The 128,928-nt window shown below is 41.0% G+C and overlaps 1 protein-coding gene across 1 annotated transcript; it reads left to right on the top strand.

Annotated features, from left to right (window-relative positions):
• Positions 1 to 20,327: 20,327 nt before the first annotated feature.
• Positions 20,328 to 125,626, top strand: CFAP74 (cilia and flagella associated protein 74). The gene is made up of 39 exons (XM_077837397.1): positions 20,328 to 20,359; positions 27,931 to 28,087; positions 29,008 to 29,098; positions 30,421 to 30,573; positions 42,331 to 42,429; positions 48,781 to 48,885; positions 56,221 to 56,394; positions 56,693 to 56,803; positions 58,487 to 58,589; positions 59,928 to 60,085; positions 63,107 to 63,317; positions 64,252 to 64,431; positions 68,402 to 68,575; positions 71,331 to 71,449; positions 79,287 to 79,353; positions 79,868 to 79,957; positions 84,923 to 85,096; positions 86,437 to 86,614; positions 91,876 to 91,988; positions 93,873 to 93,995; positions 94,887 to 95,008; positions 98,870 to 98,998; positions 105,394 to 105,481; positions 106,480 to 106,653; positions 110,825 to 110,958; positions 111,644 to 111,920; positions 112,437 to 112,568; positions 113,721 to 113,869; positions 115,311 to 115,445; positions 115,871 to 115,980; positions 116,987 to 117,042; positions 117,843 to 117,962; positions 119,058 to 119,213; positions 120,116 to 120,245; positions 120,792 to 120,946; positions 121,986 to 122,121; positions 122,998 to 123,125; positions 123,832 to 123,966; positions 125,528 to 125,626. The coding sequence occupies exons 2-39, from the start codon at positions 27,958 to 27,960 to the stop codon at positions 125,624 to 125,626; spliced, it is 5,118 nt and encodes a 1,705-aa protein (XP_077693523.1). The 5' UTR covers positions 20,328 to 20,359; positions 27,931 to 27,957.
• Positions 125,627 to 128,928: the final 3,302 nt, after the last annotated feature.

Below are 128,928 nucleotides of genomic sequence, written 5' to 3'. Positions count from 1 at the left end.
CGAAGTGCCCCTGTGCAAAAACCAAAACTAAACACAACGATCCCGTCCAGACTCGGGACACAAGGGGACACGTCCCTGGAGCAGCCACCAGTCCAGGGGCTGTTCGGAGGGAGATTCATGCACGGTTTATCTGGGAGAAGCGTAGGTAAACTGCAGGAGTTTGTGTATGCGTGTGTGTGTGCAGCACGTTCCCTCCCCTTCCTTCCCCCGCACCGCTCCCTGCACAACTCCAGGGGCAACAGCAGCCCTCTGCGGCACGGAGATTGGAGGGGGGAGACGAGCGGGGGGATCTAGCCCCGGGAACAAGGGGATTTTGCAGTGGCAGGGGCTTTAAACAAGTCACACACACAAAGCACTAGCAAGAGCATGGGAAGCAGAGCCAGCGTTAGTCAAACTTCTTCCTCATCTCTGGCAGGGCTAGGGGCTGCTTCCCTGAGATGAAACATGCTGGATTACTACATCCGTAGGCATGCAGCGGCGTTGAGAAGAATCGGGACCGTGACTGCCCCAGGGCTGAGTCCTCAGATAGCAAGAGCTCCTTAGGCTCACTGAATGCACACAGTTCAGACCAGCTCCTGCCACCTCTCGGGGGCCCCTCTTGGCTATTAAAGGGGGTTGGTCCAGTAGAGGTGTCGGCTGGGGGGACACTGTCCAAGATGCAGTTAGGCAGTTTGGTCCTCATGGTCTCTCTTCGCAGGGCAAACTCGGGTGCCAAGTGTGAACGTCCCACGTTTTGTCCGCCGGGCTGTTTGGGTCCGCTCTGTCGGAAGAAGAGAAGAAACACTATGGAGGAAACGTTTTAAAGAACAAACATGTATCGTTGAGCCCTAGAAGGCAGGAAGGAACAGAATATCCAGATACTTTATTCCAATATTTTTCCAAGCCGGAGGATGTACTGGGGAGAAGGCTTGGCTTATAGTTTCTATATTCCTGCTTGTACCATTCAACACTAATATTTTATATAGAAAGCAAGATAGGGAAGCAAAACAAGGGCTCTGAAGGGACTGGGGAAAATATCCATCCATCCACCCATGCACCCACATATATGTATGAAGTGTGTGTATAGATAGGTATTATATATTAAAATGAGCAGGGGAGGACATATGTAGGACTAATGTAGCTTTCAATTTTCTTTCTATTCCTTCCTTCCCTCCTACATTTGTTTTGTCATTCTCTGCAGCTAATGCACACTGGGAAAGAAAACACCTAAATTTACACTCTAATGCTTAACTGCGTTGCTTTGGCTGCTTTTTAACAGATCTTGAAAGCTGTTTATGATGGAGGTGAGGGGGGATCAAAACATTCTTTTATGTAATCTACAGGGTAAAATTTCGTATTAGTTAATACATCTGGGTATGGATTATACACGGATTTACATCTTTCAGACATTCAATTTTTCTATATTTTTCCTTGTCTTACACATGCTTGCCTACCTACCTGCGGTTAGAACTCTTAGATTCTGCTTCTCTCCAAGGCTAGACAGCTACCATCTAATTATTTGACTAGTAAAACAGGCACACAGTTACAATTATATCTCCTAAGAACACACCTGGTACAATATCAAAGAACAGCTAAGGTAAATAAGTTATCTAGTAAAAATGCAGACATGTGGAAGAAGATTATTGGCATCATGTTCTCTAAAAGGATAAATGCTACTATGAATTGTTCTTTTAACAGACAATTTCCTGTATAAAACCTTAAATTACACAATAGAGTGGAGCCCTCTAAAGGAATCATTGCTGAAAGAATAAGTTGTGTTTCTTTGTGCATCAACTACACTCAGAACAATTAACCCCTTTTAGGCACCCTGGACCCAGTTAAAATAAGCTTTGTTGGCTGTGGTTGGGCCACTGATGGAAGTACAGTACTTACACACAGGAAATTGTTTTCTTGTGTCTCTTATACCTGCCTCTGGAAATTTCCACTACATGCATCCAACGAAGTGGGTATTCACCCACGAAAGCTTATGCTCCAATACGTCTGTTAATTGGCTACATCATTTCAGCATTCTGGTCTTTTAAACACAAGCCCTAATGCCTCAAACTGATCTCTAGGAGCGGACCCTTGCTTATGTTCAGAGCCCATTAATTGCATTGGAGTCTAGATGAGGGTAAAGATCCACTGGCAGAGATCAGCCTACAAGATGAGGGCTTTAAACTGTAGAATGTATCCTGTGTGTTTGCAAGCAGCTCACTAATATCGCCCAGAAATAATATAACAAAGTAAAATATTTGACAGGCGAGTAGGTGCTTTCATCATCAGGATAGGGCAAATAGATTTTGTGCCTGGGGTGAAAAATTCTCATGACAAATTTTGCAAGGCTGATTGAGCAGCCAGTGTACATCTATGCCTTGAAGAAGAAAAGTCCTGATCTAAGTCCCATTCCTGCAAAACTCTACGCATGTGCAAAACTTTATTCATGTGAGTAATTTTCATTGAGTTAATGCGGGCTTGCACTTTGCATAACTATGATTTTGAAGAAGGGCAGATACCAGCTTATACAGCCTGCTGTTAAATCAAAGTTCCACACAAATTCTTACTTAGGCAGATGAGATTTTTGAGTATATTTTTCCCCCACACAGAATTAATAATGCCTATTAGAAGTAGGGGAAACATGGGAACTAGAATAATAATGATTTATAATGCATTTTATTTCTACAATACCTATCACAATATCCTAGGCCCTTTACTGTTAATGACAGATTAAATGACAAAAGATAGAAGATTAAAACACATAAAATCAGCATTAAAACCACAAGTAAGCCACCAAATCTTTCTCATCTAATCCTCTTGAAAATAATTAAAGTTTTCTCTTAGCCACCAGGTTGGAGTTGTCACATATTCTTACATAGATGGCCCATGACAATCTTTTTTAAGCAGTTTTGTCACCCTACTAAATTGCTACCTCTTCTCAAACTCTGTGGCAGCAGGCACCAACTGTTATGAAAATATCCATTGTATGGATCTGACCTCGCATGCAGAATTCAGATGGCTCAGAGACTGTATCAGATTAAGATGAGGAGTACTTGTGGCACCTTAGAGACTAACAAATGTATTGGAGCATAAGCTTTCGTGAGCTACAGCTCACTTCATCGGATGCATTCAGTGGAAAATACAGTGGGGAGATTTATATACGTAGAGAACATGAAACAATGGGTGTTACCATACACACTGTAACCATAGTCATCACTTAAGATGAGCTATTACCAGCAGGAGAGCGGGGGGGGTTGGGGGGGGAACCTTTTGCAGTGATAATCAAGGTGAGCCATTTCCAGCAGTTGACAAGAATGTCTCAGGAACATTGGGGGGTGGGGAGGGAAAATAAACATGGGGAAATAGTTTTACTTTGTGTAATGACCCATCTGCTCCCAGTCTCTATTCAAGCCTAAGTTAATTGTATCCAGTTTGCAAATCAATTCCAATTCAGCAGTCTCTGGTTGGACTCTGTTTCTGAAGTGTTTTTATTGAAGAATTACAACTTTTAGGTCTGTAATCGAGTGACCAAAGAGATTGAAGTGTTCTCCGACCGGTTCCTGAATGCCAACATTTTTATGGATGACTTAGAACAACGCTTCCTCAGCTCTCGTTCCCTGATGCCCCTGCTCTGCTTGCACTACATTGGTGACATCTTCGTTGTCTGGGCCCATGGGGGGCGCCCTTGGGGAATTCCAGCATGGTTTCGACAATTTCCATCCCACCGTCGGCCTCAGCCTGGACCGATCTGCGCAGGAGGTACACTGCCTGGATGCTGTGGTGCTGATGGGTGATGGTCACGGGGACACCACCCTGTGCCAGAGGCCTGCTGACCACTGTTCCTGCCTGCGTGCCTCCGGCTTTCACCCAGACTGCGCCGCACGATCCATTGTCTGCAGCCGGGCTCTGAGATGCAGCCGCATTTGCTCTGGCCCCTCGAACGGGGGCGGGCGCCTGCAGGATCTCTGTCAAGCATTCTTGCAGCTACAGTGCCCGCCTGCTGAGGTGGAGAGGCAGGTTGGCGGGGCCAGAGGAGTGCCCAGAGGTCACTTACTACAGGACAGGCCCGGCAGTGGAAATGGCGGAGCGCTGCTGGCCGTTGCCTTCAGCCCCAGGTGGGGCCTCTCCTGCGCGTCATCGGGGGTCTGCAGCCTGTCCTGGGGGGCAGCCCATCACTCTGGCGGATCTTGGGGGACGGGTCGGTCCTTGCTTGTGGACGGCCCCCCGGCCTGAGGCGGGTGCTTGCTGGCAACCGCACACCACATGGCGGAACCACTAGCCCGGGGGCCTATCCTTGCGGCAGGGCCCATTGCCAGCTGTGTCCACGCGTCTATTCGGGGGACACCATTGTAAGGCCTGATCGCATGGGCCACACTGTCGGGGGCTCGTTCACCTGCACATCTGCCAATGTGGTGTATGCCGTCGTGTGCCGGTGATGCCCCTCTGCCGTGTGCATTGGTCAGGCTGGACAGTCTCTACGTAGGAGAGTGCATGGACACAAATCAAACATCAAGAATTATGGCATTCAGGAACTGGTCGGAGTCTGTGCTCAAAATAAAGGAGATGATATAGGAGAAATGCATTCAGTAATTATATAAGAAAATCATTGTAGACCTCTATGATCTGAAGATTTTGAGAGTATGAGAGGTCATGCTGTTTAAATTTTTTAAAGTTGCATCTGTATTATCATATCACAAATTTATTTGAGCATAAGCTTTTGTGAGCTACAGCTCACTGCATCGGACTGTATTTTCCACTGAATGCATCCGATGAAGTGAGCTGTAGCTCACGAAAGCTCATGCTCAAATAAATTGGTTAGTCTCTAAGGTGCCACAAGTACTCCTTTTCTTTTTGTATTATCATATACTCTTAATGGATCATTTTCAAAGAATGACAGGTAGTGCTATCACTCAGGCAGGCACGTCTAATTGTCTGATAAAATTTCTAGAGGCAAAAATGCACCACATAGATAATTAGTTTCATTCTGCCACGACTCCACATGAACAGCTAGTGAAAGACTCTGTTGTGGCAAGTCTCCAAATGTCTCTAGATATATAAAAATCACACACACTCTTATTTTTATACATGAGGAGATATCAATAACAATCTTACAAGATAGGTTTCAGAGTAGCAGCCATGTTAGTCTGTATTCACAAAAAGAAAAGGAGGACTTGTGGCACCTTAGAGACTAACCAATTTATTTGAGCATAAGCTTTCGTGAGCTACAGCTCACTTCATCGGATGCATTCAGTGGAATATTTAGATCATTTTGGATGCTACACAGGGCTAACCCCTAGTTCTGTAGTCAGGTCCCACCAATGATAATTCTGTATTCTATCTACCAGTACTTCAGCTGCTATGGATGCTTCCTCCACCCAGAAGACGGGTGAGAAATCTTAAGAAATATGCAATGTGGCAAAAGCCTGAACAATAGATGATTTTTCTCTTTGAAAACAAGTGGTCAGGATATTGAATGATTCCTCACCTAATGAAATCATTTTGGTTCATTCTGCGTGATGGAGCTATGAAGCTTATACCAAAATAATCAAGAATTAGATATAAAGATATCTATCAACTCTAAATTGCTGAACTGTTGCCCCCTGCCTTCATTCTGTCAGCCTTGATTTCCTGCCTGTCCACTTCTCCCATGCCGTTCTCATAGCCTGGGAAAACTCCATGACAAAATTAGTAGTTGTCATGTTATCCTCCTTAAAACTTACCTCTGCTGCGAGGCCTACAAATCACCATGCCTGCCTGGCTTGGTTAGGCAAGTGGGGCACTAAAACTTCCATTGTCAAATCCTGTTCATTTTGTTACCTCCTCCCTCTCCCACCATTTGTCCACCTGTGGCATCATGTCTCACACCTAGACCGTAAGCTCTTGGGCAGGGTCTGTCATCTTTGTTGTTTGTCTGTACAATGCCTTAACACAATGGGGTCCTGATCCTTGACTGGGGTTCTTAGAAGTTACAGTAATACAATAATTAATAATAAAGATATCTTTTCCCACTGACATTATACATTGGGCTTGTTTCCCTGAAGAAACACAATTTCTGACAGGGTGGACTAGGTGCAGAGGCCACCTGCTGGAGGCCTCAGGGTCCTGCCACACCTTGTCCCAGAGGGGATCAGAAGAGAATACAATTTCATTTTGTAAAGAATCAAACAAACGTCACCCTAAAACACTGTAGTTATCTCTGAAAAGAGACCTCTAAACTAGTTCCAAAGCCCAAACTCATGGTCATGCAGGAAATAGCAAGAGAAAGTTCAATATATAGGAGACTGGCTTGTGAGGTTGAGTGACATTTTCCTGCCATGGAGTAATTCTCTATGTCCTTATGGCCTGCAGTAACAAAATAAACTAGTGATGAGGATGACTCCTAGGAAGAAGAATGCAGAAAGCAACTGTCTGTCCCAGAAGAGTGGCCATAGGATACAGAATTTCTAGGTCACCAGCTGGAACTGAACTCAAGCTGGTGAAGTCATTATCAACTGAAGACTGTTTCGTGACCCATGTGTTGAACCTCACTGTATGCCCCCTTTCTAGCAGCCTCAGCAAAGAGGCCAATGCCAAGGAGTGAATGACTATGGGGGGCACACTAGCAGGTGGCAGCATGTGGGAAGCTAGTACTGCCACTGCCCGCGCTGAACCTGTTGTGTGGATAGTAGACTTCAGTCTTCAGGGCTTCAAACCCTGCACTTTCTTCCCGTCTAAATTAATTAAATTTTTTTCACTGGGGACTGAACAGTACATTGGACAAGGCTGTCAAGGAGGAAGGGGGGGTACTGCCCCGTTACTATTCCACCAAGTCCAGGGGGAATTGCCTAAATGTTAATACAGCTGGAGCTATCTTAGCTTTCCTGCAGAGCCCCTCTGTGCTGTGGCTGTTCTCTAACCCCCTCACCTCTGAGATTCCAAAGGGACTGTGCTACCAGGGAAATAGAAGGGATCAGAGAGCACAGGAGCCAGTGTGGAAACCCAGGGAGGATCTCTGCGCAAATAGCACCACCTCCTGAGGAACTTGGGGGACTGTAAAGGGGTCAGCACCCACCTCTTGTGAGCATCCCCCTGGTGACTGCATGTGCCTGCAGTTCCTCACTTTGTGGTCACAGGGTAGCACCTGCCTCTTGCGAGTGCCCCCCCCCCCCCCTCGTCAATGGTTTCTTCAGCAGGTCTTCAGTGACTCAGCCCTCCAGTCAAGTCATACCCACTGTCTGTAGGTAGAACAGAACAAACCACTTCTGGGCTATACAGTCTTTACCTTGTCCCGGCCCTGGTATGGGGCCATACCCCCAGGCCTTTCTCCCTGGAGACACTGTCTTCCTGCAGCCCTTCTTGGGCTTGCTCAGTCCCAGCAACCAGGAGCTCCTTCTTAACTTCCCCAGTCCCTGCCTGCACTGAGCTGTCCATGGTCCTGCTGTTTTTTCAGCCAGCCAGGAACCCAGTCCTTTCTCTTCTAGCTAAAGGCAGCAGAACTGCCTGACTTTGGGCTTGTCTACACTTACCGGGGGGTCCACGAGCGGTGTTCGATGCATCAGCGGTCGCGGTCACTCTCCCATCAACTCCTATACTCCACTGGATCAAGAAGAGTAGGGGAGTCGATGGGAGAGTGTCTCCTGCCGACATCGCGTAGTGTGGACCCCATGGTAAGTAGGTCTAAGCTATGTTGATTTGAGTTATGCTATTCACATAACTCAAATCACGTTATTATTACTCAATAACTGGCCCCTGATTGGCTGCTCCTGCAGCCCCTCTGATTGGCTTCTTCCCCTGTAGCCACTCTAGGCTGCTTGGAGGACTTCTCTTCTGATCCCCTCTAGGACAAGGTGTGGCAGGACGCTGAGGCTTCCAGCAGGTGGCCTCTGCACCTAGTCCACCCTGTCAGAGGGACCCATCACTTATGGCGGTCGAAACCCCTCCTTCTTTGATGGGAAAACAATCACTATATAAACGTTTTTATCCACTGTGGAACAGTCACTGGTCCAGAGACAGAATGGGAATAATGGTGAAGTCCACTGGTTAGTGCACTTACCTGGGAGGTGGGAGATCGTGGGTCCATCCCCACACTCCCACCACTCTCTCACTATTTATCCACAATGGAACAGCTTCAACAGAAGAGACTGAGGGAGCCCCACATCAGAATATTCCATCTCTCAATGTTTAGGGCACTCTCCTGAGAGGTGTGGGAGACCACTGTTCAAATCCTCTGGCAGAGAGGGGGGGATTTGAATGGGGGTATCCCACATCCAAGCTGAATTCTCCAAACCACTAGGATAAAAGTTATTGAGTCACTAACATCTTCTCCTCCAGCCAGATTTTGAATGGGATCAAATCTGGTAGGTGGCCTCTGAACATGCCTATTGGATTGGGCCCCACACATGACTTGGGTAGCTGAATGCCTATCTTCCCTCAGTTTAAGAATCACTCAGGGTATGTACACAGCAAAGAAAAGCCTGCAGCTGGCTTGTGCCACCCCAACTCGGGCTCTCAGGGCTTCGGCTGCGGGGCTGTTTCATTGCTGTGTAGACTTCTGGGCTAGAGCCAGGGCTCTAGGACCCTGTGGAGTGGGAGGGTCCAGAGCCTGGACTTCAGCCTGAGCCCAGAAGTCTACACAGCAATAAAACAGCCCTATGAGCTGAAGCCCTGCGACCCAGAGGTGTCTGGCACAAGCCAGCAGCGGGTTTTTCTTTGTGGTGTAGACATACCCTCAGGGACTTATGAATGAGATAGGCATGCCCTCAAGGGAGGCAGCAGTGTGCATGCTCAGAGGCAGAAACTTAGGCACTGAGGGAACTTTTACACTGAAAACGTAGGCACTGAGTGAGTTTAGGTGTCTACAGTGTTCGGCAGGAGTTTTGTGGATCACAGCAGAGCCTAAAACTAGGACTTAGATGCCTACACACACAATTTAGGCACCTAAGTATCTATGTGGATTGGGACCTTAATGCCTAAACCATGCAATACTGTTTCATAAGTGACAATAAATAAGTGGGGTTGAGGCAGGCATAATCTACTGAATATTTCTTTAACTTTATATATAGTTCAGTCCACAGCTGCTTTTTACTTCATATGATCACAAGCATTAATACTTTACCTGATCTATGATCCTCCATCAAATACTAGTTATCTGACTGTTTATAAATTCTCTGCCTTTCTCTCCAGAATCATCCAGTTCCTCCCTCATTCCAGATACATTTTCTGATAATAGTGATGAGTCTTTACATTCTGCCACTGTCTCGTTTTAAGAAATTTCCAAAGTTGATCCATACTACAGAACGTGTGGTCTGGGATGCTGTTCTATCTAATCTGACACCCACCACAGTGCAAGAATCTAGACTCCTTCATTATTGCCAAATCTTCCTGCTTAAGAGGTAGAAATCTTCTCATGAGCTGCTGTCACCTTGGAAACATCCAGAAAAAAATGCTATCCCTATAAAGAAGCACATTATTTAGCCATGTAGCAAACTGTTTTGTCAATTCTAATGAGTCAGAAATTCAAATGTCATGAGACAGGTCCCCCTACATCTTAACTCCTTTTGTTTTGAGAATGTATCTTGTAGTAGATACATCTTCATACTGTAGGTGCCTGGCACACCACTGAGTACAGTATAAATAATGATGATGATGTGTATAAGACAAGGGTAGACAAAATGGATAGGTCTCTGCTCTGAGGAAATTAATCTAAATTAGACACAATGCAATCAACAACAATAAATAAAGAGTGAGGGGATGGGAGGACAAGAATTCATGACAGCCTCCTCCTGACCCTGTGTGCCATGCAGCCTCAGTCTCCTCAGCGTGCAGGGTCAGGGAGGCTGTTACTGGCATAGAGGATGGCATGAAAAGAGGGCATAAAGCACCCTTCAGAAGAAGAGACATAGGGAGCATCAAGGTGAGCTGAATCTGCAAAGCACAGAATACCCGGGGAGCAGCAAGTACAGATGAGGTGCAGGCGCAGAGCTGTGTGTGACACTGGAAAGGACGAGCCTGAATGATAAGAAAGGCTATTGGAAGCCAACAACGGGTCTCAAGCAGAGGGTAGAAGGTGGGCTGAAGTGATAGAGTGGTTTAGTGATTAGGGCAATGGTCTGGGACTCAGGAGACCCAGGTTCAATTCCCCATTCTCCCACAGACTCCCTGCATGACCTTGGACAAGACTCTTGGCCTTTCTGTGCATCAGGTCCCTCTCTGTAAAATGGGGATAATAGCACTTCCCTACCTGACAGGGTTGTTCTGGTGGTAAAGACTGAGAGTCATTCAGAATGGGCTCTATAAATATCTGAGACAGAGGGGTGAGGACAGTGACTTTAATGGTAGAGAGCCCTGTGGGTGCAATGTGAGAACACAAGAAGCCAACTCAGAGGAGGTTTGAGTAATTAAGCAGAGATCTTGCTGCTCCATGACTGCATGTGTCTGGAGAACTGAAAGAGATCTCTTAACAGACCTAATAAAATCCCTTCCCAACAGATGGAAAGCCATTTTCCCAGGTTCAATTATTTAAAAATCCAAGAGCTCCTCTATAATAGAGACACTCTCTAAAGCTCTTGGGAAATTTACTAACTTTAAATTACAATATGTATATGCATTCTCCAACTTCTGCATCTTTCTTCTAAATTGTCTATTGTCTCTAATTAGTGTTTCAATTTGAGCCTGGAGAATAGTAATTTTCTCTGTCGTCTTTTCTTCTCTGAGCTTTTCTGGTGGATCTGTCACTTTTTCCTGTGCCTAAACTCTAGTTTCAGTTCCAATGCCAAATGTAAATAGCATCTAGTTTAGCTCCCTTCTATTAAAGAAACCAGCATAGTGACGCTAATGCAGCTTCTCTAGGTTTACATTACAGCAAAGAGAATGGCAGGATCTCTTTGTATGCACACACGTCCTCCTCCAAAGTTGCCAAAGTGCAAGTCTCTATGGCCTCAGTTCTGCAGCTATCCATATATTAACTGTTTGCAAGATCTAGAACCATATTACATATCTAATACCCAACATTCATTTGTTTCCTGCAACCAGAGACTAGAATGGGATCCATGAAAAGACTCTATATCCATTACAATGCCATGAATTCTCAACTTGTGGGATCCCAACACAACAGGACCAGAAGGGCCACAACCACCTTCTTTTTCTTTATGCCCTCATGGGAGAAGGTGCTACTGAAATTTTTGTTGTTGTAATATGGGGTCATGATATGGAAAAGGTTGAGAACTGCTATATCCCCATATCAATTTAACTGGTGCTGTAATCAATCCCACTGCAGTTTCCTTAAAGCAAACACTTTATATATTTCCCAAACCATCATGTTTGAGGGCAAATATGATTTTTAATATCCAATATTAGTAATTAATGGTTAGATTTATAGATCTTTACTCACACTGAGTAGCATCATGTTTTGGGAGTAGATCCATCTATTTCAATAGGGCTACTCACTAAGTAGGAAGGCATGAGGTCAAGCAGAGATTTACTAAACACATTTTATAGATAATTGTTTTAAGCCTGTAGGAAATACTTGTTGATATGAGATGATGTTGGGGCAGCACCTGTGTCTCCAAGGTGCATGGGTGGAGGCTGCCTGAAAATACTGTCTTGGAAACGGGAATTAGCTGTTTGAAAATGCTCCACATATAAAGTTATAATACACAGGTTCTTTATCATGATTGAAGATAGCTCAAAGCAGTCATCCATAAAGTGGGTTTAGCACAGCATGTGTCCTAATACATGATCAAAACTCAAAATTTTGAAATATTTTATGGAACAGAAATTCTGAAAATTTTTGATTTGGAAACAATGAAGTGACCTTATTGAACTGCTCCATCTCAATACTGTTGAAATAATATAGCACAATAGAAAAATATAAGATCTATTATATAAATGTAGAATAATAAAATCAATGGTTTATAATACAAAAGTCTAAACAAAACAAGAAAATCAAAGTGAAATACTCCATTTTGATTGTAAGTAATTTCAAATGTTTCCTTAAAAAAAAGTTATTCAAATTGACACATTCCCATGAAACATTTCAATTTTAACGAAACTGCATTTTTTGACTGAAAAGTTGTTAACAGACCAGTTTTCCACCAGCTCTGATCGTCTGGGTTTTTTAAAGTACCCTAATACTAGCCTATTCATTCTGGAGAGCTCTGCTTTCTCACTAGGATTAAAAACAAACCACTTTGTCCCTGCTTTACATCTGACCCATAGGCCCCCCACCACTACCAGGAACGTGGGCTAGGCTGAACACAGTTCTCAGTATCCATTAACATCGCTTCAGACTCAGCCAAAGGAATCTTTACAAATGTTACATGACTTTTTGTTCCAATTCAGAATGAAAACAAGTGTCTAAATATCTGTATGTCCTGTTGAATGGAAATTCCATTTTCTGATCAGCTCTAATCGTTACTCTTCTAGGGCTGCTCAAGGGATTGTGCAATAAAGCTCTGCTCCTATTTTAGAGCTTTTGGCAAAGTTATGATTCTGCCATTATTTTTGAGCAAGGACATGGTTAAATTTAAGGCTTTGAACTCATGTTTCTTTACTGTTAAAAATACAAGTGACCCTGTTATTTTCTTTTTTATTAAAAATTAGTCAGACAACATTTGAAACCAGCCCTGACCAAATGCTTATAAAAAATACCTTGACAATTATATCCAAGCAAAGAACTATATTACAATGTGTATTACCATATAGACTTATTCTTCCTAATGTTTAATTGAGAAGAAACCTGCTTGAAGGTCTTTGCTGTATCAAAAGCAGCTTGTTCTGTCTTTCATCTATATACCCTCTGACTAGTTCTGAGTCTGTGTAGCAAGACTCCTTTACCCTACTACCATGGCTGCTTATTACTAAGCTTTTATATTCCAGTCTTGAGTTGCTTAAAATACATACAGGAAGCAACATGCACAGAATCATAGCAGTTCATAATTAACAAAATGTATAGATTCCTCTGTAGTTAATAGATCTCATCCCATAATATCCTGATCTTATACTCTGCAGATTTATGTATTTATTCAGCTTCAAGCACTGCCAAGATTTCATAGTATGCAAAATTAACCATATGCACAAATCTTCAAAGAACTGGGGCCTATATCCTAAACTATATGATCTTTGAGGCAGGGACCATGCCTGGTTTTGTGTTTATATAGTACCTAACATACTCTAGGTGCTACTAGAAACAAATGCTATCATTAAGGTGTACATGTAAAGGGACTCAGTCCCTCTTGTCTGTCCTCAGACTCCTCAGATGCATACTTGACTTATAAGACCTTGCTCTCCCAGCCCTTCAGTTCAGCTCCCACTATCCTCAAGTCCCTATATCATCTTCCTCCTGATCCTGATAGCAGAAGACTAGAGAGTCCAGTCTTCCTGTAGCTGGTGGATTGCCAGAGAAGAAATACCTACTTTAGAGGGCAAGATCCCACCCCACCCCCCCAGACAGCCTCACTCCACTCCCCTAGAAATTTGTAGTCTTACTCCTTGAGTAACTTCCTACCCCTAAGCTGCTGAGACAAGGTAATCCTCAGCCTCTTTAGCAACCAACCACTTCAGGCTCGGTTGCAGCCTCTTGTCAACAGTGGTGCTGGTCAGCCAATTAGCCACAGGTGGGGAGGTAGCTACTCTATCCCTTAATCCTTAGCAGTTCTGACAGAATGGGTTTTATGCACCCCATCACAATATAACACTACCACCAGCTGTAAAAACACTTGCAAATTGGCTTAAATAAATACTTGTAGTTGGATACTGCTTGCATATTGCAAGCACTGAGGTTATTTCCTATAATATGAATAGGGAACTACAAAGAAATATTGCATCCAGTGAGGTAACCTTATCAATTTATTTTAGGTAAATATGAGAAATTCAGCAGCAATCACTGTATGAAACAATGGGCTGTATGAGCCCATCAGTTTCTAACACAACTCCCTGTTTTATTTAAATGTAGAGTTGTGCTTAAAAAATGATCCAATATTTTTATGTCTAAGTCAATTATAATGGAATGCCTTTGAATACCTATTAAAGACATAACTAAATACAAAAGTTTCAACATGGTTTCTTGTTCCAGTTACCAAACAGGTCTGAGTACACGCATGAAATATCTGTAAGGCTCCATTCCTTACACACCTGTAAATATTTGTTTCTGACACAAGTGAATCTGCAATTTCTGTGGGATTATATACCATTTGGACTTCGAGCCAAAAATAATGGATATTTAGGGTGAGTTTAGATCTTAATGGTCTTTTACTTAGTTAACCTAATTTGATCATAGGCTCTCACCATTTGGAGCTGGAAAGGATACATACCTCTTCAGCGGGCATAGCTAAATTCTCTCCACTGAATGTACAGTGACTGACAGGTGTTCACAGATTCAGCAATACCCTGTAAGAGAGAAAGTATTCAGACACCAAGTGGCATTTTATTAAATGTAATGGCTTATTGTTATTACTTCCTTTGTTATTCAAATAACTAACATGTAATCTAATTACTTTTTTACTAACATAATTTTGCTACGTTCTTGTAGCTATTGTTAAAGTGTTAGCACCTCAAAAATCTACAGTTTATACTGAAAGAAGAGGCAGGATTTGCAGTATAAGTGACGTTATACTAGGTAGCATGATCAGCACTCATGATGTGCTGTAATAGCCTTTCATTAGACATTAAGGGCAAAATCCTATTGTCAGATTTGCACATGCTTATCTCTGAAAACGTAATAAAGATAACTACATAAAATACAATTAAGAGAGGTCTGTTCTGGGCTGGAGTTCCGGATTTTTTAGTACTTCAAAATGTGTATATTCTAAGCATGAATCTGCATGGCTTCTGCATTGCAGAAAGGGATGTGGATTCCTCAGAATGAGGATTTTTCATCATAAAGCCATCATTAAGTGGCTTAAATACTCTGGGTTCTATCATTCATTCTTCCCATAAGTTTTCAGTAACATATATATATACCCAGGCACAACAGACAAATCACAGCATAACCTAGTTTCATACAAGAACAACAAAACCTCATATGCCTAAATGACGTTACAAATACACTGGACAAAATTCAGAGGTTAGGTGTGAAAGGGGTGTAGATGTTGGTGTAAGTTACATATTGGTAAATGCGGTCTGACTCTAACTTAGGGTAACTTACACGCTGAGGAGGTCAGAAGAAAGTATACATTACACCAGTTCAGACTCACCACTGAATTTGGTCCCAAGGTCCCAATCCTGCAATCAGATTCAAGCAGGCAGACCATTGTACCCATGTGGCACCTCATTAACTTCATTAGGACTCCACATAGGCACAAGGGAGTCCTGGCAGCACAGATCAGATTGCAGGTTTGAGGCTTAAGGCCTTGATTTTCAAGAAAGCATGTACCATATTCTTAACTTTAAGCACACACTGTGACTTAAGCAAATGCTTAAAATTAAGCACATATTTAAGTGCTTTCCTAAAGCCAGGCCTACATGAGTAAGTCTAGAGTAGTCTGAGCACAGAGGGAGTTTTAAATGGTGAAATATGCATGTTTGGGGAGCTGTCAGAGGTGTAAAGTACACCTGCTGTAGATTTCTCTAGCCTAGACAGAGACTTACCTGACTTTGGCATATAAATACACCAGCACCATAGGTGGGATAATCCACTTTAAATATCATAGCCGGTGCCCAAACATCACACTGAGAGAGTTGATACCAGCTTAAACCTATAGGAAGGGGACGTTAGATGGCAAAGCCATACAAAGAGAAAAGAAGCAGTTTGCCAGTGCAGCCAGTTTGTAAAGATAAGGGCATAGAGTTTGTCTGCTACTCACACTGTGCTGATGGCCACAATCTCCAAGTGGGCATATATCATTGGCTGATGCCAATCTGAAATTGAGAGAGGAGCCATTCTTATGCATCTCCAGAATGGGTCTGACTATAGAACTCTGACTGTTTTATTAGTCTTTTGCTACTTTTCATGTTCTTCTATATCATTAACTATCAAAATGTGATTATATATTTATAGCTTCTACAGTGCCCTTTACCATGTATCCAAAAGTTAGTTTAAGTATTAAAGCAGTGTGAATTTAAGATAATTACCTATTGCCACAGAAACTGTGCGATATACAGAACAATACAGACCCTATAAATACTGTTTGCTAAGGGAAGGCAGGGAAATTACATCTAGTAGCATATTAATAAACAGCCTACATAAAGAAAGTAACTCAGATGTGAATGTATAAAGCATTGGGTCAGTATTTATAGATTAGCGATTTAACTTAACTTTTATAAAATCACTTTATTTCACACCATATATGAACTAAATAGTACATTCAGTGTAATTGTCTATGTATTTTTAAGTGGCTGTTTTTTTGTGCTAGAAAAATGTTCAATACAAATGAACATTTTGACATGGGAGCTTATATTTTAACTGACAATACTAACAATAAAATAACATTTTAGAAAAGCAAAAAAAACCCCCCAAAACATGAGCTATGTATTTATGGGACCAGATCCTGAGATGATGCAAATTTATGTTGTTCCCTGACATCAGAGCTATTCTGATTTATATTAGCTGAGTATCTGATCCACATTTTGTAATTCTGGGTTATTTATCTGGGTGCAATTTAGAACCAAGGATTTGCTGATAATGGATTTATTTTGTGCTTTTCAGTGTAGGATACACATTGTGTGTGTGTTATAGCATAAGATAAAATATACTGGAGAAATTACGCAATTTGATTATCTGTTGAGTATCCTCAGATGTGTCTATTGAGAACACTTTAGCTCCATCAGTCTAAGTTGAGTTAACAGAAGGCTTAAAATAATTGGTTGGGAAAATTCCTAATATTTTAATTTTAGTTTTAAACTGCATTAGAAGCCCCATTAAACTCTGGGTTCTAAAGCACCTAAAACAAGTGAGACCTTTAACCACACAAGTCTGGCATGTATTTGCAGATACTGCATACCTCAGAAGACCATTTCAGTTTAAACTATAAAGAATAGTTTGAATATGGTGGTTAACTGTATGCAGACTTAAAACCTATTCTCACAAAGCTATTCCTACCTATTTTGTGGGGGGTGGAAGACCAACACATTACCTATAATTGCTTTCAATTTGCTGTAATGATTGCATCCAAGTATTTATTAAACTGGGCTTTTAAATTGAAACAAGGCAGATAATGTATGGTGCAATGATTAAAATGGCACTTTAGGACAAGCACTCAGCCATGAATAAAACTGTCCCTTCATATTTTTGCAATCAGTAATATCCTGCAAATTGTTTGTTATGCCTTAAATTAAATACAATTGTGATAGTACACAAAGTCTCCATTCTTCTGAAGCCCTGAACTAAATTCTCCTCTTAGTTACACTGGTACATTATTACTGAAGTGTAACTGAGAGCTGTGTGTGGCCCATAGCTTTTTTAATTCTACTCAAGCAAAAAGAGTGAATGTTCTCTTGTTAAGGGCAGATGAAATAAGCAGCAGATGTTAAGCTGAGGCCCTGATTCTGCAAATACTTATGCATGAAATCAGTGGGACTATTCATGTGAATGAACTTACTCTCACATACAGGTATTTGCAAAACAGCAGTCCTACTCTTTTTTTTTTTTTTTTGTGCACAGCAACTTAGCGCTACAACCTGAAATAGAACTCAGGACTTCTGACTTCCAGTGCAGTGTCCTAATAGCTAAATCACATTGCCCCATCTCCAGCACTCCCAACCAGCAACTTTCACCAGCACTAAATTAGCCATAAGGATACTTGTTAATATGAATATTATTGATACTGTTAATAATTTTGTGTTACCTGCTACGTTAGGAATTGATTTTTCAAAATATTCTTTTGAAAAACTAAATGTATTTGTATAATTTAAATTTCTGTGGGCAGAATATTTTGTTACTGATTTAGAATCTTTAATCCACTTTGCCTTTTTCAGCACTGAGTTACAAGGAAGAAGATGTGGGCTCCATGCCCCTAATCATATTACATTCCTTTGGTATCCAAGATTCCCATTCAATTCAGTGGGACTCTTGGTTGTCCAGTGAATATAAGATCAAGCCACATGTTTACAGGTGAAGATACAGATGTGATTGGCATTTCTATGGAGTCACCTGAATAAAAAGAATAATAATTGTAACAATATTAAATAATACTTTGCTCGTCTTAAAACTCTTAGGGTCTTAATTTTCAAAGTACTTTTACAAGCAATGATTTAAGCCTAATAAGACTCTGGGCTGTGTGCAATTATTATCATAATTCCCATTTCACAGATGAACAATTTTAGGAGAGAGAGGTTCCAGGGACACTGTCAGAATAAAAATCATATTTAAAACACACCTTTTGTTACCATTATTATTTTAAAATTTATTATTTATACTTCAGTAGCACTTACTGGAGCCCTGCTATAAATGCACTGTACTTTAGTGTGTGGGTGCTGGGGGGAGGTGGCTTGTGATGTACAGGAGGTCAGACTAGATGATCTGGTGGTCCCTTCTGGCCATATGACATAGTAAAAAGCAGTCCCTGCCCTGAAGAACTTACAAGAAGGCTCTTATCTTCATAGAAATCACAGAAATGTAGGGCTGGAAGGGACTGCAATAGGTCATCTAGTCCAGCCCCTTGTGCTAAGGCAGAATTAAGTATACACAGACCATTCCTCACAGGTGTTTGTCTAACTAGTCTTAAAAACCTCCAGTGATGGGGCTTCCACAACCTCCCTAGGAAACCAAGGTAATCTTGCAAACACATACTCACATATTTAACTGCAAGCATGTGTGTAGTTCAAAGGACTATTCACAATATTAATATAAGGAATTTTGTAAAACTTTAATGGACCTGACCAACTTAAATATCATATACTACAAAGAACTTAAACTATTAAAACATCAATTTCTCTATACCTGTCCAATGAAAAGCAATCAAGTCAGTTTCACGTTTGCTTTACACTCAGTTTCACATGTTGCCTCTTAGTACTAGGAAGTTAAAATGTAAACACTGCAGGGGATTTGTTTGCAATGTAAACAACTGTTTCCAGTGGAAATTTAAAAAACAAATGGCTGGAAACATTTCTGTAGGATGTTTTGTAAAAGCTTGTGTTTGTTTTTTCAAAATATACATTGTTAGGGTCAAATTAGAGTTGACAAATCCCAGGAATGCCATCTACTGTGCTCTAACCATTATTGACACTGTGCTTCCTTCTTAGCCCAGAAACAAACACCTGACTAGTGATGTGAAGGAAATGATAGGTTTTTTTCCCCTGAAAAAAAGACATTTTTTTTTTTGTTTTCATCCAAAAAAAATGAGAATCTGGAATTTTTTGATGAAAACTGATGTTTACTTAACCATTTTTCACTGAAAAAAGTTTGAGGAAAATTTGAAGCTACTCTTGACTCCCAGGCCCCCGCTGCAACTACCGCACTCACTCTCCACTGCTCTAACCAGATCTTAATCCCCTCCGAGCCAGGAAGAGAGTCCACTATTCCTGACCTTTAGACCCAGGCTGTAAACTGCCAGGCCCTACTCCCCTCCCAGAGCCAGGCCTCCCAGTCCCCCTCTGTTGTAGACACTGGACTCCACTCTCCTCCCAGAGCCAAGACCACCTGACTTCCTATCCTCCTCTATCTGCCACCCTTACGCTGCCCCACCCCCATCCTGGTAGTTCTGGGGTAATCCCAATTTTATGGTGCCTATGCCCATGTAGGGATCAGAGGACTGCCACGGCTAGTGTGTGTGAGAGACGCTGCCACTTAGCTGTGTTGTGGGGCCATCACACCACATGGTGTGGATGTGGCAGTGGGACATAGTGAATGCCATAGCAGAGACAGGGTGGCTGCTAATGGGAAGTGGGCAAAGGAGGGCGCCTGCCTTGGGGGGGTCACTGTGTGTGTGGGGGGGCTAACCTGTGAGAGGGGCACTGAAAGGGGCCTGACCTGAGGGGGGGTCGCTGTGGGGAGCACTGAAGGAGGGGCTGACCTGTGGGGGGGGCACTAAAAGGGGCCTGGCCTGGGGGTTGGGCGTTACTGAGGGGGGGGGCTGACCTGTGAGGGGGGAGCACCGAAAGGAGCCTGCCTGGTGGGTCTCTCTGGGGGGTGGGGCTGAAAGGAGCGAGGCGGGCCCAGCTCAGGCTCTGGGAGGAAGACGGCGATCCCCTGAGCGGCCTGCCAGCCTCGGGCACTGTTGGAACGTACCATTTCTTGGGGGGGAGAACACAGAAGCCCAAAGACGGCAGGGCTCCTCCCTAAGTCAAGCAGCTGGTTAGCTCGCGGGGAGTCACAGCGAAGCGGGTTACGCGGCTGATGGACTTCATCTTTGCAGGGTTAAGGCTTTAACGTTTCTTCCTGCTCTCCCCCCGCCGCTCTCCCAAAGTGGTTCGTTCCGTTGCCTTAGCGGCTCCGACAACAACGGGCGCGGGGCGCGGGACGCGGCTCGGGGAGGTAGGTGGGGGAGTCGGTTGCTGCCGCCCGTTGGTGGCAGTTGAACCCCTGTCTCGGTGGGGTGGTGCCATTAGCGCAATGGCTGGGGGATTGCTGAGGTGCCGGCCTGCCCCTTTCTGCCGGGGTGCCCGAACTTAGTGCAGCCCCTGACCCTCATGCCTCACCCGCTAGCTGAAGGGGGGCTTTGGGGCCCACACTGTCTGGGGCAGACACGATTTTGAGGGGCTGAGCTCCTCTGCCTCCTCCTGTCCTGCAGTGGGGGGCGAGCCCTGTCCCCAAAACCGATGTCGTGACCTGTCATGTCCTGGTGCGCTTGCATTACCTCCAGGGGTGCGCTATGCCCCTGTGTTCTGGGGTGGCTGTGATTTTGGGGGGGGGGAGTTCTCCCTGCTTTGCCAAAAGGGACGAGTCCCTGCCCCCAAATCACGGTCACAAGCCCTGCAATGTCACGATGTGTTGTGACTGGACAGCCGTGCCCTGTTGCGACATGTCGTGTCCTGATGCCCTCATGTTATGGGGTGCGCTATGCCCCTATGTTCTGGGGCTGTCGTGATTTTAATGGGGCGAGCAGTTCTCCCTGCTTTGGCAAAGGGAACGCGTGCCCTCCCCCAGATCACTGTCACGAGATTTGCAAAGTCGTGACGTGTTGTGTCCTGCCACCATTGCGTTATGTCACAGGGTGCGCTACGCTCCTATGGTCCAGGGCTGTCATGATTTTAATGGGGCAATTAGCTCTCCCTACCCTGCCAAAAGGGATAAGGTCCTTCACCAAAATCATGCTCACAGGCTGCAGCTGTGAAACATAATGAGGCACCGCACTACAGCATGATAGTGTTATGACGTAAGGATGGTATGTCAGGTTGCGGTATGGTAATGTCATGCTTGGATGCAGGATTATTGCACTCGCAATAGTTGCACTGCATGTTGTCTCCCACCATTTCACAGTGATATTTTAATGTGACATGTTGTATGGTGACAGTTTGGCTCAATCTCATTAGATATTTGCAACACCATGGTGGCATTTTGACACAGCATGATGGATACAACTGTATTGTGTCATATTATGCACGACACTGTTGTGATATGCTGTAATATATTTGATCCAATGTCATGTGTCAAGTGGGCATTTTGACGCAGTGTGATGTTGTGATGCAAAATAGCTATTCTGCCATATGATGAAACTTTTGATGTTACATGCCTTTCACTGCCCATGTATTTATTATTTTATTTAAAGAATTATCTGCCAATATAGATTATGCATAAAACAGACCAAAAACGTTAGTACAAAAATATATCACAATAAATTTTGACCCAATTCAATCAGTTATGTTGCCACATTTCAAGAGAAATTAGACTTAATTAGACTTAATTCTTGACAATGTGAAGTTTTGTCAGAATGTATTCATATTGCCTCCCAATACAATGACCTTTTGATACATTGTTGTGTTATGTTGTATAGTATGGTATTGTAATGCTTTGCTGTACTGTTTTGACATCATGTTATTATCTGATGACCTTCTCATGTACTGTGACGCTCAAAACTAGGTTGTAGCTTCAGTCTCTTTTGCCTCAGCTGATACTTCATGGAAAACTGGAAAATGGTCTATTTAGAACCAATTTTATTTCTGTATCACACAAGTTCTGTATATATATATATATTTTTTACTCATGAGGACAATAGGATCCCAGTTTAATGTTGCAGGAAAACACGTTCTTTGTTAAGCTTTGTAACACTTCACCCCCCTCTGTCAAGTGCTCTGGGGTACTCAGATGAAGCACACAGCATTATTATTAATTATTTTATTTGCTCCTGTTTCTCATCTGACGGTTAAAATCAAAATGTATTTATGGTATCATAGTTCATGCAGCGGTGACTGATGCCACAAATAGTGAGGTTTATGGGACAAATTCTCCAATGGTGTGAGGAATACAGCCCTGTGAGTTCAAGGTGGAGTTAAAGCTGCAGAAATTTTTGAGCTGTTGAATAACCAAAAGACCTTTTCTTGCAAGTGATCTTAATAACAGAGAGAATGCAAGAAAGAAGAAAATACAGCCCATGGCAACAGAATGGTTTCTACGTAGAATGTTTTTTCAAAGTTTTCCATGAAGTGTCAGTGACTCTTTAAACTTTCTGTACAAATACGATCATTTTTTGTGCATTATTCCCCTCCATGCAATGGTATAAAAATAGGTCATGCTAATTTTTTATAGTAAAGTGCTGATGCTGTTTTTAATCCTTATCCATGTTATTATTGTACTTATGGTGTATGTTAGGTATCTCTTTGAAATCATTTCTTGGTTGCTGCTCAGTTAGGACCTGATCCAATGCCCATTAAGGTTAATGGGAGACTTTCCATTGGTTTTAATAGGTTTTGGATCAGACCCTCCAATTATCCTTCATTGCCACATGTAGCATAGTCTCCCATCTGGAAAGCACAAGTTTCTCTTTTCACAGAGGGTGAAATTTTCCCAGCATCATTTGGTTTGGGCCATGGAAACTCCAGTACTTTCATTATGTGAGAAGGTGGAGTGTTGTGAGTCACAGCTCAGGGAGGAACTCCTACACCATCCGTAGCTCAGTGGTTTGAACATTGGCCTGCTAAACCCAGGGTTGTAAGTTCAATCCTTGAGGGGGCCATTTAGGGATCTGGGGCAAAAATTGGGGATTGGTCCTGCTTTGAGCAGGCGTTGGACTAGATGATCTCTTGAGGTCCCTTCCAACCCTGATATTCTGTGATCAGGTAATCACACCAGCCACTGCTGCCTCCACATGATAGAGGTGGGCTCTTCACAGTCCATTGTAGAGGGATAGGGACATGATGTAGAATCCACAAAAGGACTGAGGCACTGCAGTGCTGTGTGTCATGGTGCCTAACTGTTAGGCACCTAGAAAATCACAGGAACCATACTGTGATCCACAAGGCTGAGTTAGGCTCCTAGGTTCCTTATATGATGAATGAGGTGAGATAGGTGCTGGGAAATGAAGTCCACAAAAGCCAGCAGACTAGGCAGCTCTCTGCCTAACCTAGCCAATGGGAGATGCTGATTTGCTAAGCCCTGCCCCTGCCTTAGTAATGCCCCTAGGCATTACTCTGCTAGTGATGCATGAATGGGAACCCCTCTCTTGGCTCTGGCACCTATGTAGTTTCTTGAGGAAAAGAGAGAGGTGCCTGCCTCGCTCCACACAAAACGTCCAGAGGAGGAGCTGGTGTTGCTACTGCCCACCTTATAACTTTTAGCTCAGTTGTTAGAGCATTGCTCTGGGATGTGGGAGATACAGGTTCAATTACCCCTTCTCCCGCCGGCAGCGAGGGAGGAAGGGTTTCGCACCTCTCAGGAGAGTGCTCTAACCACTCAACTATGGGCTATTCTGATGTGGGGATCCCTGTGTCTCTCCTGTTGAAGCTCTTCCACTGTGGATAAAGAGTGATTGGAGGAGGGACTTGACCCAGGGTTTGCTGCCCACCATTTGGGTGCCCCAACCGCTGGACTATAAAGTCTTTCCCAATCTCTCTCTCTCGCTCTGTGTCCAGCCCAGTTATTCTTTATTTATTTATCTAAGTGGAAGAGTTTAAACAAGAGAGAATGATATTAGATTAACCCATAGCTCCATGGTTAGAGCAGTCTCCTGAGAAGTGGGAGATCCCTGTTCAAATTATTTCACCTACTCTGCCAGGGAGGGGAGAATTGAATCTGGGTCTCCAACATCTCAGGTGAATGATCTAACTACTGGGCTAAAAGTTATAAGGTGGGCACCATGACCACCTCTTCTTCCTCCTTGAATGTAGAGTGAGAGAGCAGTGTGTATGTCCAGGTGCCAGGTGAGTGAGTTTGGTGGAAGTTTTGGGGATTGCAGTGGGGGATGCATGAACCTAAATCTGCGTTTAGGCACCTAAGTAGCTTGGTGGATTCCACCCATACTCTCTGGCTGATGATTATATGGAACCAGAGGCTGCATGCCCAGCTGAAGGAGCAACCAGGGAAAGTGCCATTCCCCCACTCACTACCCCAGCATAGTTTCCCGGCACAAAGCCTGCTTAATAAGTCCTTGTCTACACACAAACTTCTACCACTTTAACAAAAGGCATGCTTAAAACCAGTTTGTTTAAACCAGTACAAAACCCTTATTTGGGTTTAACACTGTCTTATATTGATTTAGCTCAAATTGATTTGAGTCCCAATCCTGCAAAGACTTAGGCACATACAGTTGAATTCAATGGGGCTACTTATGTGCATAAAATTAAGCACATAAGTCTTTGTGTGAATAGTCTTAATGATGTACCATCTGGTAATAACTTCAAGTGAATGCCACAAGGTATTTACTGAATGTGGGTAAATTTTATCAACATTGGGGAAGTATTTTCTGGTAACAGTGAGAGAACTGCATCAGAAACAAAGGTTATGAGGAAGTGACTCAAGCTGAGCCTACTCTATACTGGTAAAGTGTCACGAAGGTGGAAGGGTTATTTTTGTCTTTGTATCAGAACCTGTGGGATAGGACTGTAATATTTATATGGATCCAGGGAAATTATAAATTGTTCCGACAGCATGCTAACCACATGCCAAAACCTGTTGCAGCTGCTTTATATCTGTGAATAAATATGTCACACACAGCAAATTCTGTATGTACATTATTAAAATGTCACACATGTGGTATCTGTGTGACTAAACAGATCATATTCAGCACTTACAGTGTTTCAGCTATTGTAGCTCCTTGACTAAACAAGTCACACTTGGCAGGGTTTGTTTGTTTGTTTGTTTGTCATTGCATATGTAATAGTATTTTAGCTGAATAAGGGTAGGTCTACATAGCCCATGGCAGCGAGTCTCCCTCAGGCTCACTGCGCTCATGCTACCGCACTAAAAAGCTGTGTAGACAGAGCTTTGAAGCTGCACCTCTGGCTGGAGCTCAGTCTCTGAAGCCTGGGGAGGGAGGTGGGCTTCAGAGCACAAGCTCCTGCCTGAGACGCAACATCTACACAGCTACTTTTAGGACTGTAGAGCAAGCCCAAGTCTGTCGACCCAGGTTGTGAGGCTCGCTGCTGCAGGCTATGTAGACATGCCCTAAGAGGGCTAGATTGAACAAGGCTGCAGACCTTTTGGCTCTAGTACTATAGAGGTAGCATTGAGGCTTTTTCAAGTTACTTACTAGCACTAAGGGGTCAAATCCTTCTCAATGTATATGTATGCCTAAGTGCTTTTTGCTGGATTGGGGCCAGAGTGTTCAGCACCTTGATAGATTTAAGCCATTGTTTAGTTTGGTATTTGTTTACATTATATATATTTCACTGTGAGTTGTTCACCCTGACATTTTTATTGAATTTGAGGGCTGTTGTGTTGGGGTAAAATTTTCAAGAGCTCCTAAGTCCTATTTTCAAATATGACAAGCATTTAGGGTCAGATTTTTAAAGGTATTTAGGCACCGAACAATGCAGTTAGGCCTCAAGTAAGATTTTCAATGGGAGTTAGGCACCTAATCGCTTTCTGTGCTTTCAAAATTCCCACTAGGCACTTCTATGCATCTTTAGATGTTTAAGTATCTTTATCATTCTGACCCTACGTGCTTGAGTCACTTTTGAAAATGGGAACTTTTACTCTTGGTTCCCTCTTCACCTCCATTTTGCTTCCTAAGGTTCAGTCACATGCATGATCATAACTGGGAGTCTGACCCTCTTTCCCGCTTTCTTTAATATTTAATTCATAGAGAAATTCAGTCAGCAAATAACAGTTCTTATACTGTGCAAACAGACTTTGCCCTCTCTGTGAAACAATGGGCCAGATTTGTTCTGTTTAAAAATCCACAACAATTGTGCTGTTGAATGTTAATTGTTTGTTATTTTCAGTTGCTAATATGCTGCATCCAAACAGTAATGAAATATCTGATATTTTTGAAAAACAATTTACACAGAGTGCTATAATAGAAATGATAAAATAATAATAGACATACTTTTTACCGATGCCACTAATTAGACTGTTTTCTCTACTGGTTATGTAGTAATTCAAACACAAATTGTACTAAATCTGATGGACCCGATTCTTCTCCCATTGACACAGGTTTTAATTCTGATGGAATTGCTCCCTGGCTTACATTGGTGAGAGTGCATTCAGAATGAGGCTGGCTAAATCTCAGATCCACAAAAGCAGGGAAATTTACAATTAAAGATTAAGTAACCAGTGTGTGGTATCTAGATGGCGCACTAGATTCAAACTAGTTTGTACATTTTAGGATACAATTTCTGTATAAAAAAGGAGTTGGGTAAAATGACCTAATTGTTCTTTTTCAACTCTAGGCCCTGATTCTCAAGTGATGTAAATTGGCATAGCTCCATTGAAGACAATGGAGCTACCCCAATGTACACCACCTGAGTTAATGGCTCCTAGTTTTTATCATAACATTAAGAATCTGATTCTTGCAATACTTGTGGACTGAAACCTCTCACTGACTTATAGGATGTTTTGGGTTCACAAAGACTGTAACACTGAACCTTAATTGTGCATCCTATAGACCAGGGGTGTCCAACCTGAGCCTGAGAAGGAGCCAGAATTTACCAATGTACATTTCCAAAGAGCCACAGTAATATGTAAGCAGCTCCCCATCTGCTACCCCTCTCCATCCCCTAGCGCCTCCTGCTCACCGACAGCCCCGCCAATCAGTGCCTCTCCCTCCCTTCCCATGCCTCCCACCCGCCGTAATCAGCTGTTTTGCAGTGTGCAGGAGGCTCTGGTGGGGAGTGGGGAGGAGCGAGGGCATGGCAGGCTCCGGGGAAGGGGCAGGGGCTTTGAGGGAAAGGGTGGAGTGGTGGCAGGACCTGGGGCAGAGCAGGGGGTTGAGCAGTGAGCACCCCACAGCACACTGGAAAGTTAGCATCTGTAGCTCCAGCCTTGGAGTCAGCGCCTATACAAGGAGCCGCATGTTAACCGCTGAAGAGCCGCACACTGCTCCAGAGCCACAGGTTGGCCACCCCTGCTATAGACATTAGGTACTGGACACATGATACATGCATGCACTATGAATATCCCTGCTTTTATTTCTATTCACACCCATATACTTCTTTGGGAACTGGATTTGGCCCCTATAATACCTAAATAATGTTTTTGTTAGGTACATTTCCATGTTTTTTAAACTGATTTATCTTCATACATTTTTTGTACATAATTTTGTTAAATGAAGCAAACCTATGCTAAAAATCTGTTTTCTTGTCAATTGTCATAAATAGCTTGCTGAGTGAAATTATATTTTTGAATATTAATAAAAATGAATTAATATAGAACACCTGACATTTCTCACAAAACTAGCAATCACTGGGTTAAAATGTGACTGGAAGCACTATGTCATTGTTGACCTTATTATGGTAGGAAAATACGCTGGAAATGGCCTAGTTTTCTCTTTAAGAGATCCATTAAAATCCAGACTCAAAGTGTGCAGCTAGTAATTAAATGTTAAATTGTAGCCAATTATTTCACATATATGAAATATCTGCTTGATCAAATGTGATTAGTTCATCTCAAAATATAGTCAGCATTTGTGTGTGGAGTGGGAATATTCATACACCAATTATTTCCTCTGGTAGCTGAATTCTATTAAAAGAATTGCCAGTATGGAAGATACTGAGTTCTTTGATATTTGTGAAAAGGAACAGACAGCTGCTACACCATTTTTGGAACAAGAAAAAGATGACAACGACAGTGTAACAGATCAGTTCTGGAATGTGGCGAACCAACCGAAAGGTAAAGGTGAAATATTTTGCTAATTTACAAATACTGACATATTAATGTACCTACTCATTTGGCTCTTTGAGACAGTACAATACAGTACAGTCCACACAATAGATTTGGAGTCAAACTGAGAGCTTAGTTATATTGGTATAAATCCAGAGTAATTCCATTGACTCCAATGAGGTTACTGCAGATTTATATCAGTGTACCTAATTATAATCTAGTCTTTCACTGTGTATCCCCAGTACCTCTACTTCTCAAATCAAACAGTTGCTCACAGAGATACTGACCGCACTAATCAGGGTTTGACTGTGTAGTTCCTTAGTATTACACAAGGACAGCATACAAATATTTTACTGGATGCAACCTTCTTTTCTATTTTCATGCCCTATTACCAATTATTACTCAGAGTGCAGTGCTGGTACTGACCTTAAAATGAAAAATTTCTTAGGCAAGCATTTTATTTTTTCATCATCATCCTGGTACATGGAGACTACATAAATATTTAGTGAGAAATCATTCTATTATTGTTGCAGCAAGCTAGAAGAATGAAAAATATATAAATGCATGCAGTGTAGAATAGGTTAGTGTTTGTTGACAGCATTTTATTATACTGCCTGTCAAAACCTATCAATGATCCATAAATCCTGAATTCCATTTGGCTAATACAAACTTTCTTCTTATAGCACTTACATTTGATCGTCAATGACAGTTCTGTAATGAAGGTGGAGAGCATTTGTCTGTTTTATTTCCCAGGTGTAAAATTGCTTTTAGGTGTATTTTGTGACGAGAAGTTTTTGATTATACACAGCAATAAAGCTTTTAAGATGTCATCTCCGTGCTGCTTGTCATGTTTTGACTTGGCAGGAAATGTACATTTTAATGTCCAAAGTATCTTTATTAAACTGTTGTTTTTCTTTAATTTTTGTTAGGACACAAGACTGGAGAAGAGTCAGAGGAAGATGATAAAATCAAAAGCAAGGATGCTTCTGAAGGAGTTGGAGAGGACTTTGATTCTAGTGGGTGAGTAATTTGTATACTCAGTCATCAACTATGCTGGTAATTTCTTATATGGTTTTAATTTGCTTTTTGTGGGAGAAGATTTATTTATCGGGACTTCAAGAATACACTGGATTTCTTTATAGGAAGTAAGAATTGTAGGCCTTTCTGACAAAGCTGTTCTAGTAATGGAAAGCAGCAAGGCATAGACAATAATGGTAAGATGCAGACAAATTTTGGGCCATATTTATCACATGGAATTTATTGGGATCTGCAAATAAGTGAGACTTTTGTCTGTGTAAGAACACCAGGCTCGGGTCACATGTTGTTGAACAGATAGGCATCAATATAATTGTACTAATGCTACTTTGGGTCTGCAAATAAGCGGTACAGCAGATTATTATACTACTAAAATCTCAGTAGACCACAGTTAAAAAATCTAACACAGGTCACATGTGAAAATGAGTTTGGTGGTTTAAACATGGTCCAATGGAGGTGCTGCTTCATTTTGATCAAAGCACTCTTAGGCCCGGTATGACAAGATTGTTAATCTCTTCCCAGGAGTGAGCTGGCAAGAGGATAGCAGGAGTGATGAAGATCAGGGAATAAGGTCCATTAGCCTGTTTGCACGTGGAAACTTGCATATCACATATGCTTAGCTATAGGCAGACTTCTACGTTCTCAGTTCCATAGGCACTGAAACTCAAAGTTCATTGAAATAATTAAGAAAAAGAACCACCAAATGTATTGCTCTCTATACGCTGCATGAGACCTGAATGATAGTTTATTAAATCAGTGGGACATGAATCACTTAATGTACTGCTTTTAATACATTTTAAGGAAGTCTGAAATGTCCCCTTGATGGCTTTGAATTACTGTCCAAGGATCTAGAATTTTACAGGCTCAGGACAAAATTTTAAATTTGGGGGCCTAAAAGTGCCTAAATAAATGGCTTGATTTTTCAGAAGTGCTGAACACACACAGCTCCCACTGAAGTCAACTGGAGCTACGTATGCTCAGTATCTTTGAATATCAGGTCACTTATTTAGTTCCCTAAATATGGATTTGTGCGCCTGACATTAGCTTCCCACGTTTGAAGTTCAGCTCTGGATTACATCTGCATAACAAGGATTTTAGTGCTGATTTTGTTCATTTTTTGTTTGTTTTGTTTTTTATGCTCACTGTACATTCATATTCCTGATGGAAACTTAATTTTAAAAACTGAAGGAAAAAGAGTGTGAGTGTGTGTTCGTATACCCCAAATAACTATTTAAACGCCTCAACGTTGTCACAGTGGTTAATCATTTGTCACAGTGGAAGTCTTTTTTTTTTTTTCCAATCTAAAGGGAAAGCCAGGAGTGCCACATGAACAATGGTAATAACAATAATAATAAGACCATGAAGTATGCAGACAGAGTTCGGATATTAAACCTGCGCAGAAATCTCAACCAGCTTGACAACATAGCCAAAGAAAAGGCTCTTACCATTGCAAAAGCAAGGTTAGTGTGTAGCCATGGGGTTCAGCTGTCACCCAAGCATAGATAAACCACAGTTTTTGTTTTGTCCTCCCAAACGAAAATCAAATTCCAGGATATCATTCCTGATGTAACTATTGTTTATCATAGTTTGTATTATTGTTTGGTGAAAGCTATATTTATCCCAGCAAAAGATATATTGCAAACAAGAATGGAGGCTGCAAGGGCACTGTAGGATGCAAATATAGGTTCTGTTTTCCTTAGGTTCTGTAAAACCTTGAAAGCAGTAACTCTATTGATGTAAATGCAGTTGTACCCACTTACCCCAGGGTTGTCATGGAAAAAAATCTAATTATATTTGGATTTATACATTCTCCGGTAGAATTTGCAATCAAAACATTGCACCATTGTGCTTGTGTGAGAGAACCAGAAAGTGAATTTGAATATAATCCAGGATGAATATTACTAGTCTCTTTCCATTGTCCAAACTGAGAGACAAGTAAATTGAACATTAAAAATTCATTTTCAGTTCATAACTTGTAACACAGGTGAGGAAGCTTTTTTTTTTTTTCTTTTTTAAAGGACTGTTAATCTAACAGTGTCCCTTTTTTGTGAAGATAAATGCATGTTACAGACTCAGTTGTCATTCTCAATTTTTATTCCTCCATACTAAATCATATAAATAGTTCAAAAGAGACACTTGTTGATTTTACATATCAGGAATAAGAAATGGCAGCAATATGAGTTTAAACTCAGTAACTCCCATGCTATAAATCCATACTATAAATCCATTGTGTGATACTCAGGACATTAGTTGAATATACTAGCCATTGCTGCTATCTGTGCCAAATCCTGCCTTGATTTAAATCTCTATTAAAATAAACTGGAATTGCTGAGGAAATGGCAGAAAAAAATAGCCTCCTGTAAGATCCTCAGCTTGTTTAAGCTGTCATAGCACCACTGATGTGAGTGGAATTGTGACAGTTTACATCATCTGAAGATTGTCCCTTAAGTTTAATGTCAAAAACAGATGTACATTGGCAATGCTCTTTGAGGCCTATATATTAAATAACAACATTAATTCCTCCCTTTAAACGGATAAGGCTAAAAAAGAGTGCTGGACTCATATGAGTTAAACAGGATACAAACAAACAGTGATGAGTATTAATAAAATGAGGATTTCAATACTAGCGACTAGGAACAGATGCTTCTCTAAGTTACTTCTAAGCAACCCCACTGACCCAACTGGCTGTTGGGAACATCAAGTAGATAATTCAGAGTTTGGTGGTCTAGCTAAACCTCTAAAATCAGGACTGCATTTTGCCCTCATATTTCATGAACTACATATTTTCAGGATTTCATTTAATATTCAAAACCACTAATGTGTTGCTATTGTCTTTGGGACTAAGCTGCCATGATTCTTTTAAACAAGCTCCCTGAGTTTACGATCACTTAGGGATTTTTAAACAGAATTAATCCTAATTGATAATAAGCACTAAAAATCCCTTTTTCTGAAATGGAACAAGACTTAATTGTTTGAGAAATTGCTTTTTCATATTGAAAATATTTTCCTATTGCTTTACGTTTTATTAGCAATCATGTACAGTCAAATGTGGCCAGCTCATACTGTGTATGCACAATGTGTAAAGCAACAAAAGGAATGAGAAAAAAAGCCAAGTTAATCACAAAAGCTATATTAGAGCTGCCAAGAAAAATGTCATCTGCAAGTTATATAGTGAGTTAGGAGTGTTTGGCACTGGGAATTCATGCCTAGGGACCAATAAATGATCAGCAGAGATGATGAAAACTCAAAGAAGGAACCATTATTTCAGCTGTTCTGTTGTCTATTCTCATTGTTAATTCCTCCATTCTGCCCCTCAGGACTACATAGTTTAAATATCACGTTAATTTTTTTTAAGTGAATGAAAACTGAGTTACTCTTAAAAACTAAGAAATTGCAAAATAAAGCAGGTGGCATGCTTTTTGGCAGTGCAAACAGGGCCGACCTTACAGATGGGTGATGTGGGCAAGCACCCAGGGCGCCGTGGTCAGGCAGATGCCATGGTCAAGAAGTGTGACAGGCCTGAGGTGTGAGGCCATAGAAGGGATCTTGGAGCAATGGGGTGGGGGGAGGCAGCGAGGCCCAGGGATAATGGGGGATGGGGAGCGTGGGCAAGCAGCGAGAGCCAGGGCGTATGGGTGGGGAGCTAAGGGAAGAATTGGATCTGGGGTGATTGGGGGATGGATGAAGGGTCAGGGGAGGCAGCGGGGGCCAGCGGTGCCAAAATACAAGTTCACCCAGGGTGTTACCTGCACAAAATTCTCTACTCGCATACTCTACGGGCACCCACCTTTACCCAGTTCCTAGGGCTCAAGGTGGGGCTCCCTCTTAATTTAGGCACCCACCCTTACCCCATTCCTAGGGCTCAGGGTGTAACCTTATGCTCTAGTGCACCCACCTTTACCCTTTCATGGGCTCAAGGCGTAACCCTCTTAATTTAAGCGCCCACCCTTACCCGTCCATGGGCTCAGGGTTACACTGTGCAGGTTTGTGGGGTCTTTTACCAGTGAAAGAGCCTTACACAGTAATATCCTTAACCTCCTATTTAACAATGATTACCAAAAAAAGAACGCACATGTTAAGCATACAATGCTCACCCCTCCCAATAAGGCAGATGAACTTTTGGTAGTGGGGCCCCTCCTGCGCGTCATCGGGGGTCTGCAGCCTGTCCTGGGGGGCAGCCCATCACTCTGGCGGATCTTGGGGGACGGGCCGGTCCTTGCTTGTGGACAGACCCCGGCCTGAGGCGGGTGCTTGCCGGCGACCGCACACCACATGGCGGAACCACTAGCCCGGGGCCTATCCTTGCGGCAGGGCCCATTGCCAGCTGTGTCCACGCGTCTATTCGGGGGACACCATTGTAGGGCCTGATCGCATGGGCCACACTGTCGGGGGCTCGTTCACCTGCACATCTGCCAATGTGGTGTATGCCGTCGTGTGCCGGTGATGCCCCTCTGCCGTGTGCATTGGTCAGGCTGGACAGTCTCTACGTAGGAGAGTGCATGGACACAAAACAAACATCAAGAATTATGGCATTCAGGAACTGGTCGGAGTCTGTGCTCAAAATAAAGGAGATGATATAGGAGAAATGCATTCAGTAATTGTATAAGAAAATCATTGTAGACCTCTATGATCTGAAGATTTTGAGAGTATGAGAGGTCATGCTGTTTAAATTTTTTAAAGTTGCATCTGTATTATCATATCACAAATTTATTTGAGCATAAGCTTTTGTGAGCTACAGCTCACTGCATCGGACTGTATTTTCCACTGAATGCATCCGATGAAGTGAGCTGTAGCTCACGAAAGCTCATGCTCAAATAAATTGGTTAGTCTCTAAGGTGCCACAAGTACTCCTTTTCTTTTTGTATTATCATATACTCTTAATGGATCATTTTCAAAGAATGACAGGTAGTGCTATCACTCAGGCAGGCACGTCTAATTGTCTGATAAAATTTCTAGAGGCAAAAATGCACCACATAGATAATTAGTTTCATTCTGCCACGACTCCACATGAACAGCTAGTGAAAGACTCTGTTGTGGCAAGTCTCCAAATGTCTCTAGATATATAAAAATCACACACACTCTTATTTTTATATATGAGGAGATATCAATAACAATCTTACAAGATAGGTTTCAGAGTAGCAGCCATGTTAGTCTGTATTCGCAAAAAGAAAAGGAGGACTTGTGGCACCTTAGAGACTAACCAATTTATTTGAGCATAAGCTTTCGTGAGCTACAGCTCACTTCATCGGATGCATTCAGTGGAATATTTAGATCATTTTGGATGCTACACAGGGCTAATCCCTAGTTCTGTAGTCAGGTCCCACCAATGATAATTCTGTATTCTATCTACCAGTACTTCAGCTACTATGGATGCTTCCTCCACCCAGAAGACGGGTGAGAAATCTTAAGAAATATGCAATGTGGCAAAAGCCTGAACAATAGATGATTTTTCTCTTTGAAAACAAGTGGTCAGGATATTGAATGATTCCTCACCTAATGAAATCATTTTGGTTCATTCTGCGTGATGGAGCTATGAAGCTTATACCAAAATAATCAAGAATTAGATATAAAGATATCTATCAACTCTAAATTGCAGAACTGTTGCCCCCTGCCTTCATTCTGTCAGCCTTGATTTCCTGCCTGTCCACTTCTCCCATGCCGTTCTCATAGCCTGGGAAAACTCCATGACAAAATTAGTAGTTGTCATGTTATCCTCCTTAAAACTTACCTCTGCTGCGAGGCCTACAAATCACCATGCCTGCCTGGCTTGGTTAGGCAAGTGGGGCACTAAAACTTCCATTGTCAAATCCTGTTCATTTTGTTACCTCCTCCCTCTCCCACCATTTGTCCACCTGTGGCATCATGTCTCACACCTAGACCGTAAGCTCTTGGGCAGGGTCTGTCATCTTTGTTGTTTGTCTGTACAATGCCTTAACACAATGGGGTCCTGATCCTTGACTGGGGTTCTTAGAAGTTACAGTAATACAATAATTAATAATAAAGATATCTTTTCCCACTGACATTATACATTGGGCTTGTTTCCCTGAAGAAACACAATTTCTGACAGGGTGGACTAGGTGCAGAGGCCACCTGCTGGAGGCCTCAGGGTCCTGCCACACCTTGTCCCAGAGGGGATCAGAAGAGAATACAACACAATTTCATTTTGTAAAGAATCAAACAAACGTCACCCTAAACACTGTAGTTATCTCTGAAAAGAGACCTCTGTATTTAAGCTCTAAACTAGTTCCAAAGCCCAAACTCATGGTCATGCAGGAAATAGCAAGAGAAAGTTCAATATATAGGAGACTGGCTTGTGAGGTTGAGTGACATTTTCCTGCCATGGAGTAATTCTCTATGTCCTTATGGCCTGCAGTAACAAAATAAGCTAGTGATGAGGATGACTCCTAGGAAGAAGAATGCAGAAAGCAACTGTCTGTCCCAGAAGAGTGGCCATAGGGTACAGAATTTCTAGGTCACCAGCTGGAACTGAACTCAAGCTGGTGAAGTCATTATCAACTGAAGACTGTTTCGTGACCCATGTGTTGAACCCCACTGTATGCCCCCTTTCTAGCAGCCTCAGCAAAGAGGCCAATGCCAAGGAGTGAATGACTATGGGGGGCACACTAGCAGGTGGCAGCATGTGGGAAGCTAGTACTGCCACTGCCCGCGCTGAACCTGTTGTGTGGATAGTAGACTTCAGTCTTCAGGGCTTCAAACCCTGCACTTTCTTCATGTCTAAATTAATTAAATTTTTTTCACTGGGGACTGAACAGTACATTGGACAAGGCTGTCAAGGAGGAAGGGGGGGTACTGCCCCGTTACTATTCCACCAAGTCCAGGGGGAATTGCCTAAATGTTAATACAGCTGGAGCTATCTTAGCTTTCCTGCAGAGCCCCTCTGTGCTGTGGCTGTTCTCTAACCCCCTCACCTCTGAGATTCCAAAGGGACTGTGCTACCAGGGAAATAGAAGGGATCAGAGAGCACAGGAGCCAATGTGGAAACCCAGGGAGGATCTCTGCGCAAATAGCACCACCTCCAGAGGAACTTGGGGGACTGTAAAGGGGTCAGCACCCACCTCTTGTGAGCATCCCCCTGGTGACTGCATGTGCCTGCAGTTCCTCACTTTGTGGTCACAGGGTAGCACCTGCCTCTTGCGAGTGCCCCCTCCCCCCTTCATCAATGGTTTCTTCAGCAGGTCTTCAGTGAGGCCCCACCCTTACCCTTCCATGGGCTCAGGGTTACACTGTGCAGGTTTGTGGGGTCTTTTACCAGTGAAAGAGCCTTACACAGTAATATCCTTAACCTCCTATTTAACAATGATTACCAAAAAAAGTCCTTGCCTACAGACAGCCCCGCAACCTGAAGCAAATACTCACCAACAACCATATACCACACAACAGAACCACTAACCCAGGAACTTATCCTTGCAACAAAGCCCGTTGCCAATTGTGCCCACATATCTATTCAGGGGACACCATCACAGGGCCTAATAACATCAGCCACACTATCAGAGGCTCGTTCACCTGCACATCCACCAATGTGATTTATGCCATCATGTGCCAGCAATGCCCCTCTGCCATGTACATTGGTCAAACTGGACAGTCTCTACGTAAAAGAATAAATGGACACAAATCAGATGTCAAGAATTATAACATTCATAAACCAGTCGGAGAACACTTCAATCTCTCTGGTCACGCAATCACAGACATGAAGGTCGCTATCTTAAAACAAAAAAACTTCAAATCCAGACTCCAGCGAGAAACTGCTGAATTGGAATTCATTTGCAAATTGGATACTATTAATTTAGGCTTAAATAGAGACTGGGAGTGGCTAAGTCATTATGCAAGGTAGCCTATTTCCTCTTGTTTTTTCCTCCCCCCCCTCCCCCCAGATGTTCTGGTTTAACTTGGATTTAAACTTGGAGAGTGGTCAGTTTGGACGAGCTATTACCAGCAGGAGAGTGAGTCTGTGTGTGTATGGGGGTGGGTTTTTGGAGGGGGGTGAGGGAGTGAGAGAACCTGGATTTGTGCAGGAAATGGCCTAACTTCATTATCATGCACATTGTGTAAAGAGTTGTCACTTTGGATGGGCTATCACCAGCAGGAGAGTGAATTTGTGTGGGGGGGTGGAGGGTGAGAAAACCTGGATTTGTGCTGGAAATGGCCTAACCTGACGATTACTTTAGATAAGCTATTACCAGCAGGACAGTGGGGTGGGAGGAGGTATTGTTTCATATTCTCTGTGTATATATAAAGTCTGCTGCAGTTTCCACGGTATGCATCTGATGAAGTGAGCTGTAGCTCACGAAAGCTCATGCTCAAATAAATTGGTTAGTCTCTAAGGTGCCACAAGTACTCCTTTTCTTTTTGCGAATACAGACTAACACGGCTGTTGCTCTGAAACCAAAAAAAGAACGCACATGTTAAGCACACAATGCTCACCCCCCCCCCCAATAAGGCAGATGAACTTTTTTTGATGGCCAGTCAATATCAGGTCATCTGGGGTCACTCCAGCTTCTGCTGTGTATGGTGTGGTTGGCAGGGTGTTGAGGTCTGGCAGCTCTGGTCTTGGGGCTGTCCTGGAGTGGGTTCCAAAGAACTTCCTTTTGAACCCCAGTTTATATAGTGAAACTTGAGTCTTGCTTAGCTGTACCTTAACCAATCATTTTACTAAATTATTACTAAACAATTTTCTAACTAATCCTAACATATTGTAAAATAATTCTTCAACTAATCACACCCCACCATCTTAATTGATTTACCCCTAGAAAAATTAATTATTTAACAGACAGAAACAATCAAAGAACCAGACAGAGACCATACAGATAAACAATAGAGAAGTGGGGACCATAAAGGCAAAACAATAAAGAAGTAGGGATTTTACAACTACAACTTGTTGATAAGTGATTTCTTGCCAAACAGAATGCCAGCAAACAAAGTTTTCTTTAACCGTCTTAAGATTTGTTTCCTTATCTGGTGGTGATGGGTACTGTTAGGACAGGATCGCCTTCTTAACAGCCTGATATTACATTGTTTTAATCTAATTTAGATGAAATGTGAGGATGTGACTTTCTGCTTTTTGGTAATGGCTGCTGGTCTTCTAATATGGCTGCAGACAAAGGCCTTAGGCCTTACAATTTGGCTACAGGAAAAGGCCTTATCCTTACGAGAGCACCATTTTCCCTAAGACTGGCCCTGAGTGTAATGCCAGTACAATGCAACCTTAGAGTTGAAAGACCTTGCAAAAGAAAACTTGACTCTTTGGCCTGGATCTGCAAAGGTACATAGGTGTTGCAGTGCTCAGTCACTATAAGTGATTCTCAGTCTCTTTCTCTGGCCCAGTTAACATTTTATTAAAGTGGAATGGCTTCAACAAGAGAGACTGAGAGCAACCCATATCAGAATATCCCATAGTCCTGTGGTTAGGGACTTACTGAGAGGTGGTGAACCCCTGTTCAACTCCTCCTCCTCAGGCAGACAGGGGAAATTGAACAGGAGTCTCCCACATCAGTACCCTAAGCACTGGGCTGTGTTATAAGGTGGGTTGCCTCTACTTCCTGGTGTTTTGTGTGGAGTTAGGCAGCCTCTGAGCACACTAATGGACTGGGTCCTGCAAGCAAGATAGGTGGAGGAGCTCCTCTCTTCCCCTGGTTTGTTGATCACACTGAGGCTCAGGCATGAGATAGGTGAGTGGACACCCAGAATGAGGCAGCAGTACTCATGCTCAGAGGCAGAAATTTAGGCACCTAGGGGACTTTTACTGCAAAAATGTAGGTGCTGAGAGAGTTTAGGCACCTAAAGGTTTAGGTGGCAGTCAAGCAAGGGTTTTGCAGATTGCATACAGTTGGGACTTGGCACCTAAAACTGGGTTTTGGACATCTAAGTCACTTTGTGGATCTCGCCCTTTGTTTCTGGACTACTGGCCATATGTTTCCCTGGAGTTGAACGCTGCAGCATGCTGGCAATTTTAGCAGAACTTTCAAATGCTCAAGTAATAGTTATTATTAATTATTATGAGTATTACTGTAGCAATTAGGAGCCCTAGTCATGGATAAGGACTCTATTGTGCCAGGTGCTGTACAAACACAGAACAAAACAGACAGTCCCTGCCCCAAAGAACTTACAATTTACATATAAAACAAGAGACAACAGATGAATGCAGGTAGATGAGGGAGTACAAGGAATGAGATAGTATTGAACAGCATTATAAGCAGTGGTCTTAGCACATCAGAAGCCTAATCATTGCCAAACTTTTGTAGGAATCATGGCAAAAGAGAATTTTAAGGAGAGATTTGAAGGAGGATAATGCATTATTTTTGTGGATATGTATGGGGAGCACACCCGAAACATGAGGGGCAGCATGAGAAACAATACAAATGTGCTTGTTTGAAAATTTAACAAGGGGTGTTGGAGGCTGGCATTGTTAGCCGATCGTAGCCAAGGATCAACATCTCAATAGTGAATCAGAGATAATAGGTGCGGTGGAGATAGGCCATGAAGAGCCTTGAAGTGAATACAGGCAGCTTATGTTTGATGCAACACAGAAGGGGAAAATGGTAGAAGGAGGCAAAGAGCAGGGTGACATGGTCAAAGCAACAGTCTAGAACAGCGGTTCTCAACCAGGGTTCTGGGTCCCCTGTGGGGCTGTGAACAGATTTCAGGGGGTCTGCCAAAATAAATCAGAGAGCAGGGCCAGCATTAGGCTCACTGGGGCCCAGGGCAGAAAGCCGAACCCCAAGCCCTGCTGCCCGGGGCTGAAACCAAAGCCTGAGCAACTTAACTTCACAGGGCCCCCTGTGGTGTGGGGCCCTGGGCAATTGCTCTACTTGCTACCCCCTAATGCTGGCCCTGGCTATTAAGCTACTGAAAAACAGCTGTTGTGGCACAGGTGGGCCATGGAATTTTTATAGCACGTTGCGGGAGGGGGGGTTTAGAAAGAAAAAGGTTGAGAACCCTTGGTCTAGAAGATGATTTTTGCCGCAGCATTCTGAATAGATCTGACTGGGGCAACTTTGCATTTGTCAAGTCCAGAGAGAAGGATTTTGCAGTAATCAAGATGCACAATGATGAGAGCTTGGCCAAGATTTTTAGGTGTGTGGATGGATAGGAAAGACTGTATCTTAGTGATTTTATGTACAAAGAATCTGCAGCATTTAGACGTAATCTGGATGTGAGGACCTAGACAGAGGTCTGATTCAAAAATGACGTCCAAGTTACAGGCCTGAGTGACGAGCAGAAACCCAAAGCCTCTGACATGGTACGATGCCAGAACTAATTACAACTAAAAAAGATACTGTGCAGAAGATCTGCAGAATTCAAAAAATGGAACTGTTGTGAGTGGCAGGAATAAAATACAAGCCAGTGGAAAAGATTGTGTTATCCTTTTCTGGAAATCTCAGCAGCACACAGCGGGAAAGGTGTGCTCATTCACAACTGCCCAGTCTCCTCCTTTCTCATAGCAGACCTTGTACCCATGGAGTGCACTCCAAGGGGTTTCAGAAGAGAGGGAGATGAAACTTTGGCAGCGGTTGATATTTCCTTTCACATGGGACAGGGAGAGCCATGCATGGAGGGTCCAATTCACCCATGGATCAGGAGCGAGGAACAATCCCACCTGGGGATTTGACTCAATAATTATCGTATTTCAAGTGACTGTTCCAAATTATTAGGAAAAAAGAAGTTATTATTTTCAGATTCTGTAACGTTATGATGAAATGAACATAAATTATAATAAGGTAATGAGGAAATTTCGGTTCTATGTATCATTGATGAACTATTGCTATGTAACTGAGAGGAGAAAGTTTTAAAAGAACTGTTTCTGTGAATTTATAAACGGTGCTCTTGAATAGTGAGATGTTGTAACTTAGTATTAGGGTTTTCTGCTTTTATTTTCTGTTATATTTCAGGGAACTTTTTTGGAAAATAAATATAAATCTGCAAAGCTCAATATTTCTAGACATTTCCTGCCATTTAGTCATTATCCTCCCAATGTGTGCACTCAAGATGTCAACTCGTGTCCTTCCCAATTGTGCAATCATCTTGGAGTGGCAGGAAGTTGATGGCTGGGAGTAAAGAGGCCAACAGCTGTTTGCAACATTTTTTCATCATAAATAAAAACTAATAATTATCACTGCATCTTCCTTGAAAAGTGGCTTTTATTGGTAAATATCCATGCAATTTTTAAACGGGAAGTGCCATTTATAACTGTACTTGAAGCTCAACTGCATATGACCTACTTTACAGTGACATGCTGTGAAAGATTTCCCTTGTCAATTGCTATTATTTTGCAGAGCTAGGATAACAATCCTTGTACTTCATTATCAAACATAATTCTATTAACAGTTACAAATATTTGGGTGACTGGGTAGCTTAGATTTATAAAGCCATATGGAGTCTTAACTTTGGGTCACTGGTTCAAAAGTGACCAAAAGACAACCTTCTGATGACTATTTGGTAGCCTAAACGGGTGTGTCTAGTTCCTAGTGGGCTTCTTTCTGTCTACTCATCAACTAAAATCACTATCATAACTGCTGCAGATTAGACGCCCTTTACTGGCAGTCTTAGCACAATGGGGCCAAAGACTAAACTGGCCAGACACACTGAATTTCCTACTTACTGCTCAAGAAGGTCCCTCCAGAATTTAAGGCGGATTGCCACGGTGTCACATGGAACCTGCACTGTTTCTTTTTGTGCTATACTTGAATAAATAAAAGACTTGTGCTGTCAATATAACAATTTATGAGTCTGTTCCAAAGCCCATAGAAATCAAAGGAAAGAATTTCATTGATCTCCGTGGACTCTGGATCAGGCCCCATATCTGGAGCATAACATCACTTACCTTTAATTACATAGGTAGTTTCACTGAAGTCAGTGGGACTACTTGTGTACTAAAAGTTAAGTACTCACCTTAAATGTTTCATTGCATGACGGCCAAAAAGTATAAAAAACAAATTACAAATATGCTGGAGGAGGCTACATTTTAAAAATACTCTTTATTTATCATCATTGGTAGATGTTACTAGAGCTCTGAATGAAACCAGAATTAATTAAGAGGTTATATTTTTTTCTAAATTCCTGGTACAAATACTTTAAAATTAACAAGTGCCTCTAAAGAAACTCTTGATAGGATCCAGCTATGATCCTAAGGAGCAGAAATGCTTCAAGAGAAGGAATGGGAAACATACCAAATATAAATAAGGATGTTTTGTTTGTTTCAGAGAGGAGCTCAGTGCCTGCCAGCTGCGGATCGAAATGCTAACAAAAGAACGAGAGTGCACAGAGACCAAAATAGAAGAAGAGAAAGAGGCTGGAAATACGTAGGTAGAGGGTATTTCTGGTTGTCACAGATTATTGACATGCTCGGTGTTTACACGTGGGAAGGGGAAGGTAATGAGATAAACGTTGTGACCTTTTCCCTCTTCTTGTTATTGCTGAAAATGTTTGATAACATTATTAAACATATTCTTGAATCTATCAAATGACACCTAATAGGTCAGTGTTTAAAAGTCATTGCCATTATCAGGATAAAAAAACAAGCTGGTTATCTCCATGGGCCATGCCATCTGGCAAGGAGCAGTGCACTGTCATACTGTGCTTGGAGAACCGATCAGATAGGTTAGGTCTCAAGTTGGTGAAGACTAAGTGATACAGTTACTCTCCAGGCAGCTTATTATTCACACCAACAGTACCTTCCACTTGATATACAGAGCAGCAGTGCAGTAGCTTGGGAAAGGCGCATCTGTGCAGCTTCCTGTCCAGAGGTAAGATGCTAGTAGGCAATTGCTGTGGAGCAAGAAGTGAGGATTGGGGGTTAAAGGAATGTCTCATGACAGCAGATATTTATGAGCTAGTCCTTTGCATTTGGACAACACTGACAAAGTGGAATGACCAAATGCAGTATTTTGTAGTAGCTAGAGCAGGGAACTAGGTGTCAGAACTCATGAATTCTTTACTTTGTTTTGTCACTGACTTGTGTGACCTCAAGCGGGTCACTCTGCCTCCATTAATGCATCTATAAAATGGGAGTGATAACTCTTTAGTTATCTGAAATCTGGTCTTGTGAGATCTCATAAGAATGGCCATACTGGGTCAGACCAAAGGTCCATCTAGTCCAGTATCCAGTGGCCAATGCCAGGTGCCCCAGAGGGAATGAACAGAACAGGTAATCAAGTGATCCATTCCCTGTCGATCTCATGGAAAGTTTCTTTCTCTGTAGCACTTCCTATCTGAGGAGCTTAAAGTAATTTACAAACATTAAACACTCTAGGAAACTGTAAAAAGGTGAAGTGTGAGATAAGTTAAATTTTGAATCTAGCACTGTGTCCTGCAAGTACACATTCAGATCCAGGCTCTAATCCAAAATTTTCCAAAAATTTAAGTGTGTGGTGTTGTGGGTCAGGACCATATTGCATTATGGTAATATCCTAATATTATATATAGGATTTATTGTTCCAGTGGTAAATATGGTCAAAACATTTGCTTCTGAGTTCTGTGTAATTCTCATGCCCCTTATCCCAAACATTTTTTATTTTAGTAGACAAACATATCTTCTGCTCATCTTTAAAAAATAATAACCCCATCAACTAAAAAGCATACCTTTGCTCATGGGATTAATTAAAGTTCACAGTGGCCATCAGATTAGTCATTTTATGAGAGATAATAGTCTCCCAAGGATTTATGGGGACTTATCTTGTAATTCTTATAAGAATCACAGGCATTACTGAAAAAAGAAATGGAGTACTTGTGGCACCTTAGAGACTAAACAATTTATTTGAGCATGAGCTTTCGTGAGCTACAGCTCACTTCATCAGATGCATACTGTGGAAACTGCAGCAGACTTTATATATACACAGAGAATATGAAACAATACCTCCTCCCACCCCACTGTCCTGCTGGTAATAGCTTATCTAAAGTAATAGTCAGGTTAGGCCATTTCCAGCACAAATCCAGGTTTTCTCACCCTCCACCCCCCCACACAAATTCACTCTCCTGCTGGTGATAGCCCATCCAAAGTGACAACTCTTTACACAATGTGCATGATAATGAAGTTAGGCCATTTCCTGCACAAATCCAGGTTCTCTCACTCCCTCACCCCCCTCCAAAAACCCACCCCCATACACACACAGACTCACTCTCCTGCTGGTAATAGCTCGTCCAAACTGACCACTCTCCAAGTTTAAATCCAAGTTAAACCAGAACATCTGCGGGGGGGGGTAGGAAAAAACAAGAGGAAATAGGCTACCTTGCATAATGACTTAGCCACTCCCAGTCTCTATTTAAGCCTAAATTAATCTGATTTGTGTCCATTTATTCTTTTACGTAGAGACTGTCCAGTTTGACCAATGTACATGGCAGAGGGGCATTGCTGGCACATGATGGCATAAATCACATTGGTGGATGTGCAGGTTAGTCTCTAAGGTGCCACAAGTACTCCATTTCTTTTTGCGAATACAGACTAACACGGCTGTTACTCTGAAACCAGGCATTACTGAGAATACAAACATGCATCACTTGGAGAATCAACCCATTACAACCTATTGTCATCATTTTATCAGTGATATATCCAATGTACCTGACAGTCTCACTGAAGAATATCATATATACTTTACCAATGAGTTTTTATATATTTGTCTTATACAGATACAGCCTGTGGAGTTTTACAATATAGTCCACAAATGCACTAAATTTTTGTTTGGATGTGTAGCCCTTGTAAATTACTAATCCCAGGATACAATGCACTGTCTTAATCAGAGTAACCTTCTCACATCAAGACAGAGCATTGCATGCTGAGACCTGTAGTTCATATGGAGGCACCTTAATATTGAAAGATGAGTTCTAAAAAGAAGGTATATGCAATTTGTTCATTTTATGCAAGTTTGTCATTGTAGCACTCAGCTGGGCAAAAACCGAGTGCCATTGACACAAGGTCCACAACGAAAATATGATAATCTGACAGATAATTTAATGACATTTGTATACCTTTAACTTTGGTTGACTCTTCCAACTCCCAAGAAAGCCCGTTGATCACGTTCGTCATTTTACATGAGAGAGGACTTTCTCATTTTTAGCCTTACACAGAGGCTGGAATGTATGAAAGGGATTTTCAGCCTGGGATAAATAAAATGTAGATTTAAGAAATGTATGTGCCATAGTACAAATAAAGTCATCTTAACATATATAGTTAGTCTGGTTTACATTTATCATTCCTTCCACCCACCATTCATTTAATCATCTGGTTAATATAGATCAACTGACATCAGAAGTATGCTATGTCATTTTTAGTTTTGCTATGCTCATGCCTGTTATGACAAGGAACTGGTACTTATATATTCTGTTTCTCAGTGTTGTGTGTTTGTGAAATGCACAAATGCAATATAATACAACAGCAGCTACTGAGCTTCTCTGCTGTGAAGTGGGAGTGAATTTACTGGACCTTTCTAATTTGTTTAAATTGAAAGCAGTGGGTGGTTTGTGTGCTGGTATCCAGTGTATTGTGAACCAGCTTTGCAGCTGCCACTGTGCCCTGTATTCTTCAGGTTAATAAAATGTCTCAATGAATAACAAACTAATAAAGGTAACTTAATTGCTAAAACAGAATGGCTAATGATCAAAAACAAGTGACAAGTGACTAAATGTTTAAGGAAAATGAATTCTTGTGTAGTAGACACTATTCTGTAATATATAGTTTGAGTGTGATTGAATTTCAGATTCTTTGGGCAAGTAAACGTAAGAATTTTTTAAAAGAAAATTATTTTAAAAAATGTAGTTTGATTGTCTGAAGACTCCAGGGAGTGGAGTTTGCAGCGTAATCAGGTGAAATAGCTGAATTAAGACTTTTTCAATCTTTTGCACAGAAATGTACGCTCTCCAGTAACAATGTCCTGTTTGATCCCATATGGCTTCTAGAGTTAATTTCCATAGTTCTTCCTCTCAGGAAGTCTTTATGGAGTAGTTTTGAGACACTGTATCCTCATGTAATTTATTGTAGAAGAAATATGCTCAGTATCAGATGCCCTATAATTTAAACAATCATTAAACAAACGCTAAGAAGAGCAACATAACTTTTATACTTATGCCAGGCCAAGGTCTAATCTGTAGATATGCTGCTATGTAGCAGTTCGGATAGCAACTATCACAATGGTCCATTATAGATATTTGCTGCTTAATAATGGAGTAGGAAGATATACCAAATTCCTGGCTTAAAGACTTAAATAACATGACATTTTAACAGTTGTTAAAATATGAATTATCATTAATTTAGCATTATTGGTACCTATGCAGTGATATTTGGACTTAAGTTAATGACAATGTTAAATTATGCTGGAGATGCAAATGAAAAATATGTTTTCTATTTAGTCAGGTTCAAGTTACTATTCAATAAGCCTGAAATAATACAGTACTTTAGGTTATGGCTACAAGTGAGTTTGTGCCATGTACTGCATCTTACAATGCACTGGTTTTGTTTTTAGGTTGTAGGGCTTCTGTGACCAATGGCAGAATTAGTCACTTCACCACTTTGGGCCTCTGTGTCAGGGCCAGGTAGTGGGTGGCCTGTGTGTATGGGTCAGTTACCATGTTGCGGTCAGGAGATGAGCACCAGAGTCAGCGTCAAGCTGGGTCACAATACCAGGAATTCTGGCACTGAGTTACAGGCAGGTGGCAGGGGCAAACTGGGATCAGAAGCTGGAGTCTGGGGTTCACAACAAGTCAAGGTCTGGAACAGACCCAAGCAAGCAGTCTACATCATTGCTCAGGCAGCTCTCTGTGATGGCTTCCTGGCTTATATATCAGCATGGGCCAATCAGTGGGCTATGGGAGGCCACCACCCAGGTCCAGCTGGGCAGTACGTGCTGCAGTGTCTTACTTCACATGGTCCCCCAGCAGAAACATGGCCTCAGCTTCCAGTGATGATATGGAAATGTCAGGAGTCTGAAACAGTAGAACCTCAGAGTTACAAACAACAGAGTTACAAACTGATCAGTCAACCACACACCTCATTTGGAACCAGAAGTACACAATCAGGCAGCAACCCACACACACACACACACACAGAGCAAATACAGTACAGTACTGTGTTAAAAGTAAACTACTAAAAAAATAAAGGGAAAGTAGCATTTTTCTTCTGCATAGTAAAGTTTCAAAGCTGTATTAAGTCAATGTTCAGTTGTAAACTTTTGAAGGAACAACTATAACGTTTTGTTTAGAGTTATGAACATTTCAGAGTTAGACGAATAACCTCCATTCCTGAGGTGTTCATAACTCTGAGGTTCTACTGTAGTCCCAGGTTCTAGTGCCATAAGATTCTTGCATTCAGTTTGCTTATTTTTCAAACCTGGGATAGATACTTATCCAGCACAGCTATATGTACAAATTAAATCCCATGCAAACCCTATCTTGAGGGCTTACACGGGACTTAAGTGATGCACTGGCCTTCTGCGCAGGAGTGTATTTCATCCTTGGAGAAGTAAGGAGGAGCAGTGGCATATATGAATCATTCATTATAAATTACATTCAGATGGACCAGGTTTCAGACCAGCTGAAAATACACATTTGTGTATGGTTCAGGTTTGAAAGTATGAGGTTTACATTATATTTCGTTGACACAATTTTAATCAGTGTAAGTAATTGCTGTTAAAACAAGCATGTTAAACACAGGGCGAAGCTATCTTTAAATAGTATCCGTCATTTTTTATGCTTTCTAATAAAATTAAGAATCAGTTGATTTTTGACTTTGACAAACGTAGTCAAGCTAGTTTTGATACTTAGCTCAGTAAAGCCAGTGATTTTATATATCATGACATTTCTTCAACAGATGATATACCATGAACCTGTCCCACAATTGACTTTTCCAGGATTAGCAAGAGACAGATTGTCAGCAGAAAGTACTCATTTATTCTGTTTATTACCAGCAGTAAGACAATGCATTCAACTAACTGCAACTGTTGGAGTGGCAAAAGGCCTGATTGCAAGCACTGAAGGGAGAAAGATGGAAATGAGGGAGATTTATATTAAGGGTTGTTATTTGGGTCAGTGAATTAAACACTTCTTTTTTCTGTGGAAAGCTTGATAGATTGGAGACTCTGGGACAGATTCTCTGCTGGCATAACTCCATTGAAGTCAAGGGAATTACTCCAGCAGAAAGTTTGGCCCTATGTGGCCTTTTTTCCATCCTGGAAAGTTACCAGTCTCAGTTCTCCTCTGTTACATCAGTGAAACTCAGCTGAAATAACTGCATTTGCACCAATGCAACTAGGAGCAGAATTTATCTACTCTGTATGCCAAAATCTTGGGGGGTACAAGTAAGGTTGTATTATCATTTTAAAAGCAGACAACAATCTTTGTCCTATTTGTTTTCCTAAAATTAACTACATAAGTGGTATTTATCAGCATTAGAAATTACAAATCACTTTAAAATATGGCAGAGTGATGGTAAAATGCTCTCATCTTAATTTTCAATTAACCAGTAGATAGTAGTTTAATGAGATTGTGCCTTTCAGAAGAGAATGGACACTTTAGGAGCCATTATTGAAAGACATTATATTAATATAAATTAGTGGAATTCTAAAACAAATGTCTCATCCTTATGGCACCTTAATTATTTCTGGAATTTTTTACTTTGCAAGGTTTTAACATACATTATTTCATTTTTTTCTTTTTAAATGTAACAGTGCTGCTGTATTCCGCATACAGGCAATGCACAGACGACTGTGTGCTGAACTGGAGAATGAAAAGGACCTTGAGTCAAAAATTGCTTTGATGCTGAAAGAAAATGTGTAAGTTAAAAAGTGAGAAAGAAGTGAGAAAGAATTGAAGGGACTGATCTTCAGTCCAAAGTCCTAAACCAACTTATTGATTAATTTACAGTTTGAAAGGGAGTGAACATAAAGCATGCAAATTTGTAACAGCTGATATTTAAAGCGATTGAAAACTTAGAGGCAGCAAAGCTTGTGAAAAAGTTTAAAGGACATAGTCGTCATTTTCTTTCCGTCCTACACCATTTGCAATACTGTCTTAGAAGCCTGAAAATAACATCTCTCTGTATTCATTATGTAGTTTTTGTGGCAAACATTTTTGTGTGTGTGTGTACTGAAAGGAGCTGAAATGCAGACAGTTATTTTAGAAACTACTACTCCTTCAGTGTATAGAACAGGTGCCTTTATCAGGCTTAAACAGCATCATCAGAAATGTGAGCACAGCTGTAGGAATTGCAGGCCAAATTCTCTGCTGGTGTAAATAGGTGTAACTCCTCTGTTGGTGACCTTGAGCTGAAGCAGTTTGACCCTTGCAGCGTGAGCAGAAAGACACACATCTGAAAATCAAAGACTTCAGAAATTGACCTTTGATACTGTTGTACTTCACCAGCAATATTCCTTTTACATAACAAGTCACTGGAGTTGTGCTCATGTAGATAAACAGAGAATTTGACCTAGGATTTGGTTCATTGCAGTGATAGTGGAAAGAAAAATATTGTCTCTTTGTAGATCCCACAAAATAGCATTTATTGCTTTTTCAAATTTTAATGTTTTGGAGTTCATATTTTAATTTTGTGGTAAAGCTGTAGTGGATTTAATAAAATCTCAGGTAGACATTCTGAAACCTTTATTTGTCATGTTAAAAACAGTTTCAAAGTAGATTTTAATTTTGGGCTAACCTACTAGAGAGCACAACATCAAAGAGTCAATAAAATCAACAGCAATGCTTCCATTCACTTCTGTGGGATCGGGATTTGACTACTGATATTAGGGCTGTTCAGTGAGACTATTGCATCCTAAGCTCTAAAATACAGTGAACTTGTATCTTTTACTTAGTGTCTCTTACCAACTTGTGTGTGTGTTTCCAATAGCAACTTATTGTTAAAGGAATTTTTACTGAGAAAACAAATGTTTAAAAAGTGCTTCACTTTCATAGCATCTCTAGTCAAGTATACAATTAAGTTCAGGGAAATGTCATCACTCTACTTCCATTATAAAGGTACACGAAGTATCTGCACCAGGATAGGGCAGGTAACTGCATCTCATCATCAGTTTGCAAAAAGCTTCTGTTTTCTAGTGTACCAGTGGGCCTTATCTAAGGTATTGTGAATTTTCAAAAGGCATTGTGAGGTTAATCTTGAAGGGACAATGTGACAGTTGTCACCATTATTGATCAGTTGAAAGACAGTCAGTTCTTTGTGTCTTTCAAAATGAAAGATGCCTTATAAAACACTGGTGCATATGGCTGGAGATTTGACAAGAGACTACGCCTCTCTTGGTGACCTTGAGAAGAAGCAGCTTGACCCTCTGGGGCATGTTTGCACTACAGTTGGGCTTATTTCTCTCAGTCCAGGTGGACAGCCACATGATAGCTTTGCTTGAGCTAACACACTAAAAATAGCAGTGTGGATGTTGTGGCATGGGTGGCATCACGCGCTAGCTACCAGAGTATGGACCAAGGGGATCAGATAGGCTTGTACACACATGGCTAGCGTGTGCTGCAGCATCCACACTTCTATTTTTAGCATGCTGTCTGTCTACCAAGGGCAAGCTTCCACTGCAGTGAAGCCATACCTTTAGAGTCTGAGCAGAAAGAAACACATCTGAAAAGCAAAGACTTCAAAACCAGACCCTGGATATTTTTGCTACCACATTAGCAGTGTTACTTTTGCAGAACAAGCACTCTGCATATTTATGTGAAGGAAGCGTATTCTATTTTTGTCAAGCTCTCCATCCTGCAGATGCCACAGTTTAAACTTGAGTAGAGTCATTCCTTGGTTGTTACATAAAAGTTTTCCTTCAACTTTGTGCTGATGTTGGGGCCACATGGGAAACTGAGTGAATATCTGTCAGATTCAGGATAGTGAGCAAACATTTTGAAAGACACCTGGACACTGAAGGTTAATTTATATGAGTTATAGTCTTTGCTGTCTTTTGGAAAAACCAAATGCTTAATATAGAAGGATCACAGAGTGTGTCTCTGTAAGTTAGGTATTTCATGACTGCAACTTCTCTAACTTGCTCTGACTCACAAGATGTCGAAAGAATCTCTTTCAGAGGTCAGAATTGATTCTTGTTTACAAAAGAAAGTGCTGCCTGTGCGACTGCTCCACCATTTCAAGCACCTGCATGCTCACTCTTTTGACTTGCTCTTCAGCAATCCTTCTTTCTTTTTCAGATGTGAGAAAAACACAAGGGACTTTTCCAAAAATCTCCTAACATCGTCATTCATAGGTTAACTTGGGTTTCTATTTCTCCCCTATTTCCTTAGCATCCACCATGTACTTTCCACTGAATGAGTATGATGCCGCTTGCCAAAACATTAATGTCTCCAAATGTTGATTTTATATAAATTGATACATAATATTTTGGAGTAACTTACATGAGTTTCCACATAAAGCAAAGGCTTTTGAGAGTAGCGCTTGACCTCACACATACCCATGCAGTACCCTGCTTTGGAAATGATTTGTGGGCCAGATCCTTAGCTGCTGTAAATCAATGTAGCTCTGTTGGTTACAGTAGAACTATGGTGAGTTACACCAGCTAGGGATTTACACCAGCTAGGGACATATAGGTCCTTGTCTTATTCTGAAGTAGGAAGAAAGGTGGAGTAAAGTAGACGTTTCTCCCTGTGATCCTTATTAGGAAGATTCTAACTTCTATCCTTTAATGTATTCTTACTGAATACATTATAATGACATTTCCCAGGGTACAATCTGGACTATTGAACAGCTGTGTCCCCTCAATTTTCCAACCTGGGGTGCTTTCTACACTGCTTCGCTGTTAGAGCAAGCACTCCTGGTCTGCTCTCACACAGCCTCTAGCATGTAAATTCCAGCTAGACTGTCTGAGTGCTATGATCAGCCACCCTTGAATTACACTGCAGAGCAACACCAGCAAATTCCCAGTCCCAGACTTCCCCCAGAAATATGCATCTTATACTGCCCAACCCTCTCCTGGACAACACAAGCTCACTGGTTTAGATAAAACAATAAAACAAGTTTATTAACTACAAAAAGATAGATTTTAAGTGATTACAAGTAAAGATGCTGATTACAAGTATTTAGAAAAGCTGCACGAGCGAAGTCCATGGGGCTGGATGCACTGCATTCGAGGGTGCTAAAGGAGTTGGCGGATGTGATTGTAAAGCCATTGGCCATTATCTTTGAAAACTCATGGCGATCGGGGGAGGTCCTGGACGACTGGAAAAAAGCTAATGTAGTGTCCATCTTTAAAAAAGGGAAGGAGGAGGATCCGGGGAACTACAGGCCAGTCAGCCTCACCTCAGTCCCTGGAAAAGTCATGGAGCAGGTCCTCAAGGAATCAATTTTGAAGCACTTAGAGAAGCCGAAAGTGATCAGGAACAGTCAGCATGGATTCACCAAGGGCAAGTCATGCCTGACTAACCTAATTGCCTTCTATGACGAGATAACTGGCTCTGTGGATGAGGGGAAAGCAATGGATGTGTTATTCCTTGACTTTAGCAAAGCTTTTGTTATGGTCTCCCACAGTATTCTTGTCAGCAAGTTAAAGAAGTATGGGCTGGATGAATGGACTATAAGGCAGATAGAAAGCTGGCTAGATCGTCGGGTTCAACGGGTAGTGATCAATAGGTCCATGTCTAGTTGGCAGCCAGTATCAAGCGGAGTGCCCCAAGGGTCGGTCCTGGGGCCGGTTTTGTTCAATATCTTCATTAATGATCTGGAGGATGGTGTGAATTGCACCCTCAGCAAGTTTGGTGATGACACTAAACTGGGAGGAGTGGTAGATATGATGGAGGGTAGGGGTAGGATACAGAGGGCCCTAGACAAATTGGAGGATTGGGCCAAAAGAAATCTGATGAGGTTCAACAAGGACACTTGCAGAGTCCTGCACTTAGGATGGAAGAATCCCGTGCACCGCTACAGACTAGGGACCGAGCGGCTAGGCAGCAGTTCTGCAGAAAAGGACCTAGGGGTTACAGTGGACAAGAAGCTGGATATGAGTCAACAGTGTGCCCTTGTTGCCAAGAAGGCTGACGGCATTTTGGATTGTATAATTAGGAGCATTGCCAGTAGATTGAGGCACATGATCATTCCCCTCTATTTGGCATTGGTGAGGCCTCATCTGGAGTACTGTATCCAGTTTTGGGCCCCACACTATAAGGAGGATGTGGAAAAATTGGAGAGAGTCCAGCAGAGGGCAACAAAAATTATTAGGGGGCTGGAGCACATGACTTATGAGGAGAGGCTGAGGGGACTGGGATTATTTAGTCTGCAGAAGAGAAGAATGAGGGGGGATTTGATAGCTGCTTTCAACTACCTGAAAGGGGGTTCCATCTACACTGTTCTCAGTGGTAGCAGATGACAGAACAAGGAGTAATGGTCTCAAGTTGCAGTGCGGGAGGTTTAGATTGGATATTAGGAAAAACTTTTTCACTAGGAGGGTGGTGAAGCACTGGGAATGGGTTACCTAGGGAGGCGGTGGAATCTCCTTCCTTTGAGGTTTTTAAGGTCAGGCTTGACAAAGCCCTGGCTGGGCTGATTTACCTGGGGATTGGTCCTGCTTTGAGCAGGGGGTTGGACTCGATGACCTGCTGAGGTCCCTTCCAACCCTGATAGTCTATGATTCTAAGCATAAAAGACAGAACTGGTTACAAAGAAATAAAAGGTAAAACACAACACCTAACTTTACAAGCTAAAGTGAATTCAAAGCAAAAGTCTCTCTCACCACATGTTCTAGCAATATTACTGGTTGACTTCTTTTCAGACAGGATATCTTCCTCAGTCCAATGATGCTTCCTTTGTCCTTCAAATGTTGTCGATGCCGTGAGTACAGAGGAAGGAAGAGATAACTTGGGGTGTCTGCTCTCCATTTGTGTACTTTTTCCTCTTCTTTGAGAATCATCTCCAGCTGGAGTTCAGGAGACAGAAAATCTGTGGGGAAGGGAACCTCCAGCTTATTTCTTTGACAAAATGTTAATTTCTCGCTCACACCCTTTTTCCTGCCAAAGAATGGCCACTTAACCAGGTGATAATCCATTTGATTTCATTGACACCTGGCTGAGGTGCCAGTTTGCCTTTTGTCTCTGAGGAACTGGTTTGTGACTGCTTCCCCAGATCTGGAATATGTTTTAGTAACATCATATAGTAGAATATTATAACTTTACATACAATGTTGCCACACATATTTTACCAGGATAATAATGATCAGCAAATCATGAATTTTCAGATGATAGTTTACAAGGCATAGTTTATACAAAATGTATCATAGCCTTGAAAAAAGGGTGGACGTAGTGATGCAGACTGTCACAATTATGTACTGAATAATATATAAAGAATTGTATCTATGCATATTTACTTAGTTTCTAGTTCTTAAAAGGAGGTGAAGGGAAAGCAACATCAGCAACCACAGAAAACTTGTTCTGATGAGTGTTTGTAGCAACATAGGTAGCACATATCAATTAGTGATCACCACAAGTGTGCAGGTCACTTAGGATAATTAACTCTCCCTGTATTCCATTTGGAACCATTCTTAGTTTGAATATAACAGTGTTGTGTTATTCGCTGCAGTCTCCCAGACACCCCTTAAAGAACTATAATACCAAAATAATAGAGACAGTTTAGTAGCACTCTGTATTTTTCTGCTCATGCTGTTAGTTGATGCATCACACTTACAAAATTATTCAGATGATAAAAAATAAAATGATATATTTGCAGAAGGTAGCTGGCAAACCCCTTTATAGTTTTGCACCAGCAGTTCAAATACTAATACAGCCATATCAAAGCAAAAGCTCAAGCAGGAACTTATAGCCATGCTTAGCTAAATGATTAGCCAGAAAGTAGTATATCCTACTTCAGAATTACATAGTAGCTTTAAAAAGCTTCTTTGATGCTTTCATTTGGTGTGTGATTTGCGTTAAACGCATTAAACCTAAAAAAAAGTTGTTAAAGATTGTGACAGCCAAACAAGCCAAACAGATAAAAACACTTCCTGAAACAAGACAAAAAAGTGCTAGTTAAGTTGTACTTTCTAATTCCTGATTTCATCTGAAAGCATCAGAATGTCCTAAGACTTTCACTTTTGCTGAGAATAGTTCTCTCCCCATTCTGTGTCTGCCTCAGTCATATCCTTCTGTAAAATTTTCAAGAGCACCAAAGTGACTTAGGAGCCTACATCCCATTGAGGCACTTAGGCCCTGATCCACAAAGGCAGTGGTTTTCAACCGGTGGTCTGTGGACCCCTGGGGGTCCAAGACTATGTCTAAGATTTCCAAAGGGGTCCACACCTCCATCTGAAATTTTTTAGGGGTCTGCAAATGGAGAAAGGTTGAAAACCACTGATCAAAAGTATTTAGGGATTTAACTCCCATTGATTTCATAGATCTGGGCCTTTGGAGAATACGTTCTATTGAGCTTTAATAAGACTTTGGCTCCTAAATGCCTACGTTACTTTTGAAAATGGGACTTTAGGGCTCATTTTACCTGATGTGAATATTGCAATTGCCTGGTCTGGCAGGTTCACATATAACAGGACCCCACACATTTTTAAATCTCATGCAGTTCTAGGACTCCATATTGTCTGTGATCTGCACACAGGTTTCCCAGAGACTTCAATAGGAGTTTATCCTAATACCTTGTCTCTGGATGTGAGGGCATGGATATTTACACTTTAATTCAGATTTAATGTCCTGTATCAATCTTAAGCATCCTTAATGCACCCCTCACCATGGTATCTAGGCGCCTTGGTCAAAACTCAGAATAGTCAACTCTAAGGATCATCACTGAAAAAGCTTACAAACAAACTAGATGTTTTTGAATAAAGAAAGCATTAAAAGCATTCTTTACTGTCGAGTAAACATTCTGCCTTTTCTTACATTGGGTAAATACCAGCTTGAGGAAAAAGAGGAGTTTGAGGAGAAATATAAGTGACATCTCTAAAAATCAGAAGTATTAATACTAGTACTAACAGGATTATTAGCTATGTCCTTTGAAACTAGCAGGGCATAGCGTAAAACATGGCTGAACTTCCTTTTTCACTATGGAGCTGGTAGCACTGAATATATGTAATTAATTGGTCTGCTTTCCTTTTCCCAACTATCTTTGCCCATTTCATTTGCGTCCCTTTAATGAAAACATCTCACTCTGTGCTTAAAAGGTATGAGATGTGGCAGATAGAAATTGAGCAGGGGAAATTTGGAAGCCTCCGGGAGCAACTTGAGCAGGATGAGGAGGAACTAGAGAGACAGTGCAAAGAGCGGGCAGAACAGAGGATTCAGAAAGAAAAGACTGTAGCCCAGCTGGCAGAACGAAAACAACAGGTTGGAAAAAAGTAAGCACAATAACTGATAATCCGCTTTCCTTTCCCCAACTATCTTAGCCCATTTCATTTGGGTATTGGAAAGGTTTCCTAACTCAAAGGATGCTAGTTATGAAGGCTCTTCATGTAGGTACTCACCACAGAATATTTACACAGGGAAATGCAATTAAAGGGGCAACATAAACCAATGGCAACAGTCCACAATCCTACAGCCCTTGGGTAAGCAGAGGACCCCTTGACTTTAGTGGGAGCTGTTCGTACATCAAGACAGTAGGACTATGCCCACTTGATTTTTATTTGTGTTTTGCAGAAAAGAAACGGAAGCCTGGGAGGCGTATGAGAGAAGACATCAAAAAGTAGTCGAAGATGCACACAGGAATCATGAGAAAGCAGCTCAGTTTCTGAAAAAATCTATGTCAAGGTTCCATTAGCTTTTCCCCTTGCTAGTATCATAACACAATATCTGAAATGTGATACCTGATCCTCAGCCTTTAAGAGGAAACATTTTACAGCTAGATTACATTGTGACATTTAACCCTTGTCTACACTAGAAATTTATGTCAATATAACTACATCGCTTAGGGATGTGGATTTTCCACACCCCAAATGACATAGTTATACTCACCTAACCTCTGGAGTAGACAGCACTAGGTTGACAGGAGGGACACAGCTATCACCTCTCAAGGAGGTGGACTATCTATGCCGATGGGAGAAGCTCTCCCACTGGTGAAGGTAGCATCTTCACTAAGTGCTACAGCGGCATAACAAGTGTAGACAAGCCCTTAGAAATCTCCAGCCATACCACCTAGTGCTGTGATCCTGCCAGGTCTCACAAGCTAAACAGGGACTTGAATAAGAGGCCTCTGAGGAAAATCCAGGTGACTTGTGAAGTAGTGTGGGTGAATCAGTAGTTGGGATCCTTCCTTTTGAGTCTGTTTTGACAATTTTCAGAGTAGCAGCCGTGTTAGTCGGTATTCGCAAAAAGAAATTTCTTGTTGTGACAATGTCCCACTATGGTCTTAGGGGGCACTGTATTGCTGGAGGAGTTGAGTTTTGAATTAGATGCACTATCTTGGACACTTGTAGGCTTGTCATTCCCTTTATACTTTTTAACTGGGGAAAAGCTGAATTCCAAATCAGATGATTACCTATCTAAATTACCTCTGAAGTTTCAAATGGATATGGTAGTTTTCACTGTGTCTACTAAAACTGCTGCACAGTGTTTCTTTGCACTGTTTCTGTTACATCTCTGCATTGTACTTCAGTGGTAAATGAGATGAGCTCACTCTGTGTTGCTTTATGTTTTCGTAAATAACTATTGTTAGTTTCTGGCATAAAAATAAAAACTCTCTACAAAATATTTGTAAATCAACTTTACATGTATATTAGAACCTTATACACTGGAAAGGTAATTGTATATTTTCCCTATTATTCTTTAGTTTTTTCTTTGGCAATATGGACAAGATGCCAGAAATTAAGTCCAGTGAATTCATTACTTGACTGTTCTGAGTCTTACATCTCAAGCAAAATATATTGTATCTACTAGAATGGAATCTAGGATCATGGTAGTTAGAGATGGAAAAGACCAACTGGTTAAAAAATGAACCAAATATATTTAAATTCATGTTAATAGTTATGGGATTTTCTCAGGCTTGATTTAGGAGATACCATGTATAAAAAGGCCCATATTTAGGGGTATATTTGTAGTCTGTAAACAATAGAGCAACTTATGCAAGCATCAGCCTTTGTTTTAGTAAATGTCATTGTATATCTTTGGTTATATAACCAACACCTAAATCTTTACTATATTTTAGTGGCTAGATGTTGATCTCGATATGGAATACACCTACTGGTAGATACTCAAAGTTTAAGAAAATATATTGTTGAACAAACTATCTTTGTGGCCCTTTGAAACTTAAGTGGTTCTAAGTAGAAGAGTCCTCCAACTGTTCTATTTTACTGGACCCGTTATCATATAAACACAGTGTAACCTACAGGAGGAATGTTTGGCAATGTTAACAATTACTGTTTGCCAGGTTAGCCATTTTAATGGTGAATGCTTCACAGCAGGACATGAACCTGAAAGGCTTTATTCTACTAACAGAATTCATCAGAAAGAAGCAAAGGAAGAACTGAAAACTCAGGAGCATATGGAAAAAAGGATGCAAGCTGTGCTGTCCCTGAAAAACAACATAACTTCCAATAGGGTACCTCTACGACTGCTAAGATTAGTAGTGATGCAATTGATTCTCTGGAGTGACAGATTTTAATGCAAACCATTTCAATCATAGAATATCAGGGTTGGAAGGGACCTCAGGAGGTCATCTAGCCCAACTCCCTGCTCAAAGCAGGACCGATCCCCAGTTTTTGCCCCAGATCCCTAAATGGCCCCCTCTAGGGTTGAACTCAGACCCCTAGGTTTAGTAGGCCAATGCTCAAACCATTGAGCTATCCCTCCCCCCAATATTCAGCTTGCCCCTGGTATAACATGACCTAGGAGTCTAGCCACTAAAGGTTACAGAGTCAGACTCACCAGGGCCGGCTCCAGCATTTTTGCTGCCCCAAGCGGCAAAAAAAACAAACTTGCCGCTGAACGGGGAGGCAGAGTGATGGTGCGGCCGCCGAATTGCCGCCAGCGACTGAAAAAGATGGTCCCCGCCGCCAAATTGCTGCCAAGCGCAAAATGCGCTGTGACGGAGCGGCCGCTGAATTCCAGCCACCGCCGAGGGCAGATTGCCACCCCAGAGCCCGACGTCGTCGCCCCTTTACATTTGCTGCCCCAGGCACCTGCTTGGTTCGCTGGTGCCTGGAGCCGGCCCTGAGACTCACACGTCCAAATTCAAATACCCTCACTCTCATTGAGTAAGTACCTTATTCCAAGAGCAGTTCACTGCCTTCAGTGGCACCACACCTAGACTACAGTATTCCATGAGTAAGGGTGTCAGAATCTGGCCTAGAGGATGGTTGACTGTATTGCTCTTAATACAGAAATACTTTACAGTATATTAAAATAAAACATTTAACATAACATAACAGTTAAACTAATTTAAACCAACAGGAAAATGAAGAAATTCAGATTTAAGGCTATCATAATCTTACTTGTTTGAATCTATATATTCCAGAGTCTGAAAAGATGGCCTTAACTATCTTAACTAGCCACTGATTGTATTATAACCACCAATGCCTGCCACACATTGTTGCATAGAGTAACTTGTTTCAGAGGAAGGCCCTGGAAAAGGAGGTTGGAGATCAATAGACATGGTTCATGCATTTAGTCCTGACCCAGCCACAGCTCTTTGCCAGGAGCAGAAGTAATCTGTGTGAGCTAGGGATGCAATTGACTCAAATATTGCAAATAAAATCAGGTACAATTAAAGGATTTTCGAAAACCAAACAAACCCAAAGGCAAGTTCAACTATTAAAAAGAAGAAAGCAACCTCTTGGTAGAAAAATCCACCATCAATTTGTAAATAGAGAAAGGGACTAAAATCAGAGTCCATATTGTGTGAGTAAAATATGTAACTGTTATTTGCATGACTTTGTAGGAAACCCTTCGAACCCTCCAGCTGAGGGACAAAGCAAAGGCTCTTGAGGCAAAAAAGCAAGAGATGAAGATGAGAGGGAATATTCTGGCAGAAGGAGGCGATGTCACCAAGGAGATTTTTCTCCATAAACAACGTGTTGAGTTTGAAAGGCACAAGCAGTAAGCAGTCATTTCTTTGTATACGTTTTACTCCAGGTCGATACTCATACAGGAGTGAATCGTCACCTCACTCCACTTAGAAACTGAAAACATGAAATCTATATTGCTGTTAGCTTTGCTACCCCAGGGAACTGAACTGATTCTTGGAGTCTTGTGTAGCTAGAGACTGTCAATCCAAATCCTCAGATCATATGAACTGGCAAAGCTTTATTGACTCAAAGAAGCTAGGTTGATTTATATCAGTTGAGGATTTGGCTCAACTGTTTTTCCTTATAGTTTAAAAAAGTGTGAAGGAGTCACTGGTTCAAATCCAAACCATGACCCTAACCTGCCACTGCATCTGTGCAGGTATAACTTACCATGCATAAAGAGACCCATTGAAGTCAGTGGAGCTCTGCATGGGAGTCAGCCCACATGGATTGAATTGAAGGATCGGGGCCTTTGTTTGTTAAGACCAAAATTGTTGCCATCTAAGGGTGACTAGTGGCCCACATAAATAGGTCTGAAGTTTTGTCCATTCTCTGGCCAGGTGTCTATGTCCTGAAAACCACCCCAAGCAGATGGAAGTGGAACTCTTATTGGTAGATGTACCAGTGAGGCTGTGGATGACTGGCCAGGGAGACTGAATTGAGCTGTAGCTCACGAAAGCTTATGCTCAAATAAATTGGTTAGTCTCTAAGGTGCCACAAGTACTCCTTTTCTTTTTACTCTGAAACCTTTAGAAGTGAGCCTCTAGGTTAGGATTGAAGCAGATTGAGGAGGCAGTGTGGGGACTAATCACTAATGCACTAGATATCCATAGAAATAGAAGACTTCAGTCTTTGGAGATGTGAACCCGCCACTTTCACTAGCGCTAAATGCATATTATAAAAATTAATGAATAAACATTCTGCAGGAGTTATGGATACTCTGTCCTTGAAAAGACTACCTTATTTTTTTAGGTTTAAACCTTCATCTTTTTCACTATTTCCCCATGTAATTTACATAGCAGTCCCAGTGTTGATCACATGTTCTGCTAGACTTGCTATTGGCTATACATGACAGTATGTTCCTCACAACAGTTCCTTTCTAATTTCAGCTATCACTCTGCTAACCTGCTATTTCTCTGAGTGCCTTTGTTTTGATCTTAGTCCTTTCTTCCCATAACAGAGATGATCTGTGCTTTATCTCCTATCTGAATCTCAACCTGAGCATATGTCCCTGAATTATTTGCAGAATAATTAATTCTTTAACCATTAGAATCTGTAATTTAATTTGTACTGTTCAATTTCAAAAAGATAGCAAAATTACATATCAAATGTGATTTAGGGCTAATATGATGTTTTGCTATTAAAGTTTCTGTAGACTGCACAGTAAACTCATGAACTAATTGTACAGAAGAAAGATGGTCTTTATGTAAGGCACAGCACTGGGAGTCAAGAATCCTCTGCCATTTCTGGGACTGCTACTTTCCATGCCTCAGTTTCCCCAAATGTAAACTGGAGGTTATGCCACATAACTGCAAGGATAAATTAACTGCTGATAAAGCAATTTGCAATATATGAGTCAATATATATGTGCAAAAGATTATAATGTCCTGCCTATATTTAGAATAAGCAATCATTTACACACAAATCAGTTGAAAATGTAAACCTCAGAAGCTAATTGAATCTTTACTATAAATAATTTCTGTTTCTGAAAATTATATAGAACCTAAAGGAATATAGATGAAAGGAATAGAAATAGCAATTTTTCCTGTAGATTCTGTTAATTCCCTTCTCAACAGAATGGCCCCACCCACACACTCATTTTGTTAGCTTAGGTTAATCACCGTAGACTGCTAGCTAAAGTCTGTACTTTAAAGAGACATGGCTTCAAAATCAGATAATTTCAGACAGAAGTGTGTTTTCTATTGCTACAAGTAATATTTAAGATTACTATAACTGAAAGAGTATAGAGAAAAAATGTCTTCCAGCTTTTTCAGTTTGTTTACTTTGTGCATTGACTACACTTTGGTTATGCTCAGTTTCAACAATATTTGTGTTGGTCTTTGATACAGCACAGGGAAGACAAAGAACATTTTAAAATATAAGAAAATGTTATTGCAAAAATCACAGAAATTGTCAGAGGGATTTAGGGGCAGGCATAGGATCTCAAATTACTTCTCTATTTTTAAGGTACTTATATGATCTCCATTACCATGATATCCGAGCACCTCAAACTTTGTACTGTATTTATCCTCACAACATTGCTGTGAGACAGAGTTGTACTAGAACTACTAAAAGCACTAGAACTGCTAGTATTGAAACTGAGGCATAGAGAGACTGAGGGCTTGTTTACATAGCATGGCAATGCGCATTACAGGGGTGTGATTTCTAAAGCACGCTAACATGTTCTGTACTAATTGTTCCATGTAGATCCTGCTGGTGTACACTAAAAATTACCTACTGTGCTTTAACATAGTATTGTTGGGTACTTTTAGTATGCACCAGCACGATCTACAAGGACCAATTAGTGTGCTTTAAAAAAAATCACACCTCCGTAGTGCGCAATGATATATTGTGTAGACATGCCATAAGTGAATCACTCAAGGTCACACAAAGTCTATGGCAGAGTGGAGATTTGAACCTGCATCTACCAAGTCCCAGGCTAGTGGCCTAGTCACTAGACAGTCCTCCTTTGAGTTCTTTTGTTATAAACTGACTAGATCTCAAGTTTACAATATCCCATTAAAGGATAAAGTCTAAGTGAATCGAGAACATTACAGTTTGAAAATCTTACATCACTTTCAGCCTTGGGGAATGGGCCCGGATATCCTTCCCAAACAAGTCTTTTTAAAAGTCATAATTGAAAATATTTAGTCTGTAGAAATATGTAGAAATCATAAAAATCCCATATTATCTTGATATACACGGATCATCACTGCACTATATATTAAGGGCTCAAAAAATGAACCCTTTGGTAGTATTGTTAGTGCACAGCAATGGCTTCTTTCTTACTTTCTTTCTGGTTTCTGTTTGTTTTTTTAATTCTTTAATACAGAGAATTTACAGAACAGCAGAAATCTAGAAAAACTGAGATTGTAGCTCGGATTTTGCAAGAGGAAGCATATGTAGAGAAGCAGAAAAAACATCAAGCTTGGGCAGAAGCACTTAGGAGTCAGGGTAAACTTCAGGATTCCTTACGGTGGAGAATCAAAACATGGCAGTATATTGAGAATGCCTGTGAAGATCCAGCTGCACCAGTACTGCAGGTAAGCAATGCTATTATACCTAACTACCTTTAGAGAACTGGTCAAATGTTTTAGGGCTGCTGTTATCAGAGTGGCAGGGAAAATAATGTTTGTTCACCGCTGAAAATGTATAGTTTGAGTTGGTGGTTGTAAAAAAGCATTTGCATTTGCTAGAGCCTGGTGCTGTACAGTACAATATGAGCAGGCAATGGGATAGTTTCCCCATTAGATCTCTCAATAGCCATCAGTCTCAGTCTGCTAGTCCAGTTCTGACACTCTCTTGAGATGGAACACTTCCTTATTTAACTCAGAAGTAAAATGTAGTTGTAGACTTAGTTTCAGATTAGCTTGTCCCAAGTGACAAACACAGCTCTGTTTGGAGCCTCTCCACGCAGCTTTTACATCAGGCAAGTGGGTAGTTCTTTCAAGACTTGTGATCCTCCTAACCAATGCCTACAAGTATTTTACCTCCATAATATTCCAGGCTTTCGCTGGCTCAGAGAGGAGGAGAGTGGACTTTTGTCCCCAACTTAGATCCTCCCATATGACTTCTTGTCTGGTGTAGGTCTGTTATTTAAAAGAAAGAAAAGAAAGGAAAAATGTATCTGCCAGTGAAAATAGGCACAGTACAACCGTTGTTAAAAACAACACATGAAATTGGGCTGCATCATTTATTAGAGGTTGAAGCAGCTTCCTGGCAGTACACATTAATGAATACCCTTATGCCTGAACATTAGTTTCCAACCTACTAACTCCTGCAATTCACATGATGATGTGATTTCTTGTAACATACGGTTTTCACTGTGCACAATGTCTTCCAGATTAATTAGCATAAAACAGTCGCAGACCTCCATACTTCATAGTCTATTAAAACATTATTAAGTGTCTGTTCTTACGGTATTACTGCTGGAGTAAAACAATAGTTCCTTGGAATTTTGCTCCTGTCTCATTGTAGAAGTCTTGGCGTACTCCATCAGCTTGTTCCTTAGTTGATGACAAATCTAGTTCTGTGGTGGATTTTTCTGAAAAAGCATTGCAAGATACGATCCATGAAAATGATGATAAAGAGGCGAGTCAGACTCTAGCTGAGCCAGAGTTTACAGGACTTTGGAGTCAAGAATGTAACTTATACAAGGTAAAACTTTTAATTTCTCATCTTATCCCCTGCATTTTTCCCAGTAATTGGCCTTCTCACTGTCTTTAGAAGTTTTCTGACTCTTGCTATCACCATGTGAATGTGCACTCAAAGCCTTGCATGAAGAATTCATTTGAAAGTTTTGTTTTAAAGAAGGATGTAAATCTTCATAGAACCACTAATGTGTTAAAATACTTATCAGTCAAAGCAGTTGAAGTTTGCCACTATATTCTCATACTGTTTGTTCCCTTATATAGAGAAAATTAACTGGCTTAGTTTTAGTTCCAAGATTTGTGGAGACATATATCACTTCATGTTTGCTGGCTTGTTTGACTTTTAAAACTGAACATGACATTCTGTTGAGCTGGTAATGAAGATCATTTCATGTAGAAAACATTTTTTTTTACTTAGTGCTTGGCATAGAAAGCACATCTTTCAGTATAGCAAAGTAACAACATTTAGGGCTCTGATCAGAAATAAATAATGTACATATGCAAAGTGGAAATTGATGTTTTCATAATGCTGCCAAGCACTTGTACATTTTACCAAGGCACATACCTTCCATAGATCTCTTTTTTAAGTCACATGTGACCTTGAGAGTAGACTTTAGCATCAAAGGGCACCGTCAGTAAAAATGTATTCTCTTTCCATGGAAAAAATAAATTGGAATCAAAGCTGAGATGGCTATAAAGTTAGTTGACTTTGTGGAGCAGTCAGTCACTCTGGAAGTCAGAAAAAGACTCACTTTAAGTGGGGGAGAGGCAGTATTACTGTATACAATAGTCAGAACATAGTGTTGCCCAGGTGCAAAGTACAAAACAAGTGGAAGTTGGGAGGCTGAGTTCCAGCTGAAGGGAAGTAGCAAAGAAAGAAGCCAAACAGGGTTGACAAGATTCCAGTCACAGGCTCCTCTACCAACTATTGCTTTCTTCTCTTACAAAATATCCTTTATGAACACCTCCAATCAGTTATTTATAGCCCCCGAAGTCCTTGCTTGTTGAAGTCAAGAGAGTTGCACGTCAGGGATAAATTTGGCTCACAGTGTTTCAGATGAACTGGTATGTGTAATAAGATCTTAGCACAGCCTTAGCCTGGTAAGCTTAATTCAGCTCCAAAGCTGAATCTTAGCACAATAGGTTCACTGGAAAGAAATCCCAATATTTTGCAGTGGTTTGTAAATTTCTGTAGATGACTAAATCTTTGCATTTACAATTCCAATTAAATCATTATTTTGTTTAATTGATTGATGGATGTTGGCCTCTCCGTAATGCTTGCCAGTTTGCAAGTAAACAACATGGAGACAACATAGGCCAGTGTAAAAGTGCTGAAGCAGTTTCTCATTCAATGGCAACAGTACGAATTTCTCTCATATTTCCATTAAGCCAGTCCTACTGTTCATACTAAGGGTCAGGTTTTGCTCTTAGGTATATCAGTGTAAAGCTGAAGTAAATCCACTGACTACAATTTACTGTTAACGTAAATCCTGTTCCAAGCTTCCCTCTGTTGAGATCATTTTTCCCAAGATGCTTTGAGAGCCTTGGCTAACAGGCATCATGAAATGCAAAATATTCCATTTTTGATTCTAATTTCTATGTATACACTGCACTGTCTATCATGTGACCAATTAAACACTATATGCAGTCACCCTGGAAAGCAGTACAGACCCACACCATGAAATGGACATGCTTAACAACAGGAACCATTCTTGAAGTTAATGCAGCCACTCCAGATACATTCTGATGTAGCGGATGACAGTGTCTGTCCCTCTGTCTCATTGACACAAGTAAGGGTGTTTTGCCTGGTTGAGGGCTGTGTAAGGTCTTCTTGATTTGCCCTTGTATTTTCCGAATGTCTAACCTCTTTGCAGTGGTAAAGAGATTTTCACGTCCAGATGCTGATAACCCAGAATCTCACATTCACTCTTTACATTATGTTAAATCCAGAGAGTGAGAGGCGGGTGTGCAGCTGTCAACATTTTGTTGCATTTTGGCTGGTAGGCAGCTGGGTTTCTGACTCCCTCCTACTCAGAGACTGGATTTATTTATTTATTTTTCACTATATAAAATGTGTTTATAGTGTTGTGACATTACCCAGGGTACAATCTGGATCGATGAACATGTGTCCTCCCAGATCTCCAACCTGGGGTGCCTTTTACACTGCTTGGCTGTGAGAGCTACCACTTGTGGTCTGCTCTCACACACCTTCCAGCATGTAAATTACTCCCAGATATACTGCAAGACTTCTATGGCCAGCCACCCTTGAATTACACTGCAGAGCATCACCAGCAAATTCCCAGACCCGGACTTTCCCCCCGAATTGTGTGTCTTGTACTGCACAGCTTTCTCCTGGACAATAAAAGTTCATATAAAGTCTATCATTTTATTAATAGAAAATGATATGCACAAATCCTGTTATCCCAAATGGAGGTTCCCAAACACTTCAATCCAAACATACTGCTCTAGATAAAACAGTAAAACCAAGTTTATTAATTACAAAAAGACAGATTTTAAGTGATTACAAGTAATGAAGCATAAAAGTCATAATGGTTACAAGTAAATAAAGAGTAAAATGCAACTATAACTAACTTAACAAGCTAAGTGATTTCAAAGCAAAGGCTTCTCTCACCATATGTTCTAACAGTCTTACTGTCTGAATTCTTTCAGTCAGGATCCCTCCCCCAGTCCAAAGCTGTTTCCTTTGTTCTTCAAGTGTTCTGGAAACCCTGGGTAGAGAGAAGGGAGGAATACTTTGGGGCGCCTTCTATCTCTTCTTACAGTCCTTTCTCTTCTTCGAGAATCATCTGCAGTTGAGGTTCAGGAGACAGAAGTCTGTGTGGACAGGAACCTCCAGCTGTTTCTTTTGTCAAGATGTAGATTTTTGACCACTTCCTCTTTCCTGCCAAAGAATGGCCACTTAACCAGGTGGTAGTCCATTTGATTTTGTTGACTCTTGGCTGAGGCGTTGGCGAACCTTTTGTCTCTAATTGCATCATTTTTGACTATTTTCCACTTGCTTAAACTGCAGGCTATAGTTTGGTAACCAGCAACAAACTGCCATTTGGGCTGTTAGCTCAGTTTGGAATTGAAACAAGGGTGGAGAGGATCAGAAACGGTACATAAAATTCCTCCTCAGTTGATTGTCCCGTAATGATTATCATTATGTGGATGGAACTTCTGGAAGAATGCTAGTAATCAGAAAGAGAGCTTAAAATGAGAGGGATGAATGCCTAAATATCTAGTTCAACACTTCCTATCTGTTCAGTTCACTGCCACTTTACCTCTTATACAGACGACAGTTTTCAGTACTTGTATTCAGCTATTCCTCTCCTTGACTCTTTAAATGTAAAAAGAGAAAAACCTAAATTATCTAGAGTAGTTGAGAAATGGCCCAAACCACACACTTCCTTGTTGTGACTATATTGGAATTACACACATGTTCAAAACTGTGCAGGCACATTTTCTTCATGCTTTTGAAAAATTGGACCTATAGTCTTTTTCTTTTAAATGATAGCTTCTTTAGCTTTTCCTAAAAGGGCCAAATTCTACTTTCTGATAAGTTTATCCATCGCTGTGGAAACACCATGCAAGCATCTGAGAGCAGATTTGGCAAATATGCTTTGTTAACCTACAGTATCATTTTCTCTTCTTACTTTCTAGTCTAGAGAATACGTTGAGCCTGATTTTCAAGAGGCCTCAGATTAGCCTTTAATTTTGAATGCATAACCATTTGTCTGTCTACATGCTGCATTTGCACATACAAATCAACCGATTATATACCCAGCTATCCAATCAGTGCTGCTAATTAAAATATGAAAACTATGTTTTCTGGAACAGATTTAAGGCACAAATTTGTAAGGTCAAAATTTGGGTTCTGTTCTGAAAATTTGATGGAATACAAGAGTGTACAAAAAAATCTCTGAACTATGGTTTCTTATCAATAAATTGCCATTTTTATTGGCTTCAATTATTAGATGCCAAAAGATGAAACAGATCCAAAGCCACTAGGTGCAAGTAAACTGGAAAGAAAGATTTTCACTGAAAACTTGGAGAAACTTCGAAGTGGAATTATTCGCAAACAAGTTGTGTCCGGTCGTGAATTTAAGGGGTGTCCTTTTTATAGCAAACCAAGTCTTATTCACTTCAAGGTTGGTGCATATTTTGCATTGTGGCTTTGTGTATTTACTGTATGTACAAACCAGTGTCTCAGTCAAAAGCACATTGCAATCAAAGGCAAGACTCCCATCGACTTAAATGGGCTTTCAGACTTTTAGGAATTAAGTCAGAAAGGTCAGCACATAATCTGAACCTGCCTGAGGAGATAAAATTATATGTGGTTCTTGTTAGGCTATGTTCCATGCTAATCAATTAAAAGTAAATTACTTAACGTAATAACTGTTTCAAGAGTATGTGGTATAAATACAATATTAATGTAATAAAAAGCTGCTTAAACAAAGTCTTGTATCCCACTGTCAAATATAATTTAATTATTAACAGGAACAAAAGCTTTCTAGTATTCAACACAATGTCACATTCTCCTCCCCTCTCCCCCCTCTCCCACCATGCGCTGTCACCTCTTACAGAGCCAATTTCCAGGCCATTGTGAAATGTTCCCCAAATAGGCACACTTTAATGACTATTTTGTAGCATCAAATATGAACTCAACTTTTCGGCCAGCCACATCCGTATTCATGGTCAGTGCGCCGAAGTTTATTCCTTCAAGGCACATGGGTAAGCTATGTGGTGGGTACATAACTGATGAACAGATATATAGCCCATACTTCCCAGCCTGTATGCCTTGCTCTGGAATACCTCCGAGTATGGAGGACTGGGCTCTCCGTGGGTGTAGAGTGATGGCAGAATTGGGGTCGAAATATCCTCCCTCATGCAGCCTTTCTGCTGTGGCTTTTCATATACATGGGAGGAAATACATAGTAGGACAGGGCTGGTTCTAGTCCTAGCTCTTCTTCATACTTCCTGTGTGATCTTTGGCAAATTACTTCAGTTCCTTAATGCTACAGTTTCTTTATCTGCAAAAGGAAGATAATACTTCTCCACAGATACCATATATGCAGGATTCTTGCTTCAGGGTGTTAACTCCTTAGCAAACTTCTCTAGCTCTTCGGTATTTTTATGCTTGAGGGCAGGTGGAACATGTGCCAAGCCCCCTATTATCCCCTGCTATTATAGCTCTTTAATTTTACCAGTTCATTACAAGGCTTCCCTTCTTAGTTTTTTGAGAACTAAATATGTTTTACTTAAAGATTTTGATATCCCTTATGAAGCTTTGAACTGGTGGCTTCTCAGCAGTGAATTTCAGAAATCATTTGGCCATATTGGACAGTACCATTTCCTCATTTAAAAACATGCCCAAAGAAAACAGTGAACATGCTAGAAAAGTAAAGTGGCTGTATCCAAGCGGACACACAACTCTCTTAAAGTGTCAAACTGAAGTCATGGTTCTGGCACAATGCGAGAAGTCTTTGTAAATCTTAAAGTGCATTATCAACAAGACTGAAAGCACTGCCTTTATGTGCCCTGTCCTTTGGCAAACACTCCAGTGATCATTTCATATTTCTTTTCATATGGAAGTAAACAAAGGATGACAGCCTCATAAACAGATGAGGGCCAGAGGAAGAAATCTTTTTACCTTTTCCTGTTGTGGCTGGAGTTTCATACACAATTTTAATAATAAATTATTAGCTCATTCCAAAAATATGGTTGGCGTGAAGTTCCTATTACTTCAGTAAGGTTCACATGGCCCAATTTTCACTCAGTAGCTTCTACTGGTGAGTATGGAGCACATTTGAAAATCCGGTCACTCCACATGCCTAAAGGCTGCTGAGCTTTTTTGAAAATCTTATTCTAATTGTGGGTGCTGAGCACTTTTAAAAATCTGACCATTAGATTACATGTGAGATTTAAAAGTATCCCCATGTTTAAAAAGACCAGCAGATCAGCTGTTAACTCTTTTGTAGTTTCCCCTATTCCATTGTTACTTCTCTTTTTACTTGCAGAATAATTTTTATTTCCTTTACTGTGACTGCAGGCACACTAACTGACTGGGAGCCCCCTTCTTAAGAGTCCCAGATGAATCAGTGAATTACTACTATGCTACCTGCACCTTTTAGTAGGATGATGTATAATAGATGGTATTCATATTTGTAAACAATTTGCAAATTAGTGTTAATCTACTGTTGGGTAATTATTTAGTTTTCCTTGTTAATAATATGTAATTAATTGATGACAGTGTACCTATAAAATACAATTCTAAAAGGCAGTGAATAATACCTAACACTTGCATAGCATTTATAATTTTCACAATTCCATTTGAAGTCAGTGGGAACTGCAGCTACACGATCCCACCTTTAGAAGCGGGACCCTTAGGCCTGGGGAAGGATATGCACTGGGGAAATTTCCTCTAAATCCTAACCAGTTTTTAAAAACTAGCTGGAGCCATAGTGTAGACCATAGTTTAATTACTGATTTCAAAACTGCTTCAGAGTTTCTGGTTCTCAGTCTTGTGCTCAGAGCTCTAGACCCTGAATCAAACTTTAATGTAATAATATTCTTATATGCATTCACTGCAGGCAACAAAAAAATGGCTTGGAAACATCAAGTTGTGTACACAGCTGGCTAACACTACCACATGATCCTATTACTAGTTCCCACCTCCTCCTTGCTGTTTGTTGTTCAGTTGTGTCTCTTGTCTTAAATTGGATTGTTTGGGGCAGGAAAGCTTCCTAAATGTGTTTGTACAGCACTTAGCATAAAGGGCCATGATCCTGATGGGGACCTTAAAATGCTACTGCAGTACATGTTGTAAAAAAAAAAAATCATTATCACATGTGAAAATGCTACCATCTCCATGGAGGTGTGATTGAATCTGTGTGCTATTTCTAGGATTTTGATGTAGGTAAAACCTACAAAAAGAAGATAATTTTGATAAATGCATCCTACAGTGTTAACTTCTGCAAGCTGGTGGGAGTCAGTGAGCATCTCAAGGATTTCATCAATATTCAGTAAGTAAACAGGCTCAAAATCTGAGAGGATGACTTATTGCAGCCTTAACATCAAAACAATCGGCTAAAGTTACAATCAGGAAGCTATTGTATTTATTGCATTTATATTTTATTCTCAGTAGAGTCAGTTCTGTTAAATAGAGCTGTAAAAAATTACCTTCCAAAACAAATCTCATCTCCCTTTGCTATTCCTTCTTCCTTTTCCCATCTCTCATTTATGTCATGTACAGTATGAAACCATAGCATCAAGATCATTAGATCCCTTATGTGAACCCTCCACCCTGCTTTAAAAATGTGCTAATGGGATTTTATTTACTACCATCCGCTCCAAAACGGAAATTGCAGCAGATATATATATATATATATATATATATATATATACACACACATACATACACACACAGTATAAGTTTTAAACAAATAATTTAATACTGTACACAGCAATGATGATTGTGAACCTTGGTTGAGGTGGTGAAGTCAGAGAGTGGGATATTTCCCAGGGATTGCCTTAGTGCTAAATGATAAACTAGCAATTGGCTGAGCCCTCAAGGGGTTAACTCGTTGTTAATATAGCCTAACACTCTACAAGGCAGCAGGAATGGAGGGAGGGGAGACAGCGACAGGCACCCTGTGTGTGAGAGGGAGATGCGCATTTCCCCTTTAAGTAGGCTGACCCACTCTTAAGTTCACTGCCTTGTTAAGTTAATCAGCAAACTGAGACCACAGCTGCTGCCAGGAAACCCTCTCCATCCTAAGCCCTCTTGTGTGTCCCCCTGCTCTATGGAGATGGGGTAAGTGGGGTCCGGGAGCAGGGGGGGACACCCTGACATTAGCCCCCCTTATCTCCTCCCCCAGCAAGCAGGAGGCTCGGGGAGCAGCTCCAAGGCAGAGGGTAGGAGCAGTGGCTTCTGCACGGGGAACTTAGGGGAGTGGGGAGCTGCCAGTCCACCCTGGTTCCAAGCCCCCATCAGCTAGCTGCACCGGGCTGCTCTTCCCGTAAGCAGTGGACAAAGCAGGCGGCTGCCGACATTATAAGGGAGCATTGCACAACTTTAAACGAGCATGTTCCCTAATTGATCAGCAATGTAATAACGAAACAACATTAACCAGGATGACTTTAAGTGAGGAGTTACTGTATCTTGCAACTGCATGTATTAATTTCCATTTGGCACACTGGGAACCCCACTAGAAGTGTTACAAAGTACTGGCTCCGCAAAGCGACTGATAGCCACTGAGCCACAAAGACATTGCAGAGGGATTTCAACCCTGCCTTGGTCCCCTGAGAGTACTGAGGTTTAGGCATTCCCCATGATCATAACACCACATGTGCTTGGGAGCACACAGACCCTCCCCTACCAAAGGGAAATGGTATGGATTTTAAGTATCGGGGGGAGCCACGTTAGTCTGTATCCACAAAAACAACAGGAAGTCCGGTGGCACCTCAAAGACTAATGGATTTATTTGGGCATAAGCTTTCGTGGGTAAAAACCCACTTCTTCAGAGGCATCAAATTTTTACCCACGAAAGCTTATGCCCAAATAAATCCATTAGTCTTAACTTGCCACCGGACTCCATGTTGGTATGGATTTTAAACAGCCATTAAGGTGCAGAAATTGTAAAGTAAAGTACTCTTTTGCATAGAAGGAGATGCCATGTGCATTTATGTGCGCGCATACATAAGAAGCGGGAACATTTCCTGATTCTGCCTCTTCTTTCTATTCCCAGACTTTTTAGCTAGGGTGCATATCACAGAAATAGCTTTTAACTGTAACAGAAGCGTATCTAGGATAGAAATGGGAAGGCTTGAAAATTCCCATAGTCCTAATTAATATTTCGGTCAAGCTTTTGCTGGGCACAAGCTGCCTATAGTGATTCTCCTGTTAATATATTGTGAAAGCATATAAAATAATTCAATCTGAACATAATATATAGTATGTTTCAAGCTTTCCCTAAGCAAAACACTTAAAAATGCAATTCTTGTTGCCTTTAAATACAATGCAACTTTGAAGAGATCCATCCTATTGATTGACGTTTGTGTATTTTGCCTTCATGGAAATAACTTGCTTTGGAGTAAAATAAAATGTGACTAGAAAAATTATCAGGTACATAAGAATGGCCATACTGGGTCAGACCAAAGGTCCATCTAGCCCAGTATCCTGTCTTCCAACAGCGGCCAATGCCAGCTGCCCCAGAGGGAATGAACCGAACAGTTAATCATCAAGTGATCCATCCCCTGTTGTCCATTCCCAGCTTCTGGCAAACAGAGGCTAGGGACACCATCCCTGCCCATCCTGGCTAATAGCCATTGATGGACCTATCCTCCATTAATTTATCGTGTTCTTTTTTGAACCCTGTTATAGTCTTGGCCTTCACAACATCCTCTGGAAAGGAGTTCCACAGGTTGACTGTGTGTTGTGTGAAAAAATACTTCCTTTGTTTGTTTTAAACCTGCTGCCTATTAATTTATTTTGGTGACCCCTAGTTCTTGTGTTAAGGAAGTGTTATTTATTCCTTCTCATATTTACCTTCCCCACACCAGTCATGATTTTATAGACCTCTGTCATATCCCCCCTTTAGTCATCTCTTTTTCAAGCTGAAAAGTCCCAGCCTTATTCATCTCTCCTCATATGGCAGCCGTTCCATACCCCTAATCATTTTTGTTGACCTTTTTTAAACCTTTTCCAATTTCAGTATATCTTTTTTGAGATGGGGCGACCACCTCTGCACACAGTATTCAAATTGTGGGTGTACCCTGGATTTATATAGAGGCAATATGATATTTTCTGTCTTATCTATCCCTTTTATAGCTCTTTGGAGTCCGCCTGGGACTTAACTATCTTGAGTAGTTTTGTATCATCTACAAATGTTGCCACCTCACTGTTTACCCCTTTTTCTAAATAAGTTAAATAGGACTGGGCCCAGTACAGACCCCTGGGGGACACCACTATTTACCTCTCTCCATTCTGAAAACTGACCATTTATTCCTATCCTTCATTTCCTAATTCCTACCCTTTGTTTCTGGTAATTACATGAAGGTCTTTAGACAAGATAGAATTTAATTTCACATAGTTCCTTCCATATTCTAGGTATTTGAAAATGCCTGCCTTAACTGATTTCTTTTTAAAGACACCTAAGGGAGTTAGATGCCCACTTTCCACTCACACATTGGTGATAAGATGATTTGTTATAATTAACTGCACAGAAAAGCACTGGAGTTTATAGACATGGACCAGAATTTTCAGAAGGGCTCAGCAGCCACAACTGAGACCAGATTTTAAGATCCCAATTAGGCACCTCAATAATTGGTCAGATTTTCAAAGGAGCCTGGCATCCAGCAAACTGAGCACTTTTGAAAATCTGACTATTTACTTAGGTTCCTACAGGGGAGTTGATTTTTCTTTTTTCTCTGAAAATCTGGTTCCAGTTGTGGGTGCTGAGCATTTGAAAATCTGGCTGATATAGGATAACAGATTCCTGCTCCAAATATCTTGCAAGCTAAATAAACAGACAAAAGAGTGAGGAGGGATGGGGCATGAGAATTATCTGACTTTTTGTTTTATCTAAAATCATTAATATTCCATGCCAGTGTGAGGGGAAAAAATTACATGGTCTTGCAAAATGAGGATTAAGAGAATATTAGTAAATCTAACATGCCCATCTCTGTAGTATCTGATAGTGATCGTGAACAAGGGGCTAATCCAAAACTCATTGAAGTCAATGGAAAGACTCCTATTTGCTTCAGTGGGCTTTGGTTCAAGCCTTAATTAATACTTCTATTGTTTCTTACTTAATATATCAGGCACTTTGAAAAAGGCAAAGAACCGCTCTGGTAATTAGCGAAAAGGGACCTGAGTTTCTGTCTGGGCTACCGAAAGGGATTTTACATTAACATAGGCAAAAAAATTTCTGTCAGCTGCCATCCTCTGTGGTATGGCTCAGGTTAACTTCCTGATTATTGGTAGTTCATATGAAAGGCTAAGATGAAAAGAGCTGATGAAATAAAGGAATAGAAACCTTTACAACAAAGATCATTTAAATAGAAATTTCTAGGGATGTCTACATCAATTCTTTAACATAATATTGATAATAGATTATGTAGCAAAATATTTTGTCCAGTTGGGATAGATTCCAATAAACGACTATATTGATAAATTCCTTTGTATACCTATGAATCAGCAAATGAGAGCATCCCAGGTCTGTTTCTTTTTAAGCATGGGCTAATCTTAGATTAAGATGTTCTGAACCCAAGAATTCAGTAACTTTAATTTAAAAAAATACCAAGGAAATATCACATTTATTTGGAACTCTATTAAACCAAACAAAAGAAGACCAATTATAATCAGGCTTAAAAGTGAAAAAAGCCAGCATTGTGTGTGTAAATGCTATTTATTAACAGATGAAACAGCTTGAACCAAACTTGCTTGCTTTGCATATAATTGAATTTAAAAGTTGCCAACTCTTCAGGCTAACCTGAGGAAATAGTTTCTGACATTGATGTTTCTGTTGTACCCCAGTGAAGTGACACAAAATATTGCCCACTGAAATGAACAAGTCATGTTAATACAATAACTGATTTCATACTCGAGAGATTCTATTTTACAGCTCACTGCCCTCTGCCACTTTGTAGTGATAGGCTGTGCTTTGAATTTCTAGCCGCCTCAATAAGATAAGCCATGGTGCTTAACAAACCAACCCCCATCCTTTCAGTCCCTACAACAGTGTATTGGAATATCAACAAGATACAGTTACTGAGTGAGCACAACCTCCTTGAGAGCTAAAAGTTCTGAATTCAATCTGCTGTAGAAGCTCTTGTTAAATTTTACCTCTTGCTTTCAAATATCCTTCTCAGTACAGCCTTTCATGGCCCTTTGCAATTTTAATTTAATTTAACACATTTTGAATTAGAAATAGGACATTTGACTCTATTGACTAGTTTAAGCTATTACAGTATCTTGAACATTGTCACATTCATTGTTAAAGGGGAAGAGGTTGGATGCTGAACAATTTAGTCACAGACTCATGGAGAAACAGATGCAAATTTGACCCCAGTTCAAGAAAGCACCTAAGCACATGCTTAATTTTAAACATGCTTAAGTGCTTTCCTGAATAGGAGTCTAACTTTATGCCAGCTTTGGAGTCTACTGTACATTGATCTAAAATTTGAACCAATTATTTTAACTATTAAGACTTCTTAATTAAAATTAAATGAATACACTTTTTTATGGATTAGGAAAGCCATTTTCTTACACATCTTTGGATGCTCTTGAGGATTGGTTATTTTTTTTCTTTATTTAGCATGTTCATTGAATTGCATATTTAATTCAACATTTCTGATATGTGATTGAAATATAAATTACAACTTGCTAAAAATCCTAAATCTTACCTTGGTATAATAGGTTTGTCAAAGTACCTTCCAATTTCAAATTAAGCTTCAGGTACTGTGAGCAAAGTACGTTAATGCAGTTTTTGGGAAACTGCATGGAAAAATATGTCTGAATTAATTTAGGTTTCAAAAACTAAATTATACTCTTTCCCCTTACATTTACCAAGTAGCTAGCTAGAAATTTTACCTATATATCTTTTTTCCAATAAGACTGTGTAAGATAATATACTAATTGCTTGTACAGCACAGATCACGTTTGTAAATAAGGCTGTGTAATGCTTTGTTACCTTATCTCAAGTAGAAAGCCATAGATTAACAATTTATTACTCCAACCAATTTTTGCCAAGCATTCAGAAACTACTGAGTAAATCAAAGCTGTCTTAATAGCTGACTTACCTACCTTCCCTTAAGAGAGTCGCACATGTGGATTTTCTTCCACTGTTAGAATTTTTTCATAAGGCAGGCAGTTATATACTTTGTGTTTTAAAAATAATACTAGTGATAGAGAGTATTCCCACCAAAGGACAGCTATGTTCTCATGCTAATGGACATACTGCACTGCACATGGGAGTCATCAATCAATGAGCAAGTTCAAAACAAACCCGTTTATAACTAGAATATGTGTTCCAATTATATGGGTTGTATGCATGCACACATGGCCCATGGCAGCATGGAGTGTCTCCCTCCCTGCTACTTCTAGCTATTGCCAGGTCAAACTGCCTCAGGCAGTTGCTGCTCCCTCGTGGGCAGATCTGGGGGCCAGTGGATCCAAGGAGTTCACAGACACCTGACCCACCACTGGGAGTCCTCATCCCTCTACATGTTCCCACAGAGTAGTCTGCCCAGGAGCTCAGCACACAAAGGGTAGCTCTGGAGTCATCCTGGACATGATCCTGCATCATCCAGGTTAATGGGAGTTTTTTCATTGACTCGAATAGGAGCAGACTCAAAACCCCATGTAGCTACCCATATGGAAAAGGGCTGTAGAACTCAATATGGATGTAACCAACATGGTTCCTTAGATATTACTCCAAAAGCCTCTAGAATGTAAGAGTCTTAAAGAGAGACATTCTGTAGAATTCTATAGCAGGGACAGAATTCTCCATTAAGTTTTATAGGACCATTCAAAACCCCAGTTTGAAAGGATCTCAGTTTCTATAATATCCTGTAGGAATTTTCCATAAGGGACTCCATAGCTGTCCACACTACTCTCCCCCATCACACACACACACACACGAACTGCAATAATGCAGACGTGTTTAGGGGTGCAAGGAGATACAGTGTGAATGAATGTACGTAATATGGTGAAGTAGTAAACATTGCAGATGTTTGGACCTTGATGTTGATTACTCTCCAATGAAAGGTCATCATCTTTGCCATTTACAGGCTGCACTGGCTGAATTTAGGCTACCTTTGCGGTTGAGGGTCCTTGCTAAGAGCGAAGATTAGTCCAGCAAACTTTCTCTAGACTGTAAGCATGTTTCAACCCCAGAACCTTGAATGGTGTTCCCTTTTTCCAAGTGTGATTGGAGGAGGATTTTTTTAAAATGTGCCTTTAATAAGATTAGTTTTTCTTATGATTTAAGGTGTGTTTCTAACAATGCCAAGATAGTCCAGCTTGCCTGGGAATTCCCCTTACTAATAATATCCAGTTATTTCATTTGCTTAGTTTCCATCTTCTCTGGCATGTTGCCAGACCAGACCCTCAGCTGTGACTCACTAGCAGTACTTAGAATGCAGCAGCTAGATTTCTTGTCTCACAAATCCTGTTTCAGTCACAATTGAAAAGAAGTTTAATGGTCTCACTGAAGTCCCTGGTGGACTTTTTGTTCACATCACAAAGACCGTAAAATATGGCACAATTTGAAATGACTGGCAACTTCTACTCAGAGGATAAGATATAAATGTTGCTGTCTGTACAATTTGCAACAGACAACACATACTGTAATGTTGTGTAGTCAGCTTGCAACTGCATGGTTCTTTTTAATTTATCTCTTTTTTTCCTTACTCTGGAACTTGATTAGCAGAGGTATTACAGGTCAGGATGCTCAACAGACACATGTAGATATTAGGAGAAGCTGTGTCCTCGTAGCTAGAACAGGGGACTGCAGTCAAAAGACTTAGGTTCTATTCTTGACACTGCTACTGGTACTTTGTATGATCTTGGGCTAATCACTTCACCCCAGTGCCTCAGTTTCCCCATCTGTAAAATGGGTACAATAACACTCGTCTTTTTAAAGCACTTTGAGATTTTCCAGTGAAAAGCTCTATACAAGTACAAAGTGTGATTATTATTTCTCAATGTTTGCACAGCCTTTCACTGGCCTGTCACTCTTTCTGACTTGTGTGTAATAAATTCACCCAAGTAAAAATATGTAATTTTCCTGTGAATTTTGGGAACTGGATTTTGATATATAAATCTAACTCAGTGCCATACATTTATGATCTGCACAGCTTTGATCCACCTGGCCAGATGTCTGCTGGAATGTCATGTGAAGTGGTGGTCACATTTAAACCAATGGTAAGTGCACTTTATGCAGCAATTATAATACGGATACGTTAGTTACAGGATGGTGTGAATAATAGTGTTATCCACCCACCTAATTTGATAATAGTATCATTTTAGTCCGATTTTGTTTATTGTTAGAAAGGAAACAAAGATAATTACAACCTTAAAAATAATATTCTAATTTAGCTATCTTGCACACCACACACTGGCATTTTCTAGTGCAATATTTGTTTATAACTCCAAGCATTAAGTATATCTGTAGCATGTATTCTCAGGCTGAAAATTGCTCCAGACTGGAACATATTAGATGTTACCTCCTGAAATAAGTTAGATAATTACGAAAAAAAGATTGCAGTTACATAGAAACCTAGACACACTAAAATTATGTTACAGTATCGAACCTTAAGAATGTATTTATTTCTTCTTTACTGTAATTAGTTGATTTATTAACTTGTTCAGATGACTAATGATTTAATGTTTAATCTGTTTAGATGCATCATTAATTTTTTTAAATTATTTTGTTTAGATAAATGAAGTTCTTGAAGGAAAAGTCACATTTTTGGCTCAGAATGGTTCCTTTTCCATTCCACTGAAATGTACAACCAAGAGATGTGTGGTAAGTCAATTTTTTTAACTTTAAATACTTTGGATGAGAGAGTCCAGTGTAAGAGCAAAATGAATATAAATATTAGTGAGAATACTTAGAAATGTATACACTTCACTTATTCCTCTCTGTCTAAAGTACTCTTTTGCCATAATGATTCATTCCTGAATAGATTCTTCTATGAAAGTGCAGCATTACTATTAGCATATTTCATAAAGATTTGTTTATAGTTTGTTTACTAACATGCTTCCAAAGAACCTTACAATGTCCAACATTTGTGCCTAGTAGATGCATTGTTATATTTTGAGTTAAACAAGAAATGCTGTTTTTTTTAAAGTCTCCGGCCCCAAACTCTACAGAGATTTATGCATGTGCTTATCTTTAAGCATGTGAGTACTCTACTCTAACTGGAGTCAGTGGGACTCTTACTACTACTATTTATTAATTATGTGCAATACAGAAGTGCCTAGGTCCCCTAGTCATGCACAAGGATCCCATGGGGCTAGGGGCTGTACAAACACAGAACAAACAGATGTTCTGCCTCCAAAGAGCTTACAAGGTACTCATGTGCTTATAGTTAAAATCTGTTAAAATTATAGTTAAGCCTTTATCATTTGGGTCCTCTAATTAACATGCAAAAAAGGGTAGGTAAATGCGTGGTACATGTAGCCAACACCCATTACTTTTCCTTCTCGTTTTATTTTGAACATAACATTACAAAATGTATTTCATATTTTACTGGATGTGAAAATAACTTATTGTATGAGAAGACGTGCTATCTTACACATTACAATCAAATGCTGAGGGTTTCACTGAGACCTTTAAAAAATCACTTTAATGTATACAGCTCACCATGAGCTGTGACCTTAACTTCCAGTGGAAACCAGTTGGGAGCTGTTTTAAAAATTGTGGCACAATATGACAGGAGAGGGGGAAAGATGTTCAAAGTCACAAACAGAAGTTGCGTACCTTACTTCCTTACGTTTCTTTGAAAATCCAGCCTATGTCTAGGAAATTGTTCATAAGCTTAGCTTTCCATTTAGACAAAAAAAATCATATAACATCTTTAGATCCCTCCATCTATTCATAATAAAACTTATAAACTATCTCTCCTTACGCAAAGTGTCAGCCTTTAGAAAAATTTTAAACCTGGTTTTAAATGAGGAACATATACCTATTATATTTAAGCTATGACACACCGTATTTTCACAGGAGGCACTAGTTTTTCTTAAGTGGGGGCATTTGATTTCTCATGGGCTACTTTGAAGAATGTACTTTGGCAGAGCAGCAGCTCTTTTGAAACTTCCTTATCAGATAAGTGAAGATATATCAGTCACAAGATTGCATCACAGACCAAAGGAGATGGGGATAAACAATGTGTGCCTACAGACTGACACTAAACAAATCTAGACACTGGATGGAAATGGGTATGCAGGATGATTTTTCCAATATAGCAGTCACTGAGGAATCCGTTGCAAATACAAAATTTGGAGTATTCCTAGTAGTCCTTTTAGCAGCCCAAACAGGTATAAAAAGGATTTAGACACAGGAGAACTATCCTGGAGTAGAACTGGGCAAATTATAGATTTTTCAGTTCATTGGCAATTCTAAAATAAATAAATAAATAAAATTAATTATTTTAAAGTTGTGTCAGATCAAACCAAAAAGGAAATTTTTCAAAAATTTTCCATGAATCAAAGAGTTGAAAAAAATTCATTTCAGCTTGAACAAAAGGTTTCATTTTGGTTGAACATTTTTTTAAAGTTTAATTTTAAAAATAAAATTAAAGGAAATTTCAAAATGAAAAATTATTTTGAACCAAAAAAAATGTAAACATTTCATTTTGAAAATATCAAAATGTAATGCTTTGATTTGAAGGGTTTTGGGGTTTTTTTCTTGACTTAAAATGTTAGGCAAAAACAATGTGAATCTGCAAAATGTTTCCATGTTTTCAAATCTGCATCTTTTGCTGAAAAAAGTTTCAGTCGAAAACATTTGTTTTGCTCTAGCTTGGAATTTTTAGTATTGTTGTTAAAATTCAGAAAAGTTTGAGTTTGGATTGTTTAAGTTCCTTTATTGTATTTCACATTGAGAGCTCAGCAGACAGCAAGTTTTACTCCGAGATAGTGGAACAAAGCAAAAATAATCAAATACATAGAAGAGGAAAAATAAGAAAATAGAAACTGTGAAAAGAAATGCAGTGTATTATTCAGGAAGTCCTCAATCTATTAAACCACTTAACCATGTGCTTAAATTTAAGCACATGAGAAGTCATTTTGACTTTAGTAGGATTACTTGATACTGAAAGTGGAGCATGTACTAAGGGCATGGCTACAGCGCTTTGAAGCGCAAGTGTGGTTGTGCGCGAGCGCTGCGAGAGAGCTCTCCCAGCGCTCCTGGTAATCCACCTCCGCGAGGGGATTAGCTCAGAGTGCTGGGAGCATGGCTCCCAGCGCTCGAAGCCTGTCCACACTAGCGCTTTAAAGCACTCCGACGTGCTGCGCTCAGGGGGGTGATTTTTCACCCTCCTGAACCAACATGTTAGAGCGCTATAAAATGTAAGTGTAGACAAGCCCGAAGGGCAGGGCTACACTTGCAGATGTAGAGCACTTTGAGTTAAACCAGCCTTTGTAGAGCGCAGTAGGGAAGTGCTGTAGTCTGTCCACACTGACAGCTGCAAGCGCACTGGCATGACCACGTTAGCAGCTCTTGCAACGGCTACAGAGAGCAGTGCATTGTGGTAGCTATCCCAGCATGCAAGTGGCTGCAACGTGCTTTTCAAATGGGGGGGGGAGTGTGACAGGGAGTGTGTTGTGTGTATGTAGGGGGGGAGAGTGTGGGTTTTTGGGGGGCTGAGACCAGGTCAGCATGCTGTCTTGTAAGTTCAGACAGCAACAGACTTCCCCTTCCCCCCGCCCCAGGCTCTCTCTCTCTCATACACAGCATTCCACAGTAATGGTTTGCTTTGTCTTGGAGCAGATAAGCAGCCGGCTGTCAGAAACAGAGCTTTCAAAGGGCATATCCTCATTCCTGCAGTGATTCCAAAACAATGACAAGAGTGGCCACTTGACTTAAGGGGATTATGCGATGTTTCTGGAGGCTGATCAGACCGCAGTAATGCAACACCTCGTTCACACTGATGCCCGGGTGTTTCAGCCAAGGCGCACCAAGTGTTAATCTTCTCTCCGACGTGGAGTACCTGGAGCACTCTAACCGCAGAGTCAGAGCGCTCTACATGCCTTGCCAGTGTGGAAGGGTAGTGGAGCTAGGACACCCAGGGCTGCTTTAAAGCTCTTTAACTCGCAAGTGTAGCCAAGCCCTAAGTCCATCATTTTTCTTCAACAAAAGGTGCTTCTTCTAATCATCCCTCTGTTCCCTACAAGTCAAGGTAAAAAAGTCAACCCTTGAAATGAGCAACTTTTTGTTGATTTCCCATAGCCATGAACACAGACACTGTCTTTATGAGTTGCTGGGGGTGCTCGACCCCTGCTCCATCCCAGGCCCCGCCCCCATTCCATCCCTTCTCCCAACCCCCCACCCCTGCCGCATTCCACCACTCCCCCAAGCGCACCCCACCCTTGCTCCTCCCCCTCTCGCCAGCACCTCCTGGGTGGGTGGAAGGCACTGGGAGGGAGGGGAGGAGCTGATAGTCAGGGCCACCGGAGGGTGGGAGGTGCTGGGGGGAAGGAGGAGCTGATTGGGGGGGCTGCCAGTGAGTGCTGAACACCCACTATTTTTTTCCATGGGTGCTCCAGCGCTGGAGCACCCATGAGTTGGTGCCTATGGCCATGAATACTGGTATTAAATATCACCGTAGTGCCTGATTCAGAACTTCACCCCTGACTTGGCAGCAAATTGCCAGTAAATAAATTGCCTAATAAATCAGCTGCTCTAATATCTATTTGCTACTAAATGTGAAATTTAGCAGCACAGCAAACCCATAAGAAAATATCTCAGTGATCATAAAGCCTTTGAGTTGTGTATATGGATTTGAAAGAGCAGATGGCCAGTTGCCTGCTATCATGGATTCAATGATTTTCCAGGCCATTACAGTTGTGTACATTCTCTATTTCACATAACTAGAGTCCTTGTCAACCAAAGTAATTTTCCTATGTCTTTGCTTCATTTAAAGTTGCCTCTTATAAAACGGATTTGTTTTCCATCCCTTTCAAAAGAATTAACACTTTCTATGGGAAAGGGTCCGTGGAAGCTTTAAAGAAAGATGCGGAAAGGGGAAAGATCTGAACTATAGCAACTTTAAAATTTTACGAATTGAAGTGTAAATTGTATAAAGAAACATTCTGTATGCTTTAAAAGTTTGTGGGAATTCAACCCACTGTGGTCTGCTAGCAGATTGAAGGTTAACAAGTTTTACAAAAGAAAGACTCATTCTCTTCAGCCACGTGATGCTTGAAACTATTTCATATGCCTCTTCCATAAACTTAATTACAAGATCAATGAAAATTCCACCTCTACTAATGAGTCACTATGAGGTTAAAGCTGTTATAGACCTAACAAGCTAGAATGTGTCACAAATTGATTGCAAGTCAATACAATACATTGGACACTCTTCTTTTCCAGCAAGATAAGTCCACCTAATTGTGATATAAAAAGAACAACAGGGCCAAATTCTGCCCTGAAAACCAATGTATAAATACAGAATAACTCCCTGGATTTCATGGGAGTTACCACAGATTTATGCAATGATGTAACTAATCGCAGAATCTGGCCAACTGTTTCCAGCATCATTTAATGGAGTGAAAGGAAAGTTGTTCACTTTAATATGACTTTGTTGTTCAGATGGGTTGGCTTCTACACAAAAGACAGAAGAGTGCCCATAATTTGTGTCATTATTTGACATTGTCTTTGAAGAGGTAATAAGGACTTTCAAGTCTTATGCTGAAAATGGTAGATGTTCATTTAATTGACATTACTGACTATCTAGGACAGCAGTAATTATGGTTTTTCTCCTTACAGCTGGCACTAGATAAAGAGCTCATTGACTTTGGCACTCACGTGGTGGGGGAGACAATTTCACGGATGATCATCCTAACAAACCGTGGCGCTTTGGGAACGAGATTTAAACTTCAGACATCAGCGGGTGACAATGGCACATGCACAACAACAGTGAAATCTTCCCTTGAAAGAATGGTGGGTCCAAGGGCATTTCATCAGACTGATTTAGACACTCCAGCCAGTAGAGCTTGTTAGATTTGAAAAACAGTTATGCAACATTGACAAACGCAAGCATTCAAAAATAGAATCTGGGCCTCCCAAAATAACATGGAATCAGTTTAAAAATTATAAAAAAAAAATTAAAATAATACATTTGGGGTTTTCTGAGCATTTCAGGTATACACAGGTCACATTTTCATTCTTTCCTCTGCAACCACAAAGTTAGACGCTTATTTTTTTTAAAAAAAATGAAAGCTGGGATAATTAGTTGATTCCAGGGTGGCATTTCCAGTGAATCTTTTTCTTTTTTCCTCCAGTGCGGTTTTAAAAAAATCATACCATCAATCTTATCATGCCCTGTAACTGCTGTCTTGATTAAAAAAAAAAAAAAAGTTTACATTTTAATAATGTTAAAGTCCCACAGTAAATCAATGGGACAATTTGAGGATATTTCATCTGATTTTTTTTAATCAGCCCAATCTTTAGCTTCTTCTTCTTATATATTAGAGTTTAATTGGCTCCAAGGTATTTCAAAACTAATCTCTTTTTTAAATTTGAAGAAAGTGATAGACCTGTTATAAGAGAGACTGTCAAACATAATGTACAATAAAACTGCTGAGCTGACTCTTCACCATGGTTTTCCACTCTAATTCTATAATATAAAAGTGTTATTCATATAAGAAAATTGACTATTTAGAAATGACACCTTCTGAATTCACAACTCCTTGTCTATATTCTCTTTCATATCCACTTTCTTTGCTAACTAAAACAAAGTTTTATCACTCTTTATTCCAGTGCAAATCCAGAACACCTTAACAAGTAATATGGATTCTATACATTAGCAGCAGACTTGCCCAGTTTCAAATGCAGAGTCTTTATCACTGGTAACAAGCTATGCTTGACTCAGATCCAAGGCTGAATTTTCAGCTTTGGCAGTTAAAGAAAAGCACCTGTTTACTTGTATGTTTTAGGAAATTTGTTATGAAGTCCTTGAGAACCAATACACAATGTCAATTTTCCTGAGTCATTTTTCTGAACACAGTCGCTCAATGTTCTAGTGAACTGTGCTCACTATATCAGTTCTGTTTCTGAGCAGCAATAATTGCATCCTACCGCCAATAAAACTGTAGTATAAAGAAGTGTGCACTTTGTATGGAACGCACAGTGCATTTTCTCCACACACAATATATAATGTAGATAGATAATAAGGCTACTTCCTTTCGAAAAGTGGCAGATGGAATTGGAGCTAGGTGCAATTAAGTTACATCTTGATATGTTTTATGTTTTAAAATCTTTTCTATAAATCATCTAATTAGGTTAGTCCTGCTTTAGATGGCATCACCTCTGAAGAGAAAGCCAGCAGCAGTCCTGTGGAATCATCTATATATGAAAACAAGGAACAAGTTTCTCCTGTCCATACTGAAGAAGTTACCCTACACATAAGCCTGCCTGAGAGCCAGAAGACTGAAAGCAACCTGGGCAGCAGCCATATAGGTGAGACTATGGTTTTAGAAAATTGACCTTCTGCAATTTCTGAGGCTAAGCATTCTCCTAGCAGTTTCATTGGTTCAGATAGGAGACTGGAGCTAAGATGCTTAGTAAACCTGCTCAATAAGTGAAACAAATAACCATTCCAGTAGTAATAGATGTTTTTGTTTGTATGCTGTCCCAACCTAAAGGCATCTGGGCACCACACAAAAGTGACTAAAAATAATGCACTGGCACTCTTGCATATACCAAAAGCAGTGGAGAATGTCCCCAACAACCTCACTCCTTATCAACTACTAACCTCAGGTAAAAACAAAATCCAACTGAGTTTTCCTGCAGAGACTACAAAATTGTTATCATTGTTCTTGTCTCATCAACTGAACACCCACCTTTCACAAGAGAACCACATGACAAGTTTATTTTTACAACCTATAATTTTAGGAACAAAATGACATACAGATGAAGCTCCTCAGACATTTTTCCTTTCATCTTTTAATCTTTATTTTGTGCTTTATAAGATTGGGGGAGGGGGGGAGAGACTTACAGCCATTAATACAGATATTTAAGAAGCGAAGTGCTCCCAGTCATTCTGATCATTTTACCATTCTGATCAAAAGACACTGAAAATCATATAAAGATTTCTTTTTTTAATTAAAAAAATGGATTTTGTGTTTTGAACCTAAAAGATTCAGTAACAGTTCTTTAGATTGTTTTGTTCCAATTATGATGCTCTCTCTACAACATACAATATCTGTATGCTGTCTTTTGGGTGAGATCTTAAACGTTAAGATCTTCTCTGTTCTCCATGCATATTAAAGATCCCATGACATATTGAGCATGGATTTGCTAAGTTGGCCAAAATTACCCCTCTTCCCCCAATTATGAAGTATGTGTAAGCCACACACCTCCCGGGTGTGGTGTTCTGTCCCATGTAGTGGCACTGAGACCACTTAGAGACACAGATGAATGAGTCTGCTCTACAGCCTTAACTAACAGCCATATGGCTTTTAGTTCATGCATTTAACTCCAGAGGTCCCAGGTTCAATCCCGCCAACGATGACCAGGGTCTGTTGGCATTATGTGCGCAGTCACCAGCTGGTTACTGCCCCCACTCCAGAAGTGGGTACTTTTCTTTGTGCAATATGAATATAGTTTGAGGCACTTTGGAATCTTTTAGGAGGGTAGATGCTATAATCAATCTAAAATAATCATTATTAAGGGAAGAAGGAGAATCTGGGGAACTACAGACCAGTCAGCCTCACCCCATTCCCTGGAAAAATCATGGAGCAGGTCCTCAAGGAATCCATTTTGAAGCACTTGGAGGGAGAATTCCCACAAACTTGGAGGGAGAAGAAGGTGATCAGGAACAGTCAACATGGATTCACCCAGGGCAAGTCATGCGTGACCAACCTCCAAGTGGAGCCAGAGTGGAAGTGGAACCTGTTGTGGGGGGTGAATTTGGGCTGATCCTTTGTGCAGAGAATATTAGTGCCAGTAACTGAATATTGGATTGGGAGAATTGCAAAATAGTAAGAGTCAGATGTTCGGCTGGTATAAACTGGTGTCAAACGTCCGACGTTATCCCGATGAAGAATATTGGACTTCAGAAAAGCAGACTTTGACAACCTAGGGAACTGACAGGCAGGATCCACTGGGAGAATAACATGAGGGAGAAAGGCGTCCAGGAGAGATGGCTGTATTTTAAAGAATCCTTATTGAGGTTACAGGGACAAACCATCCCGATGTGTCGAAAGAATAGTAAATATGGCAGGCGACCAGCTTGGCTTAACGGTGAAATCCTAGCGGATCTTAAACATAAAAAAGAAGCTTACAAGAAGTGGAAGGTTGGACATATGACCAGGGAAGAGTATAAAAATATTGCTCGGGCATGTAGGAATGAAATCAGGAGGGCCAAATCGCACCTGGAGCTGCAGCTAGCGAGAGATGTCAAGAGTAACAAGAAGGGTTTCTTCAGGTATGTTGGCAACAAGAAGAAAGCCAAGGAAAGTGTGGGCCCCTTAATGAATGAGGGAGGCAACCTAGTGACGGAGGATGTGGAAAAAGCTAATGTACTCAATGCTTTTTTTGCCTCTATCTTCACGAACAAGGTCAGCTCCCAGACTGCTGCGCTGGGCATCACAACATGGGGAATAGATGGCCAGCCCTTTGTGGAGAAAGAGGTGGTTAGGGACTATTTAGAAAAGCTGGACATGCACAAGTCCATGGGACCGGACAAGTTGCATCCGAGAGTGCTAAAGGAATTGGCGGCTGTGATTGCAGAGCCATTGGCCATTATCTTTGAAAACTTGTGGTGAACGGGGGAAGTCCCGGATGACTGGAAAAAGGCTAATGTAGTGCCAATTTTTAAAAAAGAGAAGAAGGAGGATCCTGGGAACTACAGGCCAGTCAGCCTCACCTCAGTCCCCGGAAAAATCATGGAGCAGGTCCTCAAGGAATCAATCCTGAAGCACTTACATGAGAGGAAAGTGATCAGGAACACTCAGCATGGATTCACCAAGGGAAGGTCATGCCTGACTAATCTAATCGCCTTCTATGATGAGATTACTCGTTCTGTGGATGAAGGGAAAGCAGTGGATGTATTGTTTCTTGACTTTAGCAAAGCTTTTGACACGGTCTCCCACAGTATTCTTGTCAGCAAGTTAAAGAAGTATGGGCTGGATGAATGCACTATAAGGTGGGTAGAAAGTTGGCTAGATTGTCGGGCTCAACGGGTAGTGATCAATGGCTCCATGTCTAGTTGGCAGCCGGTGTCAAGTGGAGTGCCCCAGGGGTCGGTCCTGGGGCCGGTTTAGTTCAATATCTTCATAAATGATCTGGAGGATGGTGTGGATTGGACTCTCAGCACATTTGCGGATGATACTAAACTGGGAGGAGTGGTAGATACGCTGGAGGGCAGGGATAGGATACAGAGGGACCTAGACAAATTGGAGGTTTGGGCCAAAAGAAATCTGATGAGGTTCAATAAGGATAAGTGCAGGGTCCTGCACTTAGGACGGAAGAACCCAATGCACAGCTACAGACTAGGGACCGAATGGCTAGGCAGCAGTTCTGCGGAAAAGGACCTAGGGGTGACAGTGGACGAGAAGCTGGATATGAGTCAGCAGTGTGCCCTTGTTGCCAAGAAGGCCAATGGCTTTTTGGGATGTATAAGTAGGGGCATAGCGAGCAGATCGAGGGACGTGATCATCCCCCTCTATTCGACATTGGTGAGGCCTCATCTGGAGTACTGTGTCCAGTTTTGGGCCCCACACTATAAGAAGGATGTGGATAAATTGGAGAGAGTCCAGCGAAGGGCAACAAAAATGATTAGGGGACTGGAACACATGACTTATAAGGAGAAGCTGAGGGAACTGGGATTGTTTAGTCTGCAGAAGAGAAGAATGAGGGGGGATTTGATAGCTGCTTTCAACTACCTGAGAGGTGGTTCCAGAGAGGATGGTTCTAGACTATTCTCAGTGGTAGAAGAGGACAGGACTAGGAGTAATGGTCTCAAGTTGCAGTGGGGGAGGTTTAGGTTGGATATTAGGAAAAACTTTTTCACTAGGAGGGTGGTGAAACACTGGAATGCGTTACCTAGGGAGGTGGTAGAATCTCCCTCCTTAGAAGTTTTGAAGGTCAGGCTTGACAAAGCCCTGGCTGGGATGATTTAATTGGGGATTGGTCCTGCTTTGAGCAGGAGGTTGGACTAGATGACCTCCTGAGGTCCCTTCCAACCCTGATATTCTATGATTCTATGATGTTCACATTCACAGATGACACTAAGCTTGGATACGATGGAGGGTAGGGATAGGGTCCAGATACGATGAAGGGTAGGGATAGGGTCCAGAGTGACCTAGACAAATTGGAGGATTGGGCCAAAAGAAATCTGATGAGGTTCAAGAAGGACAAGCGCAGAGTCCTGCACTTAGGACAGAAGAATCCCATGCACTGCTACAGGCTGGGGACCGACTGGCTAAGAGGCAGTTCAGAAGAGGCCCTGGGGATTACAGTGGATGAGAAGCTGGATATGAGTCAACAGTGTGCCCTTGTTGCCAAGAAGGCTAACTGCATATTGGGCTGCATTAGTAGAAACATTGCCAGCAGATCGAGGGAAGTGATTATTCCCCTCTATTTGGCACTGGTGAGGCCACATCTGGAATATTGTGTCCAGTTTTGGGCCCCCCCACTACAGAAAGGATGTGGACAAATTGGAGAGAGTTCAGCGGAGGGCAACGGAAATGATTAGGGGGCTGGAGAACATGACTTACAAGGAGAGGCTGAGGGAATTGGGCTTATTTAGTCTGCAGAAGAGAAGAGTGAGGGGGGATTTGATAGCAGCCTTCAACTGCCTAAAGGAGGGTTCCAAAGAGGACGGAGCTAGGCTGTTCTCAGTGGTGGCAGATGACAGAACAAGAAGCAGTGGTCTCAAGTTGCAGTGGGGGTGGTCGAGGTTGAATATTAGGAAAATCTATTTCACTAGGAGGGTGGTGAAGCACTGGAATGGTTGCCTAGGGAGGTGGTGGAATTTCCATTCTTAGAGGTTTTTAAGGCCCGGCTTGACAAAGCCCTGGCTGTGATGAGTTAGTTGGGGTTGGTCCTGTTTTGAGCAGAGGGCACTGAATGACCTCCTGAGGTCTCTTCCAACTCTAATCTTCTATGATTCTATGTTTATATCTGTGCTGATTATGAATCAGCTAATGGTCCAAAATGCAGCAGCACATCATGCTTGCAACACAGGTTTTACTGAAAACATCACACTGATATTCTGCTCTCTGCACTCCCTATTGGATCCCCGCTGGATACAGAGTCCAATTCAAGCTCTGTGATTTGGGGCCCTTCATGGGATTGGACCCAGCTCCCTCTGGGATGAACCTGGCCACCTATCACAGCTACATTCCACTAGACCAATGAAACTCACCCAGTAGCGGGAGGCTCATAAGCGGGGAAGATAGAGCTATCACCTGACTAGAGGAAACTGTCGACTATGAACTCACTCTCAAACAAGATAAGTTAAGAACAACAACAGGTCTTGCTGCATTCTGAACATTTACAGTACGTCTTTAACCATTAAATTGTACCCTCTTCTCTCATGATCATTCATATGAACAAAGAGAAATCATTTTCTAGATTCCCCCATAAATCCCCTCCTCAAAAACCTGAGAGAAGATATGGGCCTTGTATTATTCCCCAGAACTCAAGGGACATGAGTTCTGATGCTTTTAACACAGAGTTAGTTACTCAGGCCAAACATCCGGTTTGTCTTTTAGAACAATTTAGTCAAGATGCATTAATCACCGAGGCAGATCTAGAGGCAGAAAATGCACAAAGCCCAGCAGAACCGCCACATGAAGAAGAACTCATTGAAATTACATTGGGCAAGGTAATGTTTTTACTGAGATATGTACGGACATTCAGCTAGTCCAATTCTTGAGCAAGGAACTGACCATGAACCAAATCCTGCATTCTTTACTCAAGCAAAACTTGCGTTGGTTTCAGTGTGAGCACTGATAAACCCATAAGGTTTCACTGTATCACATCACACTTAGTGTGGTTTTATTTTAGGCATTTTATATGTACAGCAGAACCTCAGAGTTATGAACTGACCAGTCAACCAGACCCTTCATTTGGAACCAGAGATGGGGGGGAAAGCAAATACTGTAAAGTGCAGTCCTGTGTTAAACTACTAAAAAATAAAGGGAAAGTTATAAAAAAGATTTGACAAAGGAAGGAAACTTTTTCTGTGCTTGAATCATTTAAATTAAGATGATTAAAAGCAGCATTTTTCTTCTGCATAGTCGTTTCAGAGCTGTATTAAGTCAATGTTCAGTTGTAAACCTTTGAAAGAACAACCATAAGATTTTGTTCAGAGTTACGAACACTTCAGAGTCATGAGCAACACCATTCCCAAGGTGTTCGTACCTGAGGTTTTACTGTATTTGGACTCCGTAGTTTGATCTACTTTACACTGCCTTTTTCTGCCTAAAATGTACCATATCCAGCTGTCAGGAAAGAGTCTACACCTATTTTATACTTTGCACCATTTCAATTTTGGGATCAGCTACTCTGTGTCTTCTATGCCTTTAAAAAATGTACAATGTTTTATGTAAAATTAAACCAAACATATTGTAGTCAGACTGGGGAATTTTCATTGAATTTCATCCCCTTTCATAGATTCATCATTATTTCATGGAATTTGCAAACATTCCCACAACTGTATGGGATGTGAAGTCTCATGCTTTCACTGAAATCAGGCCACAGTTTGCTGCTTTTATTTTTATTATTATTAATTATATTGTAGCAGCACTCAAAATGCTCTCGGCCTTGCACAGACTTAGCAAGACACAGTGCTTGGCTTAAAGAGCTTGCAATCTAGAAAGATTTGGCGGGGGTGCGGAAATTTACCCAGAGAGAGAGAAAGGAGATTATATATATATATATATATATATATATATATATATATATATATAAAAATAATATGGCCAGAGACAAGGTTTCAGATGAGAATGAATATGATGGCAGGAGGCTACCTAGGCTCCTCTCAACTGTGGATGCAGCCTATGTGAGATTGGGGGAAAGACAGTTGCCTCTGAATCCACTCAGAGAGAGGCTGGAAAGCCCTGACTTATCCCTCACTCTCACTCTCAGCAGTAAGTGGTGTTGGCTGCTTTGGAGCAGGATTTCCACATGTCCTGGGCTTTACAAAACCCACCGTAGGTTGCAAGCTTCAGTTGGCTTCTGCTGCTCCCCTTGTGAAGGGGAGTAGGAGAGGCTGTTGAACCTGCTGCTGTTGAATTCAGTGGGAGGAGGAACAGGCCCGTGAGTGGTAGCACAAAAAAGCATTGCTTCATGTATCACTTACATGCCAGCCCAGATAGTGTGTATTCTATCCTCCTTCCATCAGAGGAGAGAACACATAACTCAGATGTCACACTTAGAGTCCATGGCTGAACACCCTTTGGAAATTGAAGGAACTCTGTGACTCAGATTAGGTGCTCAGTTTTTTGAAGGATCAAGCTCTTTAAGGTACTGTTGATACATTTTCTACTATGTCCAGCATAGTGCATTCAGTCTGACAATGGGATGAGCTATGTAACTATATAGATCAATATAACATATTTATATTGATATATCAGTATGTACAAAGTAATACAGTACAGGCTCAGATACTACCAGGATAAGCACAGTGTACGGTCCTATATAGAACAGAATAATACAGCCAGATTTTAAATGAAAGTTAGTAACACTTTTTTTGCATCATGTTTAGGTTACAGAAGGTGAAATTGGACCCTTCAGCTCAATCGAACTTCAGATTATTTTTACTCCCTGTGTCCCTGGGGATGTACGTGCAGAGTTTGAGATTACATTTGACAACCCAAACTGCAAACCAGTGAGTGTTTCTAAGTGCCAGGGTCTGGTCCAACACACTGAAGAAAAGCAATTTTGACATCCTTCTATGTGTAACAAGAACTACAAGGGGTTGGGAGGTGGGGTTGAAGCTGTGGGAGAGGTTAGAGAAAAATAAGTTTATAGTCATCCTGAGAAAGGAGAGTGAAACCACACATAGAATGCATGATAACTGGGACAGGTGACAACTCTAATTACCACTACAATGTATTTTAATGCTACACTTTTATTTCAGGCCACACACTGCCTGGGTGTTCATCTTAGCAGTTTGGCAGAAAATCTACACTTAGTAGCAGGCTGTCTGCCCCAAACCTGGCACTCCCCCAAATCCACAAAGAAGCAGCTCCACAAAAAGAGCTGCAGAGGAGTAGTCCAGACCCTCATGACTTTGTGGATACACTTCTTAGGAAGGAAGGAGTATTCCCTCTAGGACTGGGCTGAGTCCTTTGGTGGGGGGTCACTGTGGGAGCAGCTTGCACTGTGCTGACAATGATATAACTGTTTATCCCACAAACAGACTGCAGTCTCCAGGGTTATTAAACTTGTAGTGCTAAATTAAAAAAAAATCCTGTATTTTACGTAAAAATCTAAAATATTAGCCAGTATGACACTCATGTATGCCTTCTATCATGTGTGGACAAAAACTACTATAGTTTGTGTTTTATACTGGTAAGTGAAAGCTGCAACATTTTAATTTATAAAGGATATTTTCTTCATTGTGTTTACTTAAAATGTCTTTAATATTAATAATAGGATACATGATTCTGCTGTTTATCAGCACAAACCTAATTTTCCTTTATCCTGAATTGTTAGAAATTTTCAATGGCCTCTGGAAAGTAGTAACCATTATTAATTTGTATATTCAAATATATAGCTACACTTTTGTGTCATTGGAGTCTCTGTTGATGTGCCTGTTTGGGTGCCCAATCCAAATGTCGATCTAAAGATCTGTATGTACGACCGGCTCTATCAGGACTGTATCATTATTCGAAGCAGGTAAGCTATCCCGTAATATATTCATGACTGGTTAATTAAAATAACTAAATAGTGAGATCATAACGAGTGACTTGTCTGAGAAGGGAAAAAGAATCAAAGCATCAAACTAATAGGTAGTGAACTACACTAATATAGTGACCAGTAGTATTTGAATAATTTTTGTTTTAATAAAACCTCAGAACACCTAATCAGGCCTTCAAAATTTTCATTCTACCTTGAGTAGACTGAAAGTCTTTTTTTCCATTACCATCCATTGGCTTTTCAATCGTCTCCATTCAGGAAGGCAAATAACCACAACCACAAATACCACAAAATGGTTCCCCTATTGGCTATGTCGGCAGAGAAGCCAAGCACTCAGCAGCCATGAAGACTGAATTACCCCGTCATTTGAGGATTGAAGAACATTGGTTGGTCAGTGGGGGAAACTCGCACTGCTGCTGCATGTGTTGTACCTGGATGGAAGACTTCAGTCTCTAAGGCAGACACCCAGCATCTCTTGCCAGCATTAAATTCACACAATATATTTTAGGGAGGGAAGGATGTTAAGCTTATTATTTCATTATACACAAGTACATTTAGTCAGCCTGGGATAGCGTACAAAGTGCCTTGTATTTTTCATTGTTATTCTTCCCCTGGCTTTCCCCTGTAGTTACAATCAATGTCAGAACTAGAAGCCAGCCTCAGGCCAATCTGCCTCATTAGATCTATAGGGCAACCACCATGGAGGTCAAGCATACCTTTAAACAGATACTATAGTACTTCTGTATAGTATAAGCAAACCTGATATGGCCTGTCTGTTTCTAAAAGGGCCAGTTGTATTTCCCTTAACCCCCACTCCTAGCCTGTGAAGTTCTCACTCTATATTATTAGCTAGATATTTAATTAGTAGAGGTGTTTATAATACAGTGTTATGTGTCGGTCTTATTTCAATTTGGATATTGTTGGCTTTGGAAGAAAAGACCTCCATTCTTTTGGTTAAAAGGTTCACAGCTGCCTTTGTTATTGTTTTTCTCTCCCACTTCTGGCTCTTCTGTGCAACACCTCCTCTGAAGGCATCCCGTGAGGATCATGGTGCTGAAGGGTGGGAGTAGAACCAGCAGTAGCCTCCCCTTCAGATCCTGCTGCAGCAGAACATGGTTGTAAATGACTCCTCCTTACTAGTTTGTTAGGTTTAGTTTGTCACTAACTTTACTTGGGTGACTATTTTTTCCTGGCTTCAGGGTACGTAGCAGAAAGTTAAAAGGAGAAAAAAATATTCTCATTCAGACTACAGGAGTTCAAAGCTTCCAATACACTTGGCATGATCCATGGGTCATTAATGTTCAGACTGTTGTGTAGCATTCTAGGCATATTTTGGGAATATCTACACTGCAAAGAAAATAAAATCCATAGCAGCGAGTCTCAGAGCCCAGGTCAACTGACTCAGACTCACGGGGCTTGGGCTACAGGACAAAAAATAGCAGTATAGACATTCTTGCTTGGGCTGGAGCAAGAACCCCTCAGTGGGTTTCAGAGGCCAGGCCAAAATGTCTACACTGCTACTTTTAGCCCGATAGCCTGACCCTGAGTCAGTTGATCTAAGCTCTGAGACTCACTGCCATAGGTTTTGGGTTTTTCTGGTGGTGTAGAGATACCCTTTGTTTCCTAGATACTTTATATACCTAGCATGACATCTTGTGGCTAAGGCAGTGGCCTGGAACTTGGGAGACCTGAGCTCTATTCACAGCTCTCCAACAGACTTTCTGTGTGATGTTGGGCAAGTTTTTTTATGCTTTAGTTCCCCAGCTGTAAAACGGGGATAATAAAACTTTCCCTAACTCACACAAATGTACATTCATTAATGATTGGAAGGTGCTCCAATGCTGTGGTGCTAAGTCCCATATAAATACATAGATGGACCAAATCCTTATTTCAGAGGATCCTGGATTTTTGTCCAGGTACTTATATGGCCCTCACCACTGTAATATCTGTGCACTGTCCCATGGTGTCAGAACATATTGCAGTGTAAAGATAGTGCTGTAGATTGTTAGTTTCCTAGAGGTCTGTGCAGTGGCTCTTACCTTTAGAGAATGGTTATGTGAGCTACTCTGTTACTTGACTTCCATGTGCTGTTTTTTTTCTGTCTAATGCAGTTATTGGCTGCTAGATGCTGAGTATTCCTATTTTAACAATCCCCATATTTTAGATTCTATTTAAATGCATGCTAATAGGATTGGTGTGGGGGTTTTTTACACTATTTCTGTTAGAAGACACATATTCTAAACTTTTTACCAGAATTAGACACTGCAGAGATTCTTCACGGTTGGAAAGAAATAGTAGAGCTGTTATCTCAGAAATTCAGCTCCCAGATGTGACAAACACAAGCTATGTAAGAGATTTACTTGCTCTAAAATAACCCACTCCCAGGAACAGGATTACAAATGCAGAGGCGGAATAACTTTTGTCAGTTAAAAGTGATTAACTCTCCCAATGCAAATCCCAGGTTCCTGTTTTAGGAAACTGTCAATTAGCTTAGGCCAAAATTTGGCCAACCAAGGGGAGCAGTCCTACAAGATGCTGAGCTTTCCAACTTGCATGGAGTTTAGGGCGCTCAGAACAGTGCAGGGTGTCCTCAGGATCTTGGAGGATCAGGTGCTTTACTTAGCCTCCCAGTGCGAGAGAGAATACCTGCGTTGTTTAAGCATCAGATCTGAAACTCTAGTATCATATACTCAGACATTGGCAGCGTTGGCTCAGCCTTTCAGTATGCTGAAGCAGACACTTTCAGTCCCTTTGGTTCACTGTGTGGAGATCTTTCAGATGAAGCCCGGACCCTTGCCACCCTCCATGGTCTTTAAAGAGTCTGTGCACATGGTGTTGGAGGAAGGATTTGCTATCGGTGTCCATTGCTATACAGTGCACCTCACACCACTGATCCAGCAGAATGCATGAGAAACAAGCAGAAAGGACTACACTTGCTCATAATCAGTCTAACTGATTTGATCAATTACAGCATTAGAAAAGCCCTGGGAAGAAAGCAAATGACTAATTTTGATGCTTTCATCTGTATGCACCAACCACTTCTAGATTCGTTCCTCTCTTATTTCCGTGTTCACACAGGAGACAATCTCCACCTTGCAGCGCTGCAGGTGTAATGCTGACAGACCCCGGTCATCGGCGGACAGGATCGAACCGGGGACCTCTGGAGCTTAGTACATGAGCCTCTACTGCATGAGCTAAAAGCCAACTGGCTCTTAGCTAAGGCTGTAGAGCAGACTCATTTAACTTTCTCTCCCTAAGTGGTCTCAGTGCCACTAGATGGGACAGAACACCACACCCAGAAGGTGTGTGGGTTACACAGGCATCCAGGCTCAGGGGATTGCTGGGCTTTGACTCATGAGTTAATATTGGGGTTAATACTTGTTTACATTTGTTGGTCCTACCCATGCCAGATTACTTTTGCATAGCAGTGCACAGGCCCAACATTGTAGCAAGGCTGTCCCTTCACCTCTGAATTGGTTCCACATGGAACAGAGTCCATGGGTCTCTGGCGCTGTTGATTCAGGAAGGAAAAATGTGTGATAGGTACACAAACTGCTTTTATTCTGCAACATTTTGGTTTTGAAGCAGGATGAACTCAAATACAGAAACCCAGATTTGGAAGCATTGTAGCCTGACAGAGAACATAACTGTGTGATTTTGCTTTAACAATTCTATGTGCCCAGCGTAACTGTCCTTCACTTGCAAAGAAAGCTTGGAATAATTCCAAGTGCAACATACAAAACTGAGCTGCAATGGGAAAAGAGAGCTAAAGCACTGAATAAAATGTGGCTGTTGAGCTGGCAGCACAAACCCACTCTGGTCTGTCTGATCTGTTTGCAGAGCAAAAGCCGCTCTACGCTTGAAGTTTGAAGTATGCAAAGAACTGAGTAACCACATGGAGCTTCTTCCGAAAACAGGTTACATTCAAGCCCAGTCATCCTTCAGTGTTCAGCTGAAGTTCCTGCCGAGGTGAATGAATGGTATTAATCACCTCTCTGTTTAGTATTTAAGATATTAATTTAGAGAGCCTGTCTGCAAAAAGTCAGAGCAAGTCAATTTTTTCCTCTTACACCCACAGACTGCAATGGCTGGACTTCATACTATTGATTTCAGTGCGATTGCATAACTGTACTGAATTTGGCCCTTTCAAGCACTCTCCCCTTCTCTCCTCCTTCTCCTCTATTCTTCTGAGATGTCAGAGTCCAAGGAGGAAATTGACTTGGATTACATTCCTATGCAGTAATACTTTCCCTGTGGTGACAGCAACAGTGTGAAAATCTTAGCAGTTGCAATCCTAGTTGGTTACTTCTGTCATTGTGGGGGAAGCTACTCTTTCAGAACTATTACCTGCAGGACAGTGGGGTGGGAGGAGGTATTGTTTCATATTCTCTGTGTATATATAAAGTCTGCTGCAGTTTCCACGGTATGCATCTGATGAAGTGAGCTGTAGCTCACGAAAGCTCATGCTCAAATAAATTGGTTAGTCTCTAAGGTGCCACAAGTACTCCTTTTCTTTCAGAACAGTGAGACACACATCAGTGTCACATGTTTGAAAAGGTATTTCACTCTCTCATGGGTGTGCCTTCTAGTCAAAGATCACTAATTAGTTAACCCCTGAACAAGTGGCTACAGAGCACATGCAGAATAGCCAAACTTGCTGCTGCATACTCACATTATTGTATACCTTTCCTCGGAGAGGTTATAAAGGTTTTCACCTCTCATTTTGGGATTGTTTTCTATATTTAAAATAATACCACCTTCTATTCTTAAACATGTCAAAAGCCTTAGTCCAGCAAGATTCTCTGCCACCCTTTCACAAGAAGGCTATGTATATAAACAGAAGAGAACAGCTATATAAACCAAGAGATCCATTCGGCTATTTAAATGACATGGTCTTTTACTGACCATTCTCTGACTAAGGCTATAATCACTTTTTAAACAGAATTTAGTGAGTAATTTCCTGTTCAAGTATAAATTGAATGGTTAGGTTCTGATTCTCCTGTCACATCCCTTTGAATCTGTTGTAAAACCAGTTGCATCAGTGAAATTATTCCGGATTTACAGCAGTGATAGTGAGAGTAGAATCAGACTTTTAATCTGATTTCCATTGGTGCTGAGCATCTGCCTTTCTCATTGACTTTATCTGGAGTTGTGAGGTAAAAATTCTAGTCTCATTGATTTCAGTAGGGTCAGATTTTCACCCATTTGCACTCAGCCACTCCAAAAATTAGACCCTCAGATCTAAAATGAAAATCTAAAGTCAGACGCCAAAGCTTTTAACAGCATAATTTTCAAAGAAAATATAAATGTTACAATTCTTCCTACATAGCCAATTCTATCCCATTACAACAACAGTTATCACCATTATGACAGTTTCCAGTTCCTAAACTTCAGATTCTGTGAAACACTATTACATTTGCTGAATGGATAGAAGCACAACGTGGATTAAAAATGTTAATCTGCATTTGAAAAATGGGAAAGCTACACACACACACTCCTTTGAAACTGATCTGTATGGTACAGCATGGGAGGTGGGGTATTTTTATGGTATATGCTTGATGTATAATGCTGAGCTAGTGACACATTTATGCAAATACCTAATTGGTTCAGCACGACAAATTCAGGCTCCTCAAAAGAAGGAATAGTCTATTTATTTTTAAATTAAGCTTTAAATGTGTTGAGCAGGAATGATAAGTGTGTGATAAGAAGGCTGGGAGGGCTTGGGGAGCTCTCAGTCTTCAGTGCACATCCCAATACTTAGTCATAGGACATGTACTGTAATTGTACTCCTTCTTGCGACAGTCATGATTTCAGCCTATTTAAAAGCAAGATTTCTCATTTACCAATTACCAGAATTCCCCAAGTATTCTGCTTCTTGGTTTCTTGAAGGTTGGAACAGATTCTGTAGACACTGGCAGCCTAATGTCAGTGTCTGTAAAAAACAAAATAAAAACATGGCAGTGGGTCTATAGACTCAGGTTTGCGCTATGGTGCTAAAAATAGCAGCATAGACATTCTTGCCGGGGCTGGTGCTTGAGCTCTGAAGTCTGGTGAGGTGAGTGGGTCTCAGAGCCTGCTCCAGCCCAAACAGGAACATATACACTGCTGGTTTTAGCACCATAGCATGAGCCCTGTGAGGCCCAGTCTGTAGACCAAGACTCTGAGATTTGCCACCATGGGGGTTGGTTGGTTGGTTGGTTTTTTTTGCCATGTAGAGGTATCCTCAGAGCCCAAGCAGGAATGTCTACACTGCTATTTTTAGCACCATAGCACAAGCTTAAGTGGGTAGACCTGAGTTCTGAGACTTTCTGCCATGTTTGTTTTGGTTTTTTTGCAGTGTAGACATACCTGTGTGACTTTACCTGGTGATAGCTTGCAGACCACCTTGCATAAAAAGTAAAATAGAACTATGTATTGCAGAAATGTTAGAAACAATATATGTATTTTTAAAGTCACTCCATATTAATAAAAAGGTAAATAATATCAAGCATACTGAACTCCACTAGGAACAGATCTCAGGAGGTTGCCTCTTCAACAGCTTGAAGTGACCTCCTTTACTGAACATTGTGGGACACAGACGCTAATTTCTCCATTAGAAGATTTAGGAATGCAAAAGAAGAATATTCCAGGAATGTGTATCTATGGAAAATTTGTTTTTGCAAAAACGTTTAAAATCTTCAACTCTCAATGCCAGAATATATACCTAACCTTTACAGATTGAAAAGTAAATGCCAATATAAACTAAAGAAAAATACCAACACTACATCACGCTTCTGTTTATGACAAGCAATCTCATTTGCTCGTTAACTAGTCTTTAAGGATACAAACAGTAAGTGTCATTTTTTGACAGCCTCCATAAACATATTTATAAATGACCCAAGGTTTCACAAAGATTCTGGAATAATCTCATTGACATTGGTTGGATTAACTTTCTGTTCTTCGAGTCATTGTTCATATTGATTCCAATTAGGTGTGCACTCGCGCTGTGTGCAGTCATCGGAAAGTTTTCCCTTAGCAGCTCCCGTCAGGTCGGCTGTGGAGCCCCTGGCGTGGCACCTTCAAGGCTTTGAATATGTGCCCCTGCCGACCTGGTCCCTCCTCAGTTCCTTCTTACCACCAGTGACCATCACTGGAACTGCGGTCGCTTGCGTAGCAAGTGCTTCCCCTAGCATATCTTCTAGTTTGTAGTTGTAGTTTCTAGTTCACAGTTAGTGACAGTTGTATATAGTTGATAGATAAGGTTTGGTAGTGGAGTTTTTCCCCCCAGGCCCCGACCCCTTCCTTGGGTTCCGTGGCATGCCTCGGTCCCAAGGGTTTAAGCCCTGCGGAACCTGCAGCAAGCCTATGCCAACAGGCGACTTCCATGACCCATGCCTGAAGTGTGTGGGGGAGGCGCATGAGACAGAAAGGTGCAAAATCTGCAGAGCTCTCTACCCCAGGACGAAGAAGGAGTGAGATTTCCATCTTAAACACCTGGAAGCATTCTATCTCCCAGGTTCCCAGAACAAGTTGGCAGACCACCTCAGCAGATCCTTCCACAATCACGAGTGGTCCATCCGCCCAGATGATGTACACTCTATCTTCCAAAGGTGGGGGTGTCCCCAGGTCGACCTGTTTGTCACCTGGAGCAACAGAAAGTGCCAAATGTTCTGCTCCTTCCAGAAACACAGCCTGTGCTCGATCACAGAGATGTTCCTGCTACCCTGTGGAAGCAACCTGTTGTATGCCTTTCCCCCGATCTCCCTCGAGTACAAGGTCCTACTCAAGGTCCACAGAGACAGAGCGGAGTTAATTCTGGTCGCACCAGCATGGCCTCGCCAACATTGTTACACCACGCTCCTGGAGGCGTCAGTGGACGCCCTGATCACATTGCCACTCCTCCCCGACCTGATCACTCAGGACCATGGTTGTCTTCATCACCCCAACCTCAGTCCCTCCATCTCACGGCCTGGAAGCTTCATGGCTAAACCCCATGGAGCTCCTCTGCTCGGACCCAGTAAGAGAGGTACTACTCGGCAGCAGAAAACCCTCCACTAGGGCCACTACCTAGCAAAGTGGAAAAGGTTCACATTCTGGTGTGCTCAGCATTGCACACTTCCACTCCAGGTGCCCATCCCACTCATCCTGGAGTACCTGCTGCACCTGAAACAGCATGGTCTCGCAGAGGACAAGCAAAGGAATTTTTTAATGTGCTACATGGATGTTTAACTAGAAATAACTAGGTGAAAGAAAATTTAGGCTGAATATCAGGAAATCCTTCCTGACCACAAGTTCTGTTAGGCAGTGCACTAGTCTCTCCAGGATAGTGGTGAAAGCCCATTTTTTGGGCCTTGTAAGAAAACTAGAGAATATAATGTTGGGAGCAATCCTGAATTTGCAAGGGTAGAATCAATGAGGGAAAGGGGCACAAACTAAAGAAGGAAGACGTATGAACAACACTATCTTTAAAGAGTAGATATGCAATTGCAGTGACGATTAACAGGGGCCTAAACATTTCTTTGTGAAAAATGTCTTTTTGACTCACTGTTCTGCAATCAGTGGTGTTTGTGGAGGAAACCTATCTAGAGAGCTGGTAGCAGAAATAGTATCACTGTGGAGACTTAAGTATGGGAAACTATTCACTCCAATGCTCTAAGGGTCCAGCTTTATAAATAGGCACATAGATCTAAAAATAATAGAGCTTTTGTACTGACTTTGCTTGAAAACTCTGAAATTGGGCTGTACGAGAGTGAGAAGTTTCAGCAACTGAAGCTCACACATTCCCTGCTAATGACAAATCTGGTATGTAATCAGACAAAGGGCTGTTGGTCTTCATGTTTGTTTCATTTCTGCAGCCTGTCTTTATTTATGTCTTTCCCTTGTGTTGTGATCCCATTGATACTGACTCAGAGGGACTGGTAATTAATTAACATCAATGTCAACAGGAACAGATTGCCTAGGTTGGTTTACTCACGTACTCATGACTGCGGCCAGAATGCAGGAGGCTTAGATACTGATTACAAAGCAAGTTTTAATTCCTATTTATGGCCATAAAGGTTTTGCTAGTAAAAAAATAGAGGAGCAGTTTTGGAAATACTTTACTAAAATGCCTGTAAATAAAACCCTGCTGTATAATCGGCTCCTTTAGTAATACAGGCAAAACACACATCTGGGTCTTAGTCTCATTAGCATTAATGGGAATTTCATGCACCTATCAAACTAGACCCTTTTCATGTCCAGCTTTTTCGTTCCAGCATAACATTTAAATAGAAATAAAACAGTAGGAAATAGCCTGGACTAGTAGTAACATTTACACTATTCATTTGTTGGAATAAATTGCTCCCATTCCAGCAGAGCATTTACTCCTCTATCCAGGCGCGCTAGAAGTTTGGAGAATTTGGAGTTCTGGAACCAACCTTGGTGGCTATGGCCCATGTCTGATTGAAAGATTAGCTTTTATGCTTGTTTTAATTTTCCCCACATTTCCTAGCTAAATGCAAAGAAGTTAGTAGCCATGAAGAGAGATCACTGAAGCACTAAACCTTTTCTGTTGTGGTTTGTCCCATGTTTCAAACAGACATTAACTGTGTTATTATGGCCTTTTCAACAGTTTGAAATATTTAGCAATAACCAATTTTTATTAGAGCAATATTGAATTAATTGGAAGCTTATGGGTGTTCCTTACTTTTGAAAATCAGGCCTCCCAAATGCCTAAATATGAACTTAAATCTGGGAGTTTCAAAGGGGCCTCAGAGAATTAGGCACTCAATTCCCACTGGAGATGGGGATGGCATTTTCAAAAGCAATTAATGTTCCTTACGAGAACAAGTCCCATTGAGTAATAACGCCCATAGGCTCCTAAACTGGGTTTTTTAAAAGGAGCTTGTCTTTGGAAAATTGGGCCTTAGTCAGATCTATTAATACGAACATCACATTGCTAATTATCCTCATGAAAGCTGATTTATAGCTACCTGCATAGTGAGGGATGATCTTTCTGTATGAAAGATACGACAAGTCTGCTTTACCTCTGACACAGCTGCATTATCTGTCTCTTGGACAGAGGCATATTCTCCTAGGTTATCGTATTTTTTGGTTGGAAACTCCCTCCATGCTCTTCCCCAGCATTGGCATATTCAAATTCATACAAAGACTTTAATTTAGGCCCAGTCCAGTGAAGCATGTAAGAATCTGAGTGGTCTATTTGAATCCAAGTGCTTTGCTGGATTAGAATGTTGATGAATATACCTTTTGGATCTTAACTAAACTCAGTTGTCTTAAACTTGTACTTGATTCAAAATATAGGCACTGAAGACTCAATTATTCCTCCTTAGCTAGAGAGCAGTTAGGTTGTCCTTAAGAAAAATAAATACATTTTTCTATTTCAGGCACTCTCTCCCAGAAGATGCAGGAAAATATTTTGACACAGAAACCAGGGTTCTGGAAGTTCCAATGACAATAAAGATTGCTGATAAGGTTAGTGTTATTGTGTGTTGCAAGTAGTAGAAGATTTAAATTTTAACAGGCTCTCCACAGTCCAAGCAGCCTAGAATTGCAAAGAGTGTGGAAATCTCAATAATTCTGTGCTGCTTCAGGGCCAGATTCTGACACCTTACAGACAGGAGTTATGCGGTTAGCCATCCCTTTGAAATCAAATCAGTAGGACAACTGATGAAGTACTAATCCTTCCTCTCGCTGATGAATCTAATGGAAAACCAACTCAACAGGGCTACTCATGGAGTCAACTGCAGTATTCCTCCAAATGAGTAGGGTGGCAGAATCTAGTCCTCACTGATCCAGAGCATAGCTCTAGTACTGATATTAGATACTCTTTGGGCCAAATTCACACCTGATGTCAGCAGGTGCAATTCCATTGAGTTCAGTGGAGTTGCACTTGGTGATACCAAATCTCAGTTTGAACCTTTGTGTATTAGTGGAAGTCTGTGATTAAATTAATTAAAAGATGCTCAAAATGGTATAATAGATGGTTAGTTGTGTAAAGTCATTTTCTATCAAGCCTCTTCAAAATGCAAACCCTAGACTTTGAATAGTTAAGGAAGGTGCTCACTTATTCACTGAGGAATTCTTATGTTCCAGAGAGCTTTTAGGTACCATAGCACACAGTTTTATTCTGAAAATATAAAACATTTTACAGCAAATGTACATGTATCTTAGAATTCATATTTCATACAAATGCAGGTGTGACTACATTCCAACATATGGAATCTGAAATACCTAGTGATTCTTTTGGCAATTTTAGTTATAAAATAGGCATGTTTCAATTGCTTGTTGTTAAGAACCATGATAAACTGAAGTTCAAAATAAGAATGCTACTTAAATTAAATTGCTGTCGAGGAATAGAATAGAATATCTTAATTCACAGTGTCTTTTTGGAAATCTTTTCACTTAATTCATATACCCTAGTTCGTGCCCACTGCTGCAGTTCTTACTCAGTACTTTCAATCTCGTTTCAGACTAAGCCCGTTGAATTTATTGTCCATGCAATTGTTACTACCTCTGATTTGGAAATCAGCCCAGCTGAAGTGAATTTTGGTTACTGCACTATCTATGAAGCTGTTCAGACAACCATAACTCTAACAAACAAATCCATCCTGCCACAAGAGTTTGGATTTGTTGGACTCCCTGAGGTACCTGGCTGGGTTTTCCCCCCTTCCTTTGTTTTAAATATATTTTATTCTTGTGAAATGTTGAAACTTTGAGTGCAAATGAAGCTTGTGACTTACTGTCATGGATCTTGGACAGGGTTACTGGCCTAGAGGACAGAGGGGAAGCAGTAGACATGATATCCTGATTTTAGTAAGACTTCCAAGACAGGTGGGGCTCCTGGTTATCATGTCTCAGTGATTCCAGATCAAATTTGCTCAGTTTTCAAGTGACCATGTTTTTCTGACTTCCAGCTCTGCAAACAACCTGGGCTCGACTGTGTTCTTTCTGGTTCGTGCATTATCACCAGCATTAAAAATTCTGCAGGACAAACTCCGGCCTCAATTATACCTGCTCAACTCAAATTACCCTGCAAATCCCAGTTATCCTCTGCAACCTGGCTGAATGCTAAGAAGACTGTGCAGGTCTCAGTGAGGGTATAATTTGCCCTGCAGAATTTTTAATACCAAAGTAATGGGGATGTTGGAGCACGAGCTCACCCAGCTTGACACTCAGACCCCTGGTGAGTTTATGATGTGGCAATTAAAGCAAGCCCTACATCTTTTAAAAGCTTTCTAACCACACAAATCCAAGATGGGGTTCCCAAAAGACACAGGACCCCAACAGTGCCACTTCCATCAGGTCTCTCTTCAGAGCAGAAAATCTACTTCAAATACTGAACTCTGTAAGACTGTTAAGCCTGACTTGACAGAGACAGCTGCTGGTGCTGCTGACATGTATGCTGCAGGCATGCAACAAATCAATCCCTTATTAGCAAGAAAGGTGTCTAACTTAACAAGAGTGAGGAGAATTTTAATTCTAAATGGTCATTTAAGCTAAAGCAAACATTGGAGACCACAGGGTCCTGAGGGCTAAGACTTTTGGGGCCTTTTTGGAAATCAACTACTCAAGCATCAGGTCAAAGGAAGATGCCTGCTGAATGAAGCCTCCAGGGCACAGCAGGTTGGGCTGAAGCTTCATTAAGTGCTAGGGAGAACCTGGCAACTTGGGGAAATGACTCGCTCTCCAGCCTTCTCAGAGAATGAAAACCAAAGAGGCTGCTGACATAAGATGTCAGGATCAGTTGCAGTTACATCAGAGCTTCATTTCTCAGATATGCAGGTGGCGCTGAAGCTTAAGCTGTCATTTATAGCAGCAGCACTGAAGATCTGAGACTTCTTGGGATCCTGACTCATACAGCACTGCTTATTCATTTTAAAAAGCATTCATGCAGGAAAAATTGGCATGCAATCTATTTTAATGGCTGCATACAAATAGTACAGGCCACTCATATGGCTTTTAAACAAGTATCAATTGTCATAGCAGTCTAATGAAATCTTCCTTCCTTGATCAAACCAGAAGACTCTGGAAGAAGTGTTGTGAGAGCTATATGCAGCATATTGGGCCTCATCTATCTGAGCACCTCATAAGCATTAATGGATTTATCCTCACAACTCCCTAGTGAGGTAGGAAAGGTAGTTGATATCTTTCTCGCATCTCATTCAATCTTGCAGGGGGATAGTTATTAGGGCTGACAAGTGATTAAAAAAATTAATCACAATTAATCGTGCTGTTCAACAATAATAGAATACCATTTTCAAATATATTGATTTCAATTTCAACACAGAATACAAAGTGTACAGTGCTCACTTTATATTTATTTTTATTATAAATATTTGCACTGTAAAATAAAATAGTATTTTTCAATTCACGTAATACAAATACTGTAGTGCAATGTCTTTATCATGAAAGTTGAACTTACAAATGTAGAATTATGCACAAAAAAATAACTGCATTCAAAAATAAAACAATGTCAAACTTTAGAGCCTACAAGTCCACTGAGTCCTACTTCTTGTTCAGCCAATCGCTCAGACAAACAAGTTTGTTTACGTTTGCAGGAGACAATGCTGCCCTCTTCTTGTTTACAGTGTCACCTGCAAGTAAGAACAGGCATTTGCATGGCACTATTGTAGCCGGTGTTTCAAGATATTTACATGCCAGATGCGCTAAAGATTCATATGTCCCTTTATACTTCAGCCACCGTTCCAGAAGACATGCTTTCATGCTGATGATGGGTTCCGGCTCAATAATGATCCAAAGCAGTGCAGACCAACGCATGTTTGTTTTCATCATCTGAGTCAGATACCACCAGCCAAAGGTTGATTTTCTTTTTTGGTGGTTCGGGTTCTGTAGTTTCTGCATAGGAGTGTTGCTCTTTTAAGACTTCTGAAGGCATGCTCCACACCTCATCGCTCTCAGATTTTGGAAGGCATTTTAGATTCCTAAACCTTGGATCAAGTGCCGTAGTACCTTTAGAAATCTCACATTAGTACCTTCATTGCATTTTGTCAAGTCTGCAGTGAAAGTGTTCTTAAAAAGAACAACATGCTGGGTCATCATCCGAGACTGCTATAACATGAAATATATGGTTTCAGAGTAACAGCCGTGTTAGTCTGTATTCGCAAAAAGAAAAGGAGTACTTGTGGCACCTTAGAGACTAACCAATTTATTTGAACATAAGCTTTCGTGAGCTACAGCTCACTTCATCGGATGCATACTGTGAAAAGTGTAGAAGATCTTTTATACACACAAAGCATGAAAAAATACCTCCCCCCACCCCACTCTCCTGCTGGCAATAGCTTATCTAAAGTGATCACTCTCCTTACAATGTGAATGATAATCAAGCTGGGCCATCTCCAGCACAAATCCAGGTTTTCTCACCTCCCCGCCCCTCCCCCCCCCCCAAAAACCACTCTCCTGCTGGTAATAGCTTATCTAAAGTGACCACTCTCCTTATAATGTGTATGATAATCAAGGTGGGCCATTTCCAGCACTGGATTTGTGCTGGAGATGGCCCAGCTTGATTATCATACACATTGTAAGGAGAGTGATCACTTTAGATAAGCTATTGCCAGCAGGAGAGTGGGGTGGGGGGAGGTATTTTTTCATGCTTTGTGTGTATAAAAGATCTTCTACACTTTCCACAGTATGCATCCGATGAAGTGAGCTGTAGTTCACGAAAGCTTATGCTCAAATAAATTGGTTAGTCTCTAAGGTGCCACAAGTACTCCTTTTCTTTTTATGAAATATATGGCAGAGTGCAGGTACAACAGAGCAGGAGACATACAATTCTCCCCCAAGGAGGTCAGTCACAAATTTAATTAACGCATTATTTTTTTAACGAGTGTCATCAGCGTGGAAGCATGTCCTCCAGAATGGTGGTCAAAGCATGAAGGGGCATATGAATGTTTAGCACATCTGGCATGTAAATACCTCGCAATGCGGACTACAAAAGTCCCATGCGAACGCCTGTTCTCACTTTCAGGTGACCTTGTAAATAAGAAGTGGGCAGCATTATCTCCTGTAAATGTAAACACACTTGTTTGTCTTAGCGATTGGCTGAACGAGAAGTAGGATTGAGTGGACTTGTAGGCTCTAAAGTTTTACATTGTTTTGTTTTTGAGTGCAGGTATGTAACAACAAAAATGTGCATTTGTAAGCTGCACTTTCACAATAAAGAGATTGCACTACAGTACTTGTATAAGGTGAATTGAAAAATACTATTTCTTTTATCATTTTTACAGTGCAAATATTTGTAAAAAATAAAATAAAATGAGCACTGTACACTTTGTATTCTGTGTTGTAATTTAAATCAATATATTTGAAAATGTAGGAAAAAATCCAAAATATGTAATAAACTATAGAATACCAATTGAAATGTAACAGTGCAATTAAAACTGCAATTAATCATGATTGATTTTTTTTGAGTTAATTGCATGAGTTAACTGTGATTAAAAATCAACAGCCCTAATAGCTACATAAGAATAGGATGGTTACCATGGACAATAAGTCAGGATTTCCTTTCAGGCTTTCTGCTTTCTCAAATGTCAACTCCATTGAAATCTGAGGTGATAGAATTTTACTGCTTGGTCACATGTTGTCCAAGATGAGAAATCAGTTGCAGCAGGAAAGGTAAATTGAAATTGCAACCTTCCAAGTTATTCTAGAACTAGAAGCCTGCACAGAATTCTAGTCACCCACAGACACTATTCCTCAGATGAGTGTCTCGGGCCGAAGTTCCTCAGGCATGTGTTTCTCGTGCCCTTACCCTTTGTTACATTGTAATACACAAGATTTCTTTTTGTCATTTTGAAGTTTGTAGAAATTCAACCGAGTGATGGGTTTGGAACTCTCCTCCCCCTGGAAAGCCTGAACCTGGACATAATCTTCAAAGCCAACAAGGCAAAAGAATACAGTTTTGAGCTGACCTGCAAGTCGGAGATTAATAGGTATGTTAAGAATCTGGAAACACAAATGAGTAAAGGTAGAAGTGTTACTTTGAATCAATGGTGGAGTTCTAGAGTCAAGATCAGAGTCTGATAATTAAGTCCCAGAGTCTAGGCTGTCTGTACATTGGCAGAGGCAGGAGCTTTGTGTCGTACAAGAGGTGCTCAGTGCCTGCCTGCCTGCCAGGTTCAAGTCTTTACTGAGTTAATTTATTGCCTTTTTGCCAGCTCTCCTCCTACCTCACCCAAGTCCATCAATACTGTATGCCTCCAGCTATAAATTTGCCTCTTATTTTCTTTACCTGCAACTTCCTCCCAACCCCTTTTCTTGGTGGAATTACTGAAGCTTTACATGGGTCCTGTGCACGTTTCTTCTGAAGATGCTCATCATCTGTGCCAGGTGATGCTCTATAATAGTGAAGGCGTAAGGCACAAACTTTCAGATTGCATCTCACTGCATTTCTATTCAGAAGTTCAGAGAGATAATTCAGGTACAGCTTCTCTAGGGAGTTGCTCATTTTAAAACAAATACCATATTTGCCTCATTGTGCCATCCTTAGGCAAAACTTCCATTGCATTCGATAGGAATCCTGCTTGAATAAGAGCTACAGAGTCAGGTCCCCAGGCTTCTGGGCTGTTTAAGATGCTCTGTTTGTGCTGAGACAATTTATGGTATGTTTATTTTTAGACAATTCAAGCTGTCATGCAAAGCAGTTGGAGTCCACCCACCTCTTGAGTTGTCTCATTCCTTAGTCAAGTTTGCAGCAACAGCTTTAAATGATGTATCTACAGCAACACTGTATGTGATAAATGGACATGTGAACCTCAACCGCTTTACGCACGCTGTCCCAAGGATCGGCAAAGGGGAAATTGCCCCTGTTGGACCCACTTCCTTTGAATTCCTTGTGCCAGAAGATTCTCCTGTGACAATTATGCCTTCTGTTGGGACAGTTTTGCCAGGGAAGGTAAATTCATTCTGAGTATGTCAAGTATTTGAATACAAATGATAAACTTCTATGATCATCTCTAGCCTTACAAATTTAGTACCTATCAGTCCTATAATTAATTCATTTTTGTATCCTGATCTTAAAAGAATACTTTTAATGGAAATCTAGAGCTCAATGATGAAAACAAGTATGCATGTAACTTTACTCATGGACAAATTTGCATCAGTGTTATAGCATGATTTATTTAGCTGAAAGGAACTTAAATATAGAAAATTTGGTGGTAATCTAACACTATTGCAGCCTTGTGAACTTTTTAAAACACAGCTACTATTAGCCTTTTTCTTTAATTCACCTGGCTCCCTTACAAAAAGGGGCCAAGGTATCCAAGGTCAAAATGTGCTCTCAAACTCGTGCTCTCAGCTTCTATTGATTTTGGTGGGAGTTACAAATAAGCAAGGGCCAAGTTCTGCCCTTAGCCACTGATGTTAATTTGCAGCCCAATGTCATTCATTGTGTGCAATCTCTCTACCTCAGAAATGCTTGATACAAGTGTACTTCAGACCAGTGTTGTCAGAGCAGCTAATCAGAGAAGAGGCAGTTCAAATGCTGTGCAGGGCAGATGCACAAAGGATGATGTTGAAGAAGATTCGTGAATTGGAAATGCAAGTAAGAACAGTTTAAAAAATCAGTGCGCTTAGTTATTCTGCCAACTCTCAAAGGAAAATCAAGCTAATTTTTACAGCACTACTTATTTCGCATAAAATTATTTGCAATTAGAAATACAATAAATGAAGCCAAGAATCATATACCAGTGATTAGCGGTACAAAGTGGCAGTTAACGCAATCAGCAGACTGGATAAATAAATAAATAAATATAGGGTAACATTTTCAAAAGCACCTGACTGACTTTCGAAAGTGGACTTTGGCTCATAAGTACCTTAGGAGCTCCTAAGTGCCTAAAAGGGACTTCTGAAAATGGGATGTGCACCTAAGTGACTTAGGCACTTTTGAAAATGGGTCAGATTCCCAGCTAGTGTAAATTAATAAAATTCCACTGAAGTCAATAGAGCTGCATTTATTTACTCCAGCAGAGGATTTGCCCTCTGAGGTTGAGTGAAGCAGCTCTAAGCTTGAATTGTCCAATTTCACTTTATTTTTTATTATTTTATTTGACCACCACCAGCTGGCTGCTGACGTGCTGTATCCATTGCTTATTGCCCTAATCATAATTGTATCGCTGTTATCTTGTGGTTTTGGTTACATCCATCTGTCACCTCTTTTTATATACTTTGATTGGGAGTTCTCTGGGGCAGAGACTATCTTTTTTCTGTATGTTTGCACCAGCATTCACACAGTGGAGCCATGATCCCTGACTAGAGCATCTCCACAGAATAATCTAGAACAGTGGTTCTCAAACTGTGGGCCAGGACCCTAAGGTGGGTCTGGGGCCTGGTGCTGAAGACAAAGACCGAGCCCCACTGCTCAGGACTGAAGCCTGAGGGCCTGGTGGCAAGGCTCAGTTTACAGGCCCCCCACCTAGGGCTGAAGCCCTGGAGCTTGGGCTTTGTCCCCCACCCCACCCTAGGGCGGCGGGGCTTGGGCAGGCTCAGGCTTGGTCCCCACTCCTGGGATCGTGTAGTCGTTTTTATTGGCAGAAGGGGGTCGTAGTGCAATGAAGTGTGTGAACCCCTGATCTATAATAATTTGTAGCCACCTATGGGATTTTAATAGGAATTGGGTGTCCAAATTACTGAGACAGCTTTGAAGTATCACATGCATGTTATATTTATATATACATATAAAATGCTGTATTTATAGAAGAGGAAAGACGAAACTGTGGCAGGAAAGAAAGATGGAAAGAAACCAAGTTTTGCCGCTTTCAGACAGCCTTTGAGGGTCAAAAACAGTAAATATGCAGCTGCTAGCAGTGGCTTTGAGCCACCAAAACCAGAAGAAATAAAAACCAAGTAAGTCAGTAGCAGCAGCTTCTACTGGGTAGCGAACGAATGCCATTTGCCACATTGGTTTCATTAATCTATTAATCCCTGTGTGTGAGCGAGCAATCTAACTTTAGGGGAGAACTAGCCTTTTTTATTACAAAGGTTATTTCCAAAATTAGCAATGCTTCTAATCTACACTGTCAGAACTTCTCCTGCAAAGCAGAGAATCCCTCATTATAGATCAAATAGCAGAGCTGTGGGCTTGAAAGAATGTACCGTGTAGCATTAAACGTGGCTGTCCTATAACTCAGCTGAATCAACCACAATAGCAGTTTAAAGGGCAATTGGCCTGTTTTTCAGATAGGAGACTGATTAAACACTTTGATGACAGAAACTGACAGTGAATGATTCACCCCTTCCAAATAAATTAGTTGCATTTGTATCGAGTAAAATTCACCGAGGGCAGTACAAGGCTCATGCCCACTGCCCAAGACCCACTGACACCTGAATTTGGCAGTTAAATGGTGTATAGTTAAGGACCACCACTAGGATGGGGCGAAATTCACCCATTGGGAAATATAACAGTGATTTAATTTAAAGCTTCCAGGTAGTCATTTTGCAGCATGCAGGTCAGCTGACAGAAAATTAACATTTATTTCATGTGGTACCTAGCAGTTTATTCATTTAAATTTATACCATCTAATAAGAAAGTCCAGTGCTTGAGGGCCCTGATCCAACAAAGCATTCAAGCATGTGCTTAACTTTAAGTAACTAAGTAGTCCCAAGTATCTGGGTAGTCCCACTGAAGTAAATGGAACCACTCATATGTTAAAGTTAGGCACATGCTTAAGTGCTTTGCTGAATTGGCCCCTTACATGCTTTGGACAAGAATTAGACGTTCAGTGTAATCCATTAACTATCAGCATATAAGCAGCTTGTATTTTTAATCATGAATTGTTTAAGTATACTGTAACTACACAATTCATTCCAAAGGAAATGCGTATTTGAGAATTCTGAGGCATTGCCAGATGTACTCTATCACAGAAATATGTAATTTAGGAATAGTATTGGAATATAAAAAGATGCAATGAAAATGTTTGCAAAATGGATTTTCAGTAGAAAATCCAGCATGGGAGAATCACACTGAGAATTGTTTTGTCTTCTCTAGTGTGACATTAAGTATCTGAGTTCATAATTTTTGTTCTCTGTGACATGAACAGAAAAGCAAACTACTTATTAAACACCTCCCTCTGTTGAGCAGATCCATTGCCTTGTAACAAATGAGCACACAGCTTTACTGCTAAAGTCTACTTTTAAACAATTAATGATCAATAAATAGTAAATGCAAATGCTTACTAGGTCAGGTCTGCAATGTAATATTCTGCTTGCTGGCATTAATACTAGAGTGCTGTGTTACTACATGATTTTTGCTTTCTTCTTATTAAGACCATATTCTTGTGCTCTCTAGCTCTGAAGAATATATTGCAGCTCAGTATTCCCTGATTAGGAATTTCACAGGAAAGTTTGAGAGATACATCATACCTTGCTTTGTTGCAAGTGGAGATACTGATGAAAAGAGAGGATCGGAAAATCTAAAGTACAGGTACTGTATAAATGAGCAGCATGACACTATATGAATGCAATTTATAGTGGATCAGAAAGGTCAGAAGAAAGTAGGGGCACATGTTGAAAAAAGTATTCATTTGTTTTCTGGGGAAAAGGCCAGATTCTGATCTTAATTGCCCCATAAATCAGTGGAATAACTTAGAATATACACCACCATAATTGAGATCAGAATTGAGCCTGCAAATATCAAAGCACCTTAGAGAATATTTACTATGTAAAGTTTATGTGCCAGGTTCAGTCCACCTCTTCTGCCTATGCAGATGCAAGAAAAGAAGCCAAGAATTATACAGTCTCTTTATGCAGGAGGGGAAAAAGCATTATGCATATGTGTTAGAGTAAGAGCAGATTTCAAATACCAGATTTTATGATCTAACAGCAAACATTTTTTTCCCATCTCCCCAGTCCTTATAACACCTTGTACCTAGAGTTGCACTGTCCTGCTGTAGCACCATCTGTTGTGGTCACTTCAAATAATGGAAAAAACATCATCAACTTTGGAGAGGTCGCAGTAGGTATGAAGTTAGAATTCAACTTTTGAGGTTTTTCTGCCTGGCTTTAATTCCTTTTAAATGTAGCTTTGTTATGATTTTCTTACTCGCTGTAGGATCAATTTTCAAACATAGGTGTCTAAATTAGGCCAGATGTAGTCACACAAATGGGTAATCAGGAGCCCAGATAACCATTTAAGGTTCTTAAGAGCCCATTTGATGCCCAGAGATGTAATTAGTAGCCCTAATGGAGACCACCTGTGTTTGTGCACTTTCACTGCACACCAGCCCCAGAAATGGAGTGAACATTTTAGCAGAGCGAAAAGTGGGAGTGAAATGTAGCTCTCATACGTACCGTCATGCATGGAGATCTGATGCAGTGGAAGATTACTCAAACTACTCCTAACAATTCTTCTTTGAGGTTTTATGGTCTTTTGTAACAACCTCTGTTAAAAACAAATCCACTACTAAAATGGGTTGTGAAGATGCATTTTTCCCTCCTGGATAGAATTTTCTAGCCAAATAATGTTTGGAGAATACAATGTGGTCATTGACAGGTCTAGCCTCTTCATGACAGCCTTCTAATACATGGAACCTTCATCACAACTAGGCTGGCTATAAAATGTTGATTTATAAATACCACATTTAGGAAATCCCAGTAAGATGAAGAGTAAAAAGTCTCATGCATTGTAAATACTTTTAAACAGCCACCTGAGAGGTATCTGACCTTCTTTCTTGAAAGACTGGGAGACACTAGAAGTGTCACATTTGTTGCTTTCTATCTTGAAAGAAAGGATCAGTCTGTCACTAATTTCAGAACTTTTTGCTAGCTCATTCTTGGAATTAACATTAATGGTTTTATTTCCTGGCCATTCTGTCTAACACTGGAGTGCAATGAATATTGTGACACCATAACTAAAGATGGCCCTAGGCAGCACTGGAGTTAGAAACTGGAGTGTCCAATTTAGTGGTCTTTCTTACTGGTTGATTACAGTAACATTTCTGAAAGTGTTGTTTTTATACATTTTAGGCCACAGAATAATCGAACGGGTTACAATACAGAACATCTCCCAGGAGCAGCTAGCAGTATCCTTGACTCGAGTGTTCACTCTCCACAACCCACTTATTCAGGCACTGTTGACTTTGGCCCTATTTCTGCAAGAATTGTTCATCATTAGGATTGTAAAAGCACCTTTAATGGAGACAGTGTAGTTCACTATGGTACCCATCTTTCACAGCTAGATAGCCTGTAAAATCTATTTTACAGGGTTGGAAGAAATGAACTTTGGAAGACCACTTCCAATCTAAATGCTTTTGTAAAATTCTCACTATTCACTTTTCTGCTGGCAAATCTCTATTTAAAAACCAGACTTGAGAGGCTTTTCATGCTCATGCTTCAGCCCTTTCTAAAAGGGCAAAAGCTACTAGCAATGCAGCCAACTCCAGCACCAACATGACACACACAAGCTCAGAGAGCCAAAAGCCAAGTTTTTGCTCAACACTTCTCCCAACTTCTGGAAATCTTCAGTTAGAAAAGGCTGTTCTCTAGGCTACCAGTATTGCCTAGTCTAAACAGGGCCAGAAAAATCTGAGAGAACAACATCTCTCATATGCTGGTTTAATTTGTGTGCTTCCCACCCCAGGCAAAACCTAGGGACAGAGCTGCAGGAAAGTTATTACAAGTTTTTTTTAACTAAAAAAACCCTGTTTCAGACATTTGAGTTTTGGGCAAAGAATTGGGTTGTTTTTTATTTTCTTTGGTCTAGCTCACTAACGCTAAAAAAGCTGATAGACCACAGGTTGGTTTGAATTATCTTTAAATCCTGCTCTTGTTCCCTTAGTTTGTCACCTATAAACTTGCATTTCCTTGAGTTGCAACATTTCAGCTAGGATTCTCCATCCTGAACCCCAATGGGCCCTTCCTATTGATCAGTCCAGTTGGCACTCTTGAGCCAGGGGAAAACCAGTTTCTCTTCATTTCTTTTTGTCCAAATGAGAGTAAATTGGTGAGTAAATATTTTATATATATATGACAATATTTTACACACGGGGAGACACATGGATAATAATAAGCAATCAGAAGCATTTAAAAATACAAGACTTGCCCAAAAATATATTTTTAAAATAATGTCAGTACTGGTGCACAAATAATAAAATAAAGAATGTTCATGCTGAAGGAGTTCTGAGAGACATTTGACTGGTTAAGACCTGATTTTAGCATTTTTTTCATGGAGAATTATATTAATTTATGCCTGGAATGTCTTTCCTAACAAAGGATCTCAGAATGCTTTGCAAACTACACAGACAGGCCATCCCACAGTGCTTTGCAAACTACAGACAGCTCGTCTGAAATGCAGCCACTTCTGGGTGGAGAAAGTAGGCAGCTGATGCACAGCACAGTGCACAACAGTGGAGTCTAAAGACATACACAGTGGGCTCTCTATTGTCTATTGGGAATGTGCATGGCTCTATAGGAGTCTGACCCTTAACAGAACATTGACAGCAGCTTAACATTGTTCTAGTAATGGGCAGTCAGATAAGCTGTGTTCTTTAGTACATTGGTATCACACTGAGGTCATTCTCCCTGGGAGAGTTCATTATAGATCCAGGGCTGGATGCTCAGAAAGAGGTAGGCTCCAAACTTCTATTTAGCCTCCTAACTTCCACTGATTTCACTCTTAACTCCTTTTGAGCATCCAGTCCCTCAGTCCCTCAAGATTTCTTAGACAAGGAAATATAAGCCCCCTCAGAATCAGAATAAGAAAGTAGGGCCAAATTCTGGCTTGCTGTCTAAGTGCCCTCAAGCCCAGATACACACATACAGTACTGCAAATCCAGATCCAGTGTGAACCAGCCCTAGCCCCACCTCTAACCCCAGCACAGGCAGAATGCTACTGTCAATGGGCATGCCCACAGATAAATGACCCGATGGTCCCTAAGCCCTGGAACTATCCTCTTCGTAGATGTTTCTATAAAGGACCTGGGATGTGATTTTCTATAAAGGACCAGGGCTGGCATTTAGCCCTGGCTTTGTATTGTACCCTGAAATTCTAAAGCAAGTGTCTGTTACAGTTGACCAGTATGAACATCCTTCTTTGCAGTTCTTTGAAACTCTGGATATCCGGAGCATAAAAGCCACCCTGACCCTCAGTATTACTGGCCATGGGGTGGCTCCATCAATTGCTTGTTCTGTGGAAGGAGAAGTGCTCGATATGGGATATGTCATAGCAAAAGAGAAGGTCACTTCCACATTCAAGGTAAATCCTGACCTTATGGAAACTCCCTTGTGTCAAGTTGAAAGACCTGATTAGTGGTGGGTCAGTACCATTCCTAGTTGGTCAGAAGCATGTAAGAGAGTTTCCTGACAGGATGTTATGCTGAGCAGTAAGTTGCTTCATTAAACATTTAGCTTTTAAGCCTGTGATGAACACCCGGGACAAACTGTTAGTTCAGGGAGTTCATTAGAAGCTGAGAGTCTTAAAGGCTAACAGTACTTCTACCTGGCAGGGGTGCTGAGCTGACTTTGCACTGCTTGGGGGAATTCTGCCTACAGAGGCACTGGGGAGGGGTGAGCGTCTTACTGCACATTTAAAACCACCTCTTGAATGCTCTTCTCCCTGGTTCTGTCCAGTACACATAAGGGTGAGGGAGGCCAGAAATGGCCCCTCAAGCATCAGCAGCAGAGTTACTTGCCCTTCCCTCCCAGGTGTTCCCCTTTGTAGCCACCCTGATTGTGCCTGCCTCCTGTCTCCGTGGGATGGGGATGTGCCCAGCTAGGGATTACCAGGATAGGCTAGAGAACAGTTTAATTGATTCGTTCATCTGCTGTAGATTTCCACACTGCTAATCCCAAATCTAGTGAACAGGCCAAGTGCTAGAAGCAAACTGTTAGTCTATTAAATCTTTCACTGTGCAGGCATCACAAAGCTTTGATGGGAAGCAACTAGCATGTATTTCCTGCAGGTGGGTTCCAAGAGTAGAAAAAGCTCTGTGTTGTCTGGCAAGAAGAATGCACTGTGGATAATAGTAACCCATATGCACCATGTATGGCACCTCAGCATGCAATGAACAATTTCAGCCCATTTGCACAATACACATCCTACAGGGTTTTAAATCATTTCCCCAGTTAAAATGCTGTTGTGTCAATGACTCCCTCCAGATACAGAACACTTCTACTCTGCCCCTGAGATACTCCATCAAACTAGAGTCACTCTCACAAACAAGGGACAAAGAGCAGCAGAGACTTCCCTTCTTCATCACGTCTCCCCCAGGACGGACAGATTTTGTTGGTAAATAGTTTTTCATCTCATTAATCAAGTACGATATAGGAGCCAAATTCTGCCTCGTGTTTGGTCCATTCAGGTCCACTGAAGCCTTGCAGTGGTGGGGGTCACAACACTGTAACTAAGGACAGTATTTGCTTCACTAATAGCAAATGCGTTAATTATTAATTCCTGGTTGGTACAAGTTTACATAGCCTAAGAGAACGTTCCCAAGTAAGAAGACTCTATTGTTGAGATCTGGTTAAACCCACTCAGCATACTACCCATCACATAGCAAGATCAATTTATGTGTAATTAATACAAGAAAGTAAGAATGGTTTAATGGCACTTCTCCAATTCCTCCAGGGAAATGGGTATTTTGAAAAACTTCATGGGTGGTTCCAACTAGGCTTTTTAACACCCAGATTTCCAACTTTGCTGCATAAACATGCACCAGAAATTTTACTCATTTACCATTGGGACAAAAAAGGAAGTGAGACAGAAATATAAAAAGAGAGGTAGAACAGAGCTCTCCTTCTGTCATCCTTATATTTCTGTTTTTTGCTCTTCCAGGTACACAGAACTACAGTGGGTTAAGTGTGTTCAACATATTTCCAGTAGAGGGCAGAATTGAGCCTAGGAAGAGTCAGGATTTCACTGTTACCTTCAGTCCAGACCATGAAAGTTTGTATTATTCTGACTGTCTCAAGGTTGTGCTCTTTGGCAAGGTAAGGCAACCTCACGGCATCTGGACTCTTAAATCGAAGGCTGCCATATGGCTCAAACTGAATTTATCAGCATGGGCATTGGGATTCTACCAGGAGTGGAAATAATTGTATTTTGTTATTAATTCACAATGACTTGGAATAAGATCCCTCTTCTCCGTACATAACCCCACTTCGCAGCTGGGCAAATTGTGGGGAGCCAGCATATACCCTTGTCAATTGCTGAGCACAACTTCACATAGGTTCCCAGTGCAGAGAATCTGTTGAAGGGACTGGGATAGTGGATCTTTTCCTGCAGAGCCCATGCCCCAAAAGCCCTTCCTAAACAGAGGCTGCTCTTTCTACTGTGAAGCTGCTCTGCTGTTCCTCTGCATGGGGAGGGAGTGGTCCCTCTGTGGAGCAAGGACTGGGCTTAGACAAAAGCCAGATGGGCAACATCAAGGGTGATATTCCCACCTCCTAGGAGAGACTAGCCAACAGTTAGCAAGGAGTGCCACCTAGTGGCTGCTACCAATACTGCAAGTAAAAAGGTTACTGCAAACATTTCAGGTGAGTTTGCATTCCCAGAGTTTCGGGTAGGGATAAAGCCAGAAATCTAATTGTGGCTGAGTTGAATTATGCATGGTTTCCACACCCAAAACCATGAAATCAGTGATGAGTGCCTGAAACCTGGCCCAGGTTCACAAATCTCGGACAGGTCATATTTTATACCAGATAAGTTTTGCCTGTCTGGGAGGTCTATGATGAATGCTTTGCCCTGTTATCACGGAGACACTCTGCCACAGAACGAAAGGCTGAGTAAAATACATGTCCCCTACCAAGTCAGCAGCTGATTGCAGAATGAAGATGACAAAGATCTCTTGCATCATGGAATATAATTGCATACATAAAGGAGAGACTAAGGTCAGTTGCCAGTGTGCCTGCAAACAACTGAGACAGATTATACAATCGTTTCTAGACAGCTATTACAGTTGTGTCGAGATTACTATTACATCAAGACCTGGGCTGTAACCTGCATCTGCAGAATTCTTGTCCTACATAGGAAATAGCTCGTGTGATCTGGCTGAAGGGTGCTGCAAGAAACCATATGATGTTTGTGGAAGGAAGTGATCCCTTGGATGTGCCCGTGGAGTCTTTGGCTATAACATCACCCATGTCTGAAGAAGCAGCAAAAGGAGGTAACAACCTGCCTTTTCTATTTTTATTCTAATGTGGGAGAGTGCTATCAACATAGATTTATCTGTGTCCATTTGTGTTAAAAAAAGTTCACAGGAGATCGCACCTCCAGCATGTGGGTACCAGAGTCAAATGCCAAAGGGCAAATATTATGGATGGGGTTTGACTCAATATAAAAATGGCAGAAAAACTTGTTATCGGGAGAAGAATTTTCTCTAAATCTAATACAGTAGAATTTCTCATCCACATGAATGGCGGGCTTTACCTCATGTGGATTAGACAGTTTTTCAGTTTAGTATGTGAAAAAGGATAAACTAACAGTACAGCACAGAAATGTATTTTAGCTGCATTTCTGTAAATGGCAAGTGAAGGTTTACTTTAAAATGCTTATAAAATTCTCACATATATGCACACTCAGCATTGCTCTGATCAGAGACTAAGACCTAAGGAGTTGCTAATACAGAAACTAAATGGGAGGGTTGAATGTAAGATATGGGTTTAAATTCAAAGGAGATATGTAAACTACACCCATTTAAAGATGCAAAGGAATATAAGTGAGTGTAACTTACACGCTAAGGGGCCTGAATAGAAGGATGAAACAGAAAAAGCAAGGAATGTGTAAGACGACACAATTTAACAAGACCTTACCCTTCTTTAAATTCACTCTTCCTTCCAACCCGTTGGTATGTAAGTCAAAGTGTGGTAGGAACTGTTCAGACACTCTTGTTGGTGGACTTTCCTACTACCACTCTCTCTGCTGGTGCTTTCTGGCATAATTTACACCATCTTCAACCAACTGATCAATAAGTCATTTATGCCTGACTTGGGACCAACATTCATTGGCTGTTCCAAAGTTAACTTGATCCATGTCTGTTTAGAGCTGGAAGAACCAGCAAAGCCTCTCCTCCTGAGCCTGGAGTACATCCAGGCAGAGAGCTCTGGGACTCCGGCAGTGAGGGAGCTGAAAATCGGGGCTATACGGACAGCTCAGTTTGCATCGAAGAAGGTAAACAAAATGAAAAATGCACTCAGCTCAGAAATTGAGTCAGCACTTGCAAATGGCTACCAACTGCTCTTGAGAATCCAGAGCCAGCAGAGATCCCACGTTAAATGACTTTCTGGATCTCCATTAAGCCTGACACCATATTATAAAAGCACTAGTATTGTTTGAAAGGATGGACGTTTATTTTTCAAGGGGAGACGAGGAATCAGCAGGAGGATATTAGAAGAAGATAATACAATTAGTTGAATACATTTCTCCCCTAATTCTTAAATCCATAATAAAAGTGTGACTATGGACCAAATTAGCAGCTTTCACATTAACAACAAAGTGTTACGGGCAACTGTTTATAAAAACAACCTTCTGAACTTACACTTAGCTGCAGCTTTCAGGGTTGGTTTGTTGAACAATGAAACAGACTGTGATCCCCGCAAATGAGACTTCAAGACAACAAGTTAGTTTAATTTCATGAAAAATCTCTAGACACTCTCCTTTTAGCCAGAGTGTGCTTCATTACAACCAAGCACATTAAATTCACTGCTTGTTTTCATGTCTCAGGAGCAAAGGTACAAGAGGTTTGGCAGGTGGGAGGCACAGTTCTACAGGTTAGGGTGAGGTAGCCTGTAAGCTAAGGTCTTTTGTACCCAGAAGCTGAGCTGGCTGTAACTAACAGCGTGTGTTCTACTTCACTAACTGCTTGTCGTTGCTGCAGAACGTAGAGTTCAGTTTGGATAACCTACTACTCCTGCAACAGAAGGGATTTACCATCGAGCCTGTTAAAGGAACAGTTGATCGTGGTCAAATCAAATGCATCAATGTTTCTTGGATGCCACCTGCTGACTTTGATGTACGTTAACATTTCCAAAGCATATTGTTTATGGAAATTATTGTATACTAGAGGGAACAGAGCACAGTCTCACTAGCTTTCAGGATCAGCTCAGAAGCAAGTCTTCGAGTCATCGTCAGTGCAGCTCACTTTAGATAGAAGCTCACGAAAGCTCATGCTCAAATAAATTGGTTAGTCTCTAAGGTGCCACAAGTACTCCTTTTCTTTTTGCGAATACAGACTAACACGGCTGTTACTCTGAAACCTAACAATAGACCTGCTTCACTTAGTGTCTGATTTGCATGAAAACAGGATACAGGGTCTAGTGTTAGAGAACAGAAGCCAGAGACTGGCTGTGTCACCTTGGGAGCTTGCTACATAAATTCTGTGCCTCAATTGATCCATCTGTGAGATGAGAATGAGGGGCATAATCACGCATACCTTATATGAGGCATTAAGATCTTTGCACTTACATAGCACCTTTCAGCAAAAGTTTATTAGTATTAAATTAAAGTCACTGCTTTGGTCAGATTGCTCAGGTGGGAGTCATTTGATAAGCACTCTCATGCTAGATTTCAACAAAGAAAAGATTTTCTGCTGCCCCAATCATATGAAATCACAGACAAAATTTAAACGCATGTTGCTGCAGTACCAGGCTGTGGTAGCCCTGGATTCCTGTCTCTTTCATGGAATCATAGAAATGCAGGGCTGGAAGGGACCTCAAGAGGCCATCTCACCCATCCCCCCATGCTGGGGCAGGACCAAGTATACCTAGGCCATCACTGACAGGTGTTTGTCCAACCTATTCTTAAAATCCTTCAATGACGGGGACTCCACAGCCTCCCTAGAAACTTGTACTAGTGCTTAATTATCCTTAGAGTTAGCAATTTTTTTGGTAATATCCAATCTAAATCTCCCTTACTGCAAACAAAACCCGTTAATTCTTGTGGAGTTCACTACTTATTTGAGTTTGTTTTGTGACCCACCATAGGTACCAGGGTTTGCTTTGGTTCCTTCTACAGGGCCTTGGTATATGTTCAAGACACTGTCCCTACAAGCTGAGATTTTTCTCCATGCCTCATCCTCACGTGTTTCTTATTCGTTCTCTCAGTTTCCTCTCTCTGCAGGGATCCCTGTCGGGGTGGCAGGATGACTAGCATCTTCCAAAATTAGAAGGCTGCTGTCATTCTGTACAAAAGGAACTAGAGTTCATGGTATGAGGCCCTGATATTGACTCAGGGTTTCCTGGTGACCAGAGCTGGCTCTTACACAACTCATGGATAAAGGATCTCCATTTCTTTCCCAAACCCACAGTACAGCACAGTATGCCACACCCACACCCTGCTTGTTGTCATGGCTGTAACCTGATGATGCCATGCTCCCCACTAGGGAAGGAGTGCCCTGTTGTTCCCAGCTTTCATTAGATTAGCGCAGTTATTAAGAGAGATTCTCTATAACCATAACTGGCACATCTGATAACTTCAAGATATTAAAAGGCATAATTTACAAAATCTGATCAGACTTTTGGCTCTAGCTGCCAGATGAAGAGGACTGCTTATACTTACATATTCTTTGTTTGTAGCCAGATCACCCTTTGATGGTGGCAGCTGTACTGACCTTAAAAGGAGACATTAAAGAATCTTACAGAGTCCTCTTCATAGCCAGAGTTGTGTGCACATGAACTCCCATCAAATGAAGAATCCAAGCTAAACCTTGCGAAGAATCACTGAGGATTGCTCAGGCTGGTAACTCATTATTAGATCTCAGAATGTAAGGAGCTTGTGCAAGAGACTTCAGAGATCACTTTAGTTTGTACATGCAAAGATGTGATCGCTGCAGAAACATTTCTGCTTTTGTAGAACTCTAAGAGTGATGGCTTTCTTCAAAGAACTTCTTTGTAGAGTATAGAATAAGACCTTGTGAACACAGAAAAGATGGCTGATAGTGTATTATCCTCGTTATGGGCCAAATCCTGAGAGATACCATGCACCTACAACTGCCCTGAACTCACGTCAGCTCAGACCCAGATTTTTAAAAGCATTGGGCATTGCTGTGCTCAGTGTTGCAGTGCCTGACTGATTTAGGAGCCTACACTCATTTTCAAAAGTAATTTAGGCACTTAAAAGTCTAAATCCCATCCATTGTTAATGCAATTGTGGCTCCTAAGTACTTAAATCCCTTTGGGAAATGAGACTTAGGCATTGCAACACTGAGTGTAGCAACCCCTAAATTCCTTTATAAAGCTGGGCCTCAGGGTCGGGGGGTTTTCTTGTCAGTGTGTGTAAGTTTGTCAACATTTTTCCAGCTGATCCTATTTTTTTGGTAATAGTTTTAATAAATATACAAAACAAGCAATAAACACACAAGACTTTTTCTTGTCTAAGACTGGAATTAAAACTTCCATATAAATCTCTCCCTCTGCTCCCAACCCAGTGGAAATCAGTTCCCACGGTACAGTTTGTAGAGAACAGCACAGAGTTTAATCAGAAAGAGAGGGATCTCTGCCCCATGCTGTTGACTGCATCACAGGATCTGGTTACTTGGATCCCTGTCTTATATCCACTCAAGTAATTTCATATTATACATTCATGTTCCCTAGGAGTTTTATAAGTAAAAGTGTTGATTTCTCCTCATTACCAAGGAGCTAAGCTGATCTGCATGTAGAAGGAAGCTCTGCTTCAATGGGGCTTGGCGCCAGCAACCACTGCAGAGAAAGCCAGGGTTGACAGGGGAACCAAGGGGAGCATCAGGAAGCCAGGAGACACAGAACCTCTCTTCACAGGTGACCCTATATCTCCCACACATACTCCCCAAGACACCAGGGTGGGGCAGTATCTACTGCCCCTTTCTCTCAGGGCTTTTTGTCATTTGGCCCAAGTTTATTTCACATTAGCCGTTTTGCTGCTGGTTTTCTGCTGTACCTTCTGTATTAGAGACCATCCATTAACTTTTCATTGGACACAGTGGGGTAGGAAGTGCTATACCTGGTATGTTCAGCAGCACAGGTGAGCATAAAGGAAATATACCCAGAACAGAAAGAGGAAGAAGAGACATGACTAGAAGTCTAACTATAGTCCTGCCCCTTTAAGACTCTTCCCATCCTGCAGTAAGGGAGTCTTATTTTCCTCTTTAAGTCAAGAACTCAGTGTTATGCAGTGGAACTCACGCTGCAGCCCAGGAGGTATTTTAAAGGGCTGGGATCATCTATAATAAACACCATCAGTGTATTTAGATGGATCACTTCCTCCTCCCACACGGCACAGCCTGTCCTCTTCTGCTGCCATTAGTGAGCATCAGATGGATCGTGTCAATAGCCCTGATTATGCAACACACAAAACATGGCATAAACACTTAGTCTGTGATTTGCTAGTTATAGAACTTCACCAGGTGGAGGTAGGCACCTGACAGTATCTTTAGGCCTCATTTAGATGAGCTGGCAATGTGATCCCTTCTAGCTCAGAAAGGAAGGAACAAGCCCAGATACAAGGATGTTGTTTATTATGTTCAGAAGTTAGAAATTAACTGGGACCTCCTATTTACATAATACACATGAAACATGCATGTGTTGCATCCAGACACCATACATCTATGTTGTTTGGAAGACAACGGGGCCATATTGACTCCATGACTTGGTTTCTGCCATTTAGCTGTCACTTAGTCCTGTTGTTTCCCATTACTTATTCATGTTGTCACAGTTAGAAAGAACAGCTTCCTTTTTATTGCTTCCCATCGTGACTTGCTTGTTTCCTGATTTTGGATTTCACTCCAAGGGGGGTGCAGAACCACAGCTGGTACAGAGAGACCTAATAATAGGAATATTTTCTAAAGAGGTTAATGAAGACGTCAAGTAACTTGTGAGGGGGGTAGGGTTCTGAAGTCTTACAGGGAGAGTAATTTCTAATATTTAAAATAGTAGTAAGTCTATTAGGGAACAGTTCATGCTTGGAGAACCCCCACTCCCTCTGCATCTAGGTTATGATAAGGGCATTTTTAGCAGGAAAGACCATCAAAATAATTAGCAGACTTATCTACACATCTCTTTCAACTATTTTGTGTATAGAGGGAGATAAAAATCTCTACCCTACTTCAGTCTCACCTCTGATTCACACAGACGCGAGCTCCCCAATCCAAATTCCCACCGTTCTTATGCTGATATCTCGGTAGATGATTATTTGGCTAATCCTGGATTTAATCCTCAAAATTATTTTGCCAACATGACAGAGGATCAGGAAGTGAACAATCCAAGAAGTGGCATTTAACAAAAAAAAAAAAACCCACATAGCTTGTATACTAACTCTATCAAGAGACTGTCTCTGTAGCTTAAACTGGATCTGCAGAGTTTTCACAGAGATTAACCTACCATTTCAGGATTCCAAGACCTACCGCACAGTAAAGACACTGATTGTGTTGTGGAAACACAACTAGAGAGAACAGAGCAGATCTTAAAGACCCAAAACACAAATGTTCCCTGCAGTCACACTCCAGACATACACAGACACAGGAACATATTGACTGACTAGAGTGCAGACTGTTAATGTGAGAGAAGGAACCTCTCCCTTTCCAGGCTAGTGGTCCAGTCACGTCAGTGGCTGCATGTCCTCAGCGCCGATCAGTGGGATGTAACCCACACATCTCCTGGGTGTGGTGTTGTGTCCCATCTAGTGGCACTGTCATAACCATACAGCTAAGGATAGCCTAGAATTCCTCCTTACCTGTAAGGGGTTAAGAAGCTCAAATAACCTGGTTGGCACCTGACCAAGAGGACCAATGGGGAAAGAAGATACTTTCAAATCTGGGTGGGAGGTTTTGTTTTGGTGAGTTCTCTTGGGAAGCAGAGAAGAATCAGGTCAGAAAACTCCTTCTGCTATAAACCATCCTAAAAGTCTCTCATATTACAAAAATTGTAAGTAAAAGCCAGGCAAGTCATGTTAGATTATCTTTTGTTTTGCTTGTGAATTTTTCCTTTGCTGGAGGGAGGTTTAT

This window comes from Eretmochelys imbricata, chromosome 18 (assembly GCF_965152235.1).
Source record: "Eretmochelys imbricata isolate rEreImb1 chromosome 18, rEreImb1.hap1, whole genome shotgun sequence".
NCBI lineage: Eukaryota > Metazoa > Chordata > Testudines > Cheloniidae > Eretmochelys > Eretmochelys imbricata.
Note: the sequence above shows the minus strand (reverse complement) of the source record. Positions and strands in the feature narration are given on the sequence as shown.

Coding starts and splice junctions, on each gene's coding strand:
- CFAP74 (XM_077837397.1), top strand. CDS start 27,958: ATGGAAGATACTGAGTTCTTTGATATTTGTGAAAAGGAACAGACAGCT. Junction 113,870..115,310: donor CCAGAAGAAATAAAAACCAA/GTAAGTCAGTAG, acceptor TGTGCTCTCTAG/CTCTGAAGAATATATTGCAG. Junction 117,963..119,057: donor GTCCAAATGAGAGTAAATTG/GTGAGTAAATAT, acceptor CCTTCTTTGCAG/TTCTTTGAAACTCTGGATAT.